General features: G+C 53.3%; 5 protein-coding genes and 1 long non-coding RNA gene across 7 annotated transcripts; 2 read left to right on the plus strand and 4 right to left on the minus strand.

The window, feature by feature from the left end:
* Positions 1-1,396: 1,396 nt before the first annotated feature.
* On the minus strand, positions 1,397-46,321 carry NUP214 (nucleoporin 214). The gene is made up of 36 exons (XM_086763654.1): positions 46,221-46,321; positions 44,442-44,637; positions 43,510-43,661; positions 43,043-43,247; positions 42,496-42,566; positions 42,100-42,163; positions 41,274-41,377; positions 40,568-40,674; positions 39,872-39,938; positions 39,191-39,314; positions 37,130-37,291; positions 35,565-36,021; positions 34,003-34,178; positions 33,221-33,309; positions 32,542-32,631; positions 32,029-32,178; positions 31,634-31,792; positions 29,338-29,441; positions 28,622-28,804; positions 28,037-28,122; positions 27,851-27,934; positions 27,282-27,518; positions 26,382-26,543; positions 25,303-25,411; positions 21,949-22,024; positions 21,149-21,260; positions 19,843-19,948; positions 17,682-17,755; positions 14,173-15,939; positions 12,625-12,695; positions 11,912-12,068; positions 9,555-9,704; positions 6,677-6,848; positions 3,051-3,193; positions 2,181-2,205; positions 1,397-1,622 (listed from the first exon to the last, which is right to left on the minus strand). The coding sequence occupies exons 1-36, from the start codon at positions 46,260-46,262 to the stop codon at positions 1,589-1,591; spliced, it is 6,267 nt and encodes a 2,088-aa protein (XP_086619780.1). The 5' UTR covers positions 46,263-46,321; the 3' UTR covers positions 1,397-1,588.
* Positions 46,322-47,766: 1,445 nt separating this feature from the next.
* Positions 47,767-60,177, minus strand: AIF1L (allograft inflammatory factor 1 like). Its single transcript, XM_086764144.1, has 5 exons — positions 60,076-60,177; positions 55,181-55,247; positions 52,172-52,213; positions 50,817-50,979; positions 47,767-49,133 (listed from the first exon to the last, which is right to left on the minus strand). The coding sequence occupies exons 1-5, from the start codon at positions 60,151-60,153 to the stop codon at positions 49,046-49,048; spliced, it is 438 nt and encodes a 145-aa protein (XP_086620270.1). The 5' UTR covers positions 60,154-60,177; the 3' UTR covers positions 47,767-49,045.
* Positions 60,178-61,123: 946 nt separating this feature from the next.
* Positions 61,124-83,543, minus strand: LAMC3 (laminin subunit gamma 3). 2 transcript variants are annotated; one of them, XM_086764124.1, is made up of 30 exons: positions 83,484-83,543; positions 81,782-81,893; positions 80,303-80,824; positions 76,179-76,483; positions 75,896-76,026; positions 74,842-75,008; positions 74,234-74,422; positions 73,952-74,069; positions 73,773-73,871; positions 73,285-73,421; positions 71,727-71,843; positions 71,234-71,432; positions 70,912-71,024; positions 70,429-70,647; positions 68,420-68,608; positions 68,092-68,337; positions 67,630-67,783; positions 67,370-67,512; positions 67,110-67,288; positions 66,890-67,028; positions 66,280-66,485; positions 65,905-65,981; positions 65,484-65,618; positions 65,037-65,181; positions 64,764-64,925; positions 64,324-64,426; positions 64,022-64,221; positions 63,647-63,793; positions 63,343-63,442; positions 61,124-62,685 (listed from the first exon to the last, which is right to left on the minus strand). In XM_086764124.1, the coding sequence occupies exons 3-30, from the start codon at positions 80,718-80,720 to the stop codon at positions 62,441-62,443; spliced, it is 4,782 nt and encodes a 1,593-aa protein (XP_086620250.1). In that variant the 5' UTR covers positions 80,721-80,824; positions 81,782-81,893; positions 83,484-83,543; the 3' UTR covers positions 61,124-62,440. The 2 variants fall into 2 exon arrangements, with proteins under 2 accessions (XP_086620250.1, XP_086620251.1); XM_086764125.1 differs by lacking the exons at positions 81,782-81,893; positions 83,484-83,543 and having other exon boundaries at positions 64,764-64,922; positions 80,303-80,675.
* A 7,977-nt stretch (positions 83,544-91,520) lies between these two features.
* Positions 91,521-92,883, minus strand: LOC147598239 (uncharacterized). The gene is made up of 2 exons (XR_015260725.1): positions 92,751-92,883; positions 91,521-91,779 (listed from the first exon to the last, which is right to left on the minus strand). It is a non-coding gene; the product is annotated as an uncharacterized LOC147598239 (long non-coding RNA).
* A 183-nt stretch (positions 92,884-93,066) lies between these two features.
* Positions 93,067-108,850, plus strand: FIBCD1 (fibrinogen C domain containing 1). Its single transcript, XM_086763775.1, has 7 exons — positions 93,067-93,144; positions 98,012-98,488; positions 99,391-99,550; positions 100,345-100,481; positions 105,315-105,411; positions 105,713-105,892; positions 106,186-108,850. The coding sequence occupies exons 1-7, from the start codon at positions 93,073-93,075 to the stop codon at positions 106,443-106,445; spliced, it is 1,383 nt and encodes a 460-aa protein (XP_086619901.1). The 5' UTR covers positions 93,067-93,072; the 3' UTR covers positions 106,446-108,850.
* A 2,005-nt stretch (positions 108,851-110,855) lies between these two features.
* Positions 110,856-111,248, plus strand: QRFP (pyroglutamylated RFamide peptide). Its single transcript, XM_086764216.1, has one exon. The coding sequence runs from the start codon at positions 110,856-110,858 to the stop codon at positions 111,246-111,248; it is 393 nt and encodes a 130-aa protein (XP_086620342.1).
* The last annotated feature ends 2,542 nt before the right edge of the window (positions 111,249-113,790 follow it).

Below are 113,790 nucleotides of genomic sequence, written 5' to 3' on the forward strand. Positions count from 1 at the left end.
GTTCTCCTCTGTTCTGGTGCTGTGGCCGCAGGATGGCTGGTGCCTGCCCTGTCCCATTGTGGGGAAGCGAGGTTATAAACAAACCCCTGACAACAGCGGTCTCTCACCCAGCCACATGCCAGGGCGTATGTAAAACCCTTGCAGCCTATAGCCTTGCAAGGCCTCTCCCCATCTCCAAATAAGCTCTCCTTGTACGCTATATTCCCCGTATTTCACTGGTCTTCCCTTTTAAAGGGAACCTAATGTCATTCCCAGGTGCAGAAATAGGAAGAAGACTTTCCACAACTAGGACAGGAGGTAGGTCAAATGCTAACTTTTGAGGGTGATTTGAAAAAAGCCATTTCTTCAGGAACTGTTGGTAGATTTAAGTATTTAGTTTATAACACTGGACATTAAAACAAGCAGTTACCAACCATGTACAGTTCCAAAAAGTGACCATATGCCCACCAAACCAGAAAATGACACTTGTCATCAAAAAAAAAAACCCAAACCAAAACGTCAGAGTGTTTCTGCTGAAAACAAAAAAAGCAGAAGTACCCCAGAATGTCCCAACAGGACCAACCAGATAAACCCACCCAATCTGCATGTATTCAGCTAATACATACGCTGTTATTTCAAACGCATTTTTCACAGAGCAACAAAAAGCCATTACATCATTTAAAGGCTTCATGGAGGTCAGACGCATCAAACAGAAAAAGTGTTTGTCCAGAACGCCCTCAGGGCATTCTTTAAAACGTTTGCTCAGTATGTTCAAGTATAAACATATGAGAATTTCACAAACGTTATTGACTAAAGCCAAGAGCTACAGGGAAAAAGTATGAACTCAGACATGTTAGAAAAAAAAAAAAAAAAATGTAGCTGACAGTAGAATCCAACAGCCAAAGTCATAAGCCGCAAATTCACTGATGCCTCTCGATGGAGGTCGCACTTCTAACTCAAGGGCCAGAAGTTTTCCCTATAACCTGAGTTCCATTTTCTGAGTTCTGTAAAATTTACAGAAAGGTAAAAATAAGAGAGCTTTTACTTCCCACCTCTTTGCTGAATGTTACTGCCATGGGAACGTGTTCTGCACGCTGCCAGCTTCTTCTCAATTTCCTATTTCTCCACTAAGCCTCTGGCTCACACATGACTCAGTTTTAGCACTTCAGTGAGATAAGCATGTGGCCCATCCTATACTTAAAATCAGCAGGGCAAACTTCAGCCCCTTCTTAAGAGCCCAGGATAATCATTCTCGTCAATGAAAAATGTGCCGGTTTATATGAGGAACCAACTTGAGTTACTCCCTTGTCTAGGCAAGAGAGGAACAGAAAGCTAAGTCCAGTACAGGGCTGGTAACCACAGCATACATCTACTTCTTCTAGATCCAGGCAGATAAACCCTTCCAACACAAATAACATCAGGGCAGATAAAATAGTTTAATATAGAGCGAGAACAAGTATTGCATAAAAATAAGCAAAATCTTTTTTTTTTTTTTTAAAAAAGTCTGAGAACTCTTATTTAAAAGAAAAGTTGTTTGGATATTGATCATGTAGGTGACTCATGAACACAGGAGCTATGGCACAGCTCTGCAGGAGAGTTCAGGATGTTCTTAGCTTCTCCATCCACTAAATCCAGAGGAAGATCTGTGGAGCAAGAAAAGAAAACCCAACACAGCAATGAGTGCTAGTCTCCCTCAGGCAGTATTAATTCAGCAGTTCTCTCAAGCAAACTTCCAATTTCCCTTGATAGGGAAACAAGGTTTAAGAAACGTGCTAAAAGTAATCCAGCAAGCCAGTTGCAGAGTGGATGACAGTTAACCTCAGATCTTAGACCCATTCTTTAACCGTAAATCAGCATCTCAGCTCAGCCAGAAAAGCACCGACTGATTTCACTCCTTGTTTAAACCTGATAGATGGAGTAGTTACTGGATTCACACACACAGCTTGAGCACACCCATCATGTGCCTCAGCCGTGGAGAAAGAGCCTGATCTTCCTGAAAACTCTCTCTTACAGGAAAGATGAACCTCACTGGAAAGCACACATTCAGAGCCTGCACTCAGAGCTCTCTGCAGTGCCACTAAAAAGGAAATCAGAACTACGTTACTGCTACTTTCAAAGCCTGCTCTTGTAAACCATTCAGCTCTTCCATTTGGGTTCTATTTGTATTTTTACTGAAGAGTTAGACACAAAATGGTACTTACGTGTTAGATGATCCAAAACCAAACCCTGAAAGAAATGCAAGATAAGAAAAAGAATTGTTAAAAGGTAAAACGAATGCATAAGAGTTGTAGTAAATGTCCCCTCCCACACACAGATTGAAAAACATTTATTTCCTGCCTTAGGCCAGGGAAAGAGAGATGGGCAAACAATGAAAGTCAAATCTCCAGCTGGAAGAAAAGTGACTTGCCTCTGTTCCTAAGAGGGCTTTGCTTTCACCGCTGATCAGCTAGGGCCATTCATTAGCAGTAGCTGCACACAATGTGCCTGATTTATTCACCTCTCCGTGAAAACAGAGGGCTGCTTTCTGAAGATGGAGTTTGTGCTTAATGCAAGCCAACGGTGACAGGCAGACCACCAATGAGCGTACCCTCTCTCAAAGGCTCTGCTCTCCTCTCAGCCCTGTGTACATCACTGCAGCTTCACTGAATTACATCAGCTAGTAACTGGCTATTGGTGTTCTAGATCAAGTTTGCAGTGTGTGTTCTTTTGAGAAAAACTTGCATAGAGATACCCGTGCATATGGTACTGAGGAGATAATAATTATTTCTCAATATTTTTCTTTGAGAAGAAAGAACAACTCCACAAAAAGGGGTGAAAAGCAATAATCTGAGGAGGAGTGTGGAGGAAGAGTGATTTACTGACGTGCCACACAGCGAATCAGTGATGGAATTATGAGCTAAGTCTGAGAAGATGCCGCACCCCACGCTGCAGCTCAATTTGCCAGGCCGTGGTGCCTTCCCCACAGCAGGATCTGGCAGATTTTGACAGAGAGCTGAGGAGTCACACCTGAGTTCCAGGGAAAACTGGAGACGCAGGTCCTGTTAGGTTCATTACACTTTAGCTTCTCCTACCTCCTCCACCCGTCCCAAAAGCGGAGAATCCACTGCTCTGTGTGCCGAAACCGCTACCCTGTTGTGATAGCGATCCAAATGTTGGGGTATTTTGATTTGCTAGCGTGCCAAACGATGCTGTATTGTTACTGGTACCACCAAACCTGCAGTTTAAAGAGAAAATGGGTGTTTGCAAGCATCTTCTCACTTACACTGGAAGTTTGTCCCCATACCCACAACGATAACAGTGCGCTCCTTAACAAGGATACATCAAAAGAGTGAGAATACCCGATGCGAATAATTGTAATTGTTCATTCTAGAAACGGGTTTTCTGGTTTGCAAAGACTATTGTACATACAAACATTTGTTCAGCTCCCTTTCTTAAAGTACACCAGGCAAAAAGGTAAATATGTTCCTGCTTACACAGGGTACATTTTCAAATGCTTGGAAATATCATTCCAGCCATCAAATGAAATATATTAATTCCCCTCTGTGTGTAGTTTTCACCCTTTAAGCTCAAAAGTACAGCATCATTTTGTTTCACAAACAGGGCAACACACACAGAATCGGTACGAGCCGCTCACGGCCAGGGCACAGAGCAGAGCCCAGACCCCCAGCTTCCAGACGGTACCTTACCCACTGCCCACCTAGACCCGTAAACCGCCTGCAGATTTCTCCGTTCCCTTCTCTCCCCAGCCCATTTTGAACCACACACAGTTCCAGGGCTTTCCTGAAGATCTGCACCCTACTTGGCACTTCTGCCCACCACCTCTGGATTACTTCCCTAATTGCTTCTGGGAACTGAAATAAGAAACACGTTTACGTATGGAAATTGCTCTCCTTTCTCCACCCACTCCGTCCAACCAGGCATCGCAGAGCTATCAGCATGACGCACTAACGAGACCACGATATGCATTATGGTTCTCTGCCCTCCCTCCACATACACTTCTCCCAGTTCTAACATAAGAGGTGCACTCAAAAGCCAAGCTTCAAGTGTTTCTCTAACTTAAACCGGGCAAAATGCAGACACAACATTTTCAAAGGACAAGCTACGCAAGTGCGCGATGCTACTGGTACTAACCCAGTGCCGGCCCTTCCCTGAGCTGGCCAAGTGAAACAGTGTGGCAGCTTTGCAAGGCTGTGCCTCATGCTAGCTCCTGTCATTTCTGACTTAAAATATGAACTGACAGCACATTAACCTACCTCTCCATCCATCGAGATCTAGTAGACTTTAAAAAAAAAAAAAAAAAAAAAGAAAAAACCAACAAAACCACCACATCAAAACATATCTCTCCAGATAAAAGACAATGCTTGTAGCGGTGTGACAAACAATTCACCTGGTAAAGGACATCACCTCTCCTATCCCAGACACTGTCAACCACACACGCTACTTCCATACACAGCATTAGGTAAACGGGCAGCTCGGTGCCTTCGCGTCTTTGGCCCTGCTAACCATCCCCTTTGGCTCTCGACCCAGGTACCTTGCAGCTCAGAGCCACAAACGCTGTTTCCTCAGCAAGGGCAGAACACGTTTTGTAACTCTTTTTTAAAAAAGAAGCAAGGTGGGGTGATGCATTTGAGAAGAGGAAGGTTTTACAGTGCTCCATCGCCTCAGGACGGGGCCACTAAATACACAACTCATGTCTACCCAGGGAAGGGAAGTGGAGGTGAAAATAGCAACAAGGAGACGCGTGGTTCAAACTGCTGCCTTCAGCTGCAACTAGAACGTGCCTGCTGAAAAATGCTAAGCACAGTAGCAGTAGAGAAACAGCTTAAGCTATGGACTTTTTTTTAAAAACCATATAAAAGACAAGAGATACAGTTATTGCCTGGTAACAATTTAACCAAATCTATCTTGCCCAGATTTTCAGGTCCTTTGTAAAGCTTCTATACAAAACAGAATTGAGAGGAACTTGAGCTTTATGAAAACAAAACATTATTTGCTCACAAAAAGTCTGAATTGCAGACTTTGAAGAAGTATAGTTGTTTCTATTTTTGATACTTAAGTCCTTTATCAAGTGATACAGATTTTTCAGAATTAAAGTAGCAACGAGTCACATGTTAGTAAGGTGTTCTCAGGAACTCAGAGCTAATATTGCACAACATACTGGCAAGTAACTTCTCCGGATTTGGGATTTTCAAAGTTTTACTTCAAGAGAAAGGCAGAAAGGAAGTCCTGCACAGGCACCACCTTATACTGCAGAATTAAACTACTGCTCAAAATTTTGTGGTGAGATTTGGAGTTTTGTAAAGCTGCCGGGGAATTTGGCACACTTAAGTTTTTTTTAAAATCAAAATCAAATTCCTCAGAGAACTCTGAAAATATCAGACTGAGTCTGCACCTGTCTAATACAAAAGAAATTCTCAAAACTTCTCAGAAGTTAAGCCACTGAATTATCTTTGAGTTGCAGACTGCTTATGCAAGACCTCTGTTTGCAACACCACGCTGCTTGTTCCGCATCTCATTTATCTTTAAGCTTCCACCATCGTCACTGAGCACATTCAGTTTCAGTCCAAAATCCTCCAGCACGATGGCTGAAAGTTGGAACCTAACAAAACACCAGCTGAGTGGAAGTTAAGTTGCCCCCACAAATGCACCCTTATTTGTGCACCCGTTAATTAAGCTGCATCCCTTTCCAAAGGGACTCTCTAATTTGCTGCACCAGAGTTCAGGACACAGAAGAACCTCACCTCCCTCAGGGGTGCCCTGCAGATGGGTATCTGCCTAACTCATGGGGAATTAACCAGTTACACTTCTGGATGTTCTAACGTGCCTTACATAGAGGCAGTTCCTCCTGAAACTGAAACAAACACTTGCAAAATATGCAAACACTGAGATTGGGAAGACATTCAGTTTCCTCTTTCCAGTGGAAGTTTTTATTTTTTTTAACTGGGTCTATTTGGTTTGAATGTAATTGTAGGGCACAAAGGCGAGTTCCTTGCTGGTTGTGCAATGTTGAAGAAGTGCATTTGCTGTCCACTGCAGCTGCTGCTTTGCAAGCTTTGGAATTCTGTATTTGCTGAACAAAACAAGGAATATAGTGCTGTCTACTCTGGTGCCAAGCACAGGCTGAAGGAGTAAAGAAACAGGTAAAAACAGTCAGTATGGGATAAACACAGATCGCTCTGGGAGCACAGGCTGTTACAAGTGCTTCCTCCCACCCTCCAAAGGTGCGAGAACCCATTGAATTCTCATTCCTATCTCTAGCCTAAATCTCACAAGTGGATAAAGTGGCTAGACAGCCACAGATAATATTTATTATTTTCTTTCCTAGGCATAGTTTGTAGGCCTAGATTTGAACTCATTAAGCACGCACACAGAAAATACTCCTGCATTCCCTTAGACACTTGCAAGATGACTCATATTTCCCCCCCCGCCCCGGAAGTCTAAAGCTAAAGATTTAACATAGTAGTTTCAGCATTAAAATGAGATCATACACCTTATTTCCTTTGTGGTTAAATTCTTTGTTTTACGCCTTTTAATTTTTTTTTTTTTTCTTTTTAAACCAAACAAACAAGCCAAGGACACAGCTTAGCAATCAATCACAGAATATATTCTTTACGTTAATACAGAGGTAACGAAGCATAATAGTTTCTGTCATGCAAGAACATTGTTTTCCCAAACCCTGGACCCTGGGTTGGCTTACCCAAATCCTCCGGCGCTGGCTGCTGCTGTACCCTCGCCGAACACTTTGCCTCCCGTTGAGCCCAGAGGGCTTGAAAAGGTTGGGGCTGAACCGAATGCTGGCACCCCTCCGAACCCAGGGGATCCCCCGAAAGTGGGAGGGCTGCCAAACACTGGAGCAGCACCGAAGCCACCTGAGCAAAACAGAGGCAAAAAAATGGACAAGAACATCACGTAAACAGTTATGCAGAAAGAAAACAAAAACTAGATTTCCAAGCAGACCATCTCCATAATGGGGCTGTTCATCTTACACAAAGACACACCGTTATTTATGAAACTAACTGCACAACGCTTCCAAACTGCAGGGTATTTTGTTACAAAACACATGGATAAAAACAGTGCCTGAATGTGTGCAAAAAACTGCAACTCAATTAAGAGACTATGCAGAAGAAAACCACATTCTAGGTCTCTTGAACATTTGAGCACAAGATCAACTCGATCCCAAGAGCTGTACTAAAAGGCGGTAATGTATCATTCATGCTTGCACACTGTGAGGGAATCTCTACTTGCTTTATAGAAAAAAGAGCAGTATCTTAATTGTAAGGTAGCAAGCATGCACAATAACCAAGCTGTTTAAAAATACACACAACAGGTGACAGGCTAATGTTTTTATTATTAAAAACAGACACATCCATCCTTTATCATAAAACTAGCACTTCTTACCAGAAAAAAAAAAAAGCTTAGCTTATGTAGTCAGTTTTAAAGTGAAGCTCTGCTCATCACCGTTCAAACAAGATATTATCCAAATGAACTGCATACAACAATGAAGAATGAAAAGTCAGCTTCATGAACATTTGCTGCTGTGGTTTGGTTGCAGTGTTTTACCCTGGCTTCTAATCTAAAGCTCTGGAAGGACACACAAGCGTCCTGAGGACAGAACTTGATGCATGCAAGTGCTTAAACTGGAAGAACTCCTCAATACAAGGGGCAAGTCTCCCTCATCTCTTCACATCAGAGAGTAGAGAGTAAGCTTGTTTTTGAGGTGCTCCAGCAATGCAAAAAGTTTCAGGAGGTAAGGTATTATCTAATGCTGGTTTAAGGGGTGGAAACGAAGACGCAATGATTAAATGCCAGGTCAGTGGAACTGCACGCTTCCTGCGGGGAATCAAGAACTGAACTCTGCTCTTGGCAATTTCTGTTCAGGGTTTAGCTGCCTTCTGCAGCTCTGAATAGTTATGATTTTATTCTATGTTCATCTGCTGATATTATTGGCCTGTTTCTAATTGACAGTGTGGACCACGAAGGACACCTGCTCTTTTGTTTGACGAGGGCTGAGCACTGGGATACCACCACACATTCTAATACCCTGGGTGAAATTCCAGTCCATGTCAAGGTAATGGATATCGTTTGGCTGTAAACACAAAAGGTCTGGAAAAAAAATAAACGCCAGGCCTGAATTATTTAAACACAGATCAGATACCTCGTTACCTCTATCTCTAGGAAGTTAGGGTATTTATCATAGGGGCTGAAGCTTTGCTCAGCATACGCTCTCTTCTGCAATGCGTATTAACAAATAGTGGAGAAAGGAAAGTGAAATGTAAGCAGTGAAACCAGGACAAAGGGGGATTCAAATCAAGTAAACACTTCCACTGCAGCTGGGAGAAGACGACACACCATTCACTTCAGCATTTAGCAAACAAAACCAGAGGGAGGAAGGATCTGAGGGGCCCTGTGTCAGCGGATGTGCCTTTTCCAGAAGTCTCTTGGAAATCCTATCTCAAGAATTTTTAAACCAAAATAAAGAAAAGCTGCTCTTCTCCTCTAGCAAAAATACCAGGTGGGAGGTATGCCTGAGGCAAGGAACTCAGGCCACTATTAACCAGGAGAGACACCTTACAAACGGCTACGGGATCTGATAGCATCACCATTATGCTCTCAGCCACTTCCCTAACATGAGAGCACAGCTCCTGTTCAAGCAGAAAGTGCTTCCTCTCAAACTATGGCTTCTCCAGTGGTGGCTCCTGAGCACCACTGTCTCAAGACAATTTCAAGGATGACCAAGTCGCCTCTACTCCCCCCAGGGATGAAGTTTCAATGAACTGACTTGGAGCAGAACACCCGTCTTCTTCAGCATTCACCTATCTTCATGAATGGTTTGAGGACAGAGGAGAAGAGCTTTGCTCTGCCTGACCCTTTGGGCCTCCATTTTTGGCATTCAGTTCTAATGAACGTATCACAGTCACTACCACTTTTATGGCTCTTTCTTTGGGCAGATGACAGTAAAATGTAAAAAGGTTTTGTGAAATTTCCAATATTTTATTCAATTAACTCAATTGATAGAGAGAACAACAGCTCAACCACAGAAGAAAGTGATGATGACAGGTCAAATTGATTTAAAAAGACAAGGACCTGAAGCATGTCTGATTTGAATTTTATGAGGAAGCTTTCCTACTGTAGACACCTGTGCATTCACTCACATGAAGAAATGGAGACAAAAAGGGTTACAAAACCCAGAGTGAAGTTTGGAAGGTAATATTCCAAGGAAGCATCTAAAACAGGAAAAAATTATTTAATTCCATACTCTGTACTCTTCATCGTATGGTACATAAGACCAGAACTAATTCACACAGCTCTCTGCTCTTGAAGTGCAATGGCAATTTCTGGAACGAACTCCTGAAAATGCAGTTCACTGGATGCTTTTCTGCACAAGAGATTGTAAATTCTGCCTTGAATCCACCAGCTGAAGTCCCATTCACTAAATTGTTAATTAATTTTTTATCGTTCAGAGACAATTCCTGTACAATGTACCGCGTCCAGGCTGTAGGCATCTAAATGGTAGAGCATTCTACTAAACATCTCACAGATAAGTATGGATGTTCATAGTGGGTGAGTTAAAGTACCTGCTTTGGTTGGACTGGAGAACCCAAAGCCTTGAGATGCCACGCTTCCACCACCAGAACTGAAAGTGCCCGTAGGCTTCTGCTCTCCGAAAGATGAGCTGCCAAATCCAAAGGTCTTTGCTCCGCTGTTTCCAAATAAGCTAGAAGAATCTGGGGAGATGAAAATACTCTTGAAGCTCATAACAGACAATATTCTAAGTTACACTTCATTAACTGGATCAGGAGAAATGGAAACCCCTTTTACTTCCCCAACCCCCCAGAACTACACGAACACGACACTGGAACAGCGCTCTGCATAGAGTAGCCGAGTTTTCCCCTATTCCTATGTGGCTTTGTAGTTCCACCAAGCCATCCTGGATCTGATGGAGCCTACAACCCTTTACTGCTGCAATCTACCAAATCACAGGGATGGATTATTGGTTTAGTTGCATCCTGAGCTGCAGTCACTAACAGACAACCCCTCAAGTAAGAAATCACAGCGGCTAGAATCAGTCTCTCTTGACAACACAAATTATCAGTCCACTACAAAGTAAAGATTCTCAGCCACTCTGGCAATGGCCAGTATTTCTTAATGTAACTATTTGACAGCTCCTTAAAGTAGGAGCCAAACTTTTTCAGCCTTACTGAGAAATGACTCAAGTTTTCACCTTTCACATGGCTACACAGATTTTTTTTTTAGCATCTAGTGGCAGGACGCAGAATAACCGAAGCTTTTCTCTGGTGAACCATCTGTTTTATTTCATCACAAAACCCAGCACTGCAATGAAGGAGGACTAAATTAGCAAGGTTAGAGAGCTGACCTCAACCATTAATCCCAAAGGATCATTAAAGATGTAATAAAAGAAATGGATTTGCTCTCCCAAGAGCTGAAGTGCTACTTTAGCCACTTGCAGCTCATTTTACAGCTTTCCTTTGTTCCCCTACTTTTATGACTTAGCCACTGCTTCTCCTTCTTCGTGCCTTCTACCCGCTGGACTCTACCCCTTCTGCTTTCCCTTTCTGCCAAACCCAAGTCATAAGTGAAAAAACAACGAAGCTGGGCAGTCACTAAACAAAAGGCACAGTTAAGAAATCATTGTGAATAGCTTTTGTGACATACAAATGTATGTAACAACTGCAGCACTGCAATAGCTGCACACGAAAGGCACGAGAGCCTGCTAGTATTTCAAACTAATTGCTACAGCAGACAATAGCACACATGCATCTCAGCTCAAATTTTAGAGTATTACCAACATCTGTTAGCCCAGAAAACTCAAGACTAATGTGTTTTTAACTTGACTCGGGGGGGGGGGGGGGGAACAAAAACCCACACAAAACCCCCCCATCTTTACACTAATAGACACTGATTGATTCTTGCATTTACAGTTAATCCTTCATAGCTTCTAGAAAAAAAGTTCTAATAGTCCCTTAAAGTCCCTGCTGCAAAGGAATTAGCTTTAATATATCCTTAACTACCTTTCACGCCTCCTTTTGTTAGGTTGGTTGGCTGGACAAGAAGCAACATGTGGGAGGGGTGGTTTGGCAACTCACATACAGATTGATTTAACTAAACCACACATGTGGACCGATGTCTTTTAGCTGACAATTGGAGCAAAGGAAAGGACAAGTGCTGAGTCTCTCCTCCCAAAGAGGGCTTTGATACAATTTTTCTCATCTACCCAGCTTTCATGATGCTTGTAAGAATTTATCTGTGAGACTCACCCTGTCTATCAAATACAGATAAAAACCTGATAAAAGGAGCTCTGTAATTCTGCTTCCTTACCAAAACAAACTACATCCCCGAATCAACCACCGAACATACTTTTCTTTACTACCGTCACGTAACTGAAAAAATTCTAGCCATATATTACAGCAAATTTTGATTACATGTCTTGTGTGTGCTGCACAAAGACAGTCATTTTAAAAACAAAGCTGAAGAAACCATCATCCGTCATGCACTTGTTAACTTGGTTTCACCCGAGCATGAGATTCTTAATATTTACAGTGTTAGGGCAGATGAGAAATAATTAAGACTTTCTAACTTTCAACAGATTCTGATGCATAAATTCAGTGACAGGAATTTAGAGTATTCAATTTTAAAGAAGCATTTGGCCAAGAATTCCCTACAGAATACAGATATTCTTCACACTTCTTGCATCTGCTTGTTTGTTTCAACGGCTTCTCTACTTGTTTTCCATAAACCTAAAAGAAAAATTCCAGATTACACATCATGCATACCCTTTGTCTCTGCTAACCCTTGAAGTCTTTCATGTTAACACAGAATTTACTCAAAGACAACTAACACCAGAAAAGCAGATGGGATCGCAAAAGCCGATGGAAATCACAGCACATTTTGTATTCTTGTTTTGTTCACTTACTCTGGGAAGCTGCAGATCCAAATCCTCCACTGGAGGAACTGAAGGGATTCTTATTGGCTGCATCCTGACTTGGCTTTCCTCCCAAACCACTGAAGAAACCCCCACCTCTCCCGCCACTTCCAGTTCCAAACAAGCCTCCACTGGAAGATGATGACTGCTGGAACATAAAAAGGACAAAAGAGGGATTTAAGAGAAGTCAAAGTAGCACATTCCCCCAAGGCTGAGTCTTCTGTCTGGCGTATTCCTTAAATGTACGAAGGGGCTGAGAAACCAGCAAACAACTACATTCCAACAGATAATGCAATGAAATTTTATTTATGTCACTCTTAAACCCTGTCTACAGTACAGAACAATGTCTTTGAAACTTGCCCTACACTGTCCACTTTCCACTTAGCATGGAATAAAGCCAGGTGACTTACTGCACCTCTGTCTTGCCTTGCATATGATAAAACATTTCTCTCTCCATACCCCTTGCAAAACATTCACACAGATGCTGCTTTGGTGCCCACTACAACAGGAAATATCCTTGGTACGGACTGGGACACTTTTTACTGAGCATGTCAAATTGTTTGGTTTTGTTTTTTCGGGTTTTTTTTTTGTTTGTTTGGTGTTTTTTTTTTTTTTTTTAAATAGATCGGAAATAGGTAGGGAACCCTGATCAAGTCCACTGTACGTAACAGTCCCTTGCTTCTACAAAAGCAATAAATACTTGCCTGGCCAAAGACAGTGCCTCCAGTATTAGCGGCTTGCCCAAACACAGAACCTGTGTTACTAGAACCAAAACCTGCCAAGAACAGAAAAGAAAATAAATCACCAGAACTATTACTAGAGTGTAAGACAATTCAGGGAGGTGACACTAGTCCAGAACAGGGAAAGGACATGTCTCCCACGCCAAAACACAGGGATAAAAATGATGTTACCAAATGTATCTAGGCTAGACAATTTAAAGTATGCACCAACACACAGAATAATAAATTGCATTGAAAGTTTATCTGAAAGTCATTCTCCTTTTCTCTTCAGTCAACTCAAAAATAAACAGAAAATATAAGGCGTTTTCACTTGTGGGATTGTTGCTAACAATGTAAGAGAATTGGATTCTGTTAGCATTGCTATAATGCTGCAAGTCATGAACAAGTACTGTAGCATTCTGATCTCCCCTGTGTAGGGGGGATCTGAGCTTTGTTACCTAAAGATGCCCGTTATAGATAATGAAATGTTTTGATTAAAAAAAATTTCCCAGTTCACTTAAATGTGCATTTTGTAATAAAACTTACATTTCTATAATTGGAAACACCTTCCTCAAGCAGAGTTCACTCCCCCCAGTTTAACTATTCTCTGTTACTGTAGTTAAAACGAGCAAGCAATTTGCCTACAGTGCCATCATTTTTAATTAAATGAGCCTAATTAGTTTTCTCTTCCTTGGAAATACACGTTCTCTATTATTACTACGTCCTTTTCCCTGGGAGTTCTCTGAAGATTGCACAGACAAAGCGCTGGAAAAAACACAACAATATATCGCAGCAATGTGGAGAACAAAAGGCGACTGACAAAGAAGGTTTGGTCTGTACAAGCGTTCAATTTAACTGTGTAGACAGGTAGCTGATGGTTGAGTTACCGCTATATTTAATTTTGAGATGTTTCCAAACACAAAAGCGGATTTAAAGAGATTAGTTCCTTGCTAACCCATCACTTGGAGGGCTTAACAGATTTTTTTGCCATCCCATCGTGATACAGGACTCTACCTGGCCATACATCCACCGTTGCACGTACTCAATGCAGCCCACTGAGGGAAGTGCTGCCTCTGTAGTCACTGCCTTGATTATGGCCTCAGAGCTGCCTGGCTACTTCAGAGTAACAATTTACAACAACACATGAGTTTAAGATCTTTTCCAGTGTGCTGAATCCAACCCACTTATTCTGCAACAGGCAGGACAATACATAATTCAAAATTAAGTCAAGGTAGACGTGGAAGTATAAAATGAATGCAAGATTGGATTGACAAGGCGACATTCAGAAGCTATTCAGAACAGCAAAGCAGAGCAAAAGCTTCTTTGTCTCCAACATTAGCCTCCCCCTCACACTGCAGCTCCTATTCTTACCAATTTGAAAAAAAAACCAAAAACCATCAAGTGCCATAGGGAAGGGAAAAAAAAGGCACTAAAAAAAAAAATAATCCTACTTTCCCCAGTGATACACTGCTCTTTGTACTTCAGTCAGACAGCACCGCTGGGGTATCACATCTCCCTGCAGTTTGCTCTTACCTGAAGCTTGGCAGAAGCTAAAGCCAGCCGATGACGTTGTAGTAGTAACGGCAGCAGCGCTGCCGAAGACGGATCCCCCTTGTCCAAAGCCAGTGTTCTGCCCAAACACTGGAGTACTGCTCTGTCCAAACAACCCACCTCCAGTGCTGGCAGATGGCTGTCCAAAGGAGAAGGAGGTGGCACTATTGGTGCTAGCTGGTGTTCCAAAAACATTGCCGCTGCTCGAGGCTGCTGTGGAAGCCGCTGGTTGGCCGAAGGCTGGCATTGTCCCAAATCCAGACTGGCTAAAGGTAAAACCACCTGAAGAACTGCTCGCTGGTTGCCCAAAGGTTGGTGCTTGGCCAAAGGCTGGCTGACCAAAGCCCCCTGTAGTGGTGGTGCCAAAAGCAGAAGTACCAAATCCTGAGCTGGCAGCCTGTGTGGTAGCGGTGGCAGTGGACAAGGTACTGGTGGCGAGTTGCCCAAATGGAGAGGATGCAGTGGTACCTGTTGGTAGTTGTCCAAAAACAGGTGCTGTGGAGGGACTGGCAGTTGTATCACCAGCAGGCTGGCTAAATGCTGAGCCAGAAGAGCTGGAACTTGTAGGCTGAGAGAACACCGAGGAGCCTGCAGAAGTGGGGCCAAACACAGAGGCACCAACAGCTGGGCTCTGAACACTCGTAGTAACATCAGAGGTAGCAGCCAATGCACTTGTTGCTTCTGCAGCAGAGGCAATGTTTGTTGCAGAGGTTGTCACTGAGACATTTTGATCTGGTGGGGCAGATGCAGAGACGGCAGGAGGCACCACTGCCTTCAAATCACTTGTGGAGGCAGGAACAGCAATGGCATCAGGGGGAGGTGCTGCCGATGCGGTGCCAGAACCTGCGGACACGGTGTCCCCCGCTGTGGCCTGGGGTAAAGCAGTTTCTTTAGCGGACTCCAAAAGCTGGATCTGTGGCTGTGGTGACTGCATCACTGGAGGTGAAGATCCAGCTGCTACAGCTTCATTTTCAGATGGCTTTTCTGGCATAGACGGTAATTTGGCATCCCCTGCACCCTTATTAGAAGCTGAAGTGAGGACAGCAGTTTGTGACGAACTCAAAAAACTTCCAAATGAGAGGGACGTTGAAGTAGAGAGAGTAGAAGGGGTAGAGGTGGATGTGCTCATACTGTTTGTTTGCTGAATACCAAATGAAAAGGTAGGTTTGTGGCCACCAGATCCTCCAAGATTAAATACCCCAGAAGACCCCGTGCTGGTTATCTGGACATTGCCAAAGAGACTGCCTGTGGCACTAGTGCTGATGGACGGGGATGCCGTGCCAGCCGACGTGACTGACGTTGAAGCAACTTCTCCAGCTTTTCCTAATGACAAGGGAGCACCAAAAGTAAACCCAGAAGGTACTGTAGATGTTTTAGTTGACTGTGCTCCTGCAACACTGGTAGATGGTGCTTTAGTAGTGGTCTTGGTATTATCATCTACTTGACCAACCCGTAGTCCTGAGAAGCTCCCAAGAGTTTCCCCAGCTAGATTGCTCTGAAACAAGTGATCTCCTGGTTTAGATGGAGGGATATCCAACTTGCTAGAGGCTGTCGAGGGAACTGAAGATGTTGTTGCAGCAGGTTTGCTTGACTGGGTGCCATCTGCTGAGGAGCTATTTGCTACTAAGGCTCCTGGAGCACTTGCTGGCTTGAGGGACCCAAAAGCAAAGGAGCTCTCAGGGACTACTCCAAATTTGGAACCTCCAGCAAGTGAAAATGAATCGGTCTGGGTGGACTCTTTAGCAGGGGCTGTCAGAGAGAGAGACAGAAGTTACAAATCTATTTACAGTATGCAAAGCACATTTATCATTCTTACAATAACAGTATGCTTTAGTGCTTCACAGACTGTTAGAGAAACAGTGCTCTTGCCTCAGAACTCCAAAGCCTCTAACCATCAGCTAACTGCCACTTCCATGTGCATTCAGGAGGCAACAGTGACATCTGAAGCCTTTATGGCTAGGGTTGCAGTGACAAACACTGTTACTTTCATGTCCTAGCTTCCACTCAACCATACTTCTCTGAGTACAGACAATGTCAGCCTTTGGCTCCTATCTCTTTTTCAACAGTTTGATAAAAACATGAAAGACCTGGTTACTACAGGCCATTTGCTGTTAACAGCATTTTCACTCCTTCTTACCTGGTTCAGCTAAACAACTCCTGACATTCACTGCAGAACTCTGTTTAAATCAATGGCTCAGAACAGAGTTTGGGTCATAAGAATACTTCCTGGCACTTGTGCCTTCTACAGACTCAGATCTTTCTTTACAAATTCAACTATTTGTAGACCACTGACCAGGTTCTATGGAACCTGTTTTCAGCTTTGAAAGACTAGAGAAAAACTCTGAAATCTAACTGCCAAAGCAGCTCCGCAGCAGCGTGAAACCGCTGAAGTTTTAAGGGAGACTGAGCTAGTTTGATGTATTGCCATTTCATTTCTGAGCACCAAACAGACACAAATATTGACTTGAAGACCCTGCATTGGTGTTTGGACTATGGGTTGATCTGGACAAGGTACAGGAAATCTGCATGGAGATCAAACAAAGAGCAAAAGCTTCTTAGCACAGCTGGTGTTATCCTTGTTTTTTGCCCTATAAATATATTTAAGTGTATTAGTAACCGACACTGAATAATACAGCATTTGTTTCCTCCTGAGGCACTGAAATTCCTTCTGTTCTTCCATCACCAGCTATCAGAGGCAAAGGTGCTCCTACCATTTCACAGAGCAGAGGTAACTGCCCTCACACAATGCTGTGGTTTGCAAGTTTGTCTCCTGCACCTCCCACTCCTCCTTTCATCAGTATTATTTAAGCTTTTATATTAACTGAACCTTCACATTTTAAGCCGAGCTAGTTCTCTCTGCTTAACATCAGAGCATTAGTAGCATTGCTGTGGCTGTGATGGTTTAAGGATATGAACAAGCCATGATCTGTACGAAGAGGTGATATTTTTAATTAGAGCAACCAACAATGCTGGAAGTGAGTTTTTGACCATACAGTCTCTTTTGCAAGGCTGAAATTAGAGGCAGAAAGCTTCAAGGATATTATAAAGCAGAGGTATTGCTCCCCTTTTCCCAAACTGGACAAATACAATCTACCTATGAAGTGGAAGGGCAGCCAACTCAATTTCAGAAGCAACACGAAGCCATCTCAATTCCCCTCCCATTACTAAACGCTCAGTCCACTTAATGACAGCTTTCTGTGTCATACCACCTTGGCAACATTAAAATCTACACATTAAAGACAGCAGAGGAAATTACTACAGATGTTATCCTTTTCATAAACTAGTACCTCCTAAATGTTCTTGGCAGCAAATATTTTGCTTACTGTTAACTGAAAGGCAGATGGCCTAGATTTCTGTGCATTACAGGGCATAATCCAGCATAAAATGTTATTGCAACTACTGCAATATAAAAGAAGAACCACACAAATTAGGAAGAGAAAGTGTTCCATTAGCAGCGAAGAAATGTTGTTTGCACACTCTTCCAAACTAACCTTGCGAGGAAACGAGGCTGGGCAGCGTCAGTGATGAAGTAGCTGATGTGACAACACCAAAATTAAATCCAGACCTAGGAGGAAAGAGGAGAAAGGGAAAGAATGACACTTATCTCAAAGTGTTGAAATTTCCAACCTCATGATTAACACAACTTGGAGACTCAGATTTCCAGTACAGCCTTGTACAAAGTCAGACACACAGGCACAAGAACAGTTTCTCCAACAACTAAACACGCCGAGAGAAGCACGCATGCAGACTGGGCTCCATTTGTTGCCTTGGACAAGGCTTCTAAAGTGTTAAAGAGAGTCAGAGTTTGAAGTTCTTTTGACCCCTCCCCACCCTCCTTTCTGCTGTGTATTTCATCCCCATTCAGCTTGTAGGCTGAACACCATGCACCAAATCCTCCCTGAATTTTGGGAGACTAGCAAGAGCAGAAGCCACAGTGGCAACTAGAGTTTATTTAAAACAGCTCAAAGGTAAGAGACGGTGCACGTACAAAAGGGAATAACTGGATGCTACCACCCGTCAAAAAGGAGATCGCTCATAGCAAGACAGAAATTAAAAGTTTCCAGGAGTATTTCACACTAAAAATATTCTGTCTTGCAAAAATACTGTGATCTTTCATAATGAGCACTGGGGTCCTTCAGAGACCTTCATTCCCAGAGGCTTTTTAAGCTTTCTCCAATTCTCAAAGACCAGCTGGTGATACATAAGTCAGGCCATGTAACTAAGACATCACTGACAATGGCACTGTATTTAGCATATGGTTTATAGACTGAGGGACTGCAGCCTGGGACAAAGGCAGCGTTTGTTTGCTTTTTGAATCTGAATTTCCGTCTCTCAAAAGGACTATTTTAGCCTTTTGAAGAATATAGCAAGGCATTTGGGTAACATCCACTTGACAAACCTGCAGAGAAATGGTGAAGACTGAAAGAAACCAGCTACTTGAAAGTACATGTGTTCTGAAATACTTAATGTTACCCACTTTAAAAAAAGAAATTCACTTGAGTATTAGATAGGTAAACATGCAGAAATTCAAACAATAATTTCTAAGGAGTCATCCCTCTTCCTCAAACATAAGATGCCATCAAATAAATATTTTTCTCATCCCTGAGAAAACACTCCACAAGAGAGATTTCAGAATAACTATATGTTCATAACGTAGACCTTGCTTTGTGCTATTAACAGAAATCACCAGATGGCATGGGGACTCACTAGTCACCTTCATGAACAGATTACTTTTCAAGCCAAAACATGGAACTTGTTCTGTTGTACTAAAATAAATCAGAAATTCAGCAAGTTTGACCATCAGCACAAATTTCAAGTCCTAATTGGGAATTCCAGCACTTCTGTCTCTCAAACCTTGCCAGCATTTGAAACCCACGTATGTATGTCCAGGCTAGAAAACCCAACATCATTCTCTCTGGAATCCATCTTCAGAGGTGATAAGTGTTAATATGACCGTGTTCAAATTGTTGTTGTTCTCTGGGAGCAGAAGCTTACAGTGTTATACCTCTTCTCCAGCTGCTGTAAAGCCAAAGTTCATTCTCACTTGCCTCTGCACAACTTGCTAGGAATGATTTGCCTGCTACAGCTCTTTGTTCACTAAATAAAGAACAAGGTTTAAAACTAGCTATGGTCTGCCTCTTTCCTCTTCCTAAACCCCTACATACAAGATACAACATAAACGTTCTTCTCTGACGCTATGAGAAGTGGTGACATGCACTCAAAGGCAGTTAGTGAACCCAATGTATCAGACCATGAGTGGGTGCTTTAACCACAGTCATATTGCTCTATCCATAAATCATCACCTGATCATTAGAAATAACGGTACACACAGCATATTATTTATTCAATAGCTCACTACAGATACACCTGAAAAGAAAGCCAGTCATTACTTACTCTTGTTCTCCTTGATTAGTTACAGACAGAAAAAATCTCAAAGCAACAAAATATTGTGTCAAATTCTCACAGACCTTCAGACCTTACTCAAGTAGGATTCCACAAACATGAAGGTCTTCCAGGAACTCCGGTGCAACCCCAACCACTCCCAATCTACCATTTGTAGGTCCCACTTGACAGTATTATGCAGCTTGCTTTAACAGCTGATACACTTACATTTAATGTCAACTACAAATAAATGTCAATGTTCATACAGACCCCACAGAAGAAAAGGAGAATGCTTTGTTAAGCTGTGCAGTTGTTGCTGGTACTGATGTCGCTGCAGAAGAAGTCACAGCTGTAACTGTTTTTACTGTCCCTTGTCCTGTAAGTTACAAGAACAAGCATTATAAATAAGAAAGAAGCACCTTGTCATTCAACTATCAAAGAGAAAGGAATAGTCTGCACATACAGCCTGCAGCCTTATCAACTGGAAATAAAGCTTTTTTGCCACTTTTACCAGATCTGATATTTGTGCAGTGAAACATTCCTGCTACTGTTACAACGTGAGAGAACACAAGAATTATTTCAAAGACTTAAAGCAATAACATATATCTGCTTAAAGCTAAGACAGGCATCACCATCTTGACAATAAATATTTTTAAAAAATAAATAAATCCACAAATCTTTAGTGAAATCTCTCATCAACAAATCAAAACTCTTTTTGAAATAAAACAGAAGTGCCATCAAATTCAAGAGCTGACATTTTCAATAACCAAAATTTAAGAAGCATTTGCCAAGTCAAATATGATTCCTAGCTATTTTTACTGCTTCTTACCCCTGGCTAAGAGGCAACCTACATCCACGGATTAAAGGCAGAAGAGCAACAGAGACGGATTTCAGGCATTTATGCAAGAGGCTTATAAAACCATGTCCAATGCAAGCATTATTATCTAATACATGTTAAAAATCAATTCCTTCCTTCCCTAAGAGTTTCCTCTTCCCCCGTTTGCACTGAATGATGTAAACTGACCATTCCCTAGAAGCTTCTAAGCTGTGTGCAACAGACCACAGTATCTGAACTGGCTTTGAAACTGGTCACGCAGCCCAGTGCTCAATAGACCCAGTACCTGAATTAGCTAATTTCAGGCTGTTTCAAACTATTTCTGTTATTTCAGGATATAATCAATTTCCTGCAGAAATGCAACAACTTTTCATGTTTAAAAAACAAAACAGCATAGATATCTGCTCTTCATTTGCTATCAAACCACAGCAGAGACTTTTGTAGATGCTCTTTAAACTTTTCTTGTTAAGGGTTAAACATTCTGAACCCACTTTGAAAGAGGAATTTTATCATTGAATTCTAGATGCAGGCAGAGAGACAAAACATAAGACTGTACACAAAACCACTCTCCTGCTCTTCTGTACTTCAGTTTTTCAAATTCTCTCTCTCAAGGCTGGCACAACAACCTCTCAGTGGAGGCAGATCTTTTTTCCTCAGTGTCTTCATTTTCTGGATCACCCCCCCCGACAGGTGGCAGGAGACATCCAGGCCTTATTTCCATCTCCACCAAAGACAACTTACCTGAGATTTTGTTGCCAGATGATGTTGGACCAGATGTCGACACCATAGGACAGGGTGCACACACAGCGGAAGGTGGAGTCTGTCCCTTAAGTGAGCTTGCTGCTAAAGGTGTCTGAAAACACAAAACCACTTCAGGTCAACGCAGTCTGTCCATTAACAAAGGTCCTTCTGACCCTGGTTTGGTATCACGAGAGTCATGCAATGAGTTAATAACAAACTAGAGAAAGGTGGTCAAAGCACTTAGAAGTGCCTTTCAATGGGGGGCTATTATGTCTTGACACTTAAAAACAGGGTCAGTACTCTTCCAACAAGTGTCTTGCAGAAGCCAGTAAGCCTCCACAGGCAGCAGCTCGGTAATTCCAGGGGACAGAGACGTTTTTTGATGCGGGAACTTAGCAGCTTGTCGACCAGGAAGAAATGATGTAAGTAGAGTAACAGGACAGGTAAACCACTCTCTCCCTTGATTGCCTAGCACTTTTTTTTGTGTGTGTGTGTGAAATTTAGGTATAAACCTAACCTAATACAGTTTCTTTTGTTGTTAGTTGTAACCCTTACTGCTGCAAGGCTGTGGCCACTAGAAAGCTGCAAGTCTTCAAAAGAGAGAAAAGGCAAGACACAACAAAAATATGCCTGGTATCACACTGTGGAGGTCACAGATAAATAAATGGTTTGCCAAGAATGCAGGACAGGCTGTGAAAAGAGATTTTTAGATGGCCTGTTCACCAACCATTAAAGTCCCAAACTGTGCTGAGCATGCCCAGGTACAGGATTTCACAGGGAAGGGTTCTCTGTCAAGATACCTGTTTAGCTTGATTTGTAGCAACAGTTGCCAAAACTTGGTGGACTGCCTGGGCTGCGGAGTGAGGTACAGACGATCTTAAAAAGAAAAATTAAAAGCTTAAATTAGTGACTAGTCTAAAAGAGGACTTCCTCACCTTTCAAAAAGCACAGCTTCCAGAAGTCTTGAACAACCACCGTTATTAAAGATTCCACACACGACTCCAAATGAACAAATCTGATTACAGAATAAACCTCTTAAATGAATCAGCCACATTTAACAAAGGAAGTCTGCAAATGTGTTTAAAGCTCTAGACTTAAACGATCAAGTCTTCTTCACACACTCTTGTTTCTAAAGAGAGAGTCAGGCCTTTCTATTTTACAGGGAGTTGACAAAAAGTCAGCAGGTAAGGAGATTACAATTTTCTGCCTAGTGGATAACACATTTAAGAAGCTTCCTTTACAGTGTGGAGCCCAGACAAGTACAGGCAACTCTCAGAAATGCTGAGCAAGGAGACAAAGCTGGGGGTGCTGGGGGAAGCACCTCATGTCTTCGAAGTGCAGTATAAACATTAATGAAGTCCTAGTAAGAACTGTGATAAAATTAACCTATATTCTACATTATGGGTTTGGGAATTTTGACCATGGAACAAATTGTACATCAGAGCCCACAGACAACTGCAGCAGAATGGCAGTTCTGGGGTGACCTACATGCTGTGGATCATTAACAGAGGAAATCACCGTAACTTGGGACTAGCCATCCAGTTTCAGCTCTCCTCAAGTCCGTGGCTCACCAGGTTCAGCAGCTTAAAAGGCCAGTAACAGAAACCTTCAGAAGCAGAACAAATTCAACACTGACTGCATTCTCTTGGTGGCAAAGGCCAGCTTTCTCTTACCCTAGCAGGCTCTTTCCACCTTGACTCAGGCCAGGTGTTCCCTAAGGCAACCAGCAATCTCTACATGGTAGAAAGGGCTGAGCCTGCAAATCCCAGACAGTGAGTGAATCTGAGCATCTCCTAAGCATGAGAACTCCCAAACTGTGTTTATTATTTGGTCAGCTACAGGCCAGCTCACAGAAATTTCCTACTGTATTCCAAAGGAAGGGGATACACGCGTGAAACGGTGATTTTGCACAGCCATTTGGTCCTGCATAGGGTTTTGGGACTCTCTGGGACTCTCTGCTCTGCAGTATTAATACGTCCTTCCTTCTCTCTGTGTTACATGCCCTGGATGTGCCCTCTGCCCAGAGTAAAAGTAAACCAAAGAAGGAAAACTTCAGATTAGCACCGGAAAGAGTTCGTGTTAGGAAGTTGTAAGTTTCAAGTTCATACAAAACCTGAACAAAGAAGAAAACAACAGAAGGTCTGAAATTCAGGATAGGCTGGGAACTTCTCCCCAGAAAAGTCTCAAGATCACTTGACCCACAGCTTCCCTGAGAAGACTATGAAATTACTGGTTTTGATTTCAACTGGGGAGAGAAGGCTTTTTTTCACTGAAGAACTATGTACGGGTAATTGGACCGGGACCACCAACACACTGAGCTACAGGCCAACTGATAACAACTGAAAAATCATTCCTGCTTAACAACCCGGAGAGTGTGCTGCAGCAGCAAAAGAGAGCTGGGATGTTTGAAGTAGCAAAAACTGATGAATTAACTTTGCTGGGTGAATGCTCTTTATTTTAGTGCTGAATTTGACTGGCAGGCATAGGTTCATTTGGGTAGACTTTTTAGAGAGTACCTTTTTATGAGGTCAGCTATAAAATAAGATCGTAAAAAGCCTTCAAAATATCAAGCTAGCTTGATGCTGGTGCTCTATAAATTAGAGAGATCAATCAATACTGCCAGTCTAAAACTACCTGAAAGCAAGACAGGTCAAGTGAAAACCAATCTCAGATATGTATTGCTCACTCATGTCCTTGTCTATGTACAGCCAGTACTCTTTACTTTTTTCATCATAGTTATGATGAAACAAAGGGTGGAGAGCTCTTCCCGGTCGTAATACTGCTTTTAGCAAAATTTTCCAAGCAGAGCTGTTTGCACATTTTACTTTCAAAAGACATAGCATTGCCCTTTCCCCTCTCAGTTTATTACTTTTAGGAGAAAATAAAGTAGGAAAAAGCCTCCAAGTCGTCGTCCAATTAAAATGCAGAAGAAACCATGAAGTAAATTTCAAGGTCACAGCTGAGTGCCCACCACTGTGAGACTTCGTTCCCTTTCTGAAAGCTGCATCAAAGAAATTACACCTTTTTTCTTTGACAGTGAAGAGTATGAAAACCAGAAATGATGTAACAAAATAAATTGTTCCAGCAGCTGCACGGATAGCTCACAGTTACATGGATAAAGCATTGGATAACTCCATGTGGACTTAGAATCAGATATATGAGTGAGCTTATCTTGCTTTATGCAGTAACCCCAACTCTGCTCAGACTTTTCAGTAGTGCCCTTGCCTCCCCAGTCCAGCTGTGGCTATGCATTATCTTGGTCTTTTACAATGGCAGGAACTCCAAGCAAAGGAGGTTTCAAGGTTGTTAGGAGGACAGGAAAAAGGACTAGGTTCTGTGGCTGGTGACAGAGCCTGGTGATAAGACAGAAATCTCTGGAATGAGCTGAGCTGGCTGTTGTCTTTAGGAGACAGAGAAGTAGAAAAGGCAAGTATTATAGCTCACTCATAAGAAATCTTTACAAACTCAAGGCTAAATACCAGGAGACAACTTTCATAATTTACTCATGAGGAAGACAGCTTTGCACGTCTGTATTTTTTTGAAGTGATCGGCCCCTATTGATGCTCAACCTTTCAGTCAAAATTTTGATGTAAAAAAAATCTGAGACAGGTTTCCAGAAAAGCGAGAGTACAGTTCTTCCTCCCTCAGAGGGTGAATCTGGGAACAGACGAAAGTAGCATTACACCAGAGAAGGTTTTCTCTGTAATGGATGGTGAACTAGAAGGAACACACCTGCACACAGCTTAAGGCCACAGACCACACTCAGAGATGGCGGGGTGCACTTCCCTCACAGAAGGAGGTAGAACAGAGGCAGTGACTGGAGAGATATCAGATCCAAAGGACATATTAGCAGTAAAACCACTGGATCCCAAAAGGAGGGGATGCACTAAAATGCATTTCACAGACTAATGGAGAAGGAGGTTAATAACGGTCTCGTCATTTGTTCAGGACAAGCCATTAGCAAATCCTTGAATGACCTGCAAAGAAAACATTTCTTCCTGTCATTCCACAAACCCAACACTTCTCTAAATGTATCAACTTCAGGTCTTACATAGCCTGACCATGTGAAATACTACTACTGCTCCCCACCGGCAGATGTGTTCTACTGCAAGCACTACTGAGGGCTATGAGAAAGCAGGGGCGCACCCACTCACCCTATTACCGCAGAGACAGCTGGAGTCAATGCACCAGTCTTGAGTTCTCGCACATTCACCACCTGAGGAACGTTCTTCAGAGTTGATTCAGTCAAGGAAGTGCTTACAGCTTTAAGGGGGGAAAAAAAAAAAAAGACAAAAAAAAAAAAAAGAGCTAAAGATGATCTCCATATTAAGCATTTCATTCAATATTGTGCCTGTGAGTAACTCCAGAAGAAATCAGTGCAAGTTTCTCAAAGGTATCTGATGTATCTGGCCCAAAACGTTTGGTATCTCAGCCTTCAACAAGGACACCAAAGAAGTGGATAGTTTTCTATAAAATGGGTACATTTTTCCTTGTCAGCTGACTAAATCTAATAATTCTTACAAACTTTCCCTTACTTATATTGTAACATCTCAGGTTAACAGAAATGACCCGTGTAGTTACACCCCAGTCTCTGTCAGAATTCATGTCACTAGTCCACTTTCTGCACTTACACTGTCCTTAGGCAAGGAAAATAAACTCATCCAATTCCTCTACCAGTAACCGAATTTTGTTTCTTTTCTGCACTGACACTACAGGCTGGAGAAGCACCAAGAAATGCCTAAAACCAAGCAAGAAAAGTTTAAATTGGGGAACCTTTCCAATTCAAAACTTTACAAGCAGATCCAAGGCTTAATTCAACAATTCACCTTTAACTTTTCAATATTAAAACTGTTCTACAATTCAGATCTGTAATTGAATAGCTAATAATGAAGAGCTATTAATATAGGCCAGTGACATCCCTTCTCTGCTCTCCAACAGTTTCTTGCACCCTGATCAATTGCCATGCCAGGATCTCCTAAGAGTCATCAACATTTCTGCCACTGCACAAATGAGAAGGGGTACAAATAGACCTGAGGTGGGAGTTTCTCAGGCATTTTGTACTAGTAGCTTATAAAGAAGAAAGACAAAGAAACAGTGGATAGCTCAGAGGTGCAACAAATACAGATCCGCGTCACATTCTGTTTGACGATCTTCTCCTTTGAGAGCAGTAAATTCCTGTGCAAGCCACATTCAACTTCTCAGAGGTCCCTTGGGCAATTAGCCATCCTTTTACCTGGGGACTGGTTAGCCATCTGCCTCCGCAGAGCTGCTGCAGCAGCTGCTTGTGGTGCTGGAACAGTGACAGTGGGAGCAGGGGCTCCGTGTTTCACAGTCTTCGTTGCAAGCATCGTACTGTCTGCCCCTTGTGGTATGATTCTGTTTGAAGACGTAGGCACTAAAAAAAAAAGCAAACAAACAAAAATATTACAGTTCACTGTATCGCTACAAATCAGGGCAATTTGAAAGCCTTTCCTGAACTACAGTTCCTCTTAAGTACACAGCTTCCTTCTGACAAGACTGACACACAGGCCTTTTAAACAATCAACACAATCTGTCCCTGGCAGTTTCTGTATATCCCAACGAATTTAGCAAGTAGGTCTCAATAGCTGTCACTTCAATGCATTAGATGACTTTCAGTCTGCTGTTACAGACACTGCTGCTGACACCTTATTTTTCTCTCTGGCTACAGAGATTAAAAAAAAAAAGCTCTCTTGCACAAAGAAAACTCAGTGTACGCAAATATAGTTCTTGCTGTGATTCACTGGGCTCAGAATTCCTAACCTTGGCCACACTAATCAAATACAGTAGTACTTCAGTTTCCTGATATTTGGGCATTATTTTAAGAAATAATGGCAACTTAAGGCAAATTACTAAAAAAATTACTAAAGGCAACACAACGCTACATATGGTCAGTACTATCTGAAAGAAACAAGCTACCAGGAAAACACAGTCAGCGAGTCAAGAAATTTTACTGCCTTTAGCTTAAGTTCAAGAGGTTTCAATGCCACTCTGTTAACTGCTTCTGGAAACCCTGCAATGTAAATCTGCATGCTGTAACCTCATTTCTCCAGGACCTGAAGCACTGGCAATGGAGAACAGGAGAGACATTGCAAAAACAACTCATGTCAAGTACCCAGAGAGAGGTGCTGTTTCCCAAAGGACAGAGACTGAGCCATCAAACCAGGCTGGATAGAGGGAGTACGGACGACGGGAGCATGACGAGGGACTTGGACTGGAGCAGCCTCTTCTTCCTGGTCCACTGCCTGTGAATCCTCATTCTCCAGTGACTGGGAAACTGAGGATGTTGAACTGACTTCATCCAAGTCTTCATAATATCTTGTGGACAAGAAGGCAGATCGGGACAAACTTGCTGCAGTATCAGAAACAAAAACACACGTGTGTATTAAGTTGAGGGAACCATCCAGCCTAACAGCTAAGACAGACACACCCTATTTTAGGATTCTCTTCTACTGGCTTGTTTTAATCCTGCATTGATAAGATCTGGCTTCTGAACTGCCAGGAAAGGCAACCTTCAACAAGATGGTAACTGAAGGAAATTCTTACTGAGAGGAGATGGGGGAACAGGAAATAAGAAGTAGGGGCGGAGGAGTGAGAAGCCAAAAGCTTCAGGACTGATTCCCAAAGCAGGCAAGCCACCCTCCTAGAAAGCACTTCAGAATTCTATGGTAACTAAAGGTTTACCTGGAGCTGTAGACCTAACTGGTGGAGTTTTCCTCTTTGCCAGAAAATTTCTCAACTGTGCCTGTTTCACAGGGGATAATTTAGCTGAAAAACCAAAAACAGTTATTAGTCTATAATCAAGCTGCAAGTCAAAAAAAGTAATTCAGAATTATGGTGTGAATGCCATGAAGAAAGAAAAAAAATTACCAGGTACTTTAGGCACAGGTTTGGTATGTGATTCCAAGGTAGTTTTCATCAAGGCATTGCGCAGGCTTTCAAGGTCGCTATCAAAACTAGGACAAGGCAAAGCAGTGAAAAACCATGATCAGCAGAAAGAAACCAACCAAACCAGGAACAAATGGAGGCCAAAGGAGCCACTAGAAACATTGGCTAATCTGGAAAAACAATTGGCTCCTTTAGATACTGTGCTATTTAAACACATGCACCTTCTAATTATTTTGGAAACTCTAAGAGCTGTTCATTTCTTCCCCTGAATTCAGACAAAACCAGCAGTACCTCTGCCTGGAAGCTCTATTATCCTGTTTGTTACAAAAAAAAAAAAAATCATAAAACTTTTAGGGGATATTTCTCATAAGCAAATAGTGTGACACAGAATGTAACCAATGAGCTTCTGTATTACCTGGGCACAGTTCAGTATAATTTTTTTAGGACTTCCTGTCCTCCCACACCACATCCACAAAACATCATTCTTTGGAGGATGCGCCCTTGCGCATTGCTTGGGGCAAGAGAGGAGGAGTGTCAACACCACTCAGGAACTTGTGTTTCACATACCTTTGAGCACTGCTAAGAGAAGATGTATCACTGGGAACACTCCACTGGGATGTCTGATTATACAGTCGGAGCTGCTGCAGGCTGTTCACGAGCTGGTTTAGTCTCTTCCTCTGCTGATTGATTATTTCTCGGTTATTAGCCAGGGTGTTAAACAAAGTCTCTCGCTCAGGAACTGTCAGACGCCTTAAGACACCAGATCGAGAGCCAAGCATAAGGACCATTCAATACATCTGGCCACAAGCAGGCACATATACACAAAGGAGTTTAGTGGTTCTAGCTACTCCATGAGGCCAAACATGGTTTGGTTTGAACACCAAAGCAGTTCAATTAATCTCAAATGCATATTTCTCCTTTGGATACGCTCCAAGTTTATTCATTTAGCTCATTTACTTCAAGATGTTTTATTTATTAGTAAGGTTTCATTAGCTACCACCAATGGATGCATCTGGTTTCTACAAAGCTTATTGTACATCTTTTTTCTCTAAGCACTACTTACACCGTACACAGAGATGCAGCAAGCTTGTAATACGTATCAAGCCAAACAGTCTGAACTGATAGCTCCCATTATGTGTTTTAGTCAAGCTTTATTCCTAAATCCCCTTGAAAAAGATTATACTGCTAAATGGAAAAAGGCTTTTGTCTGTTGATTAGAGACTAAAGCTCAATTAACTGACATGTTCCTTACAGTTATCTGTATTCCAGTTTCAGTTACTTACTTCTGCTTTCTCTTCTGTTCCAGGTGCCGATCCCACTCCAAATCCAAAACGTCATTCACATCCTGAACAGCAAACTTCACATACTGGTGCAAGCGTCGAATTTCCTATCATGTAAAATAAAGTCAGCTTTTAATTCACTTCAGAAATCTCAGTTTCAGTTGAAGAAGCTGAAGACTCTCATTCAGTCCAAGCCGTGCAGCACTTTCCCATATTTCTGCCTGGAAAGTTTTATTAGCACAACAGAACCTAACATAGTGAAAATCTACTTATCAAACAACGGGGTACCCACAGGGCTTGGCTTGGACATTTTATCCCAGCTCTCAACTAGAAATAATACTTTCCATAATGTCTGCAAAACATTGCCAGGTCTTTACAGAAAGTGTTTTACAAACATCAGGCAAACAAGCCCTGTTTCAAACTTCATTTACAGAAGATGACTCATTTGCTCCCATTTTACAATGTTGAAACTTCTAACAATTAAAGGTGATCAAAGCTTTGCAGGCTATTCCCATAGCTCTAGGATTCACAGACTATGATTCATGAAAGCATTCACAAATGCTCACAACTCTGATATTAAGGCAAGGAATTAACTTGATTTTTATAGGTACGAAAGAGAAGAAAAAAAAAAAAAAAAACAAAACCACTAAGTGACTTATCCACGACCACAGTTGCACAACTAAGCCAGAGACCTCTGGCTTCAAGCCCTGCTCCCTAAACAAAACCAGTGTTCAGTCTCATTAATGTCATCCCTCCAGCCTGTCACGGCACGAATATGTCTTGAACTCCAATCTTGTACAATGGAAATGGAAACTGCAGTTGGTTTCAGCTCATCTCAACAGAACATTCACCTAAATACACTGATGAAGCAGCCAAGCAACACAGCTTGGGAAAAATTCCATTGCAACTATTTTCAAGATACAGCATGAAATTCTAATGTGACCTAGCCAACCTGAAACCAAATCCAGTCCTGCTGTGGGCTTAGTGTTACACACAACCAAGCACAGGTTTCCTCTCTCCAGCAGCTATGTGCATTATATAGCAGCAACACTTTGGACAGCAAATCAATACGGCTGGACATCAGAAAAGCCTCAGGATCTTTAAAACTTCATTGAAAACTAATGCACAAAGTTGACTAAGTGAGCTTTTCTCACCCAGGAGAATGGGGATGATGAAGAATGAACAAAATTTCAGAGTCAAACTAGAGCTGTCTCATTAGCCTTCAGAGAGTTGACCTGAAAGCTCTCTCCTTACATTCCAATCCATATCTTCTCTCCCACTCGGTTATTCTTTCCTCATGATCTTCTCTAGATCAGGGAAACAAGCATTTCAAGATTGTCATCTCTCTGAAGTTACAAGCATAAGCTTGCAATGTCACAGAGACATACTGGACATCAAAGCAGGCATGCAATTAAGACACTGAATCAATATACAGAATCTAGGTGAAGATTAGAGATGAGATCTAAAAGAAATTACTTCACGTGAGCTGATTTCTAGTAACTGTCTGTGTGCACGCTCTTGATACCTACTGTAACAAAGATGATATTCAATTATGTCTTCAGCCTGCCAGTCAAACTTCTTAGGGGAACTCATCAGCTTATAAGAGACCAAGTATCATTTATAGGGCACATTAACTCTATTTTGCTTAGGGTTAAATAGCCCTCTCATCACCAGAGCTCTAACAAAAAAAAAAAAAAACAAAAAAAAAAAAAAAAAAAGAGTGCTTCACCTCCAGTTTATTTCATGTCTTTGAAAGCCTCTTTATGTACTGCTGGTTATTTTCCTTTGTGCCCCAGCTTTCAGAATATCATTTAGCTTTATGCTCCACCACCCATGAAATTAACCACACAATTCTGTAAGTCATAATAAATCATCAAATTGTTCCGTAAGGCACTTGTGAAGATAAAAATAATTCCAAGAACTCTTCTACAAAGTGTTGGGGGAAAAAAAAAAATTATTTTAATTGAAATCCCTGAGCAAACACTACAGGCTGAGAAGGAACAGGATGTCAAGAGTTGCATTCTAAGCTTAGAATAGACTTGGATCTCAGGTGAACGACTTCCCTTCAGCAGGAGTTTTGAATCATCACTGCAAACGGCAGCAATTCAGAGGAGCTTTAGGAGAGGATTTTCAGCACGTCTTGCAAACTCATGGAAAACAAAACTCATCACTTTTACTAGACTATGTTGAAATAGCAAATACCTACGGAAGAACAAAACCGCTGGGCATTTGCACACGCAAGTCTCAGTTTTATTTTATTTAAAGCTCTAGATTAGAAATTAGCTGACATGCTTTGTACCTGAAGCTGTGCTTCACTCTTGGGATCCAAAGGTTTCTTATAGAGTAGGTGTAAATAGCCTGAGCTACGATTCCGTTCATTCTGTTCTCTAGCCTCTTCTACCCCTGCAAATCCCTCCAGCAGGGTTGTCTTCAGAATGCTAATATCTCCATGAAGTGACTGCAAATAGAAACAGAGCAGATGGGACAAGGTACAAAGTAACATTTTCTCATTGCCATCTCTAGAACAAGGGCTTCTGCAAGTTATGAAAGCACAAACGCAAGTGTCACACATGTTAAAGCAGCATAGTCAGATGTTTGATCTACATCAGCTCAGCATTAGCAGGTTAAGTAGGAACATCAGGTGAGGAACAGTCATTGCTGAGGAGTTAAACAGTTTGAAGATACTCTGCTCACCTCTGTTGTCTCTTTAATTTCCAAGAGGAAGGTGTGAAGATCATCTGACTCAGTTCGCAACATCTTCATTTCCTCTGGAGTACCCACTTGGAAACAGACTTTGGAAGTCCGGGCCTTCAGCTCCTCCATCTCCTTTTGAAAATGTGCAATCTACAAAGCCAAGCAGAAGAAAGCGCAGCCACTGAAACACAGCAGGGTCTGGAACAAACACCGCAGCTCTTGGATAATGTTTCTACTACACCATAAACAGCTGTTACTTTACAGCCAAAGCAGGAAATTCTTCTTGAACACTAACAGGAAAGAATATTCATTTTTTCCGGCACAGCGACTGAAATTAAAGATGACTGAACAGGACACACAAAGAGCAATTACAAACCAGGCTGATTATCTTAGGAATCAGAATGGAAATTTTTCTATCACAACATAGATGAACTGAAAATAAGCATCCGTGTACCTATACATTGGCCTTACAGCTTCTAAAATGAAGAAAACTGCTTGAAAAAAAAATCTCACCTCCTCTCTGATTCCTGCTATGACAGGGTCTGAATCCTTCCACTGGTGGCTCTGTTTCTCTACAGCTGTGCTGGGAAGTGCCAATTTGCCCTGGAAAAAAAAAACCAGAACAAACCCAAAACCAGTATTAGGGATATATCTTTAGCAACAGGGAGCTTAGAATATCAAAAAAGGCCTGCTGTTAGAAACTCCATTCAGACACCAGTCAGCAGGGAGACAGCTGTCATAGGCATAAATACTAGCTCCACAGCAAACCAAGACTGGTATGTGCACGTTTGAAGTAGGACTGTGGACCTCCTGCAGATATGTGGCTAAAGGTTTAGGAAAGCAAAGGAAATCTTTGTGTGCTGCTCTGTACTACTGCTTTGATTTTAATATCCAACAAACTTGGTGTCTCACAGTCAAGGCATCTCCCGACTGCTTATTAGCTAGGAAAGCTGTGAACCCTCATTTCCATAACAGGAAGAGTTGTTTCTACAACTCTGATCATGAAAACATACATCAAACATAGCTCTCCAAAGACATGCACAGAACACAGTTTTAGTCCCACAGATTTGCTACTATTTTCATGTCAAAAGCTACGTAATACTTAGACCTAAGAATAGTCATTCAGTCCAATGAATTCATGGGCCATGTAAAATATTCACCCTCTAAAAAAATCCATTCAAGTTCCCGTTACCTGGGTAGAGCTTTGCTTTGCAGAAGGGGTGATTTTGGCTGTCTTCTGTAGTAAAGAAGGTGAAGACATATTTTGAGTAGGACGTGCCACTGGAATTTAAAAAGAGGAACAATGATTTACTGGACTTACACAAAGCTTGAAAAAACAGGTTGTGATCAGGCACAACCATAATCATCACTGTCAAATCCAAAAGCAACAGTGGTATGGGCCCCAGTGCAAAAACACACCTTCCTTGGTGCTGTTTCACTCCCACCCAATCTCTCTAATAACACCAACAACTGTCATTCTCCAATATCTGGTTGTATCACTCCTGAAGGATCTCAAAACCCGCAATAACACAACAATTTGAGAGATGGAATATGATTCTGCCAACAAATGAATGCTATCTAATTTAAACTCGCTTGTGACCATTTTGAACTCTAGCAACTCCAGATGTAGGTAGGATAAGGCACTGATTTGTGTTACTGCCCAGAAATATTCATAATCAGAGCTGCACTATAGAGCACTGGAAATGCCAGACTTCTGGATGAACTTAAGAAATTGGAATTTATTCATTTCACATACGGCTCTCTGGGGAACAAAAGTGCACAAATGGAAAAACTTCTCAGCTTCAGTACTAAGTCCATCACATCATTATGATGTGCAAATCAGGAGGTCTGCTGCATCAGTAAAAGCAGCAGGAAAAACAAGAGAAAGCAGCCAAATGAAGGTTGCTATGTCCTAAAACTTTGAGAACGTTGTTTGTAACACACTATTCCCAACAATAAGCATCAGACTCCTACCTGAGGTGGGCACAGGGGTGGAAGCCTTCAGTGGTGTGGAAGGAGAGGCTGCGACGGGTGTGGACTGGCTCAGAGGACCTCCAGAAGCAGTTTTGGAAGTGGTTGAGAATGAAAACATTGTGGAAGTGCATTGACCGCTGCTGGTAGTGGGAGAAGAGGCATCTACAGCAGAGAACCTGCAAGGGAATGCAGAACATTTTTTCAGCGCTGAACTGGTCCTGGCTGTTTCCCTCCATCCAAAATGAAGCACTAAGTTCTAATTATTTAGGGTTGATCTGGGATCAGGAACAATTCAAGCTCCAGATAGAAAATTACAAGTGTAGCTTCTGGAGATAGGGGGAAGGAGCCATTCAGGATAATTTCTGAATATGCAGAATGACAAAGACTGCTACCATAGACCAAACCAGTGAGCAAAAGCCAAATACCAGCAAAAAGTACTACCCTGCTTCAAAATGCACCCCAGTATTTTTTACCAAAGCACCAACTACAGTAAATCTGAGCTGCCCTTCAGTGTTATCCTTGCAGCAAGGCTCAAACAGAAATTCTGCATGAAAATATTAATTTCCATTCATCTGCAAACTCAGCTCCTCAAGGCAGCCAATTTAAATATTCAGCCAATTCAAAATTTGCTTTATACACAATATAAAACTAAAAAGCCATAAGAGCTACCATCAGATCCTGCCATAATAAAGATTCTTCTAATTAAAAAATAATCATTTGAACCATCAGAAATTTCTCATGAGGCATTTACATGAAAATTGCTCTCCACAGAAAGCAGCTCCAATCAACATCGTTCTATGTTCTAAACCATTTTTTCTAAAAAAAGCGAGCAAGTCTCAGGAGTTGGAGGGAAAAGTAGGTATACACAGTCTGACAACATTCATCACTCAAATCCATTTTGCACAGTTTCTAATCAATACTAGTTTTCTTTCAGTTGGCATGAACAAGCTTTGAAGATTTCAGATTCTGCGTTCAGTGACTAAGCATCAATTTAAGAACAAAACCCAAAAGGTCTGGCAGCTTCTGCACTGAACACCGAGTGGAAAAGAAATCCATCAGCTAAGGATACATCTGTCCCTCAGCTCTGCGAGTTACTCTTTAGGTTAGGGGTAAGGAACCTTCAACAAACAGTCAAAGAAATTTGTGCTATCACCACCACCTTAAACCACTCCCAGACATAAAGGACTTCAAATCCCAGTGTTCCCCAAGAGTCTTTAACCATGATTTGCATCAAAATAAGGCATGGAATTACCATTTGATGCCTATGAAGCAAAGACATGAGAAAAAACTAGGTCTCTGTCAAATTGGAAAATCATCAGTCTAATTTTTGGCATCATCCCTTGACTAATATTTTGCCCATGAACAAAACCTCTAGCATGGGAAGCACTGAGGGTTTTCACAGCCAAGACGGCTACGTCTTCAATAGAGAGAGGCTTCCTCAGCACTTTCTTGGGAGCACGGGGAACACCTGTCAGGGCAGCAAGACAGAAACCATACACTGTCCACACCTGGAGCAATTTAACAAGTATTCAGCCACTGCAAGAACTACTGTATCTATTTACTTCTCATTGAGGTTCACTTTGACTGAAGAAGCTGAAGGGGCAAGAGATGACTTCAGTGCAACAGGTGCTGTGGAGAGCGCTGGTGCAGGTGAGCTGTCTGCAGCTGGCTTAAAGTTCATGGATCCAAACGAAAAGGAGGTGGCAGTAGTTGTAGTGGTGCCTACGGAAGGAGCAGGAGTCATGGATGTCTTAGGAGAAGCAGGGGAGAAAGAGAATGTTGCTGCTCCGGTCAGACTGGGAGCCAGGGCTGGCTTGGAGGCATCGGCGCCAAAGGGGTAAGGTGGAGGATCACTGCCCGTAGCGCCAGGCGTCTTCACAGATGAAGGCATAAAGGAAAAAGCAGCTGCTCCACTCCCTGCAGGAGGCTGACTTGAGGCAGGCACAGTAGGAGGAACACTTGGTACCGTGTCAGGCTTTAAAGAAGTTGGAGGAGTGGTTGGAGTTGTGGCACTACTTCCTGCAGAAAGACAAACGGAGAAGGAATAGACTCATTTGTCTGCATTGACTAATGGCAGAAGGCATTGCAAGGCCAAATGCTATTTAATAGGGACAGCTCATCACCAGCTCACTCACTGGACACACAGAGAGATGACAGAGCTGGGCTTCCAGTCCCCAAACCCAGTAAGTGATACAGAAACCGCACAAAGTCCAAGCCACGATCAATATTACAGCCTGTCTAGATTAACGTTGTCTGGAATTTCCTCTGAAAGGCTTCACCTTTCTCATTGATCTTGATGGGGTTCCTGCCATCTCAGATAAAACAGGCTGTCAGCACACAAGTCAGCCAGTGCTGCAGAGAGGCAAGCTGCCAAAGAAAAGCATTCTGTTTGGGGAAGAAGCAGCAAATTTGGGCCTAGAGAAGAAAACGCTGGGTTTGCAATTATTACTGCATGCATGCAGACAAGCAAAACCATCAGCTTACCTGCCCACCCCAGCACAGGAAACTGCCTACCTCACATTGCATTTGGCAACACATACATAACCCAGATAAAACTACTCCTCTTCACCTGCTAACACAATTTTCACAGTGCTGCAGAAAGTTACTGTTTAAACAAGCTTTTGCTGCAGCCAAACACCTTAGTTCATATCATGGCCCCCTGTGGCAAAAATATATGAAGGAAAACCATCATCTCTCTGCAGCATGCAGACCGTGCTCCGGGTCTACGCAGTGCTTGATCCTTGTCCTCAAGCAGAGCCTGCAGTCACTGCTGCAGTTTCAGTCATACACCCTAAAGCTGGGCAAAGGTTCTCCCAGAATAGCTTTGGACCTGTTCCCCAAAGGTTGATTGCACAGTAGAGTCTAAGTGCATCGTCTGCAAAGTGCCCGAGATCCTGTATAGTGAACAGGACTAGAAAATTTCACACTGATGTGCAAAAGACAAAACAGTCCTAGGAGCACAACACACCCAAGAACTGTTCTCCATTATAATTATAAAGAAAAAAAAAAAAAAAAAATATATATATATATTTCTGTGACCACATACATGTCTGACTACCAAACTTAGGGATGAATATGACAAAGATTCACAAATGCAAGTGTTTCCCTAACCTGCTGGAGCACTTACCTGCTGATTTTGGAACTCTCTCTCCTACTAACTGCAACGGCTCCGGGGTCACAATAAGCGATCTGACCCCCGGGTTTTGATTAATCATGTAGAACGGGCAGAGCACACCATCCGTAGAGAGCAGCATCAGAACTGGAGCTGGAGCAAGGGTCTTCTCATCATCTGCCAGAGATCACACATGTAAGTTCTGCAGCAAATGTTTCCTGTTCTATTCCTGCTGGCATTAGCACTTTCATGCAACTTGCTTAGCACAGTATTTCTTACATTTCTCCCTTCTTGCTTTCACTTGCATCTTTGTTCCTTTGCTTTTCCACAAATACCCAATTCTCTTCTTTTTTCATCTTTATTCCCTCCTATTCCTGACTTAATGTTTCATAAATTCATAGATGAAAGAGTTACTTTGGCAATCAAATGCCATCTCCTGAATGACAAAGCCCAACTTTCAACCGTGAATTCCTGTGCTAAGCTTTTTTCCTTTTTTTTTTTTCACCTATATGCTGTTCCTCCTTCAATTGTCTATGTCTTTCAGCAATCCCCACATTCCATGGGGTCCTGTCATACCATTAATATTCACATACCTAAAGTACGAAAGAGAATCACTAGATAGGAAGCTTTTTAACTTTAAAGAAAGCCAACATCAAACAAATATCCTGATGATTTGAACCTGATATCAAATACTTGCATTTTGTGCAGCTGCGGCTTTGAGCCTAGACTCTGCTTCAGTTCAAATATTCTCAGCACAGTTAAAGGCCCCAAATAACTACCTATATTTCAAAAAGATTTTCTATAACGGTTTAACTATGCTTAACTAAGGAAAAAACCTCAACAAATCTGCTATAATCACGGTGCTTTGCTTGTCAGGCAGTGCAGTGGATGGCCATGTTTCTCTGCCTATTGGTTCTTCAGGAAAAGCATGTTGGGGAAGCGCCATTTCCACATAGGAACAAGCTCCAGGACAAAAGTGGTTTCTTTGCCATCCAAACTTGCTGTGAATTGCCAAGCAGAATAACGTACAGCCAAAACTGAGCTGACTGCACTCTGTGAGAACACAGAGAATGTGTTAGCAAAAAGCTTCTCCAAAACCTCTTTCTAAACCTTTCTCCAACCTTTCTTTCTAAAACCTCCAAGGCAGCACAACATGGGCTTAAAAAAAGCTGTATAGACAGATTCCTTAATCCAGTAACTGTATAGTTTAACAGAGAAAATGCTTCAAATTCAATTTTGCATTGAAGTACAAAGTTTGACCTCAATTCCCTACTGTAGGTTTTCATTCAGGTAAAGTTCTCAGTTAATCGGCACCCTCCTGTGCTCTTTAGGAACTCTTGACTACCTTCCACTCTGCCTGAAGGCATCTCTATTTCAGTCTGTCTCTGAGTTTCAAGGGAGAGTTTTCAAAATTCACTAAGGTACAACACAATAGCCCAGATGTATAGCTCTTCAGCTTCAGTCTCTGACAAGGTGCTTTGAAGAGCCTTCAGGCAGCACGAAAGGCACAGCAATAAAGCGAGTGGCTAGATATAGAGCACAGCAGGGTTCAGTCAGTACAGGCCCTGTGCTTTAATGCAGAATTAAAACCTATGCATTCACCTCAATGATCTCTGCTTTTTCTGGCTTTGAAACTAACCTATGTCTCTGTTAGATCAGTGCAAATGTACTTCATACAAAACAGTTCTGCAAAACGCCATAAGCTGTAAGAATAAAGAAAACCTCGTAGGCAGTCTGAAATCCCTGGTGTTAGAATACGGCTCCTTTAAACTCACTATTATCCTGGCTCTGTGAAACACAGACGTAACCCAGGCGCTTTGTGCGCCATGTCTGTTAGTGTAGTACCTCCGGCTGCTGAAGGCTTTGAGGAAGAACTGTATTTAACGCTTTGCCACTTGAATCCTTACACAGAAGTAAGGCCACACGTGCTGTGGGCTTCGTGTAAAAAGGCAGGATGCGTGTTGGTCTCCCTTTCAGAACAGCCTCCCAGAACCCTGAGCACCAGGCTGCCCCTCAAAATGATCTCATATACTGCTATTGTTGGACTATTTCACAAGAAAGACTAACAAGACTTACTGATCACGATAGGCATGTTACTGGTGTAGTCTACAGCAACGCCAACAGGCAGGCTGTCATCGCTCTTATCTGTCACGGGAAGTTCTGCTCTGCTGGAGTCCTCCAAAACCCACGATTCCCAGTTCTACAAAAAGATTATTATTTTGATTACGGCTTCCTGTGATCAGCCTTCTTCAGAACTCTAGCCTACTACAGTTGAAAGACTGCAAAAAAGCTAGAGAGTATCTACTTAAATTTGTCAGATTAACAAATGCCAGAAGAGACTTGTGTGTGACTTCTCACACGATTGCATGCTGGAGTTAAGGTCAGACAATTTTAATGTTTAACTTCAATTGATGATCTCACATGAACCATTTTATCATAGTGAGCTTAACCAAATTTTGAGACTGCCAAGTGAATAATGAAAAACAGACTTCTGGTACTTGGTTCACAACATACTGTGTTTCTGTTTATCCTTTCTCTTTTGTGTCATTCAGATCTCTTGTTCATCTAAGAATTACGTTTATCTTAGGATTCTCTACAACTCAGATGTAAAAAGAAAAGGTTTTTGTCTGGTTTATGGGTGTTTTTTAAAAATATACCATCTCCTTGTATTCCAGCTCTTATATAGGTTATACTTGCTTAGATTTTCCAGAAAGACAAAGTACATACGCACAAGTGCAACAGGAATAAAAATATTACCTGATCCCCTTGCCTAGCAAGAATGCTGACTTCTGTGGAAGCTGCCGAAGCTGCCAGAACAAGATCCCTGTAAGCATGGCCACAAATAGGTTAAAATCAATGTGACAATTCATGGCAAGGTCCTCAGCTCCGCAATTCATTATCATCTATACAAATTGATAACTAGGAATACAGTTATAACAATATGAAACTGACTTTGCTCCCAAGATGAGGGTAATATGATTTGCTACATCACCGTAGAACTTTTTTTTTTTCCCCTTTAAAACTAGTCACCAGGGGCTAAAGCCCTTTGCCAACCACTGAATTGACAGGTACTATAACATCAGCCACAATGATGGTCCGAGTCAGGTTGTTGAAAAGTTAGGAGTAGCTCCTTCACACAGACACACAATTAAGTGAGACAGAAGCCATGCTTTACTCAACCTATGACTTAAAATCTCAAAGGAAATTGTTGTGACAGATTTTAAACAATAATACGTAATCTCACCAGACAAATGAGTATGTTGGCATGGAGATAAAGCATGCCGGAGAAATTAGCTGTACTTCCACAAAGCCTTTTCAAAATAACAGTTTCATTTGTCTCATATTCAGGTACTACATAGTCTACAAAAGGGAGGAACACAATACACAGAGAAGCGCTGACCACTCAGACACACGTAACAAGGGAAAGACCTTGCCATGATTCCTGCCACTCACCATTCCTCAACATAATTGAGGAAGTAATGATGCTGCCTCTCTGTGCAGCTCCCATAGCAAGGCTCCATGAAATTCACAAACTTCTCTGGTCGCTTCTCTTCCTTTTTCTGTAAGACCAATATTGATAATTCACCTTACAGTGCAGAATCAACTAATCTTCCATAAATATGACCGCATCAGGGTATACCAATAATTGCCACGTACTTCAAAAGAGAACGGGTATCATGAGATCACTTGAAGAACAAAGTACTAAGCAAAGAAACCAAAACCCTCCTCCAAAAGATAAAGGAACAGTAAAGAGGTTACCAGGGAATTTAGATCTCAACTCTCCCAGCAACATATAAACCGATGCTAAATAAGAGCATATCATCAGGTCTAAAAATCTCCCTAACCTAAACAAAAAAAAATACACAGACACACACACAAATATCAGGACTCTACATTAGGTAAGGTTTTCTTCCCAAGTGTTTACTTCAGAGACCAGAAGTCTTCATGTCATAATTTGATCTCAGCAGAGAACAGGTTACTGATTGGTTTTCAAGTGGATACTACTTCCTCCTCTCAATCCTCCCTAACCCTCAAAAAATGATTTACAGTAGTATCAAACTTGAATTCTACATGATGCCAATGTGAATAACAAAAGCAACTTGCCATTGTAAGAAACAAGCAACAAACACCTCTGTCATTGTGACTAGCTGCCACTTACAGGCAATATGGCTACGACCACTTCTGGAGGCGTTTCCAGTGTCCCATCAGCCGCTGCATAGACGATAGTAAAGACATACGTGCCAATCCACAGAACATCCAAAACTGAAAGAGAAGGAAACAAATACCTGAGCCAGAAACACTTCAGACTGACACTTCTTTCTATGCTGACTTTAACTGTGCACAGCACACAAAAGTAAATGACAAACAAATAAGGAATCACTAACTTTTAAACTACCAAGATAAAAAATTTCAATGAACTGTTTGCAGAACTTCAATGTTATTAGCAGGAAAAACTATTTGATCCCAGAAATTTCAAACACAAACCAAAAGAACACATTTGATTTGCTTGATAAAGTCACAGGCAAGACAGGCCAGTGTTTCCAAACATGGATGGTGTTTTGGCATATCCAAATGAAGTGTTTCTGCTTTTCTATACTTACTGTTTTGACATCTTATTGAAGAATCAAAATGATGAGATGAAACGCACACAAAATAAGAGAACAGGATTTATAACCAGAAATCTTCATGATAAAGTGCGATAGACAGTACTATCACAAGTACTCTCAGCAAAAAATAGCTTTTAAAATGCGTATTTAAAACATTCTAGAAATAGACAAAGACTCTGTCTGACTGGTAATTTTTCTACACAACCCAGAGATAATGCATATAATTATTTTTTCCAAATATTATAAAAAAAATTTAAAAATTTTAAAAAGCACATTGTAATTACATAAGCAGTGCAGTATACAGCCCTATAACTAAAAACAACATAGGAGGAATGAGAAAAGATATTTTAAAAAAGAAAACAAGTGAAAAAGATGTACCTTTAACAGGATTGTCCGAGTCATAAAAGGGAGGACAAGGGATTACTTTCTTCTCCTGCAGATTCTGCAAAAAAAGGTACTCTTAAATATAAAGAAAAAGACACCAAACAAAGCCAACTGCAAGTTTTGCAGAAAGCCAAGAGAACTGGTTTAGAGCAACTCATCCACTCTTTAACACTCATCACATGCCACTCTGCAATCATGACTTTTCGGCAGCAGGTGCAAACCTTAAACTCAACGCAGCACTGGTTTAAAACACTTGTATGTGGTTGAGCAGCTTCACATGATTCACACCACGCGTCACCTGACCAAATTCTGCAGCTTGCAAGGAAAAGAAAGTATAGCATACTGCAAACCAGTGAGCAGACGTAAGGGCTTACTACCAACAATACTTACAGGCAGATATTGCACCACGGTGCCATTTTGCCTCCCTACAGCCAGTTGTTTTCCCTTTGGGCTCCAACACACTAAGCAAAAAGAGAATTCCATTAGCACTAAGGAACTGGAGAGTTACAAGGCCCTACAAAAGCAGGACCAATAAATTAAAACTGCATTTTTTTTCCCCCTGCCTAAAGACACAATTCTGAATTAAACAAACAGAGAGTCATCCAGTCAGAGAGAAAGCAACACTGCACACATCAAAACCCAACAGATGATGACTCTTATTTGCATGCTTCCCTCGAAACGACAGTCAAGCCTGAGACAGCACAAACCACAGGTGGACACATGTGACTAATTCAGAAGATGCAGCTTCTCCAATCAACTGGGAAAGAGCAGTTACATTGCAAAACATTTTCTGATCTCAAGGAATTTAAATCCTTCCTTTTTGTGAAGAGTTTTTTTTTTTTTTTTTTTTTTAAGAAAGCTCCTCCTGAGACAAACAGCCTGTCTTTTTACACCTTCTGCTCTTCAGCGTCCAACATTCTGTACACTATCCACTCACCAGAGGTAACAGCTACAGAAGAAGGCAGCGTGGCATACACTTTCACAGAGTCCGTGACCTGCAGGACGGAGATGCTGCCATCAGACAAGCAGATGGCCACCATGGCGGGACTAGCGGGGTTCCACTTCAGGTCGTTGACCATTGCTGCGCTTCCCGAGTCCTTGGCCAGCTTGTGATAAGCAAATGCACGTTTCTGCTGTTTCGCCTTTTAGGAAAGACAAATACATGAGACGGTCAAAGCTGAGCACAAAACCAAGTTCTCCCAAAGCCATAAACGAAAGTAGTTTTGATCTTCCTATAAATCAATGACTGATGAAAATATGAAGCAGCTTTTGAGTTCACCGAACAATTTCTTTACAAGACACCTCCCACAGAGAGACAGAAAATCCCACCCAAGCTATACCCCTCCTCCTGCCATATTCTGGAAAACCAAAACCAAACCCAAACCCACTTTGCATATGCTTTACCTGATTTAAGAATGTGCGGACATCAAAGAAGCCAATGAAGGAACCGATCTCACTGGACATCATACAGACGGACAGCGTGAGATTATCACAGCTTAGAGCCAGGTGCTGCACGGGAAACTTCACGGGAACCAAGGTGCTCTGAACATTCTCCACTTAAAACACAACAGGAAAGGAAGACGGAATTAAGGTGACAAATTTAAATAGCAAGAACTGCTCTTGTAAAGCAATTCCGTTACGAGTTTACGCAAACATCACTAATCCTATTAACAGCAGCTGTCAAAGCTAAGATGTAGAGAAACTGAACGAAAGCAAAGCCTTTCATCTCTATCAACACAGTCGCAAGCGCTGACAAATTCCTAAGAAAACTCAGCTTTTGTTCCTCAGTAACCTGGAGGAAAAATAAGTGGACAGATTTTTGGTTTTACTTATGCATGCACATTAATATCATGGGTTGTTACAAAGGACAACAAAAACTATTTTGCACTTAGGTGGTGGAACAGTGATGGCTTTCTCTATCGCAGCACAGTCATTTAATCTCAGCGTGCGAACACTGGCCCTCCACTCACACACATCCCTGATGTGCGCACAGGTCCACAGCTCAGACACTGGCTACCAAGAGAGCGCGTGGCTGCAAGGTAGATTCTCAGGAAGGAGAAGTCAGCCTCGCTGCATGGCAGTGAACACAGGTGACCAAACCTGAACGTCACAGGAGCTAGCACAGAGCATCCTGGTGACGTGTTCCCAATGATTGTACTTCACTTCAGACAGAGGAACAGCAAATATTGTGCCTGCCTTCTCACACAAGAAAACACGGTAATTTCAAATGCATGAAAGAGCATGACAAGGACTGTATCAGAAGACAATATCTCCATGTAATAAAACCCCACATAAAGTTGTCTCTGTGAAGACCATGAGACATAAGTGTGCCTTACCAATTTTATTGGGATCTTCTCCCTGCTGGTTTTGCATGAGAAGATTCCTAGTGTGAAAGATTTGCAGGCTGGTTCCTCCACCAGCAAAGACCAGTCCATATTTGTTAGACACCGCAAGGAGGCTGGAGCGCTCTTTGGGAAGATCATCAGGGGCATCAAAGATGCGGACCTTCTTCATTGCTCTGAACTGGAAATCCTGTTGTGAGAGAGTTGAGAAGCAGCTGTACATACGCTGGTGAAGAGGAACAGTTTACTTCAGTTCCTCTAACACAGTAAGCTGAAAAGCCTCTCCACGAGAGCCACAAAACACCTGCCAAGCCAGAGTCCACACCCGCACCGTCACTGACCATCTCATCACATTTTCTGTCTCATCTCAGAAAGACAGAGATCACACCGCATTTTTTCCATTGGCCGAATCTCTCTTCTGCCCAGCACCTATGTTTGTAAAACTTGCGGGAGTTGAATCCGTCCAAGACACCTAACCTTCTCAGAAGCACACCAAAACTAGCCAACGGATACAGAAGAAAAAAGAAAGCGAAGGGAACAAAGCAGAGATACAACAAAAGTGAACAAAACTTGTTGTCACAAAGCACACATCTGCTTGATGCATCTTTGCTGCTGTAATTTATGACACACAGAACAGATGTCAGAACATCTGTGTCAGAACAACACAGTTGTTCCTTCCACCCACCCGCAGCAACTACTTTGTATAACCAGACTTATTTTTTGCACTTGTTTCTCTCAAAATTTACACTGTCCTTTTGTAAAAGGAGGAACAGAAAAGCAGAGTAAGAGATAAAAACTCCAAAACCACAAACTGAATTAAGAAACAGCAGTTGCGCTACTACCATGCAAAACCTGAGGCTCCCCTTAGGAATGAGTCTCTCTGCCCAAGGCAACAACTGTTGAACTGAGCACCACTGGATCTACTGCCAGTAACTCAAATCAAGATTCTGAGTTTTATTTCCAAATTATTGCCAAAGCACTGAGTAAGTACATTCCTGCAACCTGAGGAGGCTGCAGGAACTCAGAACCTCCTGCAAAACAAACAGCTCAACTCCCTTGTTTTTGAAAGTGCCTCAGCAGAAAGCAGCTGCACAGAGATCCACATGGGCTTCAGGAATCCTCCTCCCCACATCCCTGCTCATACAGCCTCACAGTAACACTCTCAAGACAGAACAAAGGGCTAGGCTGGCATCACACTGCAAGACTGGAGTTTACGCCGTCCCACAGCGGACAACCACACACGCAGTTCCGAAAACCAGGAGGCTCCCAGCAGAAGGCACGCTGACAAGAGGAGTTAGAAATACACCACTCCTCTCACAAAATAAGGTTCCTCCAACGCTCACGTTCTGTCCCTTCTCCCCCAGGCATTATCAAGACCCCCGTCCCTCACGGACCACGCCATCCTCTTGCACTCCACAGGCTTGGACCAGACTCTGCGGAAGTCCTCGAGTGTTTCACGAGGCCTGCAAGGATGCCTCAAAAAGCCCCCACCGTGACCCGAACCAACACTCCCCCCGCCATCGGTCTGCCAGCCCCACGGCCCAAGCCGAGTCCCCCTCCACAGCCCATACCCCTCGTAGCCCAGGCCAAGCCCTCCCCAAGCCCCGTACCCCTCACGGCCCGAGAGGACGCCCCTCCCCAGCCTGCCAACCCCGTCGGGGCCCAAACCAAAAGCCCCGGCCCGAGCCTGTCAACACCCCGACCGCCCGGGCCGCCCCACCACCGCCGCGAGCCGCCCCTCCAGAGCCCGCCCGCTCCTCCCCTGCCCCTCACCTTCATCTCCCGCTCCGGGATCACGTCCATATCGTCCCCCATGGCGGTGCCGGCAGCCCCGAGGCCCGCGCTCCCCGGTCGCCTCGCGTACAGCCGGGAAACCACCGCTCGCCCGCCAGCGCGCTCACTTCCGCTTCCGGCGGGGGCCGCTCTAGCCACCGCTCTCTATGGTCCGCGCCGGGAGTCCTCCAGGGGCCGGCCAGCGGCTGCGGCGGGCTGGGGGACGGGGGGGGGGGGGGGGGGGCGAACGCCTGCCCCTCACGGCGAGGCTGAGCAACCGGCTGCGTTTTATAAACCCTTCTCTCCTTATGTTCTGAGGTCGCAGGAGGTGCTGAAGGCCGCACCCGCCCGCCCTTTTCAGCCCTGAGGAGATGGAGCCGGATGGGGCCGCCCCCGAGGGGACAGACCCCGCTGGGGACCGGCCGTGGCTGCCAGCTCCTCGGTCGGGGCTTCGGTGCCGTTTTCCAGAGCGGAAATCCAGTGTCGCTGCGGCTCCAAGCAAATCCCACCCTCGCCTGGGTGCGGCGGGAGCACGGGGTGCGGTGCTCGGGGCCGCCCCCCCGTGCGCCTGGCAGCCGCGGGTGGGTGAGCCGCGGAACCCGGGGCCCTGCGCGCAGGGACGGCCCTCTGGGGACGAGCACACGGCCGGGAAAGGCTGCTGCCAGCTCTAGCAGGCTGTGCTTGGCTTTTCCGGGACCAGAAGGACGAGGATTTCCACAGAGACAAAAGCAGCGATGGCTTCGGGCAAGGGGCACGAGCTGTGGCAAACCACATCCAAATTTCCCTCCTGTCACCGGCTCCCTTCGCTTTCTGCCGGAACAGCACCCAGCCCGGCAAAGCAGGTGCATTCCCAGGGGCGAACAGGCAGCAGAAAGCAGACACAGGGCTGTGGTCTAAGGGCAATTCCGTCCCTTCGAGGAACACACGGAAAAAGCGTGCCCAGGCATTCCCCCAGGTTCCGCTGTGATACCGCGCATCAGACAAGAACCTCAGGCAATTGTTGCAAGAGGAGAGAGGATGAAAAGAAAAAAAAAAAACAAAACAAAACAAAACCAAACAACCTCTTTCAAGAGAAGCATTACAAGTGTCTGCTCTTGATAAACAAGTTATTCCTTAAAATAAGCACCACCACCTGCTTTCTTTCAGTACATTAGAAAAAAAAAGACAGCTTTCAGGAGGTGGCCTCTGCATTTCGTACCACAAGCTCTGTGGCATTCAGCCAGTTATTACAGATACAGATCAGACCAAGACAGCCCAAACCTATCTCTCTAGGATCTCTTCGAAGGGTTTATATTAACAGACTTGGAAACCTGCTCACTTAATCTGCAGCCAATCATACAGACCCAGCTTCAGGGGAGCTAAACTAAATACAGACACACAGTGCCGCTTCAGAAGATTTATTTTCAGTCCTTAAAGTAGACTGGTGCTGCTTTTGCTCATATTTTTTTCTCTCCATTACAGTTTTGGTTTTCACACAAACAGTAGTAAGAATGTTTTTTTTTTTTTTATTTAAAAGTGCAGCCTTTGGCAGGAACAATCAGCCTAGTAGAGTTAATCATCTGTATTTCCTTTTAAAAAAAAATCTATTTATTAAACCATGATTTAAAAAAAAGTTAAAAGCTGCCAAGAACATTTAAGAGACGAGTAGAGAAAGGGCAAAGAGAAAACATCTGGATTCCAGAAATTGTGTATAGAGCAAGAATCACCGCAGCAACCAGAGCGTGGATAGCACAGTCCCAGCTACATCTGGATCCCAGCTCATACTCCACACCTACAGCCATTCTTATTTTGCAGGCTTGAGGGTTTCCCCATCAGGGAAACGTACCCGATAGCCCCAGGGACCAAGGTGAGACACATACAGGGAGGTCTGCAAAAACCAGAGGGACAGAGCAGCTGCACGAGGACAGATCCTCATCTGCAACTGCTCTGGCAGGGCTCACAGTTTAGCCACCCAGCTTCCTTTCACCTGAAGGTTTAATTTCCCCTAGGACTTCCCAGGGGCCTGCACGGGGATAACAGCAGGCTTGTTTCTGCACTCAGTGGACAGGACAGACAACTGCCCGTTCAGAGGTTACGCTCCTGATCGTATCCAAGGAGAGATTTATGAGGACAGGGGCCCCTAAGGTAGCTTTAATCACCCTGACTGGCAGTGGCTGGCATGGGACGCACCGAGATCTGACTGCAGGATGAACCCACGGAGCAGACAGAAGCTGTCCCTGCAGTCAGCCATGCCCACCTCCAAGCTTAAAGGCCCCTCAGGCAGATCTCTGGTGTCCATGCACCTTCCCACGTTCACCTAGAATGCGACCAGGCCACAGAGGTGGGAGCCCGACTTGTGTTTTGGTGAGGTCAGGAGGGGAAGAACTACTCCAAAGTCAGGAGGCGTAGGATGGAGCAGAGAAGGCACTTATTTCTTTGCACCCATGAAGCTGCCGTCGGGGACTTTGCCAGAGAAGCGTTCAATGTCTGGCAGCAAGGCCCTTTAGGAACCTGTCGTGACAACCACAGCTCTGAATCCATACACTGGGATGAAAGTAGCTCCTCGTCTGAGAAATGCAGGAAGGGCAGAGGAAAGAATAAGATCACAGGATTTTTTTTTTTTGGTCTCACATTACACTTGGCGCTACAGCTTCTGTCTAACAAATCAAGTCGGCTAAGGGACGCAGCAGAAAGACACGAGCTGAGGGTCTCCAGCTTCCCTTGCTGTTCCTCTAAGGCAGGTTAGTTGAAAACTAGGACTGTCCACAGTAAAAAGTAACAAAGCACAGGTAACCTCTGTTACAGACCAGCAAAGCAAACAGTGCCCATTTTTCAGCCTGTCCTCTTCAAGGGAGGCTGGCTATGTCTCTCTCTGGAGGCGGACCAGAAGGTTTTGGGTTGCTTTCGTTGGCTTTTCCTTCAAACATCATGACCCTGCAAAACACAACAGGTAATACCAATGAAAAAAAAAGCAGGTGCATCTTCACCCATCACTGGTGGGGGGCGGATATCTTATCTGCTGAAAAATAGCATCTGCTTCCTATGCAACGGGCAACTGACAAGTGACAGAGGAGGGAAAGACAGAGGGCAGTGCTGCCAGCCTGGCAGGCAGCTTTGCTTTTCCAGCAGCTTCCAGGAGTAAGTTCCCAAAGCTTCTGCTGGTTTTCCTCTCGGAGCCCAGAGGATTAGCATGTTTTATTTAGACAGCCACTTCGGAAATCCCCTGGGCACACGCTGCATGCCAAGTGCTCCCGATACGTAAAAGCAAACAACATCCCTGGCCCACCTTGTACATAAGCACACAGCAGAACATTCAAAAGCCAACATCAAGCAAGCAACAGCAATTACAGCCAGGAAAGAGGGCAGAGACAAGGAGCAAGGCACTGGCTAGAAGAATCCCAAGCATTTTGCAACCACCAGCGCTGTCTTCCTCCCTGAGGACTGCAGCTACGCTGGGAATGCCAGCTGCCACGCCGGATCAAAGGACTGTATTGCTCTTGGGACGAGTTCTACATTTCTGCTCCTGCTCTAAAGAGCCCAGCAGACAATGGGGTGTCTGTTAGCAAGAGAAGGGACATCTGTGAAAGCTGCTGCAGTTGGAAGGAAGTAAGATACAGGACAGGCTGTAAGCTCAGCCTGCTTCCGTGGAGAAAGAAAGGTGGAACAGGGGTGTCAGAAGTCTGTGCATGCTTGGAAGAGGAGCATCTCAATACACAGACACGAGGCACTCAGTGGGGAGAGGAGACATTCACTGCTAGCAAGCATCTACCAGCTTGGAAGGACCATGTGAGAGATGGGAGCAAGATCCTTCCTCTAAACCTGCCCTGAAAGCTGGCTGTGTTTCTAAAGCTGCCTTCAGAAAGGGGTAAAGGGGATAGAGAGGAGCAGCTCCTATTCATGATGGTTACTGAGACAAAAGCAGGGCCAGCCTCTGTGACTCTGAAAGGGAAAACCAGGCTTCAATGGGGTGGAGATGGAGCCAAACAAGTGTTCGGAAGCCATTTGTTACAGCAGGACTTTCAAAGCCCTGTTGAGAGGGCAGAGGGGGCCGTGGGAGGCTGGTGCTGGCAGCCTGTACCGCAGAAAACCTCTCCCAGCAGAAGCCAGCTGTTTCAAGCATGTGTCCTCTCTCCATCTGCTGCCAGTCTCTCCAAAATCAGGCAGGGAGGGAGCATCCTGCGGGAAACAGGAGCCAGCACTGCTGGTGTTGGCAGGACTGCCATTCACCGCTGTAGTCCTGCCACCATTCACAGGGGAAGCCTGTGTCCCCAAAGCCAGCAGGAGCCACAGGGAAGAGACAGGAAGAAGTCCTGCAGCGCTGAGTGCCTGCACACCCTCAGGAAAGGGGAAGAATCGCTCCACACGGAGCACGTGGGAGGACGCCTGTGCTAACACACAGCAGGCAGCTGTGCTGTGAGTGCTCGCCACCGCTCAGCCCAGACGTAGGCTCTTCCATCCTCTCATGTCTCTCTGCAAACTCCACCTTCACAAGGGTCCTCGTCTCCCCTCCACAAACACCAAACATGCACAGCTCCACCTCTACCAGGCAGAACAACTTCTGCTTCCCAGCTCCCCAGCATGCCAGCTCATTCCCCGCTCCCTCCCAGGGACACTCACAGTTTAAGCACAGCAGAGCGTTTCCCAAGCATCACGTTGACAAAGTCCTGGTACGAGATGGTCTCACTAACCCCTCCAGTCACCTCAGAGATCATCTTCTTTAGTTCTAGGTGGGTCTTTGGAGCCCCCATTTTCTCCATCATCCTTTTGACAGACATCAAATCTGCAAGAGCAAGGCAATCAGTGCTGTTGAGAGGTGATCACACTGAGCACAGACCAACCCTAGGGACAAGGGCATGAGTTCCCACCTCAGACCACCTCACCTGCAGGCTCTGGGGCTGACAGCACTAAGCTGTTGCTGAAAGCCAAGAGAAGCCTTCCAGTACAGCCCACTGCTGTACTGCCCAGTACAGAGCATCACTTCCCATTTGTGCAGCTCAAGATAAAAGCACCACACAGGCAGAAGAGGGCCAACACTCCAAGTGCTCCAGAGACACGTGGGGACACTGCTCTCTAGCTCAGAGCGTGGTGCCAAGAATCACAAGGATGGGGAAGAGGGAAGGAACACCAGGGTTAAAGCTGGAGACAAACACGCAGTGGGGAGCGAGTGCCCCTGCCCATCGCCACAGGCCATTTCCTTCCATTGCTCTGCCGCCAGCTGAGACCTGCGGGCCCCTTCCCTCCCGGAAATGCAGCAAAGCCCTGAGTCGGGCCTCCTCCAGCTCCCCACAGGGTTTACTTCAGCTCAAGGACTGGTGGAGGAGGGGAACAAGGCAGCAGCCTCCTGGAAGGGCACAGCGTGCGAGTGATTACACTTCAGTGTCAGCTCCAGGCCTGCAGAAGGCTGGATCTTTACGTAACTGGTGCTTTCTGGGCTCAAAGCACGGCAGCTCAGCTGAGCCAGACTCACACCCAAGTCCCCTGCTTCCCTCCACTCCCCTCCTAGCAAAACAAAGACCTTCTCTACACTAGAAGGGCTCATGGTTTTACACAGCTTCTGCCTCAAGTCAGGCAAAATCCAGGACTGTCCAAGCTCTGCAGCCTCCCAGCTCTGGAAATGCCGAGTATTGAGAAAAAGGCCTTGGTGGAGAAAAAGAGAGAAGGAAAAAAAAGCATTTAGAGAAGAAAGAAGTGGAGGAGCTAAACAGAGACTCAGAAGGAGAAAAGAACTGAGAAGAGCTTATAGCTTGAAGCAGGTGAGGAGAGACTGAGAAAGCTGAGAGGCAGGAGCTGGAGAGCCAAGGAAGCCCCTGGCTGGCAATCACGATCCAAGCAAGGCTGGACATGGGGAAAAGCCCACAGGTTTTCCTCCTCAGCAACACGAGAGCAGAGGGAGACAACAGAAATAGCAGCAAACACCGCCTCAGCAGGCTGCTGCTCTTCCAGCCCAGCACCAGCATCCCCGAGTCACTCACCGATCTCGCCTTGGTTGTTCAGGTCAAACTCCATGTACTTCTCTGGAAGAGACACAGAAGCAAGTTAGCAGGATGCCGGAGCAGGGGGTACGCAGGGCTTTGGAGCACTGCCTGCTTAGAGCAAGGACATGAAAGATTCAGGGATAAGACTGATATACTGCTGAATGCAAACAGCTCAGAGAGAGACCATCTCAAGACCTGGTTTTAGCACTCTTAACTCTAGAGCCCTGGAATTGAGATAAGTGCTCTTTAATTGTGGCTGTTTTTCATTTACGCTGAAGGAAAACACTGGCATGAGAACAAGGTATCAGCTAGCCAGGAATAGCGTTAAAAGGTTTCCAGCCAGAAAAACAAAGCTCTGGAACAGCCTCCCAGAAGGAGTAGCAAGGAAAACAAAACACTGAACACTCCCAAGATGAAGCCTGATCGGATTAGGAGGGGGATTAAATTACGTAGTCGCCTGCAATAGCAAGGGACAGACTCTACAGTCCTCCCAACGCTGCGCTGCACTCCCAAAGCAGCCCCTGCCAGCAGAGACGCTCAAGGACCACATCGAGAGGGTGAAGATGAGACCGTGCCTAGGCACAGTTACACCGGAGCAGGCCATCTGCCCTTCCAGCCTGCTGTCAAACATTGCTGAATGGGGCAATTCCAGCATCCTCAGAGAAAAGCCAAGCCTGCTCAAGAAGGTCTGGTTAGCTTTGCAGGACAAAAGCTGGTCACTTGAACACGGATTTTGAGTTAGAAAAACCAAAATTTCAGTCCTGTGCTGCTTCTGACCTTTGGAGCAGCACACCTGTGCTTCCTAACTCCCCCACTCCTCCTCGCTAGCTGTTCCCCATTTAGACTTTAAGCTCTTCAGGCAAGGATTTGTCTCTTCAGACCGTACAGCTCCTAGCGCCGCAGGGGGCCCCCCATCAGCTCAGTTCTGCTAAATGAGAAGAACAAGATGCCTGCTGCCACCATCCATCCACGCTGAGCTGGAGAAATCTCTACTTGCCCTGCAGTCAGCACTCACTCCCCAGAACTGCCTCGGAGGACGCTCAAATTAAGTGAGAGCTCCCAGGGTGTTCCTTTCCCCACAAGGGAAAAGACCTTTCTGCCTCTGCTCCAGGGACACCAGTAAGCAGATGAGCGTGAACAGAGAAGTGGCAGGCTAATTTAAGAAGCCAAAGGGAAGAGGGGATATTTCACACATCGGAGCCTTCCCAGGACCTGTGTTTCTGAAAGGAAGTCCCAGGTTAACTGGACTGATGGGCAGCTACGGGCAGGAGGCAGAGGAATGGCTTGGCATGTCTTCACCTGGGTCTCAGCTGGTGGATTACTGCTGTCATGAGCTGAACAGGACAGACCTACGGGAATACCACGTACAAACCAAAGCTGTTTATGCTTCAGACAGGAGTAAACGTCTTCCTTCAAGCATTAAGCAACTGATCCTAGATGAAATTGGGGCTGTCGCATGTGCTGAGGGGCCAAAGTGATGCCTGACAGGGAATTGGCTCTCCCCACACTCTGCCCCACTGTAATGACCCTGTGCAAATGAACTGCCACCTCCCTGGGCGGGGGTCAGGCACCCCAGCATGCGCTCAGGGACACAAACCCTGCTCGGCCGTGTCTGTGCCCAGCACGTTTTCTTTTCTTCTCTGCAGACACTTAGCCAAACGCACAGAGAACCGAGGCAGCTTTTCATCATCCTGCTCTGAGCCTCAACTCACACACTCATCTTTCCCTCCCATCCCAGCTGCAGGGATTTGGTGTGGCAAAACCACGCGTGGTCCCTCCCCTCACAAATGCATTTACACAAACACTGCACGGGGGCTCCCCAGGCCCGGCTGGGGAGGACAGGGAGAAGGATGGCAGGGAAGAAACACTCCCCCCATCATCACACAATGAGCCGATTGTTGGAGGAGCTGGAGGAGGCGTTGGAGAACAGGACAGGCCACGGAGGCAAACTCACGAGGCAGCAGGAGGAGATGCCAAAGGCTCTCGTTACAGGGAATTCTGCGCCTGTGACCTACAGTTGCAATGTTTGAAGAGCCCCAATTGTGATGGGAAAAATAAAGCGGGGCTGCAGCCAAAAGCCAAAGCCGTACAAAAGGCAAGAGAAAAAGGACAGGGAGCACAGGAGGCTCCTCTGTGCCCAGCAGGGTAAGGGATCACAGAACACCAGCCAGCTTCTTCCAAAAAAGCCAAAATTCAAAGGGACACAGCAGACAACGCCTGAAATGAAAAGCAAGGTCAGGCTTTATTTGGTTGGAGCCAGGCTGAGGACAAACCTTGAGGGCACTGTGACGCAAAAGGCATGTTTTCTCAACCGCCTTCAGCCACTGCTTGGAAAAAGTGGATGCACCCAGAACAGCCCTGCCAAATCTTGTCCTGTAACTACTTTAGGGACAAGCTCCAGAGGACCCCAGGCTTTTTCTCTATCCTCCATCCCAGCAAATGGCCCCAAACCAAGCCCCAGAGATCTGCTGACCCACTGAACTTAGGCTTTGGCCAGGACTGGAGACACATTACTGCTGTTGTTTCAGGTACCAAAGGGCTTGGGAAGAACCAGATCAGACTGTAGAAACTTTTTGGGAGAGGAAGTCCCCAACTCCTTCAGGAAGCAGCTGAGACCTCTGGTCTGTGGGAAGAGGTCCCCCTACTCACTGGAAAAAAAAAAAAAATCCAGCTTCTGCACCGTCCATTGCACCAGCTAGCTTGTCTAGGTATCTAGACAGAAACCACCCTCCTTTGCTGCTCCCCTGGGTTTTGCAGTAATAGCAGCCACCAGGCAGAATGTCTGCAGGGTGACATGTCCCTGCCTTGTGAGAGCAAGTGGGGGAAGCACGACGACTCGTGTGGGAAAACCACCTCTCCAGGGAGTTTCACTGAGTCCCACAAGCAAGGGGGAGGCATCCATCCCAGCTCAGTCACTTGTATTTGGTAGAGAATCTCAGGCTGGTAAGATCCAAGTCCTGAGCAAACAGTCAGGCTGAAAGGACAGGGAAGCCCTCCAGTTCTCACCTTTGAACACAGCCAACTTCTCCTCCAGATCTTCTTCATCACTGAACTTTGGGTCACAGAGAAATTCCTAAAACAAGAAAAAAAAATAGAGTATCCCCAAGGTTAAAGACATAAAGGAAAACATCCTAGAGGGCATGTACAAATGCAGCATTACCCAGAAGACCTATGCAATTCCCAGAGAGCTACATCTGAGCAACAGTGCCAGGAGGCTTGAAAATGGGCTGAACGCCTCCACACTTTGCCATTAACATTCCAGTGCAAGGGGAATGCCTCCGCTGTCTCACATTTCCCATCAACAGCTTGAGGGAGGACTAGACCCCATGTGCCTTTGGAATAACTGCATGAAACCCCCCTCTTCTTGCGCACCCCATCTCTGCTTAAGCACGCACAGCACGTGGATCGGGCACTTACTGCCAGCATGGGCTCCTACTCCTTGCAAAAAGCACTCTGATCTCAGATTTGAAACTCTTGGATAATCTCTGATGGCTAGCAAATAGAACAGGCAAGTTTTGCAGAACATCACGCACCCAAGAGAGGACAGGTATTTTGGGGAAAGGAACAGGGTCTCACTCTCTCAAAATGTCTATCTTTTTTTTCCCCCCTACCCTGCTCAGGCTGGAGAGGAAATCCTGGGTGACTTCTGGTCACTTGTCCCAAGCCCCACCTCACAAACCTTCAGGTACTCACAGATCACAACCTGCACAGCCAGCTCTGCCACTGTGCCCTGCCAGCAACACCCCCCCCAGCCCACAGCTGTCAGCAGCATGGTCTTGCCCCGGTCTCTACCCTCCCACACTGCCTAGCTCCAGCGAGACCAGCACAGCTTAATGACTCGATCTGTGTTCGGCAACAACACCACATTCTTTGGTGTACAAATCATTAACATCTGCAGAGCTTATGCATGGCCTGTCCAGGATAAAACCCCTCCAGGGGTTAGAGTGGATAGAGGGCTGAGCCTGTTCCCTACTCCGGGCACGTGCTCCTCACCACCGTTCTCCAAGCTCACAAGGAAAGCAGGAGTGGGTCACCAAGAGACTAGGATCTCTAACACTGGTAGTACCAGGGCAGCAGCACTTGTGATTAATGAGACCACCCTCCCTCAGAGAAGCCCCGTCTGCAGGCACTAGGACATAAGGACTGCAGGAGGTCCACACAGCCATCCGTAACCCAAATGCCCTCCAGCGCACAGTCTCATTTCTTCCAGAAGGAAGACTGAAACCAGCCAGCCCAGGTGCGATGAGCTGTGCCAGTCTGGCTGCTGGGCCAGCTCCAGAAGCACTGCAGCCCCAAGCTGATGCCTGGTTCCTGATACTACAGCCAGCCCCGAGCCTTTCAGGCTTGATTCCTACCTGCCACCCTAACTCTGCAGCACATGCTCCAGGCCCCTTCACCCCACATGCTTGGAGTCGCTCCCTCCTTCCTTGCCGGGACAGGGGAACCTGGACCTGCCCAGGGAGTCCAAATGCCTCAAACCTTCACTGCCAGTTAACCACTGCTTTGACAAGTCTTATCTGCAGCTGAATTAAGGTTTTGCAAGAAGCCCAGGAGAACAGAAGTGACTGTCATCCCCTCCTCCCATCTCACAAACTCCAGATGGGACACCAGAGACCATGCCCACTAAACCAGCGTGACACGGACTTCCCTTATCACCATGGACACCAACTCAAATTGAGAGTTGTGGTGAAAAGCAATGTTCCCAGTTCCTTCTTTTCGTTCTCCTTTGCCAACTCAATTTCATTTATCTCAGCTATTTCTACCCAGGGGTATTGTTTGCCAGCCCAACACAAAGGGCCCAATTCAGCTTTGAGACCTGGGCTCAGCCAGCAGCAGAAGCCACCAGAGAACAGAGTCGTGTTACCTACTGCCACCAAACAGCCTCTGTAGCAGGAACTTGCCAAACATCACTGAGAACCAAAACAGGGCCAGAGCATCCCCTGGCCAACAGGTCACAGCTTCATTCCTGCCCTGCAGGAGCAGCAGACGATTTGCACCTACCAGGAGGACATGGGACGCGAGAGCCGAGTGTTGTATTTCTCCAGGAGCAAGAGGCAGCACAGAAATGAAGAAGACCAAAGGGAATGCTACATCCACACACAGCGGCTGAGGGACACGTGCCCAGGGGCCCAACGGTCCCTGGCAGCAATGCAGGAGAGCAAGGTGGGTGACACTGTGCATACACCCAAGACCCAGTCCCCTTGCATTTCAACTGGAGGGGAACTGGACAGCCCACCAGCGTCACAGCTCTGCTCCAGACCGAAGGAAGCAACAGGAGAGCATATTTCAAAGGCATTCCACCCTCCACATTGTATGCGAGCAGGGCTGTGAGTGCGATAAGGCAAACACTCACAATAGCACACAGGAATCCAGTCCCCAGGGCCAGTGACTCACACTCAGCCCGAGTGGCTGAAGTTCCTCCTTGAGCCCTTTGCTAAAGCTCTGATTTTAAGGAGCATGTTCTATTAATAAGAACTGCTTAAAAATAAGCCCCAACCTCTCCCCCGCTCCTGCCCTGAACAGCCTTTCTTGGGCAGAGAGACTGTTCTAAGCCAATAAATTCAGCCACGCAAGTCTCAGCTACCTGCAAGACAACCTGAGCAAAGCCAGATCCTCCCTTGCTCTCCAAAAAGACATCTCCAACCTGCAGGCCAAGCTCTCGCTGCTCGACACCAGCCACTCTGCCTGCTGAGGGATGCTCGTACCTGCTCTGGATGGGAGAAGCAGGCACCTGCTCTCCAGCAGGCTGAATTCCTTCCCCCCAGCCCAGCGCATTAGAGGGTAAAACTAGGTTGAAACTAATCTGTGCTGGATTAGACTTGCCACCTTGATGCACGAGGCTGAACAATGTGATTGCCATTCCCCAGGAAGAGGGGAAACGGCCAAGAGGGGATCCCAGAGGAGCGTTTCAGGCTGGAAGGGAGAATTCAATACTAGGACTCAGCTGTCCTTCAGCAGCACGTGTGCACTCAGGACGCTGCCTGCCAAGGACCCTTATCCCAGCGAGAGCTCTGGGGCAGAAACCAGCCAGGAAAACAGGGCTGGGAGGGAGCTAAGTGTTAGGATGAGACAATGAGATTAAGCCCGATAGGAATTCGGCCTGATAGGTTTTATTAGGAGCACTTTATCCTGGTTTGCAGCCCTGGGGCTCTTCAGGGCTTAGGAAACCCCCTCTTTGGCTCCAGCCACAGAATCAGCCCAGGTTTACAATTCACCTCTGTGGCAGACGGAGGCGTGAGCCGCTTCACTGCACGCCCACTCACAGTGAACTGCCCCAGCACTGCTGCACAGAGCTGGCAGAGCAAGCGCAGCAGCACGGGGTTTGCTGCCCAGAGCCGCTACAGCGCAACGGCTGCTCAGGATCCGTGGGCTGCACTACCCGTGCTATCTACAGCTTGATTTCTAGCCGCTCAAATCCCTCTCCTAGCACTGATCCAACACATGGAGCAGCAAGGATGCGAACAAGCAGCTCCCACCTCTATCAGAGAGAAGTTATGCAGTTTCATTTTTTGTCATTCAAACCTTACCCAGAGAAAAAGCCTGTCAGAAGCAATGGCTACTTAGGGGAGAGACAGGAACCTGCCTGCTGCGTAGGAGGAAGAGCAGCCCTGGGGCACAGCAGTGGCACTTCAGCAGTGTCCTAGGCAGCACAGCTTCCCAGACTCAATCCTACAGCTCCTACCAGCTGAAGGATTCCATTATCCATCCTGTGCCTGAGTGATGCTGGAGGACAGCGCTCCAGCAGCAGAAACTGCAGCAATGGGGTCAACGCTGCCTTGGCTATAGGGGACACGTTAGGCCTACCTAAGCTCCTCCTTGGCACAGGGTGTGCGGTGTCTGCCTTCCAGCCGCAGGTTTCAAAAGCTCCTTTTTAGCCATGTGCTTTCATTCTACGCCTTATGCTGCAGCACGTCTTTTTCTGCTCTTATTCCACAGCACCTCCTGGTTTCTAATGATCTAATTCCCTCTCCAGTGACCTACATAAACTTCACCTCCACTGTCTCACCCCTTCCTGGAGGAACATACTGGCCCTTTTCACAGCCCAGTCAACGCAAGGGCAAGGCAAGCCCACCGTCTCATCTTGTGCAGCTCTTTGATTTCTCCACCTGTAACACCAAGGCTATATCAGCGCGTGATGACCAAACCTACCTACAAATGGCTCCAGAAAACCCATCGGTGATTGTGTAAAGGTTAAAACCTTATTTTCACCCTCAGAACCGCTCTTGGCCGGGAGGGATGCCAACGGACCTGCCCCCGTAACCATGCCAAGCAAGGGATGGGGCAAGCCCGAAGCTCCGGGGAGAGGACCTTGCTTGATCCCGGCACCAAGGGCACACAGCCCAGCGTACTTTGAACTAATCCGTTCCTGCTGCCGTTCCCCCTGCCCAAGGCTTGCGGGACGTCCAACCATCCCAGGCTCCCCATTCACCCCCCACCATTAAAAACCAGAAAAGCTTGAGTCCACTCTTGGGAGCGGCCAACGCTCCTCGCTCCTGGGAGAAGAAATCGAAGCGCTCGATGTGGTGGAGGGGAGGTTGGAGCCCTCCGGGAGAACAATAGGTCCTGTTCTTGCTGGAGCACGTTCCCAAAGGGCCGCCATGGCCCCGACCCACGGCCCTGCCCGGGCTGCCGGGCGCTGGAGGGGGAAGAGCCGCCTGCGAGGGCAGCCCCAGGGGTGGGAGGCACGGAGAGCGAACCCCCCGGCCTCCTCCAGCCGGATTCTCCTTCCAAGGCGGGGCACAGGCGAAGCGGGCAACGCCAGATCCACCTGCCCCTGCCTTCTCCTCCCCGTCCCCCGCCGGCACCGGCACCGCGGCAGCCCCCCAGCCCCATCCCGCCCCTGGGAGCCCTCCGCCCGGTCCCCGCGGGGCTGCCCCGGGTCGGAGGGGACCCAGCCCCACCTTGTTGATCTCCTCCAGCCGCCCGTCCTGCGGGGCCCGCCGCAGCCCCCCGCCGCTCGGCCGGCGCGGAGCCGCCATCTCAGGGAGCCGCCCCGCGCCCGCCGCCGCCTTAAGTAAGGGCGGGAAGGGCCGGGCCGGGCCAGGCCGGGCGGGCGGTGCGGGACCCTCCGCCCCCGCCGTTAACCCCTTCACCGCCCCGGGACGGGCTGGGGAACTGCAAGGTGCAGAGTAAGAACAGCAAGGTGCTGTTGGGGAGCATCTCCGCGGTGCAGTAGAGCACAACCCCTTACAAGTCGGTGCCGGAGCACGGGCAGCAGGAGAAGGCGTCCACCGCAGGGCAGACACGGCCAAGGATCTGCTGCGGGCGGTTGTGTTCAGCCCCCTCCCTCCCCCTTCCATCTCAGCTTGACACCTTTTAGTTAAACATCTCTACTAAAGTGTGGGGTTTTTTTCTTTTTCATAGGAAGCGTCAAATAGTTGCCTCACGCTGCATTTCGACCCCTGCTCTTTGAGAAAGCAGCCCGCGCAGGTACAGCCTGCGCCCCTCCTGCTGCCGCGCACTCAGGCAGATGGGCGGCTGGGTATTACATTAGGAATTTTTAATGGATACAGCTCTAGGCAGGTGTCACCAGCTAAAAAAAACAAGAGTTCCAGGGAGAGCGGGAGGGAGGATTAACCACGTCTTCGGCAGCAGGCACAAGGCAGAGGCTTGACATTTCTGTAACAGCAGCAAATTTGTGTGTTGATTGGAGACCTGTAATTGTCTTCCCAGGGACTCGGTAAGTGGCTGCGGCTCCCTGCCTCTCGGCCAAGCCGGAGCACGCTGTGCTCTCGCCGCTACTTGGTTTTGCTTTTGCAGAGCTGTCCTTGGGCAGAGAGAAAGGAGCCCCCGCCATCACTTTCCTGCAGCACCGCAGCTCTGGCACCGCACTCCTCGGGCAGCTTTCGTGCAGAATTAGGAGGGAGATGGGTTTGTCCACTGTAGGAAAATCCTGAGTCGCTTCCAGACCGCTGGACCGGCCAGAAACAACGCTGAGGGGATCCAGTGTCTATGGCCACAGTTTTACATAAAGCGTTACAAAAGAATTTAGCAAACCCGATTTCCAGCACTGTGAGCAGAACACCACAGGTAAAACAGATTAAAAAGCGAACTGGGCTCCAGCCTGTGGCCTCATTTCTGGTCTTACGGGAGTGACTTCAACCGCTACCTGCAGTCAGGCCACAGCCAGCGCAGGATGGGCGGAACAAGGACCCGGCTCAGCTGCCTGCGTGGCCCCCGGACCCGCATGGGAGCACAGGGTGAAGGCACATGCCTTTCCTTTAAAGGCGATACAGCCGCTGACCTCTGCTCCCCCGTGGGAGTGTCACTGGCAGGAGCTGGCCATGTCCAGCTGCTCCCGTCCAGCCTGGTGACACCAGCCAGCTCAAGACCTCTTCAGTGGGGAGGGTGGGTGGGTGTGATGTGAGACCGGGGGGTGATGCAGCTGCAAGTGACAGCTCTCCCACCTCCCTGCCCAGTGCATTGCTGTGCAACCCAGCCCCTGGCACTGCCAGCAGCTGGGCTGGTCTGTACCTGGGACACGTCATGAAGACCACAGCTGTGGGCAGCAGCAACCTTATGCTGCTATGGAGTGGGGGAAAAGCAGGAGCAGAGCTGCTCTTGTCCTGCAGCACACAGAGGATGGCCCATGTGCCTGCCAGGAGCTGGTTAAGGGTCCAGCTTTGCTGCTGCTTGGCTGTGGTTTTGCCCTCCCTGCTGCAAGCTCCCTTTCCCCTGGGAAGCAGGCAAGCTGCGCGCCCTCCCATGAGCTCCTCTCTCAGCCTGGTTTCACTGGGACTCGTCTCTGCACCTCTGTGACCATCATGGGCATTGCACTGCGGGGTGCTGTGCAGGAGGACCAGCTTCCAGCATGTGTGCAACAGCCTCTCTTATCTCCTCCTGGGGCAGGAGGGACCAGCAGGGGTTACGGCTTTGGTACGTTAAGTACTTGATAAGCTGCCCCTCCCCAGTGCACTGTGCTGCAGTGGGGAAAGATGGATGGAGGGATGCGTCTGGCACGGAGATCTGCGACAGTGCACTCCATGATGAGAGACCAACCCTGGGATAGCTCTGTCTCCTGCACAGAAACAGGGACCTGTTAGGTCCCTGGTAGGCGGTTGTCCCCCCAGCCCAAGGGCAGAGCTGGTGACTGAAGCTGTGCCACACAGTGCTCGGGACGCTGAGCCTGAACTGGTGCAGATAAGGAGCTGAGGTGTGATGTCGTATGGTGGGCAGTATGAAGAGCAGTGGGGAGGATGGATGCTGGTTAAACGCAGGGTGTCCTTTGCTCTATCATTCCTTGTACAGTGGGACAAAGCGTCACTGTCACTTTGGGCAGCTCTCGGGGAGGCTCCGCAGAATGTCCTCCAGGTTCTGCTTGTTGGCCTGAATCTCAGCCAAGTCACTCTCAAATGCCTGGATCTTCTCCTGCTGCCTCGCCGCCTCCTCCTGCAGCAGGCTGAGCTGCCCAGCCAGGGTGCCCGGCGCGGCCAGGCGCAGCCACAGCCGCTCCAGCTGCAGCCGCCCGGCGCTCAGCACCACCTCCACCTCCGCAGCCTGCTCCAAGTTGCCTGGCCAAGGGGAGAGAACATGGATCAGAGGCAGAGAGTTAGGCAGGAGAGGCTCTGGACATGCTCCAGTGGCTCAGACCCTCGGCACTAGGCAAACTGGAGGGAGTGGGTGCAGCGGGGCATGGAGGCAGTGCAGCTTCCCAGTGATCACAGATAAGAAAATGGGACTGTGGCTCCAGTCACGTCTCTCTCTTACAGGTGGGTGATGATTTCCACCCTTTTGCAAATCTTTTCTCAGATGCAGGAGCCCTAGAGCACTCAGAAATGTACCCAGATGATCAAAGCAGGGGGAGTTGGAGCAAAACCAACCAGCAACAAGGAGTGAACCTAGCCCAGCACATCGCTCCGCTCCAAAGGGACCAAGCCCTTGATCCAGCCCTGCTCCTTCTGGAGATGCCAAGGGAGATCAGTGTCCCCACACCAGGCATGAGCACACACATCCAGCAAGCCCCAATTCATTCTGCACGAGGGCTTTCCTCAAGACATGAGCCCTCGAGAAGCTTTGATAAGATCCTGAGCAATCTCAGCTGAAGGGCACCCAGCTCAGCCTGGATGGCCAGCGAGGAGGAGACCCAGCACCAGCGAACAGGAGAGCCCCAGACCCAACAGCTTGGCCCTTCCCCAGGAACCCGCACCCCACTCCCATCTGGGTCTCACCTAGGCTGTTCAGCAGGTCATTCAGGGTCTTGATGTCTGAGATGAGTGAGCCTCGGGCTTCCTGGAGACTTTTTGCCATCTCACTCACCTCTGTCCCCACCTTCCAACACAGACAGACACGCAAGATCAGGGACACCATTGACCCTTGGCTGGATGGGAAAGGGAAGGGGATCCCAGGAATGTCCCCAAGGCACTCCCCATACAGTGGAGCCCAAAAGCCAAGTTGCTCCCCATGCTTTGAGCTGTAAGCAAAGCCCCTACCAGGCTCTGGAGGACACAACCTGCCCAAGGGGACCTGACTCACCTGGTGTGCTTCCTCCAGGTCCCCCCTGAGCTTCTCAGCTACACGCTCCTGCTGGGAAAGCTCGCGCTGGGTCTCGTTGGCACGTGTGGCGAGCTGGCTGGCATGCTTGCGGGCTTGCTTGGTCTCCTGCAGCACAGCCTGTGCCCTCTGCAAAGGGATGGAGATGGGGACAGTCACCTGGGGACACGGAGGGGGACTGCAGCTGGCACCCTGGTCAGGTGCATCCTCCTGGTCTGCACTGGAGGGGCAGCAGAAGCTGTATTTGGGAGTTTTGCAGCCCTGCAACAGGCTGGGCTCTGCTGTGACAGGTGCCAGCCCGACTGCGCCCCGCAGCCTGGCACGGGCTCCCTGCACCCCACATCCCTCTGCTCAGACCTTGGTGCTCTCCCCAGAGACTCGCTCAGCCTCCCTGGCCATCCTCTGGGCTGTAGTGGAGATGGACAAGGAGTTTCCCAGCATCTTCTCTGCCTGTTTAATCTTCCTCTGGGCTTCCACCATCGCCCTGTCCCGCACAAGTGCCATCCTCCTGCTCAGGGCAGCCTGGCCTTTCCGATGCCCCAGCACCTTCCTCATGCCTGCAGGGACAACCTGGCCATCACCAAACTAGTCCTTTCTCCCCTTGTCACCCAGAGCCAGGGTGGCGAGAGCCAAGCTGTGGCTGAGCTGGTGCCATTTACCTTTCAAACTGGCCAGGAGGGACTCTGCGTCGGAGAGCACGTCTTTTCCACGCGAGACGGCCGAGCTGGCTGTGCTGTGTGCAGAGCCAGTCCGGTCACGCAGCTGGGGAGAGGAGAGCAGGAGTGAGGGTGAGGAGGGGGAGAGTTGCATCCAGCTGGGAAACATGGGTCCCAGCCCACTCCCACTCGGTGTGCAAGCTCCTTGGGTGATCCAGGAGCCCAAGGGCGGATGTTTCCCAAAACATCTGCTCCCAACTCCCTGGCTGCAGGCATGGTCCTTCCAGCTGCTGGAGCACAGGGGCTGAGGCTCACCCACCCCACTGTGCCCAGGTGGGAGGCAGGAGAAGGATGCACCCAGCACACCCCCCCAGCTCCAGCTGGAGCAGGGGGTCCCCATCACTTGTTTTTCAGAGATACCCATGCAAGTGAGCAGCAATTACCTCCTCAAAGCCACGAGTCCTCTGCAGCTCCTGGTGCAATCTGGCTGCCAGAGCACGGGACACCTTGACGGCTCGCCGAGCCGATGGCTCCTGTGCCTCCGCTGCCTGCTCCAGCGCTGCCAGGTCCTGTGCCAGGGCTCCAGCCTGTGCCGGCAGTGCCTGCTATGGGGTCAGGGATGCCAAAAGCTCTGCGAGAGCATCTCCCAGCCCAGGAGGCAGCACTGTCCAACAGGTAGGGATGGAAGCAGGAGCCTTCGCTTGGACGCTGCTCACCTGCCCCAGTGCAGCCACCTGCAGAAGTTTCTCGGCCATGTCCGCATTTGCCTGCTGCACGGCAGCGAAAGCTCCCCTGGCCTCTGCTGCCACCTCCGCCACGCCAGCGCCCAGCTCCTCCTGCGCCCGCTGGATTTCCTCGTACCTACGTGGACAGGACGCCACAGTCACCTGAGGCCCTCTGGTCCCTCAAAGGATGGAGATGATGCCTTGGGACCTGGCCCTGGACATAGGTGCAGGGGGAAACACTGGGTGAAAAGGCATGAAACACCCCAGCACGGAGCACCCTGGCTCTCCACTTTGCAGTGAGTTTGACAGGACTCAGCATGTCCCTGCCAAATCACTGTGACCAAGTCCTGAAACAGGGACCTGGCCGGAGGCAAGGGGCTGCGGTGCCCTCCCACCCAGCTCCTTGCTGCCAGCCCCCCATTACTGCCAGCCCCTCACCCGGCCTCCAGCTCGCGCTGCGCCTCCTGCGTCGCATTCCCTTCCAGCAGGCTCTGCAGGAGCTCAGAGCTGGCGTTGGCGGCACGCAGGGCTCTCCCGACCACCGCCTCCACCTGTGCTGCAGCATCCCCGTGGCTGCAGGGACAGGGGCACCCAGAGAGATGATATTAGGGGTTGGCCTCCTGGGAAAGGAGCAGCCATCCTGCACCCCGAGCTGGGCAGGCAGCCTCCTCTGCCTGCGTGTGCCGGGATCAGACAGGGTCAGGCTCACGGGGACAGCGAAGCCCAGGCTCAGGGCTCCCATATCTCCATCCATCACTGCCTTCCACGGGCAGAGAGCCAGGAAGGGAAGGGAAGGAGGGTTCCGGTACAGCGGCTATCCCAGCCGATACAGCCCACGGTGCGGGACTTGCATGCGTACCTCTCGGCCAGCGCCCGGGCCTCCAGCGCCCGGCGGCTCCAGTTTGTGGGCTGCTGAGGGATTTCCTGGGGAATCTCCTTGAAACACAAACAGCAGCAGTGAGACCCCGGCAGGGAGCAGGGACCCCCAGATCCCACCAGCCCAGCACCAATGAGAACCTCCCGAAGGGCTGGAGGAGGTTTGCAAACAGGAGCGAGCAAGGGCAATAGCTCCTCCTGACTCAGCTGCAAGTAGGGCTGTACCCGTGCGGACCCCAGGCTTTCCCACCCGCCCACCGTGCTGGTCGCATCACACCCCAGCAGTCCTGCACATCCCACTGCCCCCCAGGATGGCCACCAACCCCCCAGGAGCCCCGGGGCCAGCAGGAGCCCGCACCGTGGTAGCCAGGGTGTCGGCAGCGTGCAGGGTCTCCCGCTGGGCTGACTGCAGCACGGCCTCGATCTCCGACAGCAGGATGCAGGTCTTGGGGGGTCCGTGGCCAGAGCAGCCGGTGGCCCGGCTGGCATTGCTGAGATGTCCCCGCACGATGCCCAGAGCCCCTGCCAGCCGCCCCACCTGAGCCAAGAGGGCAGCCCGGGCACCTGCAAAACAGCACAAGGAGGTGCTCGGCGCTCCCCACTTGCCTGTGGGGCTGCCCCATGGCCGAGCATCCCCCCTTCTGCCTGCTAATAAAAGGGGAAGATGGTCTCTCCCGGGTACTCAGGAGGGTCCCAGGGATGCAGCACCCAAAGCCTGCTGGTGCTCAGCCCCTACAGCTGCTCCATGGGTGCAGGTACCCCTGTGGTGCTCTGTCCTGTACAAAAAGGCATGGCCCCCCAGCTGCCCTCCTCCTCTCGGTCACCCCATCGCCCATGCTGAGCCCAGCGCTGATGTGGGACCTCCCTGCACCCACCCAGCTTGTCACAGCACCCGGCAGGAGCAGAGGGTCCCCAGAGGGGTGATGTGGGGTTCCCCTCACGGTGAAGGGAAGGGATGTTCCCCGTACCTCGGAGGAGGTGAGGACTGGGCAGCCCATCTCCCCGGGGTGCGTCTCCCAGTACGAGGGACTGGCCTGGGTGGGCATCGCAGCCTGGTGTTTGCAGCCATTCCTCCATGTCCTGCAGCCTGGCCTTCAGCCGCTCAGCCTGCAGGCGAGACGCGGGGGGACGGTGAGGCAGCGCGGGGGCTGGGACGCTGCGCCCACCGCGTCAGGGCACAGCCCGTACCTCGTCCTTCACCAGCCCGTAGCAGGCGGGACACTGCTGGCAGCGGGAGCTGGGTGGGTCAAGGAAGAAGTTGGCCTGGCACTGGTCACACTTGTAGCCCACGAAGCCGGGGCGGCAGAGGCAGGTGCTGTTCTCGTGGCACTGCGGGGTGACGGAGCCCAGCGGGGAGCAGTTGCAGGCTGCAAGGGTGGCAGAAAGGTGTCACGCCACGGCTGCCGGCCCCGGTTTTGGGACCGAGGCGCAGTCCCTGTCGCCGTTACCTCGGCAGCCCTTGGCAGAGAAGCCGAAGAAGCCGTGGTGGCATCGGTCGCATTGCTTCCCCGTGACACCTGGCTGGCAGGAGCACTGCCCCGTCAGCGCGTGGCACCTGCTCTCCCGTGACCCCGTCGGGTGGCACTCGCAGCTGGCACCGAGAGGTGGAGGGTGATGAGCGAGCGAAGGGATGCAAAGAGCAGAGACCAGAGCTGGGGACGCAGAGCCACTGCTGTCCCCTCACAGCCCCACGCCATGCCCCACATACCTCTTGCACCCCACGGCGGGCTGCAGGCCGAAGTAGCCAGGCTGGCAGAGCCCGCAGGTTCTGCCCGTCACGTGCGGGAGGCAGCGGCACTGGCCCGTGCTGGGATCGCAGCCCTCCAGCCCCAGGGCTGAGCCGTCGGGGTTGCAGTCACAAGCTATGGGAGACAAAATTCAGCTAACATCCCGGCACAGGGCTGGCAGATGGGACAGCGGGAATGGGGCACGGGGGCTGCATCCCCCACCAGCAAATAGGCTGAGCCCCTGCAAGGCAGAGTATCTCCAGGGAAGGATGGCAGTTGAGGAAGGTGGCAAAGGCCATTTTTAAGCATTTGGGGCCAACCCAGACGATCCATCAGCCCCTAAAACCGCTGGGCATCCTCCTTCCATCCTCTGCCTCCACTCCTGGGAGGATTTTGGCTGCGGGACCCAGGAGAACAGGGCCAGCCCCCGGGGCTGTACATACATGTACACTTCTCTGCTGGGTCGGGAGCCAGCGCATCCCCGTAGAAGCCCGGCCGACACCTCTCGCAGTGCTCGCCGGTCGTGTTGTACAGGCAGCGCAGGCACCGGCCGGACACGGGGTCGCAGTTCCCCACGGCATTGAGATCCACGTTCCCGTGACACTGGCAGGGGACGCAGGGATGCACAGGGCCCCTCTGCCCCAGGGGATCCCCAAAAAACCCATCGTCGCAGAGCTCGCAGCGTTTTCCTGGGGAAGGTGAAAATGTGGAGAGGGTCTGGCCGTGCCGGCACTGCCCACGGCCCCCTTGTCCGCCCGCCCCCAGCCTCACCTCTCTGTCCCGGGGGGCAGTGGGTGCAGACCACCTCCCCGCTGCCAGGCATCTCGGTGCAGGGTGAGCGGCCGGGGCAGGGGCATGGCTTGCAATCATCCAAGCGCCCAACGAAGGGGTTGCCGTAAAACCCAGGGCTGCAGCGCTCGCAGGAGGGACCTTCTGTATTGTGCAAGCACTGGCAGTGCCCTGCGGGGAGGAAAACGGAGCTGAGGGTCTGCAAAAACCCAGCCTCCAGTAACAATGGGGCCCACGGGAGTGGCCGAGAGCCAAGCCCCGAGCATGGCACACCGCGGGGTGCCGAGAGGGATGCGCAATTCCAGCTGATGGATCACACTGGGATTGCACATCACCAACCAGGACTCATAACGTTTTCCCTCCTGGCCCCATCCTTGCTCAAGGGAAAAGGTTTTGGAGAGGACTCTGGGGGCCCAGCACCAGCCCTATGCTCTCCCGCGGCGCAGGGACGAGGCGGCACTGGCGCACACAGGCAGCGCCGTCGATGTGCGCAGAGTCTGTCGGCGCCTGCGATAATCCACAACACATTTCCCAGCGACGAGGCGTATCCTTTCCAGCCTGTCATGGAAAACACAAGCAGCCGACCGGCACCCAGCGGGGAGCGAGCGTCTCCTTGCGAGCCGAGCCAGTGAGTCACAGCCTTCCAAAATCAGCTGGGAGGAGGAGGAAGGATGCTCAAGGAACCCCCCACCTCCAGGCAGAAGCTCTGCTTGACTGGAGAGAGAGAAGGAGCCAGGGGGAGGATTTTTCTCCGTGATCTGTGGGATCAGGTCATACCAGGCAGGCTGCGCAGGAGGGAATGGGTATTTTTCCATTTTCTGCATGATGGAAAAGAAAGGAAAAGCAGGCGGCAGGAAGGAGTGGAAAAACAAACTAAAGGAAGGATGCGGGCTGGCAGCACCCAGGCTGGGACATCAAAAGCCTGGCCCTGTCCCCGGGAAGCATGCGGTCGATGGCACCAGCCCCAGCTCTGTGAGATGAGGGCGAATTTGCAGAGCTGCTGCCGCGTTTCCGCTGGCAGGACGGGGCACTCGCTGTGCTCAACGCCTCTTCCATCCCGGCCGTACGCTATTGTCGCTCCTCGCCGAGGGGAGAAGCCAGCGCAGAGCCCCAGGGGCTCCCGTCCAGGTACCAAATGCATCATTTTCTTTCCAAGCTCTTTTCAGCACTAACTAGAGCTGCTGCTTTCTGCAGGGGCGGATAGAGAGCAAGGCAGCATCTCACCAGCCTCTCCCAGCTCCGATCTGCCTTTCCCCAGTGCTGACAGCAGCGAGGCTGGCGCTGGATGCACGCAGCCACCTCGAGCTCCAGGCCAGTGGTTTGCAATCCAGCCCCCCTTCCCTGACTAAAGCCACCCAGACGCTTTGCCTGCCAGCTCAACAGCCCATGAACCACCCCAAACACAGCTGTGCTACCCTGAAGATTTTGCTTTTGCTTTTTCCTCCCTTCAAGCCGCAGTCCTTGTTACAGTCACACTTCTCCGAGCTGGGTCTGGCAGCAGAGCAGGGCTTGGGCTGGCAGCACGAGAGCCAGCTCCTCTGGTGCCTTCCCACAAGCCTGGCACCACTGTATTTTCCTGCTCTTTTACTTCTTTCTCTGCTCAGGTTCACCCCCACTTTGCAGGTGACTGTGCCCAGTCCTGCTCTGCTCCCCAGGGCAGCAGTGCTGCCTGTGGGACCCATCCTGGCAAAACCCTCTGCCTCTCTCCTGCCCTGACCCCTGCCTCCCCGCTCCTCTGAGGACCAGCACCCTTCCTTTCTCCTCCTTTAGGGTCATAACGAACCATGAAAAATACCCCTCTTATTATAAATTACCACTGTTACTGCGTTTCGCTGATTATCTCTGTGCGTTACGAACCCGGTCCCTCTAACCAGCCAAGGAATTCAACTTGCAAGTTAGGGGTATGGCAGCCTCACAGCTGGTTTCCAGCGTCCCTCACAAACAAGCAATGACACAGATTTGTCACCCGGGACGAGCAGAGGGGTGCGCACCTGCCAGGGGGTGGCAGTCCCCATGCTGGTTGCAGGCGCAGGGCACGCAGCTGACGAAGGGGCCGCCGAAGGGGATCTCCCGCTTGAAGCCGGGTGCGCAGGACTGGCAGAACTGCCCGGTGTAGCCCGTGGGACACGTGCACTCCTCCACCCAGCCCGCCCGTGCCCCTGGCCCGGGGCGAGCGGACGTGAGCTGGACCTCGCTCAGGGACAGCCTGCCTGCGAGAGAGGAGGGCGGTGTGAGGATGGGATGGCGCATCCCTCGGCCCTGCTCTCTCCATCCTGCCTGGAAATGCTCCAGACAGGCATGGGAGCCTCCAAAATCCCTCCTGGAGAACCCAGGGGTGTTTGCAGAGAAGAGCCAACCCCTACCCAAACACACCCCCTGCAATGCCTCTCGTCCCTGAGAGCCTGATGCTGCTCTGATGTCCCCAGCCCCATCTCAACTTTGTCCCCATGGGGACGTTGCATGGAGCCACCCACCTTGCACGGGGCCGCAGCTCACGCGGAGGCGGAGGGCTGTCAGGTTGGAGAGCAGGCGCTGGAAGCTGAAGGCCGACAGCGAAGGCTCCACACCCTCCTCTGCCTCGTGCAGCCTGTTGGAGAAGGAGCATGGAAGGAAGGACAGGACCAGCCTGACAGCCACGTGCCGCAGGACAGCTCGGCTCCCTGACCAAGACCCCAGTGCAGCGATGGGGGTGCAGTTCCCCGAGGGGGGCAAGGAGTGGGGCTGAACCCCACAGCAAGATCAGACACGCTGTGTCCCAAACCCAGCTGGGGCTCCCCAAAGCGCCAGGATGGGTACCTGAAGACAACAGCCTGCTTTCCGTGCTGGGGCTGGCTCTCGCTGCTGGACATGGTGATCTCCAGCCCCTCACTCTCCAGCACCAGCTGGACCCGGAGCAGGGGCATCCCGGTCTTCGTCACCGTCCCGTTCCCCTCCGCTCCCAGCAGCAGGGACAGGAGCTGCCCGTAACTGAGACGCTGGTTCTGCAAAAACTTCTCTGCGAGAGGAGAAAGGAGCAAAGTCTGTAGGACATGGATGTAAACCCTGCACAGTCCCGTTCCCACTGGCAGCACTGGGAGCCACGGTCACCCTTCTAGAGCAGGGCCAGCTCCAACCTGCCTTCTGGGGGTCCCAGCCCACAGCCCCCCACTGCCTCAGGTTATCGAAACACACTCAGCTCTGGGCTGGAGCCCGGCACCTCACGCACCAGCTTAGAGGTGGGATATCCCATGAGAGCAGCAGGGGGTCCCCATGGCAGAGCAGGACCCCGGGGACCCAGCACCCACAATACCTGGTGCAAGAAAATCCACCGGCTCCTCTCCATCCCACTCGGTGACGATCTCCCCGTCAGCCCAGCGCAGAGGCAGGTTTGTGGTGCTCGGAGCCGCGGCAGCCCAGCCCTCCAGCCCTGCATGGCGGCACACAGCGGCAGTGCATGGGCGAAGGGAGCAGCAAGTCCCCACCAGCCCAGGACTGGTGAGTTGCTGCTTTTGGGGGGCTTCTGTCCCTCCTTCTGAGACTCTCCAGAGCCTTGTAAGGGGCCAGCGCTTTGTAACACCCTGCTCCGCTCAGGCTCTGTGCTCTCACGCGCTGGAGAGTGGCCCTAGCTGTCCCCAGATCTGTTTATTTTCTTAGATTTAGAGGAAATTAATATCTTTAAACTTTTGCCCCGCTGCCTGTGCTGCAGTTCCAACATTACTGTGGGCTGGAGAACGCGGGAAGCCCAGGGAGAGATGGGGTGTAATTGCACTCAGTTGGTTTCCTTCGGAAATCAGTTAAACTCCCCCCCGCTCCCCAGGGTTTGCTATTTCTTCTAGCCCCAGGCGCCCGCAGGATGAACACTTGGAAATGCCTCCCCAGCTCTCGAGTGGGCTGTGCTCGGTTATCAAACCATCCCAAATCTGGACCCTTTCACCCAGTGCGGGAAACTTCCAGCTGGTCCAGCTCAGCTGCGGATCGGGGAGCAGGGCTTTGGGGAGCAGGGCTTTGGGAAGGCAGGTGGCTGCACCCTGCCCCACGCTGCCCGACTGAGCCGAGCCTCTCCCAGCCCAGCCCAAGGCTCTGCCAAACCTGGCCCTAAAGGAGCGTCTGCACGAAGGGTGGAAAAAAAAGACTGGCTCGGTTTCCAAGCTGCGGAAGGCGTTACAGCAGCACAGGAATTGGCAGCACGGTTTAAAGGCAATCGGGATAAACCCGCGCCTGGCGCGTTCATCTTCATCTGCTCGCTGGCCCGTGCGCCCCATCGGGTGCCCGTACCCTGTCGGGGTGCAGGCGGGGGTCCCGGCGAGCAGGGGCCGCGGTGTGCCCGCAGCCAGGGCTGCACACGTCGGGCTGTGCGGCAGATGGCAGGGTTTCTCCAAATATCCTGCACGCATCCAGCCCTGCCACGCGCAGCCCTGCCTGCAGCTGGGTGAGAGCACCCCATCCCGCTCCCCTGGCCCCCGTCTGCCCCGACCCATCCCAGCTCGGGATGGGGAGAGGAGGGAACAAGGGGGAAGTCCCCACCAGGCTCCATCATTTTAGGTTTTAATCTTTCTGAGCTGACTTTCGGTGCTCCCACAGTCCAGGCTGTGCCCAGCCCTCCCTAAGCGATGCACAGCCCTGGGAACAGGCTGGCACGGAGGGGAGCCAGGGAGAGCCCGTCCCCACAGAGCTGGGGGCAAAAGCAGAGGTTTAACAGCAAAATAAAGGCAAACCGGAGAAATGACCCTCCATCACCACCACTCAGCCCCAAAGGGGCATGGCTCAGCCCCGGAGCAGGATGCTCCAGCCTTCCCAAACTGCCAGAGTTTTTTGGCTGGAGTTGGTGCAGCTGTATACTGTTTCACCCAGGGCTTGGGGGTTGGTACCTTGGCTGAAGTCGGAGCGGACCTGGGTCACCTCGTAGCCATCTGCCGCCCTGCAGGCGCTGGAGTGGCCGTGGCAGAAGCAGCTGGTGCAGCCGGCGGGGTCGTGGGGCTGCAGGTTGAACCAGCCCGGCTGGCACCTGGGCATGGGGAGGAAACAGGAGCAGGTGGTGTGGGGCAGGCAGAGCCGCAGGGGACCACAGCAGCATCCCAGGGGGGACAATGGTGGCAGATGCAAGTGAGCCCAGTCCCAGTGGTCCAGAGGGATGCAGCCCCATGGCCTCACCAGCCCGCCATGGCCTCTGCAGGGAGCAATCCAGCAGAATCCCCATCACAGAGCCCCTGCCAGGGTCATGTGTAGGGGCTGGTGAAGCAGCAATGCCCCATACGAGTGAAGATGCCTGCCCTGCACTGACCACCGAGCCCCGGCACTGATCCCAGCCCAGAGGGGGGCGGTGGTCCCGTCCCCATCCCGGGGCCGCAGTGCTTACCTGTTGCACAAGTGTCCCTCCACCCTCTCCTTGCAGGTGCAATGCCCCGTGTTGGGGTCGCAGGTGCCCACGCTGCCCGCGGGGTCGCAGGCGCAGGGTCTGGATGGGGCGAGACGAAGGTGTGAGGTGAGCCCCAGTCCTGTCCCGCTGCTCCTGCCCGCGGCCGGGCTCCTCCTCACCTGCAGCCGCCTTCGCTGAGGCTGTGGTAGCCGTCCTTGCAGCGCTCGCACTTCCAACCTGTCACGTTGGCTTTGCAGAGGCAGGTGCCCGAGCTGTCGCACTGGGGCTGCAAGGAGCCTGCAGGGACCCCGGACAGCCCTGAGGCTCAACCCCAGCCAGGGAGAGGCACGAGGGAGAAGACAAGGAGACCTTGGGCAATGGAGAACTGACCAAAACCATCCCTCCCAGCCAAGCCCTGGCCAGGGCAGGGGTTTTTCACGTCTCGACGCAGCCCCACACACCTGCGGGGTGGCAGTGGCAGGGCTGGCAGGCAGCCTGCTGCTCCCAGCGATAGTGGTTCTGCCGGCAGCGCTCGCAGTGGGGCCCGGCCGTGTTGTCGCGGCAGTTACGGCAGTGGCCCCCGTGCCCGCTGCGACGGTACAGCTCCCGGTCGTAGAAGCACTCGTCTGAGCGGCCGCTGCAGTTGCAGGCTGTGGAGGAGCAGGAAGGGTGGTCAGCTGAACTCAGCGGCTCCCGGGGGGCACGGGGCTCAGCCAGAGGTTCAAGCATCCTCCTGGGGGGCTGGATGAGCCAGAGGGGCTGCTTGGCTCAGCGGCATGAGCTTTTGGCAATGCCTCTGCCTTTGGGAGCGGAGGTGGGTGCAGCACCGTGCAGAGAACGGATGGCTGCGCTCGTGGGGTGAGGAAATGTCAGGGGATTCTCGGGGTGATGCTGTGGAGGGGACCCCTGGGGGGGGAAATCCTCCCTCCCTGCCCTTGCAGAACAGAGCAGGCACTCCCTACCCGATCAGGAAGGGCAGGAACTGCCAGACACGCCAACACAGCACCAGTGCTGCCCATCAGGACCAACCACACACCGTGACCGCGGAGCCGTCCCGGGCGATACTCACGGAGACACTCGTTGGCGGCCTCGGCGGTGCCGCGAGCCCAGGGCCGGTCCTGGTAGAAGGGCTGGCAGCGCTCGCAGTCGGTGCCGGCCGTGTTGTGCTGGCACACGCAGACCAACCGCCCAGCCTCATCCGGCGCGCACTCGCTGGCGTGGCCGTTGCATTTGCACCTGCAGCAAGACCCCGGCGCATGGATGAGCTGCTCCGAGCACCGGCGCGGACGGCAGTGGGACGGTGCCCAGACTGTGCGGCATGTGGCCCCGCTGCCGCGCCGGCTCGCCTGGGTTGGCCGTGGGGCGGAAAGCAGCTCAGGCTGTGCCAGTGTTGAGGCCACCCGCCGTGTCCCCGAAATGCTCCCGGCCACCTGGGAAGTCACACGCTGCGGGTGGCCCATGTGAGACGCTAACCAGCTCCAGCTGCTGGGGCCCGAGGGGGTGGGATGACAGTGACGGGGGCTGCCGGCCAGCTGGGAGAAGCCATGGCCCCACTGCCCAGGGCAGGCAGCTCTCACTGGGATGGAGAGATCGCCCACTCCTCCCAGCCAGGGAAGGGCACGTGGCTGCGGGCAGCAGCAGGTGGGTGCCACCAACGTCTCTGTCCCACATCAGCGCCCCCATCCCACTGGCAGCTGCTCCAGCTCCTCTGGCCATGGCCATGCCAACTCCAAGCTCCTCCACCAGCCTCTGTGGCTGCGGGACATCTTTCTGCTGGCACCCAGGGTCCAAGCAGGGGCACAGGAGGAGCAACACGAGCCCCAGTGCCGTTAAAAGCCATGGGGCTGGGAGGGGGCAAAGCAAATACAACTGGTGGCAAATGGAGAGAGCTGGGGGGGGGGGGAAGACTTCCTTTGTGCACAGCTCAAAGGATTCCAGGTTTCGTTACCCGTCTGTACCGCCAGCTCCGGTTTAGAGATGGAGGAAGCCACGTCTGAGCAGTCTGCCCCAAATGTGCAATCCAGACGAGACCGAGGTGGGAAGCAGCTGCCCCAGATCCCAGCCCCACAGCCCTAGGAAGGTCCCCCTACTCCTCCCCTTGCTCCAGCGCGGTTGCCCCTCACCTGCCGCCGACGGAGAAGTCGGAGATGGCGTAGTAGTACGACTGCAGCACCTTGGGGTCCTTGAAAATGTCGTCCCCAAAGGTGTTGAGCCGGTTCAAGGAGATGAGCAGGTCGGTGACGGTCACCCACTCCTGCGGGGGACACAGGGAAGGTGCCTTGGCCAGGGGTCTGGGCCACCAGCTCCCCACTCCGGCTGGGATGCATCCTGCACCTCTTCCTACGGGGTTGCAGGGCATCACAGGCGCATTTTAGTGCGCCCAGTCCCGGGGGACCATGCACCCACCTGCAGCGCGGGGCTCCCGTCGAAATTGTAGGCGCTGGGCCGTCCCTCGAGGGTGGAGAAGGCGACGTTGCCCCCGCTCAGCGGGGAGATGTCGCTGAATTCGTCGGTGCAGAAGGCCACTTGTTCGTCCTCCCCCGGCCGCAGGTAGTGCCGCTGCCGCTTCCCGTAGGTCTTCTCGCAGGATGCGCTGTAGTACTGGAAGGGCACCCAGGGCCCCTCGGGGCGGCTGCGCTTGTAGATGGCGAAGCTCTCGGGGCGGCTGGTGTGAAACTTCAGCCGCACGTAGGTGATCTCGTAGGCTTTGCCTGAGGACAGACCCGCCACGCCGTCACCCTCTCCTGACCGCCCGGTGGGCGCCGCAGCCTATGCCAGGGCTGAAATTATTCCGGAGTTCTGTCCTGCGCGGCGGCCGGCATCCCCCCAGTCCCACCGCGGGCACCGTCCCCCTCCATGCCACAGCGAAGAGAGGAGGTTTTTTTTTGTGCAAAGCAGAAATCACCATCCAGCTGCCCCTGATGCAGCCCGCACCCCGTTCAGCCCCAAATCGGCTCTCGCCCCACAACAGCCACCCACCCGTGGCACGGATGCACCAGGTGGGTTGCACAGGCAAGGAGCCGCTGCAAAGCCAGGCTCTAACCAGTGCTGGAGAAGAGCCAGGCCCACAGCACCGCACAGCATCCCCAGGCCAGCGGTGCCACGGGGATGGGGAGGTGGAAATGGGCAAGGCCAGCCTCTTCCCAGAGAGCCGCATGCCGGGACCCGGCATCGCTGCCGCCTCTGCCGGGATGAAGACAAAGAGAGGCCGTCGATCCCCGGGGCAGCCGGCGCAGCTCTGAAAGCGCTTGAAAGAACGAGCAAAAAGGGGGAAAGAAAACACCAAAGTGAACATCAGAACCGCCTAATTGCCAGAGATGAAGGAGCAGCTCAAAGACTGGATTGCTCCATAGCAGCACTGCTCCTGACAGCACAAAACAATTAGCTGCAAGGTTTTGGCTTTATTTGAAAAGATAATGAGTTGGGAATGCTAGAGGGGTTATTTCGGGACTAGGAAAACAAGCCTTTAATTGGGCCCATATGAATACTGTCGCGTATGTGCTGCGACTGCTGCGGGGGAGCCGAGGCAGCCCAGCTACTGGTGCTGGGAAAAGCAGCTGTGTCCCGTCAGGGATGCGGGGAACACCCGGCCGAGCGCCCGCGGAGGGGCACGGACCCACTCGCAGCCCACCTGGAGGTGGCGAGGGCCAAGATGGGGCTGCAACCAGGCTGTCCCACCGCCGCTGCGCTCCCCGCCAAATTCACCTCCCTCCGGGATGGCGGCAGCGGGGGTTCCCCTACCCTGCACCCCGCGGTGCAGAGAACGCCCAGCGGGCGCCGGTTCTCAGACAGCACAGTCCCAGGGGGACGTCTACCAAAACAGCGAGGTCGGGGCCATCGCCTCCCGGCGCAGTTTCCTCTGGGAGAGGAAGGGAGCTCGGCGCTCTGTCAATAAACAGCCCCTGCCCCGAGCAGCCCCGAGCAGGGGTGGGGGGTGGCTGCGTTGGGAGAGCCAAGTGGTGCCTCCAGCTGGGATGGAGGAGACCCGCTGCCGGGGGGAATCATCCCGAGGGAGCGCGTGCTTTTCTCACACAGGCGTTTTAATGAAGCAAATTCCGCTTAGAAACAAACAACAAAAAAATAAAATCCAGAGAATAATCCAGGGTGGTGGTCTCCCCTTTCCTGCTCGGAAAGATGGGACACAGTGGGATGGGGAGGCCAGGAGGGTGTGCAGGCGGCTGAGGGTGGGGGGCGATGGCACCAGGACCCGCAGGATGCTCTCCCACTTGGGCTGTCCTCCAAACAAAGTGCTCACCTGCCTCCCGCAGAGCCCAAACTGCAGCTCGTACCACACCGGGGGCTGCAGGCAGAGGATTTTGGAGAGGAGAGAGGAGCGTGTGGGACAGTTACACCACCTCTGTGTCCCCAGCCACCTCCGGCCCCCTCGAACCTCGGCTCCAGGAGCCTGCTACAGGCTCACATCCCATGGGAAAATCAGAGTCAGAGCCACTGCCCGATACGGACACTCTGAACAGAGCCGCTGGCACTCGGAGCTGCCCAAGGAGCCTCGGTGGCGATTGCCTTTGCAAGCCTGCGAATATTTTGGGTTCCTCCCCGACATCTGACAGGGTAAACGCAATGGCCATAGGCGCTCGCCGTTATCGATCCATTCCGAGTCCGATGCACTGTAACGGCACGACTGAAACCTTGCAGAGAAGAGAGATTTTAAGGAGGATAATCTAATTAACGCCAATCAACAGCGTGCAGGTAAACACAGGTCTTGTCCCACTCATTGGATATCTTATTTAATAAGCTCCCCAGGTAACCCTGCTGCAGAACCTACGTCTGACTCGGGACTGAGCAGACGAGCAGGCTGGCAGGGACAAGCTACGTGGGTTAAAAAACCCAATTACTCGGTGAAGCTCATGAGCGAGGGCTCGTCCCGGGCCGCGGCCCAAGGGGCTGCAGGGGCCGGTTGGGCTTTTCCTCCATAGCCCAAGTGAAAGCATCAAGGTAGCAATAAAAAGGTCTGCAGCTGGGACAAGAACGGGGCCTGATGGCCACGGGAAAGGTCAGAAAGCAGCGAGCTGGGCACCAAAATGGCACTTTTAGCATGGCAAGAAAAATGAACCACGCAGGAAGAAGGGTACATTTGCAGGGGGATGCTCCAGCTCTGGGAGAGATGCAGGAACCGGGGCTGAAGATGAGCTTGGTGCAACGTTACGGCCTTGGATGTGTTAATGGGAGACAGACACAGCAGGGCAGTCACGGGGACAAAACTCCACTGGAAACCTGAGTGTGGGTCCAAGGGGCCCGCAGAGGAGCCGGGGAAGAGCCAGAAGAAAATTAAGAGAGTGGGAAGCAAGCCCTGAGGCTTGGGGAGTTTGGGCTGGGACAAGGGGCTGCCGCACACATCGGCATGCCGGAGCCTCCACGTATCTGTGTGCCGAGCTGGGACCGGTGGCCACAAACTCGCCCAGAGGCAGCTTGCTCAGCCATGCAGGTTACATTCGGGTTGCCTATGCCCCAGATCAAGCACAAATGAATTTGGACTGACCTGACAGCCTGCGTTCAGTGGGCAAGAGGCCGGCAGATCCCCTTCCATGGGGCTGGCAGGAGCAGGAGCAGGGATGGCAAGCTCCAGCATCACTTCTCATGCCCGGCGGGGAGCCCAGCCCCGGCCCGGGGATGAGGACCAGATGTCCGCTTGCTGGCAGGGGGCTGGGAAAGAGGCGACCTCTGCCCAGCCAGGCAGCTCCCACGTCCCCGCCGGGGCACGCACAGACCCCCCAGTGTCACCCCAACCCCGGGTCCCGCCAGCACAGCTCCGTGCCACATCAGCGCTCAGATGTCCCCTTACCGGCTCCGACTGCAGCCCCTTCGCTACCCCGCTTCGGCATGCAGATGGCAGGAGACAGCAGAAAATGAAGATTTTTACAGGGCTGGTCAATAGCCAGGATCGTTTAGATGGCAGGAAAATGTTAAAAATCCTTTTTAAAATGCCAGACATGCCCCATGGGTTTAAGTACTCTCCAAGCAGGCAGCTTGCACAATATTTATAACGCAGAGGGTCGGATCCCAGCTGGGGAGACCTGCCGGGGGCTGCACGGAGCTCTGCCCCACCGAGGCGTGCCGGGCATCCTCAGCAATGCACGAGGGTGAAACGGCACGGGCTGGGCACCCACCGTGCTCACCCCGGCTCTCGTGGGGGGGGGTCTGTGCCTCCCCCTGCCTGCCTCCGGCTCTGCAAACTTGCATAATCGGTAAAAAGCAGCCCCAGGAAAGAGGGAGAGCAAACACCCTAGGCACGGCTGGCTGGGAAACAGCAGCAAGCACAGCCACCAGCATCCTCACCCCGCAAGGGACCGTGGCTCGGGTGATGGATGGGGCAGACCCTCCCCAGGTCTTTTCAGTGATTTACCCTCAGCGCTTCGCAGAGGGCATCCCCCTCCTTGCACCCCCTAAAAACCCACAGGGATGGTCCTGCCTTTGACCCAGCCAGGAGCTGTGGGATGCAGGAGCGTCCGTCTCCCCAGCCACGCACCCAGGTCTTGATGTGCCCACCGCTGGTTTCCTTCGCCGGCACTTACCCAGGTGGAGGGTGATGTTGACGGAGTTGGGGTGCTGGATACCGAAGGCCATGGACTGGCTCTGCCACCAGGTGCTTTCCTCCTGGCTGTGGAAGTCAGTGAGGAAGGAGGCGTTGTGGTGGAGCCGGGGGTCGGCGGCATCACAGCGGTGGCACAGGGCGCCGGCATGGCGGGCGCCCATCTGTAGGCAGTAGTCCTCGGGGGGTGAACCGCACGTGTTGGTGGCCTGGGCGGCCCGGCCAAAAGCAGCGTTCTCGAAGACGGGCATGCAGCGGCGGGGCTGACCCCGGGGGTCCCAGCAGGCAGACGAGCCCCCTGTCCCCAGCCCCAGCCCCAGGAGGGCCAGCAGACAGAGCCCGGGAGGCCGTGCCATGCTGGGGCTCGGCTGGCCGGACTCTGAGCCTCCTCTGGATGGCATGGAGAGAGCAGGCGGGACGAGACGGGACGGGACGGGATGGAATGGGATGGGATGGGTCCCTCTGCTGGGCACCTCCTCTCGCTCCGAGGTCCATCTTGTGGAAGCTGCTGGAAATGTCAAAAACTTCGTGTGCGAGCCCAAGCCTATAGAATTTGGGCTTCCCCCAGGCCACCCTGGTCCCCAGGGTGCGGAGCGGGGCAGGATGGGACCCCACCCAGCACGGTGCACCCAGCCCTGTTGCTTCAGGGATGGGGAGGGGATTTGCACCTTCGGCTGCATGGATGGAGCTGAGATCTTCCGTATCTCAGCCCCAGGGATGAGCTCGTGGTGATCCACACAACACATGTGCATTTTTCCTTAAGTTGGTGGGGGTCACCAGTTTTCTCACAGCCCCAAAATCAAGAGGAGGTGGAGGAAAGGCAGACCCAGCACCCTTTTCTCCCCCAACACTGTTTTATGGGGACCACACTGCTCCCCCACTCATGCCAGCCTGGGTTGTGGGTCTGACACCCCCCAATGCTTCCACACCAACACCCATGGGTGGGTGTCCCATCCCTGCCTGCTGCCACAGGGCAGCCCAGTCCCCTGGACCAGGGCATGGGCACATCGCATCTCCATGGGGTAACAAAATCAGACAGTCACCAGATCTTGTTAGCAGCTTCTTGGGTACCACTAATTACAGCCTGTGCCAGAGGGGATCCCTCAGTGGCACCCTCCAGATTTGACCCATGGGGACAGCACGGTGCCGTGCTCCCAGGCAGACCCTGACCCCTCCTCTGCAAAAGGGGATGTTTGCAAAAGCGGGGTGCACAGGGGACCACCGCCTCTGCCCCTCCACCCCCCGCGCCACCCAGCTGCACTGCCCGCAGGAGCCCTGGAAACTTAGCCCTCATTTGTAATTTAAGATCGCGTCCTCCCCTTCCCTTCTACTCTTATTTATTTTATTCTCCTTCCCCATGCACACTGCTGGGAGAAAGCACCGGAGGGAAGCTGTGAATCAGAGTCTTCGGCAGCGGCTCCCGCAGCAGCACCATTTCAAAGCCCCATTACCATATATTGACCTGGGTTCTGACAGCCGGAGCCAGCTCCGCTGGGAAGGGCGAATTTCCCAGCACCGAGATGTGCATCAGCTGCCTGGGAGCGGGCAGCCGGTGGCAAGCCCACTGTCAGCCTCTGGGGAGAAAGAGAAGGGTTTTCAGCTCGATAATTGCATTGCGCATCTCCACCACCAGTGTTAAGGGGATTTGCATCCTGCCGAGATGAGGTTTTCCAGGTGTTTTGCTTTCCCTTTGCTGCTGGGGCTGCAACCTCTGGGCAGGAGAGGATTTCTCATGTAATGGTTTTGCCACCTCCTCCTCGGGATGTTGCACACACCCAGGAGATGATTTCCCTGCCCAGCCCATCCCCTCTTGCAGAGGAGTCTGCTTTATTTGCTTTAGAGAGCAACAAGACCACGCAACCAGGGCTCAGGGGCTGCTTGTGGGATGCAGAGTGGATCTGAGCAAACCTGATGAGTATCCTGACCCCACCTCCTCCTCCTCCAGCATGGCATGGGGAGACAGCCGATGGGGCCGGAGCTTGACAGGAATGGGTGGTGACACCGCCATGCCCAGCAGCGGGGATGCTGCAGCCGGTGTGGGAGCAGCACGTCCCCAGATGGATTCAGTTGCACCCCAGGCTCCTGCCAGGTGCTGGGCACAAGCCCTTGCCTGTCCCAGGAGATGCCCCACACTTGCCATGCATGGGATGAGTGCTCTGGGCACAATCTGGCCCCAGCTCGTGGTCTTGGCACTGCTTCAGTGACTCGGACCAAAGACCAGCTGGAAAAGCTCAGCTCCTCTCCCACGCACAGAGAACAGCAATTCCCTGCGGTCAGGATTCCTTGGGTCATCTCCAAGGGAAAACTGAGGAGGCAGGAGACCCCACCTCTGCACATACCCCTCCCAGTCCTGGTGACCGACAACCACCTTGCTGTGGCTGATCTAACTTCAGTCTGCAAGAGAAGGGGCAGGGGCAGCCCCAAATAATCCCCTTTTCTCTGAGAAGACACTGATCATCTCCCCTGCACTGCGATGCCTGCCAGGGTTGGACGGTGGCTTCTCACAGCAAAACCTTCACGCACAGGTGCATCACCCGGCCATGGATGGGATCAGCCCCGGATGGGATGAAGAGCTAAAGCTGGTTATGGGAAACCCCTTGTCTTCCCGGGACACAGATGAGCTTGAACAACGCTGTCCATAAGAGCAATCAGAGCTGGGATTTGCTCCCAGCCCGCTGGTATAGCAGAGCCCAACCTCAGCTGAAGCCCTCTGTACCTGGAGAGACTTCACCCACTGCCCCAGGAGTGGCCCAAGCATGGTGGAGACGGGATGACCAAGGCTGTGGTGACACCTAAACCTGCCGTCACAGGCCAGGAGCCTCCTCCTGCCCCGGCATGGACCTGGCACCCCGCAAGGGTTAAGAACGGTGGAGGCGGTGAGAAGAAAACGTTCTTCTGATTTGCTTAATGAACGTTAATTAAGAAGACAGAAGATAGCAGATTCCTTCAGGGTAGAGATGAAAGGCCCGTTAATTAAATCTGGAGAGAGAGCGCAGGGCCGACTGATCCTCCTCCTGATCAGACCTGACAAGGCAGGCACGGAGCGGGAGCAAGGTATGCCAGAGCCCATGGCCCCCACCTTCCACAGCCCAGCTCAAAGGCGGCAGCACGACTGGGTTTGGACAGGGCGCTTGGTGTGGGACTGGGTGTCACCACCCACTTACCTGCTTCCACCGCTCATGAGGCTGAGGGTGGCTCCATCCCGTGGGGCTGGGGTCGGTACCCCTGGCTCCGGCTGCACCCCAGGCCAGTGCTGTGAGATGGGCACATGCTTGGTTCAGAAGGGATGAGTTGACCTTGCTATAGCACTGGGTAAGACGAGGTCTCCCTTGGCCAGGTCCATTCTAAGGAAAAAGTGGAGAAGGAGGTTTGGTCACTCAGCTCGGCAGTTTTCCCCAGGTCCCACCACCAAAGCCCACAGGAGCTGGGCACAGGTTAAACGGGAACAGTTAGAGAGGCACCGGGTACCACTTTGTGCTGGTGGATCCCCGTGGCAGGAGGGACGAGTCTCCGGGGCCGTCTGCGCCCCACCGGGACGGACCCCTCCTCCCCGCTCCCCATCCCCGGGTTTCAGTACACACACTGCCTCGCCCTCCTGGAGCGGGCAGATCCTGCCACCAGCGATCTGCCAAAAGTTGCTTTTCTTGCCCGTAGTCAAGACCTTGGGAGGCTGTCACACGCTAACAGGATTCTGCTGGCAGCCTGCTGCCTCCCCACCAGCTCTTAGCCCAGGCTTATTTTTAAAAGCAGAGCAGCTGAGCATCCCAATTTACCCTTTGAAACCGCAGCAGCCTTACCTTCCTGCCCTCTCCAGGGCAGTAGCTCTGCCTGCTCGCTCCCTCCCTCCCATTCCCACCCCATCCCTCACCCCGGGACTGGAGCAGGGATGAGAGGCAGGCTGAGCCGTACACGCCGTGGGCATTTCAATCGGCACGGCCACAGCGCTCTGCCTCTCTCCTGGCTCACAGAGGCATGCGAGGAGCAGAGATCTTCGGTGCCAAGGGCTGGGTGATGGGGTGGTCCTCCCCAAAAGCAGCAGCCCCTTGGGCGGAGGGGACTAGCCCCGGGAAGGGCAGCCAGCAGCCCCTGCCTGGGTTCTGCTCTCAATGAGGTGAAGACCCCATCGAGTAGGAAACGGTAGATGCAGTATAAATAACGTCTGGAACATCTCTTCTGTGCGCTGGCTTATTTTGTAAACCTGAACTTTGCAAAATGTCACAAAACAGAGAAATGAGAGGCCTGGGATGAGTAAATCTCTGTTAGAAATTCCCCAGGATGGCGGCAGTCGTGTTCTCGCTCGGCGATGGCACATTACAGCCCAGCGCCAGCTCGGGGACCAGGGTCATGCGCAGCACTGATTGCAGAAAGTATTTAATTAACACTGCCGTAAATACAGCGCTAGCGGTGCCAACCAGACCGCACCGGGGCAGGACGCTGCCGAGCTGCGTGAAGTTTTGCCAAGGCAGACGGGAAAAGACGAGGGAGGGCAGAGAAAATATGACAGATTTTGCTCCCTGCCTTGCCCCAGCCCTTAGGGGCGTCAGGAGGAGGGGACAGAGACCTTGCCCCTCAAGCAAGAGGGCTCCCCCACCAGCCATGGTGAGGACAAGTGAGGAAACCCCGTAATTGGGAAACAAGCTCTCTAGAAGCAAGGTGCTCCCAGAGCAACATCCAGGACAGCCATCACCACCCTGTCCCCTGACACACAAAGAGCCTGGAAGCCACCTTTTCAGAGCTAATCATCCCCGAATTTCCTCAATACCTGGCAGGCAGTGAAAATAGGGAGATCCCAGCTTCACTCATGCATGGCCACGAGCTCATCATCTCACAGACGAGCTGAAGGACGCCAGATCTGACCCAGCCCAGGGACACAGGGTGACAGCTGAGCCGTTGTTGTCCCCAGGACACGTGCTTCACCCATCTCGTCGGGGCTCGGGGACCACGATAGGAGGAAAAGCCAGGTCAGCACAGGACCAGCCAGTTTCCAGCGCAGCCAAAAAGGCCCTTTCCCCGCCTGGGCTCATCACTCGCTTAATGATACCCGCTAAAAAGCTTCGGAGTCCCTAATCACTCATCATATTACGGCTGCTCACGAGTGAGGCCAGCCAGTACAAACCTCCTGGAAGCCTTTCTAATTAACAAGCAGGAGCTTAGGCTCTCCCAGCCCAAAAGCAGCATCTCAGACAAAACTGGCAGCCTTCCCTGCCAGCCGGTGGGCTCCCTTGATAAACCCCCTTAATGGGCTTGTTAGCATCACCTGAGGCCACCTCGTTGGCTAACGAGGCACATCTGTCTGTCTGTCCTCCCCTGCCTCCTTGCTGTGGGTGGGGAGAAGTCCATCCATCCATCCATCCATCCATCCGTCCGTCCATCCATCCATCCATCCATCCATCCGTCCGTCCGTCCGTCCATCCGTCCGTCCGTCCGTCCTTACCATGGCAAGAGCCATGGGATGTGCCCAGCATGGCTGCCCCCAACCCTTCCTAGGTCCCTGGACACGTCCCCCTCGAGGTGCCCTGAGCATCCCCTTCCCCAGGAGGCTGGGTGACAGCTGAGCAGCAGCAGATGCCACCAGATGGTCATCCCAACTGGAGACCCAGCTAAACCGATAACCGGGAGCCCCCTCGTTTGCTAAGTGACTCTCAACAGTCTAGGGTTGCGCTCACTCTCTGGGCGCTTTCCTGAGAGGTGCTGAGCACTGGCAGCTCGTCACAGCGATGGGCTCGCAGGGGGCTTTGGAGAAGCCGGCTCAGCCGGCTTCTCCAAAGCCCCCTGCGAGCCCATCGCTGTGACGAGCTGCGAGCGCTCAGCCCCTCTGCAGAGACAGCTTCCCCCCGTTCCTCTCCCTCCCATCAATAAGAGATGGTCCAATATACTCTGTGACAGCTAAGTTGTTGTGATACCTTTGACTTTAAAGCAGGAGAAATAACCCCCCCCACCACCCATAATGTGATCTACCATGTCTTTATATTCCCAAGCGTGTCGCCCCGCGTCGGGGCTGGGGCTCTGATTTAATATTCTCATGGAAACCAATGCCCTCATCCAATTACCACGGGGATTTCGATGCAGTCAGCAGCCGAGACGCCGGCACAGGAGTGAGCCCCACGGGGGGAACGGCCCCACGCTGATCCAGCCAGGGCCACCCCAAAAGTGCTGGAGGGGGGGTCCTGAGTTAATTTGCCACCCCTCGAGAGAGGCTGTGCCAAGGACTGGGTTAGACTGGGAAGCACTGGTGGGAACTGGGAGAGCAGCAAAGGCAAAGCATCGCTGCAGGCGGCGGCAGAGAGCTCTGCGGGTAACGTCCCCGGAGATTTCCACTTACAGCAGGACTAAAAATCCCTCTGTTTCCTACTCGAATGCCTGCTGCTCTGAATCCCCCTCCAGCCACGGAGGCTGGATGCTCGCTGGTAATCCTGCATCATTTATTTTCATTGGCTGCCAGAAAAAAAGTGCCGTCAGAAAACCAATGTTAGCTAGGCTGGCTGGCATATAAAATGTTGCTTTAATTGTATTTTATTTGGCAATAAGAAAATAGAAGCAGCAACAAACCCTCCAGATATTCCCCCCTTCCCCCCCCATTTAAAATTTCAATTTGGTAATTTTATGACTGTGTTTCAGATAAAGCCCAACAAAGCACATTAAAGTAAGAGAAGAGATTTATCCCTTTCAGTGGAACATGATCTTTGGACGTATTTCCCAGCCTAAGACAGTTTTTTTTTTTTTTAAGAAAATACTTTTTTTTTTTTCATGTCAACTGTTATTTTTCAGCAAACAAACCCACTATTTTTTCCAGCCCCTATTTCCAGCCCTCTGATCTCTAAAGGCAAAACCAGGGAAGCACTGGACATCCAAACCAAAGTGGCAACCATCACGGAGCAGCTTCACGCCCTCCAGCCCGGGAGCAGGCATCACACCGTGTGTGATTTTGCACTTTCAAGGACATTTTCGTTCGCAGGGAGGTGAGGAAAGCGACTTCAGCGCTCTCGCCCACTTCCCCAAGAAGCGGCGTAATTGATTTAATATTGAAATCGGAGGCGGCTGGTTCCTGCTCTGCCTCTCCCAACGCCGGGCGGGAGCTGCGCGGGCTGGCCGTGATTTGGGGTTTCCCTGACCTTTTCCGAGCATCTCCGTAAGTTGGGAGGATGAAACCTTCCAAACCACCACGATGTTTAGAAACCAAACCCCTGCCGTCAAAATACAGAAACCTGAGGATTTCTCTGTGCCACCCGGAATCAAAAACTCCGAGTCTTGACCAACCAGCCCGGCCGAGCATCGCGAGCATCCTTCGGGTACCGCTGCAGATTTATTCACTGGATAAAGACCCTGCTCGCGCCCGGTGTGGCAGTGACGCCTTCAAAGCGCCGGGTGCTGCCTGGGAAGCGGGGGGCTCTGGGGAGGGGGTTAACGGGTGGGCAGAGGCAGCGCCGGGGAGCTGCCAGCAGATTTAGGGCTTTAGGATGCTGGATGTGGCTCAGCCGATGGAGGAGTTCTGCGACGAGTAAATCTGCTAATTTGGGTTTCATTGAGAGAAAATCTGCTAATTTGGGTCTCGTTGACCACCGGGGGTTAGGGGTGGGTGTGGGCTGGCCCTCCTGCTCCCAGCCCCGGACCGATGCTGTCCCATCCTGCTCTTGCAGTTCCCATTAAACCACTGAATTCATCTCTCGCAATAAACTCGGCCACTACTGCAGTTTGCGTTGGGATTCATAAACGTTTTTCCTGCAAAAGCAACAATTAAAGCAGAGAGGTCTTGGTAGCTCGGGAGGGAAAGTCGGGGCTCCCCCAGGCTGGGACTGGGGGCCCAGCTCCCCGCTGGGATTGGTTTTTACCAGCCAAAAACCCTTTCGTGGGGCTGCCACAGGCGAGGGAGCTGGGGGAGGCACCGCCACCTCCCGCTCACCTGCATATGTTCCTCCAGATGGCCCAGGCTGCTGCTTTTCATGCGGGAAGAGGTTTTAAATTAAAATCTTGCCTGTGTTTTTTGGAGGTGTTTTGGTTGGGTGTTTTTTTTCCCCCATTGCTTTCCGGAGCTCCAGTCCCTTTGCCATCATTGAGCACAGACGGAGCAGCGGTGCGGTGGAGTCGGGGGGGGAGTGTGTGAGGGGGCTGCTGGCACAGAGCGGGGCTTGGCAGGGGTCTCTGGCCGGGATCCTGCCCCACAGCGGAGGCCGTGCACCCCACAGCGAGCCCCTTTCAGGCAGGGCTGAGCCTCCTTGGCTGCCAGGAAGCTGAACCACTCCTCTCCGCTGAGCCCCTCACCGAGCCCCGCAGCTGGCCCCCATCACCATCCTCTGCCAAACCGGAAGGGCAGAAGCGTTCCCTCAGATGCCCAGCGCTCTGGACATCTATCCCAGCATGATCCAACCCGGCTCTACTCCAAACCGGAGCCTCTTCCCACCCAGCACCATCCACCCCACCAAGTGTTTAGCCCCTAGCTTTGCAGGGATGGGATGGGATGGGATGGGATGGGATGGGATGGGATGGGATGGAGGGGACGGAGCCTTTCCACTGCTCTTTGAGCCTGGCAGAGGAGCAAGACCCAAGCAGGGGCAGGATTCGGCCCCTCCAGGGACTCCGGGATGCCAACTTTTCACAGAAACAGCGGATTACAGCGCATCAGCTCCAATCGATACTCTGCCGCGGCAGAAAGCAAAGGGAGAAGAGGAACAAAAAGAGGTTTCTCAGTTGTGGAGGATTTGAGGATTTTGTTGTGTTTGGAAAAAGGGAAAAAAAAAAAGCCTGAGAAAGGCTGGGCATGAAGGGCTGGGGGGGCACAGCAGGCTCCCCCTCACCAGGCCACTGCTGCAGGTTGGGACCCTCTGAAACACGAGCGGTGCCAGGGAGAGCACATGGGCATGGGTTGGGCGCAGGGTGGGCACAGGCTGGGTGCAGAGTGGGCACAGGGTGCTCCACAGAGGGTTTGACTCCTTCCCCAGATCGGGGCATCCATAGCAAAACCCTCCTGGCTCCGGCCACCTGAGCGGGGTGAAAGGCGGAGAAGGGGGTTTGGCAGAGAGAGGAGAGATGAGACATGCTCAGTCCTCAGTCAGGTCCTGCTGAGACCCTCACAAAAAACGACCAGGCTCGGGGATGCTCTGCACAAGAGGGTTAAAGAAGGTTTTTTTGGAAACCCAAAGGTTTTGCATGGAGATGAACAGAAGCGATGCTGCGGGAGCTGCTGCCAGGGACCCACTTTTGGCTGCAGCCCAAGACCTCTTTGCAGGCAGTTTGTCTCCTTGTCTGAGCTATCGATTCCTCCCAGGGAAAGAAAAGGCCCTGGCACAGTGAGCGGTGTCGCTAAATGATGGACAGAGCGCTCTGCTCTTGTGAGAGAGGCTTCTTACCCGGCTGCCGAAATGGCCTTTCCCCGTGGGATGGGGAGCCGAGGGAGCTGCTCAGTGATGGGGACGGGAGCTGGGGGGCATCGCGGATTGTCCTGCTCCCACACAGGGACCCCCAGCAGCCAAACTCACAGCAGGGAGAGCGCTCAGGGGGGACCCGGCACGTTTTTTGTCACCCTAGGCCAGTGGCCCGGCAGAGGACTGGCCGTCTGGGCATGGCAGCGCTCTCCCCACGGCTGCTTGGGATGAGGCTCACGCGCCTCCTCTGCATTCCACGCTCTCGCCGGCGCAGGGGCGAAGAGCTTTGAAGGAGCTGCCCTTTCATTATTAATATGATGATGGTGTCTGACGCCGCGTGCGCGCAGCGATGGCTCTCTGCCTCCGGTGGCACCCTGCCAAGAAAAACGCAGGATGCTCCTCGGGAAGCGGTCAGTCTTTTCCCCGTCCCCAGCACCGCTCCAAGTCTGGGATGGTGAATAGCGGTGTGATTCTGCCCTGCACAGCCCCTCGCTGGATTGGACTCGGGGGGAGATCAGTCCCCTCACCAGCTCTGGTCCCCGTGATATCTTGGGGATGCAGACCAAGGGCTGGCTGAACACAACGAGGGGGGTAAGGTGCCACCAAGCCCTGTGTCCTGGTGTCCCAGTGTCTGGAGGATCCCACCCCTGCAGAGGGCATGGAGCCCACCTGAGCCCAGCGCCTGCTGGTCACCACTGCCGCAGCTCTGCTCACTGCCTTGGACCACAAAATAGAAGATAATGTCTGATTTTTTTTTTTAAAGACTCATTTTAGTGCATGGGTCTGATCTGATGTTGCTTCAGTCGTTTTCTACCCCCAGGCCAAGCCGGGACCCCTGGGCAGCGTGGGCAGAGCCGGCTTGGGGAGGGGAAACGCCGCCAGGAGCAGCTCCCGGCAGGACCCGCAGCCGCAGGCCCGGCATCCTCACATCAAACATCTCTCCCGTTTTTGCCCTTGGGCCACAGCCTGAGACATGAATCATCCCCTCCGTTTGTGTATCGATCTGGGCTGGGCTGCTGGCAGAAGCCCCCTCCCCACCCAGCCAAGCCCCTTGCAGGGCCCGTGCCCAAAGATGCCCGGCCGCGATGCATGCCCCAATCCTTGGGTGCATGGCTGCACCCTGAGCATCCGATCCCTCCCAGCGCAGCCCATGGGGCTGGATCCAGGGCTGTTGGGCTGTCGGGGCTGGCAGGGCTGGAGCCATGGGGGGCTTGGCCAGCAAGGGATGTCCTTTCCCAAATCCCCAGCATCGCAACTACACGGACACCATGATGGGTAACACGAGGTGACGCAGCTCGGCGTGAGTCAGTGGTGAGCCAGGCCAGCATCCTCGCCGGCCCCCGGCCCGCGTGAGCATCGCTTCGGCTCCCAGAAACACAGCCCCCTCGGCCAGGCAGGCACCCTGCATCCCGCTCACCACCGCATCGCCACGTTTCAGAGAGCCGCGCGCCAGCCTGGCCACCAGGAATGGCACTGGGACCTAGCGAGCCAGACCCTGCACCCACACCCTCACAGGCACCCCAGGGTCAGGGCGCAGCGGGGGCACCCCACGCACGGCAGGGGCTGTGAGTGGCCAGCCCCGCTCGCACACCCCTGCCCGAGGTGCTCCCGAGCATCCCGTCCCACACCAGCCTCCGCAATTCGGCTGTGGGTTATGTCAAGGTATGTTGGATTGCAAATTAAATGTCAGCCCGCTGCACGGTCCCGGCTCCATCTGCAGAAAATGAGTTGCTGGACTTGGAGAGTGTCCAGTTGTGCAGCTCGGCGTGCCCAACACCCAGGGCTGACAAGCCACTGAATCACTCCTCCCTGCGCTGCCAGGCCACATGAAGCCAAGATACATTTCTTTTTAATGATAAGTTTTTATTGTTTGGAGTTCAGCTAAAACAGCCTCCTGGGAGCCTGTGGCTTCCTGCTTCCAGAACAGCCGAGCGGCACGGGCACGTCAAACACCCCACTGGTGGAATGAGTTGGACGGTCTCAGCTGTGAAGGGAAGCCCTTGAAAACCGTCCGTGGGGAAGGAGTTAGGCTGCTGGCCATCAGCGTCAACCGGTAAATCCACACAACATCTCCACAGCCAAAGGCAGGATTTGCACCTGGCTGGGAGACAACACACACACACACGGGTTCTGACTGCTTGAGCTTCTCTCCCCCTCCCGGGGAGCACCGTTTGCCAGCCAGCACACACCCCATTCTTCTCAAAACAGACTGTGTGTCCTGGAGAGGAGCCGCTTGGACCCCTGGCCCCCAGCACACACAACCTGCCACCCCTGCGCCTGGGCCGCTGCTGTAGGGAGGCAGCCCCCGCCCCAGCAAAGCCGCACAGGAGCTGCTGGGGGGTCCCAGCCAGGAGCTGAGCCTCTGGGACAGAGACTCAGGGGGGTTTGGAGCAACCCCCAGCCCTGCTGTGCTGGGAGGGGGACGCGCAGGGGGGAGGTTTCCTGGGGGTTTCTCTGCATGGAGAGAGAAATCAGCCTCCCCCCAGCCAGATTAACACGGAGCTGAGCCACGGCTGCTCACGATGCTCCTCTGAACCTCTTAGCAACGCTCCTGCCCGCAGGTCAGACAAGCAGCAAATAAAAGATTTAAGCGAGGTGCCGCAAAGGTACGGTAAAGCAAACCACATCCGTGCCCGGAGAGGTGCCGGTAAATCAGGCCGGGGAGGGAGGCCTGCGCGGGAGCTGGCGGCACGCAGGGCCAGCACCGCTGCTTTGGGCTGGGAATGGTGGGGTTTGGGCAAGTGATGCTCCAGTGGGCATCGGTGTGACCCCATGTGCTGGGGGTCCGGTCTCTGCCTCCCCCAGCCAACACCAGCTTTCCACCATCGCCTGGGTTTTGCTAGCACTTTGGCTACGCTTGGGCACCAAGGTTTGGGATGGGGGGGCGCGATGCAAATGCTCCCCCCCCATCCCGCCCAGCTCCCTGCCCACTGGTGGGATGAGCCCAGCGTGGGGTGCTGAAGCGGGGCTGCAGCTCTGGAAAGGGGGTGAGTGGGTCCCCAGAGTACCTGCCCCCTACCCCCGCCCCCTCAAACACCCCCGTGGACCCGCTGGCACCATCCCCTGCCTTACCTGCTGCCGCTCCTCCAGGTGTGCAGCCACATCTGGGCAGCTGCGGAGCCCCGGGGGGCCGCGGGGGGTCGGATTCGGAGTGACTCCGAAGCCGCTGTGGAGGGGGGGCAGGGGCGGGGGGAGCGGGGCGGGCGAGGAGGGAAGATCCACCCCCGTGTCCGTGCCCGTGTCCTCCCTCCCTCCTCTTCCTCCTCCTCCTCCTCCTTCGCCGCCGCCCGTCCTCCCGCCGCGGCCAGCCGGGCCGGGGGCTGCGCTGCCGGGGAAAGGGGGTCCTGGGGGTGAGGGGGTGTTCGGGGCACTCGGGCTGGAAGTTGGTGGAGCGATGGGGAACGAGCGCTGGAAAACCGTGGGAGGAGCCGCGCAACTTGAGGACGGGCAGCAGGAGAAATCGCAGGTACGGGGCTGCGGGGGGCAGTGGGGGGAAATAGGGGGCAATGGGGGGCAGTGACCAGCCCTGGGGTCCCACCGATGCCCCCCCCATCCTCCCTCCAGCTAGCTTTCCTCCCCATGGGGTGAGCAGCCCCGATGTGCGGAGCCCCCCGAGCTGCCTCCCCTTATCCCCCCGCCCCCAAATATTTGACTTTATCGGTTCGCACCGGTATCCCCTCGCCCTCCAGCACCGGGGCTGCCCCTCTGCCAGGCAGCAAGCGATGCTGCGGGGCTGCCACGCACGCCACCGATGAACCGCTGCACCCTACAAATTGCTTAAATAACCCCGTGCGGGGGATTTTTGCATCTCAGCCCCCCCCCCTCCACCCTGTAGCCGGACCCACCCCTCTTGGCTCAGGGGCTCCCAGCCGCCTGGCCCTCTCCTCACCTCCAGGACCCTTCTCGATTTTTGGGGGGGAAGAGGCTGGCGTTGCGGTGGGGTGCGGCGAAGCGCGGGCGATCCGGCACGTGCCGGCGCCTGTTTGCACAGCCCGCCGCACGTGTGCCAGCTCTTCCATCCCAATTCACAGGTAGCACCCAGTTGCCCAGCCTCCGGTTGCCGAGCAGGTGTGGAAGCCCAGGCGTGGGCTACGTGGCCAGGGCACGTGGTTGCCCACCCTGTGCTCTGGGGTGCGGAGTATAGGCGAGTGTCTCTGGGGAGAGCTGGGAGAAAGCGAGTCCGCCTTGGAGACTGGGAGCCAAGGGATGGAGCCAAGAGCGCTGGCAGTGCCTGCCCACCCTCCGCGTCCCAGCGTGGGTGAGGATGAGGGGGAGCAGACGGCCCTGGCCATGAGACCCATTCACCCACCGCTCTGCTGCTTCCCTGTCCCCCTCCCACCCGCAGCGATGCAGGAAAGCGACTTCTGCCTGAGTTCTCCCTTCTGCGCACCCTTCTCCCAGCCCCCTTCTCCCCCCAGTCAGCCCATTCATGCTGAACAGCTTCTTCACCTCACCAGAGAGGGGCTGCCCACCCCGGGTGGCACAGGAGGCCCCAGACCCCCTCGGAGAGAGAAACCTTGCTCACCTCTCCCTGCTGCCTCCCTAGCAAGCAGACCCTCCGTGCAGGGGTCCGAGCGATGCTGGCCGGCCAGACACAGGCTGCTGCCATCCCCCCAGCTTTGTGCCCCTCCATGGCCCCAGGGATGAGCTGGGCAGGATGGATCCAGCCCCACCGCCCGTACTGGGCTGGACACAACAGCCCAGAGCCCGTGGTTCATGCGGGGAGGGGGTTGAGAAGGAGCCACAGAGTTTGCTGTGCTGGATTCCCAGCTCCCGTAAGCTCAAGCTGGAAACCCCATCCCAGCCCGCCTGCCTGCTCACCCGTGCAGCCAGCTCCGGCGTGCTCGCCAGCCCTCTCCTCTCCTCTCCCCGCGCCACGAAACGCGCCGCGCTGCAGAAGCGGTAGCAGACGGGCTTTGGATGACGGAGGAGAGCAGGTAACGGGAGCTGGGATTCAGCTCATCTGCCTCCCTGCTTGCGGGGAGCGAGCGATGCGCGATGGAGGGCTCCGGGAGCAGCGGGGTGCAGGGGAGGGGGCTGGGGTGCAGCCCCTGCCCCAGGGTGAGCAGGGGGCTGCAGCCCCGCACAGAGCTGGGCAGGCAGGGAGGGTGCAGAGGGGCAGCGCAGGGCGAGCAGCCGGGATGCAAAATGAGCGGCTTGAGCAGCTCTGGAGTGAGCGGTGGCCTGGGGGCAGGGGACTGGCCCTTGCTGCCCCGGGGCTCCTTCAGGGCTGTGCGGACCCCGGCAGTAAGGTGGGGACACCCGGACTGAAGTTTGCCCCGGCGGTCGAGCCTGGGCAATGCAAACCGCAGGGTCAACCTGCCTCAGAAATAAACCCGGGGTGCTGGTTTGTACTGGGGTGCTGGTTCTGGTTCGTTCCCGTCCGGGGGGCATGGCCTGGGGGGAGAGCAGCCAGGGCTGCCCATGATCACTGCCCACCATCCCGCAGCGCAGAGCTTGCCTGCTGAGCTGGCAAAGAGCAGCGGCTTTGGCAGGAGCGAAGGGCACCTCCTCCTCCTCCAAGAGCATATCCCACGGCACAGCCCAACCTCTCCCACCACCGCTCTCCGTCCGTGCTCCCCGGGGGTCAGCCCTGCTCCGGCCGCCCCAGGGACAAGCCATGCCACATCCTTCCCTCCCTGCAGGCTGCGTGTGCCGGAGCTGCCGTCTCCCATGCCCAGCACAGCCCCTCACAGCTGGCCGAGGAAATGGGGAACGATGGGCACTGGGGCTGCAGGCACCCCCAGCCCCAGGGCAGCCCATGGGCACGGCATGGCTGGGGCACTGAGGACTTGGCTCCCACAGGGCACGGCGGCCAAGCGTAGAGATACTGCCGGAGCCAGCGCAGGGTACGGAGAGCTCGGCTTGGCTTGGCATCGGCGAGGCAACAGTGCCTCGGTTCCTGCCTGGGGCTCCCTCCCCAGCTCCAGTCCCAGCTCCAGAGCAGGATGGCAAGTGAAGCTCTGCTCATCCCGAGCACCTCCCAGCTTCTCCTGTCCTTAGGAAGGAGTGATTTGGAAACATCGGGACCCGCAGCCCGATGGATGTCCCCAGCGGGACGTCAAGAACTGGGGCAGCTGCCACATGGTCAATGGTGAGATGTCCTGTGCTTGCCCGAAAGCCTTGGCAAGAAGGTCCAGGAGCCCAGGGAGGGCTGGAGCCACGAGGGCCGTGGCCATGATGGGGCAGAGCGCGCGGCCGAGGTGTCTGCAGGGCCTCGTGCTGGGAGCTGCTGTGCTGGGGGGAGCTGGGGGTCCCCCACCCCAGTTTGGAGTGCTGCTGGTGCCACTAGCTGAGCGTTTCCCTCCTCTCCCCACCGCAGGTTGCCAGGTAACACAACCCGCCAGCAAAATGCCGTGGGACTCATAAAGCTGCCGCCGCTCGGGATCTTGCGGTCACAAGCAGAGGGGGTCACTTGTGAAGGGGATCAGCCCCCAGTTCCTGCCCCAGTTCCCGGTGCCGGCGGGAGGGCAGCGATGCTGGGGTTTGATGGCTGGAACACAGCTGGATGCAGCTCCGGGGCAGGGCTGCGGGATTTTGGGATGTTAGAGCCCGGCTGGAATTTGCGTGGCTGTGGGAAACAGGGCATTGGCCGTGCACGGCTCTGCTCCTGGAACCCTTTGTGCTCCCCGGGTCCCTCGGCCGTCGCAGCCCATCGGCGTGTCCCGGCGGGGACATCAGCATGGTGGGGAGCGGCAGCGTGCGGGATGAGAGGGTGCAGAGCTGGGGAGCTGAAGGTGCTGTGGTAGCTGGGACGGCCACGAGGACACGGTCCCTGCTCCCCCCGTGGATCCCAAACCACTCAACGTCGGCCTCTGGCCACCAGCCATCCCTGCTGTCACTTCTGCCCTCGCGGGGTGCCGAGGGGCTGGCTCGAGCCCCAGTCCCGCATGCCCACGTGTCAGCGATGAGCATCTCCCACCACTGTCTGCCGCCGTCCTGCTGCTCCCTCGTGCCCCCGAGCCGGGGCTCCACGTTTACAAACACAGGGCAAACTCCTCGACCCTCTGCTTGCTGAAAGCTCCCCTTATTGCCTTTGACATCTCCTTTTAACACACACCGAAGGGCTGAGCCCGCGGCTGCCTCCTTACCGACGTCCCTGCAGGGCGGCTTCCCGTTCAACCCAGCGCCTCTTCCATCTCCAGCCTCGCTCCGTGGGCTGGGAAAAAAAAAAAACAAAACAAAAACGGAGCATCCCTCAGGACTTGGGGGACATCCACGGCCCCCCGGCCCCTGCCCAGCCAGCCCCGCCGCAGCCGCGGTCACCTTAATGCAAATGTTTGCAGGAGCGTGGATGAAGTGAAGGGTGCTTGAAGGAAGGTGTCACTCCAGATGGATGTGCACGGGAGGGGACAGGGCCGGGAAATCTTTGCAGATGCAGCAATTTTCCCCTCGTTTCTGGGGAAAGTAGCCTTTGTCTCTCCGAATCTGCAGCTTTCTGGCAGCCCTGCAATTCCTTGTGACAGCCGTGGCCGGGGTCAGGGGAAAATCACAGCCTCTGTCCCGCAGGTGTAATGAGAAGGGGAGGCGGGGGGGGGACGGGGGGCTGCTGGGGCTGGGTCGCAGCTCGCTCCCTCCACCCTGGCAGCGTTGGCACTTCACGCTTTGCAAGGAGAAAAGGCTCTTGGTGCGCACGGAGCAGCTTGGGTGCGCTGAGCCGACAGGTCCCCATGCTCAGGGGGCTCGGAGACCTTTCCCACAGTGACCCCCCCCTCCCCTCGCCGGGAGGCTCCGGGATGGGCCCAAGGGCTTTGGGAGCAGCTCTGCTCCCCTCCGGCTGGCAGCGAGGGCACAAGGGGGACAGGGACGCGTGGCCCCTGCAGCTGGGACGTGCCCCATACGATGCCCGGGTCCCAGCATCGACCCACAGCTGGGGACAGCCGCTGCCTGCCCTCGCCCCCTTGCTTCCCTGGGGACACTGGGGGTGTTTTCCCTTTTTCCCCCCACATTTGTGCCCAGGGCAGCAGGGAGCCCTGCGCGCACCTCCCTGGGAGCCGGGGCTGCTCCGCCCGAGCGTCGCTGCCTTAAATAAAACATGCCAGCGGGAGCGGGCGGCCGCCACGCGTTCGCTCTCGTTATTATTTCATTCCTCGGCTCCCAAGCGGGTTTAGCTGCTTTCGCTCGCTGAGCTCTCGCCCGTGGCCTCTGCGTCCCCGGCAGAACCGCAGGGCTCCCGGGGTCCCCGCGTCCCCTCCTCCACCGCCACCCCCACGTCCAAGATCACCTCCCTCGTTGCTGGACCCCCTCAAAGCCCGAACCCACCTCTCAGATGAAGGGGAGTGGGATGGGTCCATCCAGGTGGGTCCTGACGGCGTCTGTCTCTCTGTCCGCAGAGGATGAGCTGCGGGTACATCCTGTGCACCGTCCTGCTCTCGGTGGCCGTCCTTCTGGCCGTGACGGTCACGGGTGCCATCCTCTTCATGAACCACTACCACACGCCCGTCACCGAGTCGCCCCCCGTCATCAGCACCAACCCCGAGGAAGCCAACGCGCTGGTCACCATCGAGAAAGCCGACAGCTCCCGCATCAACATCTTCATCGACCCCAACTGCCCCGACGCGGCGGGCACCCTCGGGCGCCTGGAGGGGCTGCAGACCTCGCTGCTGCGCGCCGTCACCGACCACGACGCCGAGGCCAAGGCTGCCAAGAGCCAGCAGAAGGCCTTGCTGGTCAGCGTGGCGGACGAGGTGGCCAAGCTGCTGACGCACGCCGCGCAGCTGCGCGCCGACTGCGACGGCCTCAAGAAGGGGCACAGCGCCATGGGGCAGGAGCTCAGCGCCCTGCAAGGCGAGCAGGGCAGGCTCATCCAGGTGAGATGGGAGTCCCTGCCCACAGTGCCCAGGGGAGACCTCCGGCAGAAGGAGCTGAGGTTTAAGTTCAAGTTTGGAAGCAGAACTTCAGCTCCATCTCATCGGCCGCCAGCGTCTCGCTGCCAAACCGCCCCGGGGCCGGCGAGCCGGGCGTGCAGCCTCCCACGCTGCGGGTCCCCCGGCTCCAGATCCAGCCTGGGGGCTCTGAGCAGAGCCGAGCACAGTACAGCACCATCCCAAGGGCAGTGCGTACAGCCATCAGCCCTTATTTACAGTCCCAAAATTTTCCCAGCCCACAGGCTGTGTTGAAATCCTTACCTGTGCACACCGGGGGTCTGCTGGGCATCGTAGCAAGACCCAGGGCATGGCTGGATGCTCGGCTCCGTGCCCGTCCCTCCTGGTGCTCATCCCCCTCCGGCCAGAGCCGCTCGATCCCCACTGCTTCGCTTCACTCCCCGTCCTGCCGCTCTGCTGCAGCCTCCCCGCATCACTCGCCTGGCCCGGGTCACCTCGGGGGACGACGGAGAGCTGGCGGCTGTCTCAGGACACGGCTATTCCTGCCACCTCCACGATCCTGTCCCTTTGCCCAGAGATGCTCTTTATCCCGCGGGGTGGCGGCACCAACGCACCCAGGTTCGAGGATTTCTCAGCTCTGGTAGCAATAGGCACTGTCTGGAGCTTGACCCCAGGCCAAAAAGCACTGGAGATGCTGGATGGGATCTGCTCCGGCTTTCATGTCTCCACCTGGTCCCCACCAGCCCATACTCTGGCAGGGAGTGTTGCTCACTGTGTTTGCGCAGCCGTGGAAGCGGGCAGAGCATCCTCAGGGTGGGGTGGTCAAGGGGCTGGAAGGGGTTCGACCACGTTTAACCTCATCCCCTCCTTGTGCCCCCTGCCCACAGCTGCTCTCTGAGAGCCAGACCAACATGGCTCGGCTGGTGAGCTCCGTCAGCGACGTCCTCGACACGCTGCAGAAGGAGCGCGGCGGCGCCCGGCCCCGGCTCAAGGCCGACCTGCAGCGAGCACCGGCCAGGGGAGCGCGGCCCCGGGGCTGCTCCAACGGTGAGACGGCATCCCCGTCGGTGGTCCCTGGGGAGAGGGACGGGACTGGGGCTGCTCTCGACAAGAGGGGAGGGAGACAACCAGCCTGGAGAAGGGATTCAATAGTGAGGGGCTGGCAAGGAGCTGGGGTAGGGGGCAGATGGAAAGTTGTGTCCTAGAAGGGGTGTTTCTCACCATGCGGCCCCCAGTTGTCCCTAAACCAGCCTGCAAAGCCAGCACAAAAGCCACTGCGTGCCCCTGCAGACCCACCCGGTCACGTTCATCAGCATTGTGGTTGATCCTCCATCCCTGGAAAGATTCCAGGCCAGGTTGGACCAGGCTCTGAGCAACCTGATCTGGTTGGAGACGTCCCTGCTCCTTGCAGGGGGGTTGGACTGGGTGGGCTGTAACGGTCCCTTCCCACCCAAACCAGTCTGTGATTCTGTCTGGTTAAGGTGAAGCTGAGTAAGACCGTCCCGGCGCTGCGAGCACGTGCCCACGCTCTGCCTGCGGCTGCCTCCGGGCATCAGCTCCCTCCTCCCCGGCTGGGTCCCAGCCGCCCTTGCCGTCATACGGGGACGCGGGGTTCCGTCTCTGCCAGCTGCCGGGGGGGTCCCCGTGGTGGCCACGTCCCCCCAGGCACCGCGCGCCCTGAGCATCGGAGGAGAAAGGAGGGAAAGAGCAAGGCAGCACCAAGCCACCAACCAGAGCTGGCAGCAAGGTTGGGAGCCTGAAAGAAATGGCAAGACATTAAATTAGCTCATTAATTAACCAGCTTTCCTCTCGTCCCACCCCATCCCAACGCCATGCTGCAGGCTCCCGGCCCCGAGACTGCTTTGACATCTACGCGAGCGGACAGCAAGAGGACGGGGTTTACTCCATCTTCCCCACGCACTACCCCGCCGGCTTCCAGGTCTACTGCGACATGACGACCGACGGGGGCGGCTGGACGGTGAGCTGCCACCACGCTGGGGGGGCTCCGGGTGATGCCACCGCCGCCCACGGGCTGTCCCTGCGCCGGGGTGGGAGACTGCAGTTGCACTGTGGGGCGGGGGGCTGCACTTGGCCCCATCCTGGTGGTCCCAGTGAGCTGGTGCTGGGGCTGAGGACGGACCCCAAACCCAGCGCGTTTCGCCTCGTGTAGCAGAGGGGTGCCGTGCTGATTCACTCGCTCCCCGGCCGCCCTGTCCGATTCACTTTGCCGTGGCGGCTGCAGCCACCCCGTAATCACAGTAATGGGGGCAGGGAGCCGGGGGGACACAGCACTGACAGCCCCAAACCTGGAGCCCCCCCTACCCCGGGGACTTCTTGGATGTGAGCAGCCCCTGCCCAGGAGGGCATCGCTCGGGGTGCTGGCAGCGCAGCGAGGGGGTCCCAGGGCAGTGGTGGGGGGGCACGCTGGGTGAGCCGAGCCGGCCGGCACCCCTCCAGCTGGGCGCTCTAGGAAACAAATCCCGACGATCTGATTCCCCTAAGCAGCTTTGAGCGGTGCCAGGAGGGAGCTTAGCCCCCCTGCCCTTGGTGGGCTGAAGAGCCTTCAGCCTCAGCCTGCCCAGAGCCCACCCCGGGCAGGAGCAACCTGTTGCGCACAGATCAGCACCAGCAGCGCCAGTGGGGAAACTGAGGCACAGCCCAGCCCCGGCAACCCCAGCTCCTGAGGGGGGGCTCACAGAGGGAAAAGGGGGGACCCCTCTGGCTCCTGAGGGTGGGGAGGGTCCTCGCGAGCCCCGTGCGCAGCCTCCGCCAGCCCCAGCCGCGCTCCAGCGCTGCCTGAAGAGCAGCCCAAGGTGATTAGCGAGACGCTCAGAGGCTTATTTAAAGCTGCTGCAGCCAGGAGGGCTCCGGCTGGGCCAGGGAGGGGGCAAAGCGAATGATTTTTACACCCAGCAGCACCGTGGGCTCTGGCAGCAGGGTGGGCAGCACCAGCTCTGCCCTGCCCAGACTGGGGCAGGGGAACCAAAGCAGGTGCCAAATCCCAGCATCCCAGAGATGGGCGCATCCGGAGCGGGGCTGAGGGTGCCCACCCCAGGCTCCCGTAGCGCGGGCTCCCAAACATGCCCCCAGGGTCGGCAGGGGGGGTGTCTCAGCCATCTCCTGCGAGGCTGGGGACACAGAGGGGCTCCCTGGGGCACTGACTCACCCGGGCTCCGGGAAAGCCGTGGCATGGCTGAGCGCTTTGCTGCAGAGCCTGGGAAGTTTCCCTCCCCTCCTCCTCCTCTGGAGCGATTACTCCTGACATTTGGGCTTATTTGCATGTGGGTGGGTGGGTGGAAGCGATGGCAGCAGCTGAATCAATTTTGACTCAGGAGCCTGGGAGCAGCTGAGCTAAGCCTTACCCTGCATGGACGGCTCGGAGACCACTGGGAACGGGGCAGGGGGAAGAGTCCCCACAACGCTCTGTCAGGGAGAAACCTGGCCAAGGTCACTCACCTCCAAATCTGCAGCATCACCCTGTCCCCTCGCCAGAGGCAGGGTCCCCTGGTTGTTCCCCGTCCCCTTCCTCGGGAAGGCTGAGCAAGGCACAGCCCTCAGCCCAACAAACACCTCTCATCCCCGCCACGGCTGCAGCCAGCCCGGGGCAGCCAACATCCCCCTCGGTCCTGCCCACCAGCAGCGGGGCCACATTTGCATCCGGCTGGGTGTGGGTCCGGGTCGGTGGGAGCATCTGCAGCCAGCGCTCAGCACTGACTGCGGTTGCCGCAGCACCCCGGGGCTGCAGCCGTGTCATTGCCCAGCCCGACCCCGACTCCCCCGTCAGACGCTCACCTCCAGCGCTTTATTAAAGTAATAACGGGGCGACGGAGGGCAGGGAAGGCTCGGCATCCTTGGAGGCCTGGAAAAGTTGCCTCTTCACATGGTGTCATCTTGGGAAGTCTGCAAAAGCCCTGTGCTCCTCCCGGCGCCCCTGAGCCTCCATCGCTGCCCAGCCAGGGCAAAGCCCCCGGCATCAGCATCTCAGCCGCGGGAGCAATGGTGCCACGACGGCTCCGGCCACCTCAGCATCATTTTCCATGTACAGCGTGTACCGGGAAGCGGTGGGGAAGCTGAAGGCTGCGGAAGAAAAGGCTGTGCTGGCAGGACGAAGGCCATGGTGATGTTAAGTGAAGGCTTCCAGCTTTGTGGGCACCTGCCATGCCAGGGACGCTTGCAGGGACGGCCTCGCCCAACCTGCTTGCCACCTGCCAGAGGTTCCCAGCACGGGCTGGGGAGTTGAACAGACACTGATGCGCTCACACATGGGCTGGGATGAGCCGAAGGCAGCGGGTGAGACGAGCCCAGGGAAATGGGTGCTGTTCCCAAAAGATGTGATTTACACATGGTCACGAACGGGGACGAGGCACGTCTGCTGGCAGGAGCAGCCGGGATGGCGGTGATGGAGGGTGATCACACGGCATCGGCACTTCCCACAGACTGGCTCCTGTGACGCTCCGGGTTTATCTTCTCCGTAGCTGGACCCGAAGATGATCTCCCCGCTGTGATGGGGGCTTGGAGAAACCCCGCAGGGCTGAGGCTGTAGGGTCTGTGTCGCAGATGCCAAAAACCTGACCGGGAGCTCGAGCGCTGCGGGGGTGGAAGAGCGATGGTCGAGCGTCTCCCTGGGCTGCGGCTGTGGTGGGGTGTGGAGCTCACTGGGGGTTCGGTGGGGGCTGGCATCAGGGGCTGTGGGGAGAGGGCACAGAGCCCTCCCTCGCTGCCAACGCCAGGCCAGGCACAGGCTGGCGCTCCCCCTTTCCTCTGGCTTTAACCCATTTTTCTGGGTTGGTGCCTTTGCAGGAGCCTGTCCCTGCCCCGCGGGCTCAGGGCGACTCGGGGAGGTGGAGAGCGGGGGAGATAAATATTTTAACTTTGCCTTAAAGAAGGGAAGGAAATCCTTTTTGCTTAAGAGGGGGTGATGCATATTTGATGAGGAGGAAAAGAGCAGCACGGCAGGGCTGGCAGCGCGACAGCGAGCCCGGGGGTCACCGGTGCGTGCCGCATCCCAGCGCCTGCAGTGTCCCGGCGCGGGGGGCAAGGAGGAGGCTCCCACTTCCCTGCCTTCACGCAGGAGAGATGAGTGAAGGGACTATGCATGAGGGATGATGAGGATGGAGCAGGAGACGCAGTTGGATACAGGACCTCCAGCACCCACCAGCCCTTCTGACCTGGTTCCCAGCCTCTTGGCGCTGAGCGTGGTGGGCAGTGGGGCACCGAGGGCTCTTCCAGCGCTGGGGTGATGCTGAGCCGTGCCGAGCCATGCCAACGGCGATGCACCCCGCACGCTTCCCTGGGCACCACTCAGGCAATTGGCCTATTTACAGTGGCGGGTCAAAGCCGATTAAGAGGGAGCAGCACCACCGCTTCTGTTGCCTTCCCCGCGCGGCAGCACCGGAGCCACCGTTGACCGGGGAAAATCAGCTTCGGGCCCCCGTCCAGCCACGCTGTCCCCCTTTCCCGGGAAGCCTGAAGAAAGCCCCTTTAAACGGGCTTAACCACAGCTTCTCAAGTGCTCAACGCATGGGATAAAAATTAAGGCTCTAATTCTAGAAGGTAAGTACAGCAGGATCAGAGCCGTGCTGTGCCGAGGAGCACGCCGGAGCCTGCGCCAGGCACCCACAGCCCAAAAAATGCCTGCAAACTGGCACGAAGCTCACGAGCTGGGTCTCCTCCGCGCACTGGGATGAAACCCTGCACTGGCAGGAGCAGCCTGGGGATGCTGCGACAGAGCATCCTCACCACGGAGCAAAGCACGGCGGCTTCCCAGCCGGCGCAGGGACTCGGTGGCATTGCCCAAGCCCGGGGTGCTGGAATTGGGGTGAACTGGCTCGGTGGCACAGCCCAGCCCCGAAGACAGGGAGCTCTGACCCCTCGGCTGCCGGCGCATGGGGCGGCTCTTCCTAAATCACCGAGCGCCCCAGCCACCCCGGCCGCGGGAGCGCGGTGCTTGGTGGCAGTCGGGCAGGCTGGCTCAGCCAAGTTTAATGCAATTAATCCAGGGCTGGAGGCTTAATTAAGTTCAAATGGTTGGACACGGAGCAGCATTTTCTAGATCACTGTCAATAAATCAAACCTCAAACGATGGATAAAAGGGGATGAAACACACAGGGCACGACACGCCGATGAGCAGATGGGAGACAAAAAGGGAAAGGCTCCGAGGAGAAAAGCCGCGCTGAGCCCCGGGGATCTGGCTGGGATCTGGGGGCTCTGCTGGAGTCAGGGCGGTCGATGCCTCGCAGTTAATTTCTCTGGGATGACTAACGAGGCCGTCACAGGAACGATGCCCGATCACCGGGCGGCTGCCCAGGAGAGCGCAGTTTTACGCGGCGCCGAGCATCCCGCCGTTTGCAGGATGGCTTGGACTGGAAGGCTGCCTGAGCAGCACGCGCTGCGGGGACAGACCTCCGGTCACGCCGTCCGTCCGTCCCTCTGCTCCTAGACGTAACTGCAGAGCCCAGGCTGCTTCCATCTGGGCGCGGGGTGCCCACCCCTCCCGGGGCACCGGCCACCTTCCCGCAGGAGCACGCCGCGAGTTTCCCGAGCTCGGCTCCCATTTCCAGGCGGAGGAAGGGTTTTATCCGAACCGACTCACGGATCCCCGGGAGCCCGCAGATAATGATCCAGCATTTCCCTGGGGACCTGCTCGCGGTTGTCCCCGTGTAATTACTGAGCTGAAAAGGTTTAATTTGCACCCGTGTCTAACAAGGCGGCGGCAGGGAGGGGCGGTCAGCAGGGTGGGGAGCAGGGGGTGCCACTCGGGGTGCGCAGGCTCAGAACAGCCCCACGACTGATGCCCCGTGTATCTCCCCAGGTGTTTCAGCGGCGGGAGGACGGCTCTGTCAACTTTTTCCGCGGCTGGGAAGCCTACCGGGACGGCTTCGGGAAGCTGACGGGAGAGCACTGGTTAGGTGCGTGGGGCAGGATGGCAAAGTCCAGGGTGGGGAGAGGGGGGGCCCAGGGTTTCCTTTGCAAAGGCAGGGACACTGAGACCCCCTGAGCCAGCGCAGGCGCCGTCCTAGGAGTGACGGCCATGGGGACCGGATGGCTGGGAAGCCATGGGGCTGTTCACCTGCGAGCTGAGCAGATGCCCTTGGCCGTGCAGCAAGGGCTGGAGGGTGGGAACCGCTCCCCATCCGCCCCCAAACCCCCTCCCCAGGGCCGCCCCGTCCCTGCAGGGCTCCCCGCGCTCACCAGCTCCCTCCGCCGCAGGGCTGAAGCGGATCCACGTGCTGACGGTGCAGGGCAGCTACGAGCTCCGCATCGACCTGGAGGACTTCGACAACGGCACCGCCTTCGCCCACTACGGCAGCTTCGGCGTGGGGCTCTTCTCCGTCGACCCCGAGGAAGACGGGTACCCCGTCTCCATCGCTGACTACTCGGGGACGGCAGGTATGGCGGTGGGATGGGGGGATGCCCGTGGTCCTTCGGGGCGGGGGGTGCCCACGGCCACCAAATCCTCTGGTACTGGCAGTGGTGCTGGCTGCGTCCCTGCAGCCGCAGGGAGCTGGAGGCAGGAGAGCAGCTGCGGGTGGGCATTTGCAGGGTTGGGGACCACCAGTGCCCTCTACATCACCAAAGGAGCCCCATTGGGGTGCCCGGGGAGCCCCTCGAGGTGGGAGACAGCCCAAGGGCAGGGTGAGGGGCGGGAAGGGCCCATCATGGCTCCTGTTTCCCGGTGGCAGGAGACTCCTTCCTGAAGCACAACGGGATGAAGTTCACCACCAAGGACCTGGACAATGACCACTCGGAGAACAACTGCGCGGCTTTCTACCACGGCGCCTGGTGGTACCGCAACTGCCACACCTCCAACCTCAACGGGCAGTACCTCAGGGGCCACCACAGCTCCTACGCCGACGGCATCGAGTGGTCCTCCTGGACTGGCTGGCAGTACTCCCTCAAGTTCACCGAGATGAAGATCCGGCCGGTCCGAGAGGAGAATTAGCTGGATGGCATGAGCCCCCCTTGACCCTGTGCCCAGCCCCCTGCCCTTCCCTGTAGCCCCGTCCCCCTCAGTTGCCATCCTCCCCGAGGGCTGGCCCATCTTTGGAGGCCCCTGGGGAGGACGGCTTTTGCTCCCGGGTGCCCATGAACATCCTCAGACCGTTGCCATGGCTCCCGTGCAGCCAAAATGGATCCCCTGGCCAGAGCGCGACCCGCAGCTGGCACCCACCGCTGCGGCAGAGAGGGCAACGAGCTGCGGGGATTTGGGGAGCGGTGCCCAGCGGTGTCTGGCGAGGAGGGGAAGGGGCTGCCTGGAGAGAGGGAGGAAGGGACGCAGCAGGCTGGGCACCTCCGCTTTGGGTACAAGACACCCAGCAGCAGCGTGGCCGAGCTGGTGAGGGACTGGGGGACGCTCGCCGTGGGGAGCCCCGCAGAGCCCCTGGGACAGGGACGGGGCTGCTGCTCCACGGTTCCAGCTCATCCCGTGGTGCTACTGGGGACGGGGAGGGCTCGGCGGGGTTGCAGCCGGTGCAGACGCCCGACCGTGCCGGTGATTCCTTCTCCGGTCTGCGAAACGCCCGCCTCTCCCCCCTGCAAGAGCAACGCAGATGGAAAGGGACGGCCACAAACTCCTCCGTCCTCATCCCCGTCCTGGCTCCTGGAGCCTCCTGGCAGGTTGGGGCACCCCAAAGCGAGCACGCACGGTGCCGCAGGGACGCGCACCCAGAACCGAGCGCGGCACAGAGGCGTTTTGGCGGCGCTGGGGAAACAGCGAGCGTGGCAAGGAGGAAGAGGAGGCGAGGAAGGCTCGCTTCCCGGCACGGCTCTGCCTGCGTTTCACAGCTCCTCCCTCCCAACCAGACCTGCTCAGACTCTGTCGGACTTTCACCGTCCAAAAGCTGTGACCTTTCCCAAAACCCTTGACTTTGGACAGCATGCCCACGTGCCCCTGCCCGAGCCCCCCCCCGCTCGCTCCCAGCCCAAGGACTCGCATTCATTTTCACTCAGGATGAGCTGTGCTCTGGCTCGGCACCTGCAGATTTTCAAAGCCTTTCATTTCTTCAAATCTCATTAAGGTTTTGCAAAAAGAAGCCCCGAGTGGGGCTTAGCATCTGCAGGGCCCTGATAACCGAGGAGGAGCTGCCACGGGGTGTGGGGCTGACTTCTCCCTCTGGCTCCCTGGAAGGACTTAAATGGGGGGTTTTGTTTAAAAAAAAAAACAAAAAGTGAGCCTGAGTGGGCTGTGTGGGAGCAGGGAGGGATGGACAGCCAGGACCTCGCCACCCTGCGCGTGATTTTCTGCCTGTGCTACGGCAGCAATGGGGCGCGGAGCCCCCGTGCCGGACCCAGGCCCCACGGGACACGGCCAGACAGACAGACCGCCCGGGGAGGGGATGGGGCCCTGCCGCCCCCATTTCCAGGGGGTTTAAGGCTCGGGGAGATCCAAGGCTCACCTTCCCGGCTGCGGCAGATTCGTACTTCCCTGCGTGCTTCTCTCTTATTTCAGCCTCCCCGCCTCAGATCCTGTGCTGGACGAGCCCCTTCGCCTGCGGGGGTCCCCGTCTGTCTGTCCTGCCAGGGACACAGGGAGAACGGGCGCGTTGGGGACCACTGCAGCATTCCCCTCTGCCAGACCCGTCCTGGGAGCCCTCGGGTGCGCACGAGCTCCGAGCGCAGGCACCCTGCCCGCTCCATCCCTGCCCAGAGCGGCCAGCCAGGCTGGGCTTCTCGAGCGACGGGATTTGGGGGAGCTTGGCAGAGGCTTTTCCACACCAGCACAAGAGCAGGAGCCCCCAGCACCCGCCAAGGGGCTTCCCGCGTGCCCTCGGCCCCTCCAGCAAGGGTCCCGCGCAGGCGGCGAGCGCGATGCCCATCTTTACTTTTCCCTCGATTGTTTCAGTGGATTAGCCGTAGCTGGGTTTTCTAGCACTTGCCTTCAGGACAAGAAGGCACACAGAGCCCGTGCCCCAGGCGGGAAGGCTCGTCCCCCGCCCCGGACCCCTCCACCGGTGTTTTTCCATGCCGGGAAAGGGACGCTGTACGCGCAGTTTGTCGGTCGCGCACCCCCGTGTAACTGCTCATGTCACCCGGGACTCCCTAACGACTTTGTTCCGAATTGCACGAGAGGTATTTAATCCACGCCGAGACGCAGGATTTCCCAGGATTGTTCCCAAGAGCGCACATGGCCGCCCCGGATTAAGCTAAACCCGTCTGTGGCGACACCTCCCTGGAGAGGGGAGGGCAGGGGTGGGCGAGGGGTCCAGGGGCTGGCCGCGTAACTTCCCGGCGAAGCCCCGGGCCGGGCCGTGGCGTGTAGCAGTGCCGTGAAGTCTAGGTTGTGTGTGAGTGGTGTCCAACGCTGTACATGTGGATTTCTAAACTCCTGAATAAAGGAACTCATCGTTAGCAGGCGTGTCAGCGGCCGTGCCCGCGGCGCGGCGCAGGGGCATCGCCAGGGGAACCTGCCGTCGAGCGGCACCGGATTTACCGCGGCTCCTGCCGTGCTGCGGGCGACGCAGAGGGCTCACGGCACGGCGTCGCTGGGAACCGGCCAGTCGCGGGCTTGGCCTGGCCAAACCGTGCCGCGCAGCTGCCGGGGAGGGCGGGGGAGAGCCGGCGGGGCAGGGATGGGGCAGCGGGGGCTCCAGCCCAAACCTAGGTGCCACAGCCTGGGAGGTCTGGGTGCCAAGGGGACCTGCTCCCCGTGCTGACGGGCAGAGCACTGAGCGGTGCCCTGGGCCCCTTCCCGCTGCCCTCCCCAAACCCTGCTCTGCACCAGGGCAGGACCGACCCAGGAGGGGACAGCTGGGTGCCAGGCGCTGGGGACCACGCTTCAGCACGGGGGGCTGCGTGCACGGGCCAAGGATGGGGGAAGTACCAGGATTTGCACGTGCAGAGCCATTCCTTGAGTGGGTTTGGGGGTGCAGGGGTCTCCGCCGGTGCCAGCTGCACGTCTGGGACCCCCGACAGTCGCACACGAGCGTGCACCAGGCCAGGGGATGGCGAGACCCTCCCTCCCACCAGCATCCCCGCCAGCTCCGGCACGGCGCGCACCCAGCCTCTCCTCCCAACGAGGCCGCAAGCGAAGGAGGCCTCGCCTCCATCAGCGATGGGGCCGCGCTGCCATTGCGGTGGCTGGGCCAGCCCCCGTTCTCCCCCTCCCCGCTGGGAGCCCAGCCTCCGCTCTGTGCGGCCACGGCCACCCACTCGAGGGGGCGAGACGGCAATTAGCGCCGGCGGGTATTTAATGGCAGGCGAGGCGCGATGGCCAGCGCAGTCTGGGCGCAGGGCGGCACAGAGCAGGGCCAGGGCTGGCGGCATCGCCCCGGTGGAGAGGTGAGTGCCTCGATGGGTGAAGGCTGGGGGGAGGCAGCTTGGGGCCAGGATACCCACCAGCACCCCCAGAAGGGGATTCAGCAGCGCCGATGCTGGGAAGGTGCTCCCTGCTCCGGCCGCACCCAGCGATTTGGCTCCGCGATGGGCAACTGGGTGCAAAGGGGGAGAGCACAGAATAGCGGCAAGGCGCGAAATGAGGCGGGGGGCATTCCAAAGCAAAGGCCACGGCCAGGGGGGCTGCTGGGGAGGGCATGCGACTCAGCCGGGTCCAGCATAGGAGCTGCCCCCCCCCCCACCCCGCAAGCGCAGGGCAGAGACCCTCACCCCCATCACCAGTGGCAACTTTCAAGGCGACATCTGCAGCAAATGATAACAATAACGATAAAAAAATCCCTTCTCCCTTTCTGAGCCTTTGCGGGAGGAGGAAGGGGAGGCAGAGCAGCCCTGCCTGTGCTCAGGTCACCCCGGGTGCATCGCCGCACGCCGCCCCGCACCGCGCTCCCCTCCCGCTCTGCCCAGCAGACCCCACTGCCGGGGGGGAGGCACCAGGGGGGGGGATGTCGAGCACCTTACCCCACTTTCGCATTAGCCAGGCACCGCAGGCAGGCCCTGCGCCGTGGGAAGGCGAGGCGGCTCAGGCGAGCACTTAAGTCCTTCCCGCGGTGCCTCGGAGAGGAGCAGGGGGCTCCAGAGGCCATCAGCCCACCCGGATAATAGCCCATCAGCCACCCCCATCCCAGCGGAGCCCGGCTCTTGGCTGGGAACCAGGGGAGCAGCTGCAGGGCTGCAATTTGTGAGCAGGGAGCGGGTGTGAGGGAGGAGGGGGAGAGGCAGAGCAAGCTCAGAGCCCCCCCCAGCATCCCCGCTGCGGTGGATGGAGGCTGCAGGACGAGAGGCGGGGGTGCTGGAGGGGGTCTTCTTGCGGGGCACAGGGGTGGTGGGGCTGGGCTGTGGGTGCTGCAGGAGGGATGAGGAACGCGCGTTGGCCCAGGGCAGCCCCTTGCTGCTGCTTTAGCTGCCGCCCGAGGATGCCCTGCAGTTTACCAACATCTTTCCATTCCTCTGCTTCCCCCAGATGAGAGCACCCTACTCCCTGTCCTGCCTCTTCCTCCTCAGCCTGGGGGCCTGCTTCCCACCCAACGAGTGGCAGGAGCTGGGAGACACCAGGGAAGGGACCCCGCTCCGGCCCAGCTGGCGAGCGACGGCGGTGGCCGAGGACCCCGGTGCCGGCTGGAGGGCAGGAGCCAAGCGGAGGCGAAGCGAGGAGCTGGGCACGCTGCTGGGCATCGCCCGGGAGCTGTGGGGCTACGGCAAGGAGGGCGGCGGGCAGCGGCCGGACAGGCAGCGGGGGTCCGAGCTGCTGTCAGCCGAAGGGGAGAAGCGCAGCAGCACGCTGGGGAACCTGGCTGAGGAGCTCAATGGCTACAACAGGAAAAAAGGGGGCTTCACCTTCCGCTTCGGGAGATAAGGGCCCCGGACTCGACCCCCCCCACCTCCTGTGGGTCACCCCGTCCCATCCTTTCCTTCCACCTCACCTGGGTTTGCTCAGACAAAAGGGGTTTGGGGGGTTTTGCTGCTGGGATTGCCTTGGGGAGGGGGGACATGGCATTTGCTCCCCTTCCAGCCCTGCCACAGATCTCACGTCCCTTGCTCAGGGTCCCTCAGCTCTCCGCGGAGCCGCAGCGTTGCTGCTCTCCTGCCTATTACGGAAAAGTCCCTCCGGCAGCAAATTCTGCTTAGCGTCACGATGCCACTGACAAGAGCCGGCTCCTGCGTGCAAACCAGGCCAGAGCAGCGGGGCTCAAGAAAATCTTGTCCTTAGGAATCTCTGGCACGAGCACGGAAACCTGCCCTGGCATCACCGGTCCCCCTGCTCTCCCGTCCCCTCCGCTGCCGACGGTGCAGCACGGGGCATCGCCGCCCCCAAAAGCCAGCGCGGCCACAGCTGCGAAGGAAAAGCCCCGCTCTTCAGCGACTGCCTTCTCCTCCTTCGGGCAGATTCAGCCCTGCCAATGCCAACGATGACGTTTGCTTTTGTGCCTGCTGCTGCAGGCAGAGAAATTCGTAATCAGAGGTCCAGCTACCCGGCTTCTGGCTCTCGTGGCAAGTTAGACACCTAAGGACTGCTAACGCTGCATCGCAGGCGTAAAAATGAAGCAGGGCAATTATTTGCAAGTGCTAAATTGTACCCTCAAAATCAAAGACCGTGGCAGGACTTGGTTGGGCGGAAAAAAAAAATTAATAAAAAAAAATAAAAATCAGGCTCTGAGAGGTGCATTGTAATATCCATCAAGCAGACAGGCCACTTAACAGGGCCCTGCCGGGGCCGGCGCGAGCTGTTGTCGCAGCAGGAGCGCGGTGCCAGCGAAGGCTGAATGGAGGCGAGCTGGGACGGACGGGAAAACGCCAGCCGTGGGGCGGCCAGGTCTAGGGAGGAGCGGTGGAGGCGTGAGCGCAGGCTGCTTCGGGGAGCTACGTGTGGGTCACGGTCCCACGGGTGCAGAACGGGAGGGACTCTGGGCCTGGGATGCAGATGATGCCGGGATTTGGCCCTTGCACGAGAACGGTGCCGGCTGCAAGGGTGAGGGAGAGGAAGGGCATTTTCCTTCCCCCCCATCTCCGCTGCAGTAGCCATCGCGCACCGCGGGGACCACGCCAGCGACCTACAAACCCGCTGGCAGTCAGGCGGCTGAGCCCAAACCCGCCTCCGATCTCAAACCCACCTCCAGTCCCTCTCACCTCCCACCCCACCAAAGGCCGTGGGTTCGGGGGATGCAGGCGCAGCGCTCGCATCGCGCAGCGGAGACGGGAGCTTTATTGATGTTTCTATGGCAACATCTTAATTTTTTTTTTCCCCCCCTTTCTTTCGAGTGTCCAAACCATCAATAAATACGCACTGATCAATTTAACCCGCACTAGAGTGGGAGAGAAGGGATGGTAGGGGGGAAGGGGAAAGTTTTGGAGCAACATTGGGTTCGTGAGGGCTGGTAAATCCCTGGCTTTACCGTGACAGATCGCTGCAGGGAAAAGTGGCACTGTCTGCTGTGGGAAGGGAAAGGAAACCCGCTGAGTGATGGTGGGGCCGGTGGGGATGCCTGGGCTCCTGCTCTCAAGTCCAAGAGAAGAAGAGGCTCAGAGCAGAATGACAAAACCGCACGTATAACGGGCCTTTGATTGAAGCCCAATAACCCTCTGTCTAACTGAAAAGGAAAAGCCGGAGCTTCCCACAGCGCTTACCTGGCGGCTGGGACAGAGCCGGGCTCAGCCCGTGTGCCTGGAGGGCTCCTTGATGGGCAGCTCTGTGCCATCACCTTCCTCACCCCCCAGAGGAAAGGGGGTCCAGGCCATCTGTGATGTGGGGTGGGCGAGGGCCCGTGGCACCCCCGGAGCACCCCTCGGCTCGCAGCGGGGTGGCTGGTGCACGTGGGGAAAGGCAACGCTCCGGGCTCCTCGTTACTGCTCCTTGGTGGTGGAGGCTGGTGGGGGAGGAGGAGGTAAAAGCGGATGGAAAATAACTGCCTGGAGTCTGGGGGTGTTGTCTGGTAGGAAGGATGGGGAAACACACCAGGAGCAACCCCCAGGATGCTGGAAAGCCCATCCTCACATCTCCCATCCAGCTCCCGCGAGAGCCCGCATCCCCTCACAATCCCTCCCCTCCCGGGTCCCTTTGTGGGGCAGCTCCCAGGGGAACACCCAGACCCCCAGCACCTTTGAGAGCTGGAGAGCTCGGAGCCCACCCACACACGGAACCACGAGGAGCCAGATTCACTTCGGCACGGCCACGCAGGGAAGGCAGGACGTCCAGCCTGGGGCATGGGCACCGCCGCCCCCCGTGCAGGCCAACCCGCAAAGGGACAGCACCAAGTACATGTTGGATCCTCCTACACCCCACCACCAGCCAGCAAGAGCCGATGCAGACACTTGCTGCCAACACCACCGCTGCTGGGACACCATAAAACACCCTGTGATCCTTCCCTGAGCAGGGTACAACCCTTGTCCTTGCCCTGGCC

Source organism: Chlamydotis macqueenii, chromosome 20 (assembly GCF_036417535.1).
Source record: "Chlamydotis macqueenii isolate bChlMac1 chromosome 20, bChlMac1.mat, whole genome shotgun sequence".
In the NCBI taxonomy this organism is placed as follows: domain Eukaryota; kingdom Metazoa; phylum Chordata; class Aves; order Otidiformes; family Otididae; genus Chlamydotis; species Chlamydotis macqueenii.

What these genes read in the sequence shown, in the direction of transcription:
- LAMC3 (XM_086764124.1), bottom strand. Translation starts at nt 80,720, where the DNA reads ATGCCATCCAGAGGAGGCTCAGAGTCCGGCCAGCCGAGCCCCAGCATG. An exon ending in CCGCTCCGACTTCAGCCAAG is followed by an intron (nt 71,844 to 73,284) that starts GTACCAACCCCC and finishes GCCGCCATGCAG; the next exon opens with GGCTGGAGGGCTGGGCTGCC. An exon ending in AGGTGGCTGCACTGGGGCAG is followed by an intron (nt 64,926 to 65,036) that starts GTGAGCAGCGTC and finishes CTGACCCCATAG; the next exon opens with CAGGCACTGCCGGCACAGGC.
- FIBCD1 (XM_086763775.1), top strand. Translation starts at nt 93,073, where the DNA reads ATGGGGAACGAGCGCTGGAAAACCGTGGGAGGAGCCGCGCAACTTGAG. An exon ending in GCCCCGGGGCTGCTCCAACG is followed by an intron (nt 99,551 to 100,344) that starts GTGAGACGGCAT and finishes GCCATGCTGCAG; the next exon opens with GCTCCCGGCCCCGAGACTGC. An exon ending in GACGGGAGAGCACTGGTTAG is followed by an intron (nt 105,412 to 105,712) that starts GTGCGTGGGGCA and finishes CCTCCGCCGCAG; the next exon opens with GGCTGAAGCGGATCCACGTG.
- NUP214 (XM_086763654.1), bottom strand. Translation starts at nt 46,262, where the DNA reads ATGGGGGACGATATGGACGTGATCCCGGAGCGGGAGATGAAG. An exon ending in CCGTGGTGCAATATCTGCCT is followed by an intron (nt 42,164 to 42,495) that starts GTAAGTATTGTT and finishes CTTTTTTTGCAG; the next exon opens with AATCTGCAGGAGAAGAAAGT. An exon ending in CAGCCTCGTTTCCTCGCAAG is followed by an intron (nt 15,940 to 17,681) that starts GTTAGTTTGGAA and finishes TCTCTCTGACAG; the next exon opens with CCCCTGCTAAAGAGTCCACC.
- QRFP (XM_086764216.1), top strand. Translation starts at nt 110,856, where the DNA reads ATGAGAGCACCCTACTCCCTGTCCTGCCTCTTCCTCCTCAGCCTGGGG.
- AIF1L (XM_086764144.1), bottom strand. Translation starts at nt 60,153, where the DNA reads ATGGCGGCTCCGCGCCGGCCGAGCGGCGGGGGGCTGCGGCGGGCCCCG. An exon ending in GAAGTTGGCTGTGTTCAAAG is followed by an intron (nt 52,214 to 55,180) that starts GTGAGAACTGGA and finishes TGTCTCTTCCAG; the next exon opens with AGAAGTACATGGAGTTTGAC. An exon ending in GAACAACCAAGGCGAGATCG is followed by an intron (nt 50,980 to 52,171) that starts GTGAGTGACTCG and finishes TTGCTCTTGCAG; the next exon opens with ATTTGATGTCTGTCAAAAGG.